This window comes from Phycodurus eques, chromosome 7 (genome assembly GCF_024500275.1).
Source record: "Phycodurus eques isolate BA_2022a chromosome 7, UOR_Pequ_1.1, whole genome shotgun sequence".
Taxonomy (NCBI): domain Eukaryota; kingdom Metazoa; phylum Chordata; class Actinopteri; order Syngnathiformes; family Syngnathidae; genus Phycodurus; species Phycodurus eques.
Genome location: NC_084531.1, coordinates 28060626 through 28163826, shown reverse-complemented (window position 1 = coordinate 28163826; position 103201 = coordinate 28060626). Strand labels below are relative to the sequence as shown.

At 43.4% G+C, this 103201-nt stretch overlaps 1 protein-coding gene across 1 annotated transcript; it reads right to left on the bottom strand.

The window, feature by feature from the left end:
- Positions 1-573: 573 nt before the first annotated feature.
- LOC133405251 (protocadherin-16-like) lies at positions 574-102475 on the bottom strand. The gene is given in 23 exon segments (XM_061682070.1): positions 574-3659; positions 3661-4301; positions 4384-4525; positions 4603-4889; positions 5719-5849; positions 5966-6117; positions 6435-6646; positions 6730-6843; positions 6920-7786; positions 8303-8512; positions 9294-9419; positions 10582-10821; positions 14864-15011; positions 15013-15711; positions 17249-17406; positions 17680-17776; positions 17864-18051; positions 18953-19981; positions 20234-20470; positions 20557-20788; positions 21358-21546; positions 83898-85718; positions 102131-102475. Coding segments are annotated over 22 exon segments (9852 nt in total). The 5' UTR covers positions 85698-85718; positions 102131-102475; the 3' UTR covers positions 574-1706.
- Between the last annotated feature and the right edge of the window lie 726 nt (positions 102476-103201).

The window sequence follows — 103201 nt, the reverse complement described above, 5'->3', positions numbered from 1 at the left end:
AATAAGGGTTCGTATTGCAGTTGGTCATAGGCGGACTTGGAAAAACAAAAACAAGATTGGTCCACTTTGAATTCTTGATAGTGTTATTTACTGTATGTACACTTTTATTAAAAAAATCAACCAAGTTTTTTGTTTCAAACATTCGAAGCAGGAGCATTTTGCATGGCTCACTTAACCATTCACTACACAAATTACTTCACTGGAAATGCCCATATACTTTAGTTAACATCTTAATTTGGTCTAGTTTGGTTTAATTAGCTTTTTTTTTTTTTATTTGTTTACTTGAATAAACTGGTCGCCAGTCAATCACAAGGCACATATAACTGTAGATAAGACAAACAAGCTTTCACATGGCCCGAAACACGTAGGAGAGTAAACGGTACATTACGCTAAATACATGTTTTACCTTAATTTATATAACGGTTATATTGGGCATCATTGTTTGTAAAATCTTTACTACTGCTATTTAAAGAAAGCATGCATGTCCAAAATGTGGGCATACAGTACAAGCGTTTTATTTTAATATCAAACTTAAGAGACAAGATTGACCACGTTTTTGTCGAAGTTCTTTAATCAGGCACTTGAGCTCAAAACATTCCACTGGATGTGACACGGGTCCATACAAAAAAAGCCATAAGGTACCTTCAGTCTATCAATTAGTGGATATACAGTATCTGGCCATGTTCACTTGCCACTCTTCTTCAAAATAATTTACACAAAACCTCTGAAGCGTCTGAGGTCTGCCAACATAATAAATAAAAAAAATACCATTGAATACCATGCGTGTTATTTTTTTAAATTTTTTAAAATTTTTTTTTTTAGAGAATTAAAAGCCTGGGCAAATGGGAGAGTAAGTAAAATAATTACAAGGGTAGAAGAATTTCTTTCGTTTTGGACCTTGTCAGGGCTCATATTATTTGAATAGTTTATAGGCATCTGTCTGGTGAATTATGGCTGAGGATGAAACATTCTCTTCTGTTGATAGAACACTCATTTGCCGCCCTTCGAAAACCAAAACAATCGTGGGATGAAAGATGCTTAGCAGCATTGCTATGGAGCTTACATTGTTCTCACGCTGAAATAGATCTATTTTGTGAACTCCCTTTCATGAAGTCACCTTGTGATGGTGCACAACAAGAAGCGGTAAGGCCAGCTATGCTAAATTAAAAGCACCTGAAGGACAAATACTGCTAGCACTTCACATTCACGATGACCTTTCTTCGCAACGGAACTGCCGATGATCTGATCCTGCTCCTTTGAGACTGTCCAAGCAGAGTCATGGTCTAAATATATTTACAATAAAAAAAATAATAATTAAAAAAACCTTTGAGAGTTACAGTACAAACAATGATACAGTACAAGCTACAAATATACAAACACGTTTTTTTTTTTCAATAACCCTTTGAGACTTGAATGCCATGTTCCTGTGAGAAAACCATGTGTAAGTATAAAAATAGAGACAATGCTTTTTCTACAAAATATTGACATCATGAATGAACCCCCTTCTCCTGTTTGAATGTACAAATCAACTTGGATCAAGAGGAGAATACAGTTTGGGATAAGAACAGAAAGAAAGTCCATTTTAGCCCTTTCAGTTTTTCTTCAACCAGCACCACCACATGCGCCGGAACGCAGCAAAAGAACAGAACTGACCCAACATTGTGGTCATAAAGTGGAAGCCTGCGGTTGCGAGCTGTCTCTAAATTTCAAATCCTCAGTTCAGCCTCGTCGATCTGCTCCAGATTGTGTTCCGTTGCGCTGATGATGGATGCTGATGGGCCCTGGGAGACGCTGAAGGGTGTAACGGCAGGAGAGCGCGCCGCCAGCGGCGACAGGGACGGGGAAAAACTCGGGGACATGGCCACCGAGCACATGGATCCCTCACTGCTGAGGGGAGACCTCCGGAATGTCGACAGGTGGGGGAAGGTCTTCCCCACAGCGGGCTTAGGCGGTACTGTTTTTGCACTGGGGTGTGCCACGGAGGTGATAAGCGGAGGTGGGTCGATTCTGGACTCCGCTTTGATTTTGCGGTGGAACGAGCGACGGGGGTTAGGGGGGGCCGTTTCGTCTTTTAAGCGCGCTATCTCGGTGAAAACGCTGGCTAAAGGTTGGAATTGGGGACACCAGTTGAGCAGGTAGTCCCAATTGTAGCTACCCCTCAATTCCTCGTCGCTGGCCACGATGGCGGTCAAGGAGCCGTCCACGGTGGGCTTTCCGTCCTCTGGGAACAGATAGTCTTTATGGTGAGAGACGCTGAGGCCCCGCCCCATGCCCACATACCCGCCTCCCTCATCGCGGTATATTGGCACCTGCCCGGCTAGCAGGGTACCACTCAGGCTCCCCATTTTCTTCCCTTTGAACCAATCGATGGGAGGCTCACAAGACACATCTGACAGCTGGTCTGCGTCCTGCTGGATCCCAGAGTCCGGACCTCGGGCGGAGATGCGCTCCTGCATGGAGGAGGAGATGCTAGACACGCGAGGATATTCGTTTATCATCCTGATCTCATCGTCCTCCGCCGCCTCGGCCTCCGCGGAGCCACGGCCGCTAGAGTGGGAGGGGTCCAGGGATCCCCCGCGGGTGTACGGCCCTCCGCTGGTGCCGCTGCTCTGATCAGCAGCATACCCAGGGAGGGCCTGGTGGTAAATAATCTCATTTGCGGCTATTTTTGTCTCCTCAAACTTGTGTAGCATGGTGGCTGATGCCTTTGTTCTCCTGTGTCTTTTTTGTTCCTTCCTCTGACGCCTCAGTTTGACGAAAAAGAGTGCCACAGCAATTATGCACAGTATGACTATTGTTCCAAGAGACACAGCGATGACACTTACGAGCAGCATGTTCATGTCTGTGGCGAGGCCGAAAGAGGTGTGGATCACGTCGACGGTTACTTTGATTGCCGACGTGCGTGAATTCTCCAGAGGACTGTGGGCTGTCAGGTCCAGCGTCATGAGGCGCACTTCTCTTTTGGAACGGCTTACGTGTGTACCATAGCTGTCCATCTTCAGGAAGATGGCACCTGTTGATTTGTTGACTTCGAAATAAGGGGAACTGCCAGACAGCGAGTACAGGACAATGCCGTCAAGGCCTCCATCTTCATCTCTGGCTTGCACTCTGCCAATAATTTGTCCTTTCTTTGCATCCTCGGGCACTTTGAATGAGAACTCCGGGGAGGTAAAAACAGGATCATACTCATCCTCCCCCGAGACATAAACCTGCACTGTGACGGTAGCAGAATAGTTGCCAGCGTCCATTGCTGCAACCATAAAACTGAAAGAGTTCACTTTCTCAAAGTCAAAAGTCGAGCGGGTCCGCACTTCTCCTGATGTTTGATTGATGAGGAAAGCATCTCTTCCATCTTGAGAGTCCTCCAGCATGTAGTATTGCAACTTTCCAAAGAGCCCTCTATCATGGTCGATAGCATGCAGCATGGTCACTAAGGCATTCTTGGGCTGGTTCTCCCTGATGCTAGCTGTTACTTGATTGAGTGGAAAGAAGGGCCAGTGGTCATTGATGTCCTTCACATCAATGCTGACAGGGGCAAAGGCATAGTTTCCCAAACCGTCAGTAGCTTGGACAACAATCATGTGGGACAACTGGTTTTCGCTGGCCAGTGATCGCTGTAGCTTCAAGGCCCCAGTCCACTCGTCCACCTGGAAAAGGCCCTGTCTTGTCCCCTGAGCTTATGGAGTACTGCACCTCCCCATTAGGAGCAGAGTCTGGATCAGTGGCAGACAAATGAAGCACTTCTGTTCCTGCAGTCGCACTCTCGCTAAGCACCACACTGTACTCTCCTCGGCCAAAAGCCGGAGGGTTGTCGTTGACGTCAGTGACGCTGATTAGTATCGGCACGCAGGAGCTGCGCTGGGGTATCCCACGATCTGATACCACCACAGTCAGGTTATAACTCGACACGGCTTCGAAATCCAGCTCCTCCACCAGGATCAGGCTTCCAACTGTCTGGAAGCCTCTGCCTTCCAAGAAGCGCACGCTGCTCTCAATCTGGAAGGCAACACCGGTGTTGCCACTGGCGATGGCGAAATCAAAACCACAGTTGTCCCGTGACAGGTCTCCGTCCACTGCCTCTAAGGTCAGAACAGTAGAGCCGGGGAGCTCGTCTTCAGACACGGATGCTCTGTACTCAGACTGATGAAAGATGGGGGCATTGTCATTGATATCGGAGACTTGGACTTGGACGGTCGCGATGGTTGAGAGGGATGGAGTGCCCTGGTCTCGAGCCTCAACAACCACGAGGATAGATGGATTTTCAAAGTCAAACTCTGTTTTTTGGTTGACGAACAGAGTGCCTGCAAGGAAACGAAAAAGTATTAAATTGAATATTTGCTAGGTTTGAGAAATAATGAAGTATAATTGTCAGAGGGATATTACCATTGCTTGGGTCGATGGAGAAGACACCCTTAGTAGAGGACATGACTTTGTAGATAATCTTTCCATTATCCCCAGAGTCAGAGTCAGTGGCTGTTACGGTGATCAGAGCGCTGCCTTCTGGGAGGTGCTCTGATACCATCACCTGTCAGATGCCAAGCGATATATTTATTAACACCAAACAACCATGTTGATGTGAACGCCGTGCAGTTGCAGCCATACCTGATACAAGTCTTGGGTGAAGGCAGGCGCGTTGTCGTTGACGTCCTCCACTAGCACGGTCAGATTGGCTTCGCTTTGATGTTCCGAGTCCGACGACTGGATGGTCAGAGTGAACCAAGTCCTCTCCTCATAATCCAGCGCTCTTGTTAGAGAAATGCCACCACCATAGCAGTGGATTCCGAACATGCCCTTGCTATCGCCATCCAGGAAGAGAGTGTAGGAGAGTGCTGGCCCAGAGTCCACATCGTTTCCTGTCACTTGACTGATAACTGTACCTATCAGTGTGTCTGAAAACCGGACAAGAGGAGAAGGTTGAGAGTATTTTATGCAGAGCAGTTTTAAAACAGTTCTTGCTGTGCATTTGCAGTGTGGAAGTGTCCTAACTTGAAACTATTTTTTTGTTATCGTCACCATAACCTTTCTGCCAGCTCATAATTACATCTGAGAAAGCCTTTAAAGTGCACATTTGAGAACCTTTTTGCATTTGGGCCATGTTGCTAGTGCTAGTCATTCCTGCTTATTAGCCTCTGGATCAAAGTCAGGGAGGACAGTTTTCGGTTCCAGAGCAACAGTTTCATCCATTCATTTTCTATACCGCTTATCCTGGTCAAGATTGAGGGAGGAGTTGAAGCCTACCCCAGCTGTATTTGGGGGGGGGGGGGGGGGGGGGGTGAAGGAGGACCACGCCCTGGACTGGCTGGCAGTCAAACGTAGGGCGATGGTGAATGGGGCACTGACCAGTAGTCAAGCCCACAGCATCTGTGTGAACCACTACACTACCAGTGAACCTGGGGAAAAAAAAATTACAGTCTTAATATTGGCGAGAGCAAGTAAAACAGGACCTGGCTAGATTTCGGGGGTCTATGGTCTTAGCCGCTCAACTCAACACACTCTTTATTGAGCTTGACATGCATGTGCAGCCAGAACTTCCTTAAGAATAGTCTTCAGAGAATGGATTATAGTCCTGTAATTATAGCTGCTATGAACAAAAATATTCTTCCTTTGCTAAATAAATAAGAAATGATATTCTGGCGAATCTTGAACACATTGAACACTAACTTGTTGGCGCTCTCTCACTTTCCCACTCAATCGACCATGCCAAGTTGGCCCGCTTACCCTCAGGCACTCGGATCTCCCGCGGCAGAGGAATCATGGGACTGTTGTCATTGAGATCGATGATGATCACGGTGAGCGTGGCAGAGCCAGCCAGTCGCGGGGTTCCACGGTCTGTTGCCGTGATGACAAGCCTAGAGTCACAAAAATCAGAACAGAACACTTTCTTTAACCTGTACTTTTATGGTCCTGGCAGATCATTTGATGCATAGAGCTTTAGGAGGGAAAAAAAAGAAAAACAAAGACTGACTTTGTTTGAGTCCAGATCTCTCTGTCCATGATGGCTGCGGTGCTGATGCTGCCAGTCAGCGGGTCTATCTTAAACAAACCGCTCATGGATGACGACCTAATGGAGTACGTCACCTGGCCATTTTGACCCTGGTCCAGGTCATCTGCTGCAACCTGCAAGAGGATTGAATGAAACTATAGAAAGCTCCACAAAAAAAGCTGTTTCAGCGTAACACGATCTAGTGAGCAATATTGCCAATGGAGTCCGAATGAAATGAAATGGGATTCACGGAACCACTTCCAAGGCACAACTGATTGAATACATTCAACAGGAGTGCTGAGAATACAGCCATTCATTACTTCGCCTCGTGAAACTATCCAGGCTGCTCAAGACCTAAGAGTGTTTCTATTCTACTCCATAACTTCACACTTAAACAACGGCCAAACACAATAAACTCTGGAGAGGGTGGGGGAAGTTAATTCTTCCACACCTGGATAATGGGAAAATCGTGACCCTGTGCCTCTCGGATATAGGCAACATAGTTCTGGAGCTGGAAGCGAGGCAAATTGTCATTGACGTCCTGCAGGATTAAGTTAACCGCCATGTAGGAGCTGGAAGATGCCGTCTCAGCTTTCACCACGAGGCGGAGTTTGGGGGTCTCCTCGTAGTCTAGCCCTTCGGATTTCTGGACCCATATTTCACCTGATTCACGGGAAAAAAAGAACAATACAAAGGGTCAGTTTTGGTACGTATTTGCAGCATATGCCGCCATCTTCACCACTTACCGGTAATGGTGTTTATTCCAAATGATTGCAACCGGTTTCCACTGAAAAGACTGTAGCTGACCCCATTTTGAGAGCCATCTGGATACTGGGCTTGGGTCTGAGTTACCACTGTACCTACAGCATAAAATGTGTCTCATCTTAATGCACAGTTCTAGTCGAAAACGTTGCAATTTTCTATCATCTTCCATACCTTTTGCGGCATTCTCCTGCAGACTGACGTCCCGTGCTGTGCGAGAGAAGCGAATGCCTCTGTATGTCTGCTCCTTGATATAAACAATGACCACCCCCAAGGAGGACTGAGCCGGATTTCCCTGGTCCATGGCCTGCACGATCAACGTCCTCTGGCTTTGAGTGAGAGCCTGCAGCCTCTCTGTGGCTTGGATGGCTCCTGTCAGCGAGTTGATGGTAAATCCCCTCACAGAGTTGGCGAAGCGATAAAAGACGGACCCGTTTGCCCCGAAGTCCTTGTCCTCGGCCCTCATGGTGGCCAGTACCCTTTGGCTCGACACGCTGCTGGCGGAAATGTTCAAAATAAGCGGGTCCTGAACGAAGAAGGGGGCATTGTCGTTGACATCTTGAATGTGGACGGTGACCCTGGCGGTGGAATTGCGGGGATTCGACGGTGACGAGTCAGTGGCGCACACCTCAAAGGTATAAGAGGCGGTCCGCTCTCTATCGAGGGGCGCTGCTGTGATGATACGGCCCGTGTACTGATCTATAATGAACATGCTCTTGGAGCCCTGGCTCAGGAAATACACAACCTGGCTGTTGAGGCCCTCATCCAGATCGATGGCTTTCACGTCCAGAACCAAAGAGCCAATCGGCACATCTTCGGACACGTCTGCTGTGTAGCTGCTGCTGGTAAACTGGGGCCTGTGGTCGTTTATGTCCATGACAGTTACCTCCACCGTGGCGGTGCTGCTGCGGGACGGGTGGCCCTGATCCTGGGCGGCCACCGTCAGGGCGTATCTGGCTTTCTTTTCCCGATCCAGAGGCCCGGAGGTGGACAGTGCACCAGACAGTCTGTCCAAGTGGAAATCTCCTTCCGGGTCTCCAGCTGCAGAGAGCGCAAAGTCAACATTATAAACTGTAATCGTGTGTAAATTGTGGGACTATACAGTTGGCTTTCGGCACACAACATAAATATATTAAAGGTCCGATGCCATCAGAATCCATTAGTTTCTACCATTTTATGCATACCATACGTCAAAATGAGGATGTGACCTGGTTTAAGATTGACATCGATGCGGTTTGTCGCTTGCATGCAATAGCCTTTGAACACCAAAATCGGCTTATGCTGTAGCAACTGTGTGTGTGTGAACCGGTGTGAGCTGTGGCCAACAGCAGCTCCTGCGTGAGTGTACTCATTGTGTTTGCGATTTAATGTTCTCCCGGCATTGAGTAAGCAGCTGAAAACTGATGACTGTGGCTCCCCTTACCCACACATGAGGGTATTACAGAAAGTTAGCATACAGTAAAAACCCATTAAAAAAAAAAAAAACAATCGCTACAATCCGCACATTTCTGAAGTATTGCGGGGTAATACTCTAGTGGTAATGCATCCCATCCTCACCTGTAATTCTGTAATTTATCTTCCCACCATCACCAGAATCCTGGTCGGTGGCTCGAAGTGTGAAAAGGAGCCGAGACTCCGTGTTTTCTGGCACCTCGATGCCGAAGTAGAGGCGTCCGAAGACGGGGGCGTTGTCGTTCTCATCCAGCACCCGGATCCTCACAGTGGATTTGGCGTAGTTCGGGGGAAGGCCTCCGTCTTTTGCATAAACTAAGGCAAAAAAAAATACAATTAAAATAAATAAATAACTAAAGTAAGTGTTGTGTGATTGACAGCAGTGGTCGTAACAAGAGGAAAGGTAAACACATGGGTGCCGGTCGACGTGTCACTCGGAGCGATTTGGAGGAGTAATGAGCCCACCAGTATCTAATGGCTCCAAAGTGTTTTTGTTCTGTCTGCTCAATTGTGACCGCTCTCCCTTTGATCACCATCTTAAAGGAAACATATTATGCCCCCCCACACACACAATTTAAAACAGTTCCCAGGTGTCTTAATAACATGTCTGTGAAATACTTTCGTCAAAACACACCAATTATTAGGAATTACAGTACACTCTTAGACACGTTTTTGTTTTTTTTTGCCTCACTGAAAGCTGCCTGCTTTGAAAGGGGTGGTCCTGTCTCATGCAAATGAGACACTGCTCCCTCCGCCCCCCTATACTGTGGGGCCAATGCCCAGTGAGGCTATCATTGCCATGACAACCGGGAAGTAGGGGGTTGCGACGAGGCGAGCGGCTATTACGAGCCCACAGTGTGAAGAAAAAAAGTCAGCTTCCATAAAGACATCAACTGCATTTTCACTTGTGATGGCAGCACTTCATCTCCAAGCCGCCGACCGAATTGCACTTGCCAATTAGTGTGTAGATCTGTGCATGTGAACTATGGGCCAGATGTGATTACCACTAGCTCACCAACATTTTGTTGGGCCCAAAAAAAAATGTTTTCATTTAAATACCCTTAACGGACATTGCTAAACTTTAGCAAGGCTTTACCTGTGACGGTGTAGTACTCCCGCAGCTCCCTGTCCAGTGGATGAGTGGTGGTGATGACGCCTGTCACCGGGTTGATAGTAAAACCCTCAACTGAGACGCCACCATATGTCACCTTGCCGTTGGATCCTTATGGAGAAATACACAAATATTCCTTTATTGTAAAAAGACTGTGCATAAAGATGTGTAATTACATGTTCATCCCCTTGTTTATTATTTGCTGCCTAAGCAACTTGGCAACGAGGCTTCTCCAGGTGTTTGCATGCCACGGTGTCTGGCGGAAAACTCGCCTTGTTTACTTCGCTAATTACTTTTGGATAGAAAGTTTACAATGCTTTTTGCTTTATTTGCGTCTGAGTCACGGCATGCGGAAATACAACCCCTGCCTCCATGGTCCTCATTTAGGAAAAAAAAAAAGCACAGGAAAAGAATGCTTGTTGGACGTATGGGAGTATGCAATTGTAAGAACGACGTGGTCTAAACCTCTAACTTAATTGTCATCGTACCATAATTTATATCGTTCTTTGCTTTGTGAGATGTGGCTCACAAATCTTGCCCTATTGCCGGTTGTTATACAGTATATTTTGGAAAATTGGGATTGATCTTGATCCTAAATGTGCCAAAATCTGCAGGAAAACTCTCGTAAATGCTACGCGTCATCGTTTCAGTTGTATGTTTGTACCATAGATGTACTCTAGCTGGAGTGTCTTATTTAAAAACAATAAATCAATGAAATAGGATTGAGACATGTTTTTAGGAAAGTGCAACATCAGTAGTTTGTCTTTTTTATATGAAACAAACGTCGCAGTCGTGCAACAGTAACAGTTTGCAGATTCTGAATTATGACGCTATAAAAACAGCAAACTGCTTTGGCTTCATCTGAAGAGGCCGCGCGGGAGAGACTTTAAACGTCTCAAGAAGATGTGTTGGCACTGCGCTGGTGTTTTTGTTTTGTTTTGTTTCTGGGCTGCGCTTATTTTCACATTCACTCGACGCATTTTTTAATGAGTTAACACATTGAACGTAGTGCCAAAAGCACATTGCTCGCCGGGACGTTCGCAAGCCGGAGGCAGAGCTGCACTGTGTTTGTCTGCGGAGGAGATACAGAACGTGGCGAGAGCGCCAGGCAGTTACACTTCCTGTCCCTTAGCCAATACGTTCCACGCAAGAACTCGGTATGCCTTTGAGCCATGTACCTAATCAAAGGTAACGCTAACTCATTGCGTGACGACAAACCTAAAATTTAGTGTGTTGATGTATTATATATGACAGTATATGCAGGCTTTTTCACCTTGGTCCAGGTCGAAGGCTGACACCGTCAAGACGGCGGTCCCTCGCGGTTGGTTCTCGGCGATCTGGCCCTCGTAGTGGCTCTCTTCGAACCGGGGCACTTCGTCGTTGACGTCGACCACGTAGACGCGCAGCAGCTGGCTGGACGAGCAGCGGGGGGCGCCGTGGTCCTCGGCCACGATGGTCAGGTTGAAGACTTCCTGGTCCTCGCGGTCCAGAGGTTTGAAGATAGACAAAGAACCTGCGAGAGGGAAGAATCGGGGGGGGGGGGATGAGTTCCTGATTCTGCCATTGCCAAGGACGCCCACTTCGATGCCTTTCTGTGACTCTTCCAGACTCTATGTGCATCTATTGCAACCTGTTGTTGACACTCTAAGGTCAGGGGCCAGTTCCTTCTGACGACATCCTCCGGGGTACTGTGGATCAATTTTTAGGTGTCGTCTTGGTCTCATGAGGTCAGAAATGTTCTAATGGAACCAGGAAGAGTATTGGTGCGTTCATGAATCAAACACCTGTTGTGAATTTTGCCCTTCACCTCCTTGTTAGAGAACTGCAAGTTGTGCGAAAAGTTGTAAAAGATTGAACAGTCGGACAAATGAGGTGAAATTCCGTTCACCTGTATAGTGCGTTATCCCTAACTTTATGGAAGTAGTCTATCTATGTAACACAGGACAACCATGAAAACATGCTGAAATCATCAGCGGCAATAAAACATATCGCTCTCCAACCAGTCCCCCGCAAAAAGTAAGAAAAGTTGCCATGTGAGGGGCGAATAAAAGAACACACACACGCTGAGTTTTGCCTACCTGAACGCTCGTGACTACCCCCACCACCACATTAGTAGCCTGTAACGATCTGGCCACTTTTTATAAGATTTTCCACAGCAGAGCGCGGCGGCGTAAACACACGCTCCAGACACGCAACATCAAGGCCTGCCGTGCACTGTGGAAATTAGGGGTCACTTCTAGTCTTTTATTTTCAACCTTTAAAGCACGAGCTTGCATTGATTCCTTTTCAATTTCATGCCTTCAATCGCTAAGTGAAAGAAAGAGAAAGCCGACGCCGGTTTGTTTTGGATGCTCTCGCTGATAGTTTTGCCCTTGAGCTTTTAATCTGGTCCGAGTTACTGCTTTGAATTTTTTTTCTTTGACTCACGCCGTGATCCAGCTATGTCCCCGATCACTCATAGCACATGTGAAAGGTAAAAAAAAATTAAATAAACAAAAGATGTGGGAAAGGGGAAATTTCATCGGGGTGTTTCTAACATTTTAAGCCTATGTGGATGCTTTGTGGCGCCACAACACTTTGGATGAAATGCATTTATCACGAGGCATCAAGCTGCCTCGTGTTTCGAGCGTGGGGAGTCCACTTGAGATCGCGATCGCGCCGTCTGACTCTGACAAAATAGCCACACATCACGAAAAGTATATACAGTGGACCCCCGTTTATCGCGGGGATACATTCCAGACCCATTCAGAGACCCCGATATAGAGAGACCATATAAAAAAAAAGTTTTTTATAACCCTCCTACAAACACATTTCAACTTGTAAAACACATTTTTTAAAACACAAAATAGAGGAACAATTCAATGTATTGTACTATCTGTTCCTTTAAGAGGCGGGACCTTTTGCAATACCGAAGCACAAATAACTGCCCATAAAAACAAATACTATAAACCACAGATTGTGAATTTATTTTTTTTGCAGTATTACAGCAGTTCGATTAAGTTCCACAGAAAAAAATCTGCAATATCACGGTGCTGCGACGAATTTGAATTGCATCTTCTGCTGTCTAGTGGATGGGCATTGAATTGTTCTTTAATGGTTTGCTTGCATAGACGAATGAACAAAGATACATTATTAGTTTTAAAAGAACAATATTTTTTGGGATCAATGAAAGGGGAAGTTTTCCTGACAGTGTTTGACCTGTAAGAAACTACCAAACCCGAGGAAAAACAACCAATCGGAGACAACCCGTGTTGTAGAAACCATCTAATTCGAGTAAGTCATGCTACCAGAGTAAGTCCAGATACACAAAGTGAAATGATTGTGCTGTTTTCTTTTCCACGACTGTTTCATTTTGTACTATAATTCTGTTGTACTTGTCCATAATACGTCGTTTAACATTTGCATGTTCAGAATAAAATCACGACTACGACTATGTAGCAGCCGCGGCTAACGTCAGTTTGTTTACAGCGCATGTTACGTAGAGTGCCCGTTAGTGAGGGGCTTGGCTTTGGTCGGAGTGGCGTGAGGCTACTTTCAAATCTTGCTAGCAGTTTTAAAAACTGCAAACTCCCCTTGAAGCACACTAATGGACGAGCGGTTCGGTCCCTGGTCTTCCCGCATCACTAACCCCCAAACGGGAGCAAACCATTTGCCATCTACAAACAACAAGTGCGCATGAAAAGCACTTGTGACGGGCGCGACAGGCCCGCGAATGTTTCCACTCCCGCGAGGCGATTTGAGGACGAGGAGGTGGGCGGAGCCGGACACGTGTCTGCGACGCCACAACAAAGCCCACAGGACCAAATCGCCCGAGGTCAGCGTTTTTGACGAGCAACACGAGCGCACAGTCGCACACAAACACGTGCGCTCACATATAAACATGCCTAACTGATCCCCCCCCCCCCCCTCCTCTAATGGTTCCCAGAAGCCCGAGCGGGAGGTTCTTTGCTCTTTCATGGATGATGATGTGTATGTGCGCGCTCTTGCTTGTGTGTGTTTCATATTTGTCAGGCCCGCATCATCTGTATGGCCTCCAGCTGAGCGGAATCGGTCAAAAAAGGTGTAACAAGAGTTGCGATCTCCTCAGACGTTTCGCAGAGGACGACAAGAGTTTGCGTGTTTACGGTCGGCGATCAAGGGAAGCGGGCGGGTGAGAATGGCAACTTCGCCGTTCAAAGGTGAACAGATAAGCAGCGCGCAGAGACAATTACAGGTGCTGCAAATTCTTCAAAAGGGGTGCCGTGTAATGACATGAACAGGTGAACACGTGCGGGCCGTCTGCTGCGCCGGTGGAATGGAATTCACAGCAGGTAGTGGAAATATAAAAAATGAGAGCGAGAGCGATGGATGTTCCAGTGAGTTTTTTTTTTTTTTTTATATGCAAAGAAGCTGCAAAAAGAAGCTTGAGTTGAGGATTGAAATGAATCCTGTAGTTCCAATTTAGTATACTGCAGTAGTTGCCATGTGTCAATCATTTCTCCAGTCATTTTTTTAGATAAGACAATTGGAAAAAACTGAGTAGGCGAATCCTCAGTCAGGATGCAATCTTCCTCTCAGCTTTCACTAGCGTTTCACACCCTAAATTATAATAGTTGTTCCCTGAAATAGTATTTATTTACTCCCAACAGTTTATTCTCTTTATTTCGTATTTCTTTTGACTGCACTACTTCCAGTGCGTGTATGTGGATGGCAGATTTGTTTTTGTCCAATCAGATTTCAGCCCCTATGTGCTGCAACGTCAAGCTAATCTGCCCAGGTCCTTCGGAAATGATCAATAATGCTGGCCGATGTAATTTAAAGAATTGCATTTATTTAATCTATTCATCCAGTCAACTGAGAACAGATTCTCATTTGCAAACTTACTTGGCTTATAGCTATATTGTGGCCACGATTTAGCATTCTGAATGCAACGTATACCTAATTTGTGGCCACAAATGTCTATTTGGTGGCCACAATTTAGTATTTTTTGGCCACAAAAAAAGGATTGTGAGTGCATGTTCAAGCTGGCTCACAATCTCAGCATTTTTTCATCCAGAGATTGGTTGGGCAGAGTCTCTGGAGTGCATTTACCAACCGTGAAGGGTGAATTTACACGTCCAACTAAATATTTTGCTACGTGCCTATTATTGAAATTGTATCTGTGATTGTGCTGTTCTGAAGTCTGCAAATTGCGATTTCAAAATTTGGCTAATATCTATGATAACAGTCTCTACACTGAGTTTTTCAGCCCTTGACTTGTCAGCTAGGCTGGCCGAAGATCTTCCATTTTTCAAGCCATAGCTGGAGTCGCCGAGATAGACAGGAGCACTATCATTTCAAAGCAGAGCTACAGACCCACACTCGAATCCCGAGTCTCAGAGTCACCGCAAGTCTCCAAGTAACTCCACAACTAGTCGCAAGAGTTGTTGCTCGTCATATTTTTGAAAAAGTATTTTGCTCGAGGGGTCAGACCATTTGTTGACAACACTGATTAGCCATCGCCTCGACTCCTGTGGTAGGACTCTAGGCATGCAAATTGGCCCACCAATACCAATCCTTCCACGAGCAGGACTTACCAGTGTTGGGGTTGAGGCTGAAGGTTCCATCCGCGTTGCCCGATTGGACTCGATATGTCACCCTGCCGTTCTCCCCTTTGTCCGCATCCCTGGCCATGACGTAGAGCGCCACGAAGCCGATGGGCTGGTCCTCCATCACGCTGACCTGCCGTCGGCGAGGTGAACGCCGGCGTGTTGTCGTTCTCATCTGTGACGTAAATCCTCGCCGTGACCGAGCTCCACTGCCTCTCGCCGGCGTCCAGGGCGGAGTCCGTTGCTTTGACCACCACGATCAGGCTGGGGTTGACCTCGTGGTCCAGCTCTTGGTTTAAGGTTAAAACCCCAGTGGAAGGGTCCAAGGTGAGCAGACCGGGTATGTCCGGAAACTGTTGGAGGATGGAGTACCTCAGGTCACTATTGGGCCCGCTGCCATCCTTGTCTGTGGCCTGGAACGTGAAGACAGAAGTACCCGGCTGGACGCTCTCCGAGATGACGATCGTGATGGGGTCCTCGGGGAACTGAGGGGCGTGGTCATTGCTGTCCTTTACGTTAATGTCCAGGTGGACCAAGGTGCTGATGGGCGGGGCCTGAGAGAAGTCGTCGACCTCGATCTTCAGCGTGTAGTGCGCATCTTGCTCATAGTCGAGTGGCCGAGCGAGGAAGACGTCTCCGGTCAAACGATCCACCACGAAGGTCCCGTCCCTGTCGGTACCACCCACCACCATGTAAGTAACCTCGCCCTCCGCCAGAGTTTCTCCATCGTGAAGTCGGACGGAACCGACGACTGAACCCGGCCTGGCCTCTTCCACAGAGTTGAACGCTATAGTATGCGAGTTGGTCTTTGAAGAGGGTCTGCTCATGCTGAGAACCTAGCAATAAAAAAACATGAGGCTTGTATGAGGAGCCAAGAGCATGAATCCAATGTTCCTTTGACAAAGCCTGATGGCAAATTATAATTACATGAAATACAGAACCAAAAATATGTCATGGTTTTTTTGGACCAAGCAGAAACAGATCTGATGCACTTGATGGCAAGTGTGTATGTGTTTTCGGAGGAGTAATAAAGCCAGTTACAAGCGGGGTTTTTTTTCGTTTTTTTTCTTTTTTCTTTTAATAGACAGGCCGCTTACATTAAGCCCATTTAATCTTATACTTGTGTCAGTGCCGGACAAAAAGAAGTAAAAGTTACACTTCAGCAGCCTTCGGTATTACGCTGTGGAACTCACTGTCTTCAATTGTATTACTAAAATCTTTAGTTCATGGGGAATCCTCAAAATAATGTGAAAATTTTGACACCGTAGTGTCGGCCAATAAGCTTGGCAATATAAAGTCTCCCATCATTCTCGGATACCTGCTTCCGATTAAGGATGCTCTGGGCAAATTCCCCAGTAGGTGTTTGTCAAAGTACAAGCCCTCAAATTTAAAAATGGTTGTTTTAGTGAGTAACAACGAGCAGAAACTGACAAAGACAGCCCAAAATCCCCAAAAGACTGATTTCCTGTTCACTTGCCAACATAGGTCCTTGAGACTTCCATGCTTCCTGTTTTGATCCACCCAATTTCACTTTTGATCGGTGAAAATGGTCACCAGGATACACACACTGGGCATGATAAACTCCCCAAAAAGGACATTTGTTTCTCAGCATAATAGTAATTAACAGCAATTCCAAGAATGAATGAAAATGAAAAATATTTGTAAAATAAAATAATGAAAGAAAATCATTCAAAACATAATTATAGAAATGTCCACATTTGGACGAACAGCATTGCATCATAGAGGAAGCGCACCGCAGTAAGTCGGCCTAGACAATATGTGACATGACAAGCTATAAATTGCTTCCACATTAGATGGAAAAAGTGAGCCGTTCCAGCTATAAATGTCAACCGCCTTACAAAATAATCGCCAAAAGATGATTAAACGACGTAAAATAAACGCATCGGCAGGCAAGAACAACACGGCGTTGTTTAATCCAATTATTTAACAATTATGTCTTTAAATCCTGGGAAAAAGTCAGCTATAAATTTGTTTATCTGGCAACTCTATTTTCCTGGAACCGTTATGTTCCTTCCTCAGTGTCGGCTTACAGCTCTGGGTTACAAATTAAAAGAGGGACTCCCAAAATAATACGCTGACAAAAGGGGTATTTTGCACTACCACTCAATGTAAAAAAAGGGCTACTGCATTGAAAGGGTGTTGAAGTCAACGTGAAAAACCTCAATCGCAGCTGGCACTCATCACATATGCCGGCTGGGAGTGTTTGATTCACACCCACTTTTCCATAAAAAAAAAAAAAAAAAACATTTCGAACTGTCACAAGGGTAGAAAACGAGAACGAGCCTTGTCTGAGGGGCCCGCGGCTCCTGGCCCCCCACCGCAAACTGACTGCGACTCCGGCTCGGGTCTGACCTGGATGGCGACGGAGCAGGAGGCGCTGCGAGGCGGCAGTCCTCGGTCGCTCGCCGTCACCGTCAACTCGTACTCGGGGCGCTCCGAGTGGCTGAGGGGTGATGACGAGTGCAGCTCGCCCGTGTTGGGGTTCAGGAAGAAGCGCTCTGCCCTCGGACCTAGAAGACGTGGGGGTCCAAATGTTTACAATACAGCTCTAGAAAAAAATGAAGAGATTCTTCTTCTCTGATTTCACTATTTAAAGGTATTTGAGTAAAAAGAACATTTCTGTTTGATTAAATAAATTACAACATAACACCCAGGTCACCGGCTGATAGTTAGTCATAGCTATATGTATTTTTAGCCACATTATGCCGGTGCACGTTTACCATTTCGAAGACAGTTGACTGTAGAACAAAGCCATTGCTGTTTTCCCTATGTTGGTATTGTACCTGACAAAGAGTAGAGTATGGTGCCATTCTCTCCTTCGTCAGGGTCTTTGGCTTGTACTGTGCCCAGTAGAAACCCAGAGGACTGACCCTCCGACACCTGTTAATCAGGCAAGTAAATCTCACCAAAGTTATGACTGATAGTTAATTGATAATTAAATGTTCGTCTATGGTCTTGTGGCGTCACCTTTAGGATGAGTTTTTTTCCCGGGTGGCTTTGAACAAATGCTGGCGCGTTGTCGTTGTCATCCAGCACACTTATGAAGACGGTTCCGGTGGCGCTGCGTGAAGGTGAGCCTCCGTCTTGCACAACCACCGACAGCTGGTAGCTGGACTGCTGCTCCCTGTCCAAAGTGGCCCTTGTGCTCATTTCACCTGAAAGCAGATGTGAGGCTTCATTAGAGCTCATGTACTGTACGACTGAGGGAGGCCAGCTAACAGGTTTTGATCCGATGAAACCTGAGTACTATATGATGTAGAACATCTGCAACGAGCAGATCCACATTGTGAGCTTGACAGATGCTGTTGAGGCTTGCTAAGTTGCCAGAAAGTGATCACAAATCAAAGTATGCGTCTCCTCCCACGGACTAACAGAGTCAGCAGGCCAATTAGAGCGCAACGAGGCACTGTCGCCACTGTCTGAATTATTCACCGCAGCGGGGGAAGACGCAATTATAGCTTGAATTGATTTTTTATCTGAATAATTGAAATGTGGCATAAATGTATCATACTAAAACATTTGCATCTTTGATTTGCAGTCTTCCGCCAAGAACGAAAGCAATTGGCCCGGTTGTGACCTGATGGCATGAAATCATTACGTGATGTGATCTGACGGGATTTGACAGAGATACTGTATATGCCTCTGAGGGCATCATGGTGACATATATTGTTTAGTACATCTGCCTTATAGTTAAGAGCACTGGGTTCCAAACTTTTGAAACATTTCTTCGTGGAGTTTGCATGTTCTCCCCCGTGCCTCCCTTATCCAAAACATGCTGCAATTGAAAACTTTGAATTGAATGTGAGTGTGAATGGTTGTTTGTCTAGTTGTGGCCTTTAAATGACTGGAAAAAAGTCCAGGGCATAGTCCAGCTCTGCCCCTTGACAAGCTCCACAATGATTTTCACGTCTGTGTATCAAAACCGCATTGACACATCCTTTGAAGGAATAGCAACCCATTTTCCAGTAACAGCCAGGTTGCTGTATCAAAAAGTTAGCGAGGGATTTAATGTGCTTCCATTTCCCAGTGCCCAGTGCGTCCCTTTTTGCAACTAACCTGTGTGCGAGTTTATCTGGAAGTTTCGGTCAGGGTAAGCCAGGCGGTAGCTTAGGCGTCCGTTGGAGCCGCTGTCACGATCGCTGGCCAACACGTGACCGAAGCCCGTCCCCGCCGGCAAGTTTTCCTTCACAGCCATGAAGACTCTGGGTTGCGTGAACCGAGGTGGGTTGTCGTTCTCATCTGTCACGGATATCCTCACGGTGGCGCTGCCGGTCTTTTTCAGCTGTCCGTGACCTGCACTGGCCAGCACGGTCAGGAGATACATGTCCTTGACTTCGCGGTCGAGCGCGCCCTTCACGAAGAGCCAGCCACTGTCCGAAGCAATGCCGAAGCCGGCAGCGTCGCCATCAGGTCGCAGGTGATATGAAAGAGGGCTGAAGTAACCGGAGCCTGATGTTTCTCTGTTGAGGGCCCGGACCCGCAGGAAGCGTGTATTAATCGGAGTGCCTTCTTTTAGTTCCACTCTGTAGGTGAGAGTATCAAACACGGGTCCCTGGTCGTTCTCCGCTTGGACATGAACCACAAGCATAAAGGTCGCACTGAGCTGAGGCACTCCACTATCTTTGGCGATCACTTGGAGATCATAGCGGGGGACACGCTCATAGTTGAGGGCCCCCACCAGTCGTATATCCCCACTGCTGCGTTCTATGCTGAAAGCTCTCTGGATGCCACTCGGAGATGACAGGTCAAAGGACAGCTGGCCATTTGCTCCAGAGTCTCTGTCCTCAGCTTGTACGCGATATACCACAGTCCCCATTTCTGTTTGCTCTGGCAGCAACAGGGACTCGGAGGACGAGAGAAAAAAAACAGGGGGGTTGTCGTTGACGTCCTCGACGCTGATGTGAACCCGGGTCTGGCCAAAGGCGGGGGGGTTCCCAGTGCGGACCTGCACTTCCAAGTCAAGCGTGGGCCGGGCTTCGTGATCCAGGGAGAGACTGGTTCGCAGGGCCCCGGTGTCTGGATCCACTGTAAAGTATCCCGTGGGGTCGCCGGAGCTGATGGTATAGGCCATATCTCTGAGGGGGCCTAGCAAGCGGAGGAAATGAGACGCAAACCAGAAGTTATCATCACCCAAGAGGCTGCTGTGAAAAGCACTTTAGCATGCTCGAAGATGCCATTTTTCAATTTCAAGGGTGTGTATAAAAGCTTGGGAAAATGAATGTATAAACACATTAGTAACATGGAATTTTTGAATGATGTGAATTCTGAGGTAAGTGTGTATGTTGGCACTGTGTAAAATGGGATGTATCATCTGGGTAACGTGAATCTGGAGCGTACCTGTCTTACTCTTGGCCAGGACACTGCCCACGACAGTCCCCTGCAAGACATCCTCAAAAACTGCGAAGTAGTACTGAGCCTGTTCAAACACAGGGGGTGCCACTACCCCCGCTACCACGCTGATGTTGACCTTGGCGTTCACCAGGGTGGCCAGACCTCCGCTGTCCTGGGCTGAGATCACCATTGGTATGACAGAGTTGGCCTTGCCGTGGACAGACCGAGAAAGAGAGATCACACCTGCACAAACAAGATTGTACATTGAATGGATTCTTTGTGTACAATGGATGTTACAGTGGAGAAAATACACACTTCGATGTACAAACCTGTGTCTTTGTTGAGGGTGAAGTAAGGGGAAGACCCTCCGGATACAGTTTTGTACGTAATCCGGCCATTCTCTCCTGAATCTGGGTCATAGGCGATCACTCGGACCACAGAGGTCCCAGGAGCGCTCTGCGAGCTCAGACTGACAGCGTAGCTCACCGGATAAAAGGCCGGTCTGTTATCATTCACATCTAGCAGATCTACCTTCACGTAGGCGAGCGTACTCAGTCCCCCCTGTCCGAGAAACAAAAACCTCTCTTGTTAGTTTATGCCGTCATGTCAGATAAATCACCAAACACTCACAAGCGTTGCAAGTAGACCGTATTTATGGTGCAGAAATAAACCCCGGTGAAAATATTCTATGTATAGAGTGACCTCGGAGAATAGTCCCAACAGGTCAGATTGATAGTCTCTCCTGGGAGAGGCCTGCCCAGGGCAAGGTCTTTTCCGCAGTCTGTTTTATAAGGCTTTTCATTTGCGCTGAATACAATGCGGCCATTTCATTTGGACCAGGTGGCAAAAACAAAGGAGGCAGCCGTTCAACCTAATAAAATATTACTGCCTGACAGCTGAGGCATTTCGTTCCCTCCTCATCTAATCGTTTTAACATGGCCGTCATTTTCTTTCATTTCTCAGCTTGTATTTTCATAGAAATATATGGCATAAATCGACCAAGATGCTCACGTCTGATGACTGGCCGCCACGTCTTTACCCTGTGGCCCGCAACGCTAACACGTGGAGTGCTGCTGGGTTTATGGGACGCATTAGTATAAAACATTGTTTTTATAAAAGCCACTGCTCACCCCGTCCACCGCAGTAACAGTGAAGTCGTAGCTGCTCTGGCCTTGATCGCGGTCCAGTGCGGTGCGAGTGCAGATGACGCCGGTCTCTTTGTCAATGGTGAAGTGAGAGGTAGTGGCACTGTTCAGGCCCGAGCTCAGGGAGTAGGTGATGGAGCCAAAAGAGCCGCCGTCTGCATCTGTTGCCATCACCTAAGCAGAAGATGAAAACACGAGTGGTTGAATAATGATCATATCAAAGTCGAAAGCAAAGCAGACCAGATCGAAGGATACATGACAGTCAAACAAGAATATCATAGCAGGTGCTGTTTAAAGGCATCTTTGGACTCGTCCGATTTTGTTTATCTGGGCCAAGCAGGCCCTCTAGCAGGATGTGGGCTATCAGGGAAACGGAGGAGGATGACTTCTCCAGGAACCGGGAAGGATGCCAGCACGGGGGAAACAGGAATGGCGTCTGTCTACAAAGGACATTGACGGCGGTGGCGGCTGCGGAACAGCGGCGTACCACACAGTTCGCTACAGTGTGGCGCATTATACCCTGTAATGTGCTGCTTGTGGTGTGGTTTTAATAAAAGCGCGCTATCTACAGAGGGCTGGAACCCGCCAAAGTCGTAAATGTAGCTCACGAGCCGTCAGCCACCGAGCCATTTACTGCAGGATCTGCAGAGATGCGAGATGGGGCCCCTGGGGACCGGCAGTATATAATTATTTGCAAGTGTTGGCTACAGATGTAGGCCTACTGCAACTAAATTATTACAGTCAGATTAAACCTAACAAGTTTATTCTTAGCTCTATGAAGGTGGTTATGTTTTAATAGGCATTTGCAGTGGACTTACAGAGGTCTGCCTGATACTGACAGTCTCCTCTTTTTTAGGTTAATTGAAATTTCATTAGAAATTGGAACAAGCTGGTATTGAAGAAAGCACTAATAAAGGTATCGATATGACGGTGTCCAAATACCACGCAAATAAGCCCCCGAGTGTTTAGGAATTATTAAAACAAAAAAAATCACCAGTCTGCTCTGTTGTAACTGACGTTTCTCCGTTTACATTTCACGTTCTTTAAGTCACTCTTCATGCAGGCATTCGGCGGTGTATATGTCATCATCTCCAGCACTCGCCGACTAATTCCGATGTCAGTTTCAAAAGTAAAAGCTTATCTTTCCCAGCTCTCATCCAGAATGCGATGAAAAGACAAATAGAAATGTTGACTAATACAAATATTGATACATGAGTGTAAAAGCTTGTCTTTCAACATTGATGCCATAAACGTAACAGGCAGAAAACAGAACCTGTTTCTGCAATGTCCAAACACCTGAGTTGCCATCAGGAGCATGGCCAAGGGAAATAATGTTCATCATCCAAAACCAGACTCTTTCTTAAAAAAAAAAAAGTGAGTGTGAGTAAAATCGTTCACTCGAGGCGATGAAGACTTGAGGTGGGGGGTGCGGTCATTCAGGCTCCAGTCTCAGCAGATGGGAGGCGTGCATTGTAACTCCTAACAGAGGACGAGTAGTGTGTAGGAGTGAGCAAGCGAGCCAAAGAGAAGAATAATAAACCACGCGAGGAAAGGGGAAACCAAGAGCCATAGCAGGCAGCTACTCCATCTTTAACGCACACACGGGGCTGGCTTGCGCTGTAGTATTTTATCAGTTTCAGTTAAATAAGTGGGCCTGCAGTGTTATGTGCTTGTTTTCTCTGCAGTTGTTTGACAAGTATTAGCAATGTGGGGAGAAAAGGAACAGTTTCTGCATGAATAACGTCTAAAATATTTAAGGGCAACTAGGTACAATGTAATTCAACTGCCCAAGCTCCAAGCAGCAATTAACAGGCCCCTGTGCCCGCTTTTTCATGGCAAGTCCTCAAAAAATGATCATCCAACTTTGGTCCCATGGTTAGCCATGGCATAGACAAAAAAGCTTTGCCATTTGGAGGCGTACATCTGTGGATCCGATTGGGGCTCATGAGGGCGAATTCCCGAGTCAGAGTTTGTGAAATTATGAGGCCAAAATGTCCATTTTAGAACCACTTCCTCTTCAGGTTCCAAATATAGACCCTTGAAACATTTTTGTGCATTCTGATATGACAGACATATCTACCTAATTTTACGTTGATCGTTGTAAGTGGTGTCTGAGACGCATTTTTCTAACTCTCCAGGAGGCGTTACTGAGTGAGTGTTGTTTAAAATACATCCCTTTTGAACAAAGATACATGTGCCTATTGCTCGGGCTCTACAATAAGACATCCATTCATTGCAATCACTATGATATTCGAGGAGACTGCACTTGTTTTCCAATTTGGCAGCAACGGTCCGATTCTTTTTGCTCTCCATGGTTCATCCACATGCTTCACATAAAAAAATGTTTTTAAAAAAAAAACGCACAACTTTCATATTTATGGTATGAAATGGAAACAGTAGAGGGGAAATAAGAGATGAGAATTTGGAAGGGAGCTTCTACTGCGTCACCTCAAAACCCAGTTGATATGAATGTGGGCTTCCGCGCCAGTTTGAAAAGCCTCAAACCTTTGCAGTGTGCTACAGATGCTCTCCCTACATTGTTTCAAGTTCTTCATAAAGTGGTGAGCATGTTTGGATAAGTGGTAAGGATACACGAGGACAATATGTTCCATGTGTTCAGCGTGAGGCACGTCGGTGGGAATGGAGTCCCAGATAACCCGCCCTGCATTTGCATAAGTCCAGACCATTTGTAGCCAAGCGCCCCAAAGCTATCATTTCCATTGGTAGCTTCGTCGGTGTCGTCTTCCCTTGCAGTCCGGGAGATCAGCGGATCCCACACGAGACGACGTGAGGCCGTACGCAAATGAAAAACCGGTGTCGGAAAATTAGCCAAGCCGCAAACCATAAACCCAATAAAACACAGCCGTTGGCTTCAAAACAGGCAAAAGTAAAAGTCTGAAGAGGAACAATGAATAACGCTCGCAGTTGAGCTGCAATGTCACGACAACATCTTTTAGCTCAATGTCTGCAAGATCTGCATCCCCCCTCTTGGTTCTCTTTTGTCAATTTATAGTCTGTTGTGGCAAAAAAAAAAAAAAAAAAACATCTGTAAAACACTGGGAAACTCCAAGCGTCTTGCAAGGGAGGAGAAATTTTACAGAGCAAACACACGAGTGCAGCATAATTCTGAGTAAGGTGGCAGCTACTGTCGTGCTCTCGGTAAACATGCAGCTGCCTCGTGATCACGACCTTAGAATTCATTAGTTATTTGGAGTAGGGTGTTTAAAAAGAAGCATGAGCCACATGCTGCTTCATCAAAACCATTATTACCTGAACTTGTAACGTAACAGTCTGTTCTGGTAAAAAAAAAAAAAAATGCCTCGAGTCTTGCAAATGACAGGAAATCAAGCGTTGTTGTGCATGATGTCAAACCAGACCTTGGCAAATCTACATTTAAGATGATTATCGACTGATTATCTGTCCTGGCGTCTCACTACTACACGGCCGTAGCGACATGAGCAACAACAACATAATGCCGAACGTATACCAGAAAGGGAGCTGGGTTTTGTCGTTATGTGAAGAGACTCACCTCTTGAGCATAAATTCAGGTGGTAACAAAAGCTTAGAGTGAGTACATCATTTATTGCGTTTTATAAACTGTGGTTAACTTGACATTTTACACGTTTGTGACAGTTAAGAATGTTACAATGTTACTTAAAACATTATTATTATTATTATTATTTATCTATATGTTTAGTGGGTGCATAAAGGTTTTACAAAGTCTGAAGTAAGGCATAAAATCCAGCCAATAAAGTTGGCATATCATAAAATTACCATAGGAGGGGGGAAAAAAAAACAATCCCACCACACACCACTCACAACATGGTCGTGTTGGCCTTTGCTTCTTTATTTTCCCACTCCCGTTGTTCTCTTTCCACGTTAACGTGTATAGGCATTACACAAGCCTGTATTTGGATTGGATTAAAAATTCAAAAAGATTGGTACGTAATCTCGGATCAGCGGCAGCTCGGGGTTTTCTCCCCACACTCGGCGTACGTGAGTGAAGCGCGACGGGAGACGTCTTATCAGGCGCTGTTTGCTACGCGAGCCCCTCGGTAAAACAAGCTGGGGGAATCCAACGATAACTGGGCCACTCTGCGGTTCTCTCCCGTCAGATTCCAGGAGACCGTCTGACCGGCCGCTAAAGAGAAGCAGATTCGCACGCCTCACATGTATATTTATCTTCAATATGTTGAATTTGATCAGGGAGCCTGACGCTGTGAAGAAAAGAAACCAAAAACCTCCTGGCACATTTGGCCGACCTTGCTTTGTGGTCGGAGAGAACATCAGGCCCAGGAAGGTCATTATTATCGCAACTGTTCTCAAAAGACAAAGGATTTGACTTCCTTTGCCACTTGGAGCACCTATTTACGGGGATTATGGGAAATTACTTTTGAATTTCTTGTATTGAAATAGTTGAGTTTTAGTGTGAAATTAAATCACTATCAAGTTTTTAGTGAGCTGGCCATTTCTGAAACTGTGTCTTTTCACAGTTTTCACAGAATTCAGCGAATTCATATGATAGTGGCCCCAGACCAATTTTTGACTAGGAAGGCCCAAGATCAGCCATTTTCAAGCGACGGGCAGGTCATGTGACTACACAAAGGCACTATCATGTCAAAGCCAAAGGGTAAGCAGAGCTGCGGTGTTAGCACAGATTAGCGTTAGCTTCTGATAACAGATTTCCTCCACATATGAAAATACATTCTAATCTTCATGGATTTTCCCAGTCGGGTGGGAGATATGGTTAAATTAGCCAGTGGTGGCTTCTCACAAGCGTGACTCATTTGCAGTCTGGGCGCGGAGAAGTGAACATCTACTGATCTGGATGTAGTCTCAAGACTGTCCAGAAGTCTCCATTAACATCACAAACTATCGCTTTTAAAAAAAAAAAAAATCATTAGACGGGTCAGAGAAATTGCAGATATAGCGGCAAATATGTCAACACTGAGTAGACCCTCGCTCTGCCCCTGGTCGTCGTGGTGACGAGATGCGTACTCGGCATTTGCACAAGAGAGAACTGCCCCCCCAAACACTAGAATGCCACAAGGGTACTCTCGTTATATATCCTTTTATGTATTTTGAAAGAAGAATGTCAAAGACCTTTGATTACATCACCTGGGAACTGTTACAAATTATGGAAAGAAATGGCCTTCTTTAGGTTACCAAATATAGTTCCTTGAATCTTTATTGATTCTTACCTCTCTGGCAGAAACTGAGCTTTATTATCTTAGTAGAGGCAGGATATTTGTTAGCTCTTGTATCGGATGTAATTAGATCGCACCCGAGTGTGTGATCGAGCACCAAAGCTTTTGTTAAGTCCTTGAGGACGATGCAACCCTATGCAGGTCACTTCGGCCTTGTTTTCCCAGGCTACCGTTCCTCTCAGCGAACCCCGCTGTGGAAATAACTACTGTGAGCATATGAGCGATGGAGGAGCGAACCCCGTGGTAGCCAACAAAGTGGGAGGTGGCGGAAAGATGGTTTTTAATCACACTCTCCGCGTTTCACAACAGTCAGACAAATCTGTCTCGCGTCGTTCCACCGTGAAGGCCGGCCAATCGGGAGGGCCGCCGCCGCCTGCCAATCCAAATAGGCCGCATATGTAAATGTTTGCCCGCCGGGAAATTAGCGCACGCATCAATCCCCTTCTGCATGCAAAATGTCCTTTCGGTGCACCTTAAACACGCAATCAAAGTCTAAAACCTGCAAACATTGGCGAAAAGATGTCATGCCTCATCAGCCTCATGAGAAAGATTGACAGCGAAATAAAATGTGCATTAAACAGAATCTTCTGCACGGTCACGGCTCAACCTTGCGCAGATGGGAACCAAGAGGCGATCCAAAAATACCCCATTTCTAAATCTCCTGATGACGGTTTGCTTTGATCTTCCTTGGCTACCTGAACACAGCATATACCTGACACATAGAGTTGTTGGCCGCAGAGCCAGAATGTGGTTTAAATCTAAAAAGCCATAACTGTCGAGGTGTCCTTGGATGAATATGGATGGACTTACTGATGTATTCGGTTGCAAAAAAAAAAAAAAAAAGTCTCTGGCGATGTGTCCACTGAATGCGCTAATTGATCAGAAGTGCCATGTTTCTACAGAGGGGTCCAATTCAGCCACGTTCAGGGTCTGGTTCAATAAACCTTATCAGGCTCCCATTTCCACTGCAGAGTTTGTAGGCTTGATAGCAACAGTTGTGTCAGTTCCGTTAATAACATGAAATCATAGAAGTATGACAGTGTAAAACTCACTAATGAATTAATTAACCATGAAAACAAATGACACAAATTGTAGAAATTCCTCTCTCCGTGGGTGTTTTTGAAAATGGCAATTATATTTGTATTCCCAGTCCTTTCTTTTCATTCCATTGTAACACAGGTGATCATTAGGTCAACCAATCAATGAATTTCATGTAACCGACCAATACAAACCCTAACCCTAACTAACTCGAATTTACCTTACCGGTACCCTAACCTTAACTATATGTCCTAACCCTACCTAACCCTAACCAGGCAGTCTGTTTAGGACCACCTGAGTTACAGTAAATCAACCGTGCACTGTCCCGCTTGGTGGAACCATTGGTTTAGGTACACAGCTTGGCCAGCATTAATGCCAGTCTGTTTGGAGGTTTACGGCCATCCTTAGGCCACATGCCAAATCACCACAACTGGATCATTTCCTGTTAAGAATCAAAACTCCAAGTCATCATCATCAAATATAATTTCAGTGACAGCTTCAAAGGCCAAATTTGCCTTGACTGACCAAACGCTCACATGAGCAATTAGAGGCGGCGGATGATAGACTTGATGGAGAACATGCTGATCATTAAAAGCCAGTAAAGGTAAAGAGGGAAGTGTGAGTTACGAAGAAATGGGTCGAGTGGGAGGGCTGCAGGAATGCGGCCAGAAAACAGCTTTGGGATTTGCACAGCTGTTGTAAAGCCTGCTGCTCCTGCTGTTGCTGCTGCTAGTGGTGATGGTGTCCTGGCATCGCTTCTGACGAGAGAAGGGCAGAGACCTCCTGCTGGACACACTAAATCGCTGACGGAGCTTAGACACGTGTCCACCACCAAGCCTCGACATCGACACTATTTTAATGAATATTTGCTGCAGTCTGGAGCCAAGCTAAAAGTGTGTGAAAGGTTTTGTTGTTGTTGTTGTTGTTGTTTTGCAGAGGAGAGAACCAGAGAGAACACTTTAAATGTTGACATAGACCCAGATGAAGGAGTTTTACAGTGGGATGACGGTGGATATCTATGAAGCATTGCAATTTGGTGCTTTTGGTAAATTACTGGAAAACAACTCATTGGCGGCTTTCTTACGAAGGAATTTGCCAAAATGAGCCCAAATTAGAAGCAGGTATCCTAAGTAGATGGTCGGCGCCAAATTAGTTATGGCAACTAATTCGAGCTGAGCATGGCATGAAAGTTTGATGATCATTTTGAGGATTCACCTGCAAGGGCCTTTTCATCTTACATTTGAGTGATATCGTAGACCCAAACAAGACACGGGATTTTTATAGACTTTAAACAATACATCTCACGACTGTAAGAAAAAACGAAAACCATGGATTTTTTGAGACATGGAACAGCGTTCAGTCTATTAGGTATCATCTGGGAATCGTTAATAACCGTAGCCAAACAACACGTCAAAGAGGCCCGTGGTGTAGTTCTTCTTTATGATTTTGCTGGTATGGACCAAAGTTATTGGATGAATGATTAGACCCATAGAAATAAAAAAAAAAGCACTGTGTTCAAACCCAACAGCCCGTGGGGCGAAATGGAAGGTTTGGCCCGAGTCTTTAGCGTGTGGGTCACAAATTAATTGTACTCGAAAGGAAGCCCTCGAACGCCGCCTTTGATCCCTCCGAATGAAAATTTTTACATCAGCTCCCAATTATCCATTTGCATAGCTTCTTTTGTACGCGCTTTGGTAACATTACGCAGACACTGGAGAAAGTCACGCTTATTTACGCTCTTTATAATTACAGAACAAATACAATTTCGTGGCAGAATTCCCACTCCTCTTCAATGTCCTTGCATGACTTCACAGGAACAATCAACTCCAGATTTGTGTAGGACGGGCTTTGTCCAGATGTCCATTAAATGATGTCCGCAGGACTAAGACGGGACGTCACTGAGAGGCGGCGTAAAAATGTCAAGGTCATTAAGAATTTTCATCAAATCTCCTTGCAAGTAGTCATGTATCAGAATCACGATCATGCAACGTTTGTCAGATCATCTCATTCAGCGTGCGTTCTTACTATCCTGAAGAGGTCGGATGGTTGCACATGCTAAAGGGTCAACAAAACAAAACTTCCACGGTAAATCTGTTGGTTAGTACTAGCTGGTCGGAAGACATGAGCCCTCCTGAATAGGACGTGATTGGCACGGCTTTCTTCTTCAAGGGATAAAATAAACTTCCTGACACAGGGAGACGATCGGGTTCTGGTTTCTAAATCAACATTAGCGTCAGTGTTTCATCTGCAGTTTGAGTGCAAAGGAACAGAACTGGCAGAGGGTCAGTTTATTGATGAATTTAGGCTACATTTACATAAGAACCTAGTAAAAACCTGCATTTTTTTCTATGCGTTTTTGAAACGTTTTCGTCCGCAGACGAAAGCGCTGGCAAAACGATCCCTGTTCACTCAGGCTTGCAAAAACATTTCAAAACACTGTAAAGCCAGCATGGTCGCTGGCAACACCACAAACTTCCAGACCAAGTACTTATCCTTGGCATCTTAAACAAAACAAGCGTTGGGAATCTTTTGCAATTGCAAACTGGGTTATAATAGGTTAGTTTCAAATGTAGGCTATACTGATGACTGAACTTCCAGGTTCCTTCAAAACCCAAACTGGTCCCACACCTTGGAGCGGACTTTCTGCCTAGGATAGTCAAATAAGCTCTGAGTGTTCTCCATTGTTGAAATTGATTTTTAGGCATACATCTGCAATCACACAAAATGGGAACTGTAGAAAATTGGATTCAAAAACATAACCCGGAATGTCCAAATTTGCTGAATGACTCGCATCATTAAAAAAATCATATACTACTTCTTTTTTTTTTTCTTACTTTCCTGAGTATTAAAATCACAATGGAGTGCTTACTTCATGGTATTAAACAACGAATCATTGATGACAATCAATCATCAACGAGAATCTTTTTAAACACAAAGTCAACTCCAGTGATGTGGATTGCTTTTGTTCTTTTGAATGTGAGGTACTCACACAGATTACGTTTTTCAGAGCCGTTTATTTGTCCTGTTTTTGTAAAAGGTTCCAAACACTTGTCATTTAAACAAAAGTTCAACATTAAACTTTATACTTTATACATTACATTAAAGGTCAACATTAAACAATCAGAGTACAAAAAAAAAGAGCTAGAATATCAATAATCGCTCATGTTTGCAAAGATAAACGTGAGATTCCCGCTCCGATTGTGACATTTTCAGATTAAACTGCAATCAAGTAGCGGTCTGTAGCGATGGCAAGGATATAAATGCATTACTGTTGACTAAAAATGTCAGTAAATATGTTGGGGAAATGACAACACAGTGGAGGTCTTCAGCATTCGAGTTCTTTATCATAAATCTAGCTCGATGAATCTCATGCGTTAAATCAGTGGCTCTTTCTGAGCTACACGGTATATTAAAACTGTTGAGTTGTCAGAGTACAAAGATATCCCTTTACTAGATTTTGGGAATGCAAAAACTGCCACAATTCCATCATTCTTTCATTTTAGTCTTTAGTTTTTGACAAATTTTGCAGGAGGTAAAATGGCCAATGTATTATTATTATTATTTATTTTTTTTTTTTTTTACATTTGTTAGACTTTCTAGTCAAACTAAAATGTCTGTCTTTCATCCTGCCCTTCCATCTGGAAGTTATTAGGCATCAAACCGTTTAAGGAGAGGAGAGTTTCAGAAAAAGGCAAAAAGAAAGAGCAGAGAGAAGAGAGATATTGTGCAACTTAAAAAAACAAAAAACAGCAAAGATGGGCAGGGATACTACATCCAAGACCGGTCAGGCGTGTAATATGATATTTTGGCTTTTAGATTATCTGTATGGGCTCATCGAGCCCCGGAATGTTACTATTATGATGATAAAGTGCCTACTCAGCACAAAAGAGTAATTTGCACGCTTGTATTAAGTAACACTGGGGCAATATTCTGCGTATACGATTGCAAAAAATGTTTGACGTGATTTCCAGCCTTGATTCATGATTCCGGTGGATAATCTGAGCCACTATACAAGCCAACTGTTGCATTCTAATTTAGAAGGGAAGGTTCAGGACTCACGGCTAAAACATGGACGCCGCAACAGGACTTAAGTGCTAAGTACAGCACTTCATATGGACAATTCTGAAGCTTGACGCTAGGTAGAAAAATAAACAACGCTAAAGCCCCACCGGGTACTCCGTCATGTTTGCGAGATGTATTAACCCATCGGCCACCTGGAAGAACGGAGCAGAGCTCATCGTAAACTGCCAGAGAGGCTCCTGCTCGAGACATTTGCCTGTTTATTTTCCAAGGGTCAAACAGGAGACGCTAACCCGCGGTTATTTTCTTACGCCTGCTGATTGCCGTTTGGGCCAATGGAAAGAAAACAAAGAAAGAACATTGTCCGTTGAGGTTATTCGTATCAAACAAGTCATTTTGAATGGCAATGACGATTTAAAACAATAAAGTCAGCTGGAGGACTTTGACTTCACTCCTGCGTGTCCAGTGGCTACCGTTGTCAATTTCAAAAACACATGGCTCCATTTCTGGGGACACATTGCGAGTAATGCAAAAAACATCATTCTGGCTATCAGTGCGCTGCGGGACATAAACTGGCCTTAGGTCACGCGCCTGCCCTGGATACGCTGGCCTTTCAACTGAACCCCACAAGTGTCGTCCTGAGATTTCGATGCAGGTTGAAGAGCAACAAAGGTCCAAGCATAGCCCCACTTAGCAGCAGGAGACACACTGGATCTACTTTGCAGCCTTTTGGTCAAGGCTGCGAACAAAGACCATAACCATGAGTCCGTCGAGGTGGTTATATGAAACTACCCCCTGAGATGAGAGTAAGGGCATGACATTAGTGTGGTTAGTCCCAATTCCCTAACCCTAACCCAACTCTGCCTCCTAACCTTTAATCATAATTCTAACCTGAACCCGAACACTAACCTCCCAACCCTAACCATAACCCCTAAACTGAATCCAACACTAAACCCTTACCCCTTACCCTACTCTGAACTAAAACCCCGACCTTAACCGAGCCTGATCCGAGGCCTATGTCCTAATCCTAATCCAAACCTTGATCCAATGTTAATCCCGCCCCTTAACACTAACCCTACAACCTAACCTAAACCGGAATGGAGGAGACAAAGCATCGTGGCATCTTCTGATCTCACTTCCAAGTTTATACGGTTTTCTTTGCCTGGCTATTTGCATGTCTATTCACTTTATCATGTATCACTGCATATAAAACAAAGAAGAATATAGGAATGATGAAAACAATCAAATTTGCCATTTTTCACTTCTCTCAAGTTTTTTGATTGAAGTACTTTTTTGTATTTACATCACAGTACATGCTAAAATGCAGGCATAAAACCTTTACATATACCTTTTTTTAAGGTTTAACGAGGATGTACTGAGATTTACTATAATGAGGAAATGTATTTCTTTATTTTGTCAAAATCCAAACAAATCAAAGGTGGAACAACAGCCTGGAATCGCTTTGAGATATAGAATCATCCCGCACTACATCGTCGTTCACCTATCACGGATTATTGTGTTGAAATACATTTACAATGCATTTTAATGTGTATTTAGATACATTTCAATATGATTACAGTGTGTGGGAGGGGTATTTTAAGGCTGAAACTACCATTTTTTTTCCTACACATTTTAGACTTGCATTTTTTGTTTGTTTGTTGGAATACATTTACAGTGCATTTAAAGTGTTTTTTTTTTTGGAAGAAGTTTAAACGTGTTTTTTTTTACCTATAAAAAAAATAATAAATATCTGTGAGTATTTTTATATTGTCTGTCTGCATGTTGCATGCTGTTGGTTGAAGTGTTATTTGTTCGCCTGTCTATGGCGCTTCCCATTAGGATATTCTTAAGGTAAAGCTATGTGGGTGTACACATGTGATTCTCTTTGATTTATGCTTAGTGTGACAGTAAACGTCATCTGGTAGTGGCATTAAACTGCTCATAGCCACTTTTTGAAGAATAGCTAAGTCTCTGCCAAACTGCTGCTTGCTGTGAGTTGTCTTGTTTGCGGCCACCATATAGTGCTGGTCTCTTTACGTTTTTTGCTCGCAAGGCAAAGCAAAAAAAAAAAACTGACCGAACTGCAGCTCGTTCTCGAAAAATGAGCACTTGTATCTCAATGCACCACTGTATGCTGTATAATGGCTCCTAGTGCAGTCCTCTCATATGGACATGAAAGGTTTTACAGGCTAATGGACTGTGTTGTGTGCCTTGTGGTTGAATTTTGCTGCGTAAAGAAGTGTAAGAAAGTGTTTCCTTTCCTCTCCAAAAAAAATAAAAGCGTGCTAAGGCAGGCCGAGGCAGCCGATTCCAGGGTCTTGCTAGGTGGGGAGGGGAGGACCTAATATGAACCCTTCCCAGCATGCGGCACTGATGTGGTCTTGGCTCGGCTGCCTGCGGAGGTCGGTGGGAGGCGTCGATGTTTGCCCACTCAGCGTGGCATTCACAAACACAGCACATGTGCGGTTGCAGGTCCCGATAACATCCTGGTTCCCGAAGATCCAAGAGCTCGGAATATTCATCACTGCATATCTCCGTGTGGGGCACGTCTGCAGTGCAGCCTTCTTTTGGCAACAAGCAGCACTGCTTTTATCAATACCTGCAGTCATTTACCCCCCAAAGCCTCTCGGGGGGGGGGGGGAATAGCTTTGCACTGCTATTCATTTGTACAGTACGGCATTCAAAGCAAGTCACGCTTTAATCCTATCTCGTGGTGGCCTTTGCAGTTACAATGAAAAACACACAGCACAAATGTAATTTGAATCATCTTTCCGCACTTATCACAAAGCAGATCTTCCCAATCCGAGTCAGCATTCATGAAAGAATACTGCAGAGTCACTTGCCAGCTACAGTACGCAACGAATACCGGCACACGGAATTTGTTGCGAAATTTGAGGTCAGCTCTTGTAAAGGATCATTTTGGTCAACTTTGATGACGCCAAACGTGCGGTGTGGCGAGAGTGCGACTCCTCTGAAGCTCCTCAACGCTTAATTTGCAGAGACAGTCTGGTCCTAATGAAACGGCAAAACGTCATCGCTCCCTCGCCTTCATTCCCCTGACAGCAGCAATTGAGGAGAGATTTACGCAACATCCAGAGGAGTCTGTTGGATTTTGATGTTTATTGCCACGCTGAAATTGCTGTTTTATTCTTGAGTGTTGGAAAACAAAAAATCAAAATAAACAGCCTGGGAAACAGAAGAAGGGTATTGCGTTATGAATAGCTGTAAACTAAACTTTGCCCATCACATAGGACGTTTCCCAGCAAATAAACTCCAAACAGGAAGGTGTTCTATATTTGCAGCAAGCGAGGCATGAGAATGTTTTACTATCAAACAAATGGCTATAAATTACGCATGAAATTGCATCATCGAAACGAATCAGAGCCAACATCAGAGCCAACAATAAAATATGCTACAGTGGAACCGCTAAAGTCGAATGCCTTTGAGGCCGTACGATTTGGAATTCAAGCAAAGATTTTGGGGGAAATGGAAGCGTGGTGAGATAGGAGTTAGCGCGACTGCCTCACAGTCGAGAAAGTCTGGGTTCGAAGCTTTGAGTTTGGAGTTTGCATGTTCTACGGGTCTTCCCGCGTCATCCCACATTCCCAAAAAAATGCATGTTTGGTTCATTGCAGACTCTAAATTGTCCATAGGTGCGAATGCGAGGGTGAATTCCTGTTTGTCTATATGCGCCTTGCGATTGGCTGGGGACTATGTAGGCTGTACATCAAATATCGCTCTAAGCCAGCTGAGATAGTTCTCCAGCTCACCTGCGACCCATGACGACTGGCGCTATGGATGGATGGATGGACGCACACACAGATGTGCTTCTAAATCAGAATGACAGAATGTACAAAAGTTACAGAAAAGTCCATCCATTTATTTAAGGTTTCATGGACAAGTTGTTCCCAGTTTCAAACAATTTGGAATTTAATCAGTGCCTCCAGAAAAAAAAATGGCGTTCAAGCTTCCACTGTACATTGCCTGTTATTGTATTTAAAGGGGACATATTATTGAAAGTGTGTCATACTATTTAATCTGTGGTGTATTTTGACAAAAGCATATCAGGGACATGTTATTAAGATACCAGAAACTGTTTCAAACTGCGAAAACAAAATGCAGAAGATCTCTTCTTTATCATCAAATACGTCCAGAGCATTTATACATCCTCAAACCGCATTATGTTTTCACCTCACATCGGCGCTGGCGGCTAACGCTGCTCCATTTAACGATGGAGTTGACAGACATTGCTGCCGCTATGATGCAACTGTGAGAAAATCGAACCGCTGACGGCACCGGTTCACACCGCGGAGGAATTCAAATGACCCTGAGCTTCATGGGAAGACCACTAAGGGTTGATTCCTTATCGTCATCCCTTGCGGAGCAAAAGTCGACCAATGAACCCAACAAGGATTAAACTTTAGCCTTAGCACGCTAGTCTTTCTGTGGGGAAACGAGGCGAGGGAGCGCGACGGGACGTGCGGCAAAGTCCGAGCATCGGGGTCACCAAATCCTACTGGATGCGTACGCATAAACAGACTCTGTCACTATCTAGTAAACACTGGCAAATAAATGAAGACTGCTAAAGGATGGTGCTGGCATGTACTTCCTTCCACTAAGGGTTTGTTTAACTGTAGGCGACGGAGCAGTTTACACGACAACATTTTGAACTGAAAATGGATGGGAGGGGTGTCGTTTTAGCGGTGTGTTGACATGTCAGGAGTGTTTTGGAGCCTGAAAAGGAAAACATTTTAAACAAAATTCTTTTTTTTTTTTAAACTTTGAAAATGTTGGATAGACAGTAAGCATTAATTTCTGTTTACAGTGGTTCAGTTTTCATATTCATGGTTCCTTATACACAAATTCCCATATTTGACTATTTGAGAGGAGGCATTAAGAATTACTTTTAAAAGTGTACTTTTAAGTTTAAATGTGTTAAAAGCCTGTGGGAGGGGTACGAATAGTTTTGAAACCGTTTTTTTATACGGTCTCTCTACTTTATATTGTGGATTTTCACCTATTGCGGGTTGGTCTGGAATGTAATCCCTGGTGATAAACGAGGGAAATTGGCTGTGGGATTCATACTAAGGATGAAAAAAAAAAGCCCCAGATCCAGATCCTTGACCCATACCCCCCTTCCACAAAGTCGGTTAAGTAATCATTGCATAATCCTGTTAACTAACAAAAACATTCAGCAAAACACCTTGCACGGTAACAGATTCTTTGACAGAAAGGACAAAGACTCATATACTGAAGCGATGTGTGGTATTTAAAACTGTATCTCATTAATTTCCTGTTCTTTGAGAAGCTATGAAATACAGTATGTTCGTGTTCTCTATCCTCACCGTGATTTATAAGCTGATCTTCTTCTGACCCCCCAAAAACTGATTGTATTTCCTTGGCGGGATATTTATTTAGCTTTCGGCCAAATATTTAGGTGATAGGGTAATTATATTTTATCTTGTATACATGTCGCGTTTTGCTCCAACTCGGCATGATTCATTTCAAACACTCTCCGCTCTGCGTATACATAAGGTAGTCAGCTTTTTTCTCAGAGGCGCGGCCGTAAACAACATGTCCGCCGTGGGATGGAAGAACACGGCGGAATCAGACCAGATGATCCCATGCTGGTGCGCTCAGGCACACGCCACAAAAAGCAAGACCACTTATCCGAAGGGTGATTGCATCAAATGAGGCTCGCATGGGATGCTATCGTCGTGTGTCTGGACCACAATGCACTGCTCGCACAGCTGGGCCACAGAGTTTCTTCTGAGCGCATGCAACATGATGTTCAACAATAACACCAAAAATTCATTTCCACATGCTAGGAGTGGCTCTACACTACAGCGGACTCGCCCTTCGGTGGTACAATTTGGAATTCAACCCAATATTTTATTTTTTTAAATCATGGAAAATGTAATGTGTTTGAATACAAATAACTAGGTTTCATATATCAAGAGTAATTATACACAAACAATTCAATATTCTGTCAGCTGGCTATTTCTGAAAATGTGCTTTTGAGAAAGCAAATCTAACCCTGTCCCCACTGTGATGTAACAGTGGGCCTAACTTACATACCCCTAACACCCAGTTTCTCCGCCCATGACTTGGCAGCACGACCAGGCTAAGCTCTGCCATTTTCAAGCGACGAACGGCCTACATGGTAGCACTATCAAGTCAAAAAGCTAAGCAGAGCTGCATTTTTAGAAAGGTTAGCATGAGTTAACAGCGTTAGCTTCTGATACTCAGCATGTAACCGAATGTTCTACGAAGTTGTCCACAGGGTGGGAGAGGTGTATTTCTGTTCAGCAATGTCGATCTAGCTATCTGTCTGTCTGTCTGTCTGTCTGTCTGTCTGTCTGTCTATCTATCTATCTATCTATCTATCTATCTATCTATCTATCTATCTATCTATCTATCTATCTATATCTAATTTGTATGCTAGGGGATGAAGTGCCGCGTACACAAGTGAAAATTTTCTTCACACTCTAGGCTCACAATAGCTGATTGCCTCATCAGCCCCTTGTCGTCATAGTAACAAAAGCTCTTCAGTGGCTAATTTGCATGAGAATAAACTGCCCACTAAAAACAGGCTGATTTCAGCGAAGCTTTAAGTGTTGAGTAAAATTGTAATTTTTGATCCTTGGCGTGTTTTGACAAAAAGCATGTCACAAATATGTTAAGGGAACTGTTTTAAATTTGTGTGGGAAAAAACGTCTTTAATACATCTGATGAATTGAGCTTTTCAAAACATCATTGTATGACTCTAATGGTAGCTGTTGTCGTAATATTTTCCCACAACCGGCAATGACTGGAGCTATTTTGTTGTTAGATTTCTCAACTTGATAGGACGGCTGCTTTTCATTAAACTGGAACCCGATCGTACGAAAACTCCCGAAGATGCAATTAGATAATGCATTCCTTTCCTCTTCTTTGGGTGTAGGTAAAGAGCTCGGTGAGTACGAAAGGGCCTCGTTCCGCAGCAGTACGCTTCAATATGTTGTGTTGTATTGCGGCCTTATCAGCGCTTGTTTTATTAGCTGCTTGGAAGGGTCTCCGAGAGCAAATTGGACCCAGGAGTGGGCTGGGACAAAAAAGAGAATGACCTCAGAGGGGCCTGGACCACTGAAGACTGAGCGAGGGGGCGCCGACGTTAGTGTTGGTGGTCAGGTACGCCCCTGTGATATGTGGTTGTTCTTGGCCCAAAGACGGCAGTAAATATTATTGCAGTGGAGGTCCATCAATGGTTTCCTACGACATTTTTTGGCTTGGTTGGCCTTTTACTTCGCCGGACGCACATTAGCTCATTCGCACATGCACTCTCCGTGACCCAGACAAAGCGCACCCCTAAATTTGACCTTTGTGATAATTTCCTCCTGTAAAGCTACGCTAAATTCCTGCCAGTTGAAGAATTTCCTATTGGAATTTTAAGCAGGACTCTTCATACTCTCGACCTAAAGATACATCCACTGCATTTTATTATCCTGTTCGGAGGCTTGGGGAGTTGAATCAATCCCACGCTGGCTGCATGAAAGTTAGCTGTCTGTGCCACTTCATCTTCAGCGAAAAGCAAGACAGACAATCGGAAATCTGAGCAGGGTGTAAGTGTACGCAGCAACATGTGGAATAGGCTCCAGTACCCTCACAAAGCTGCACAGGATAAGCAGAAGGAAACAAATGGAGGATAGATACGTTATTCCAAGGCTCTCCTTCAGATTATTCCACATTTAAAAAGCACAAACTTGCATAAAAAGATAGCAATTAAAATTGGTCCTGATTCAAAAGCGAGTTGATAACAGATTTGACAGGTTCTACCTGTTCTACCTTGGTATAAGGCTGCCTTTTCTCCCCAAACCACAATACACCAATTTATCATTTTTAATAGCCTCAGGAATATTTTTCTGAGATTTACAAGCAAAGCCCATCTCAAATTGTCTCTAATCGGGCAGAAAGTACCAACTAATGTGAGGTCCTGGGTCAAAGGCCTGCCAAACAACCTGCTGTCCCCCCATAATACCCCCCTACCCCCGAGACCTTTGGCCTAGTCCGCATCTAGTCTTCATCATCAGTGTGTCAGAGCAAGCTGGCATCAGGAGGGCGAAATAAATCACATAAACTGAAATAAATCACATAAACTGGCACTAATGTCTAAGCGAGCATAATCCACAGTACTATTTTGGGTTTGTAATCAAGAACCACTCTGATATTCTGAAGTATTGCATTACAGTACATCTTAAGGTAGGAAACGATCTTCAAATAAGCCACAAAGAGAAGCAGAAGGCCACTTATCAAAGGTGTAAATCAAACAAGAAGAAGAGTGTCAAGTTATTTTATGAGTCACACTGCAGTTATTCTGCGCGTACTTCCATTTATAGGCTTCACCGGTCCAGGCCGAATCCCCCGTTCCACTCTTTTTATTTCCACTTCAGACACGTTAGAGCTAAGCCTGAAGAGAAACATATTTTTTTTTCAAAGCGAAGGTGATGCGTCAAGGTGTTGTGTTTCATCTCCAGTGTTTTCTAAAAGCGCTTGCTGCTTGGAGAGCATCCCTTTCCTCCCCAGAGAAACACTCGTCATCACAAAAGCTGCACCTTCAGCTGGAATCCAAGATGGCTGTCTGCTGATGTAAGGGTATGAGTTCCTCTGAAGGAGCATACAAAGGCATTTGTTTCCGCTTACTGTATGTAGCGCTTATTATTAGTATTAAATTTGAGAGCTTGTTTTTTGTTGGTACTGCATTGAAGGCATAGACAAAAAAAAGGTAGTGTCGCCCATCTGTCTTGGATACTGATTGGGGCTCATTTGGACAAATTCCCAAGTAGGAGAAAGCCCTGGAATTCACACAAAATGTCTGCTTCCAACTGAGATTTTATGACAGATTCGGGCACGAGCCCCTATGACTTATGACAGACATGTCTACCCAATTTCATGTCAATTGATAAAACGGGTGGCGGAGGGCAACTTTATCCTGACTTTCTCGGGAGTGCACTGTAGCTCTGCAATTTAGCGTCACCTGTCTATCTGATACCCGACTTCTGATCGGGGCTCATTCGGACTAATTCCCTTGTCGGAGTTCATCACTCTTCGATTGGCTGGCGACCAGTCCAGGGTGTACCCCGCCTCTCGCCCGAAGATAGCTGGGATAGGCTCCAGCACGCCCGCGACCCTAGTGAGGATAAAGCGGTACAGAAAACGGATGGATGGAGTTCATCAATGTGAAAGAACTGAAAATCACACAAAATGGCAGCAATGACCATTTAGTGATGCTAGTACACTGATTGACATTTGCGATTATTGCATGAACATTGACTAAAAAATATAGAGACCATCTAGGGTCGTGAAGGTGGGACTTTGTGTGCTGGTTTAGTGATTGACTTGTTAAAAAGCCACCCTATGAAATGAAGCTAGAGACCCATGAGAAAGACCGAAGAAACCTTGCTGATTAAGTGACTAAAGCCCAGATGGGACCTAGTTCCAAAACCATATGCCAAGAAACTTTGTCGAGGTGGCACAAGCTCTGCGGACAAATACTTAATATTTTGCCGCAAATCCATTAATTTACTTTCATGTTTTGCCTATTCAGGTGCCTCAAGTCATACTAACTAACTAATGGAAGGGCAGAACAAAATGAATACACCGTTAGTGTCTCTAGTTAATGCCATGACCCGTCCACTAACTAACTGTGATTGGTGAGTCTTATTGTCCTGTTCAACAAACAACTAATAGTCAAGTATTAGTCTTCCAAACAAGGACATGACACCCAAACAAATGATCCTATTATTGCTGTGTTGGACTAATGTCTTGGATCGGCGTGGGATCGCCAACCTCTGCGACCTCACTGCAGCGACAATGGCAAAAAATAAATCCTGCGGACAGATTCATCTGCGGGGGCGGACTGTGACGCAGGGTATGTAAAAGGAGCGGTCGTATAAAAGTCAAAGGGCACCGTTGCTCTTCTTATTTAAATCTCAGGGAGAGTGGTTCAAAGGTGTGTGTATGCTGCCGAAGCTTTATGAACACTAACTAAAAAATATATCACACATTCGTGCCCCCTGCAAAGTTTGAATTAAACACCAGTTTCACTGATCTACACAAAATTGGATGGACATGCCTGTCATAACAAAACACATGAAAACGTCTTAAGTCAGAATCAGAATCATCTTTATTTGCCAAGTATGTCCAAAACACACAAGGAATTTGTCTCCGGTAGTTGGAGCCGCTCTAGTACAACAAACAGTCAATTTACAGAACACTTTGGGGACATAAAGACATTGACAAAAAACAATTGTGCAAAAAGATGCAGAGTCCTCTAGCACTTAGAGCAGTTCGAACGACTAATATTGCAATAGTCCGGTGCAATGACCATTGTGCAAAGGGCGCTGAGACTTCAAGGAGTGTATGCGGTTTAAAGTGACAAGTAGTGGACCAATGCATGCATGGTCCACTACAATGCATGAAATTGAACAAGTAGGCAGCCATTTTGGGGCAAATTTGAGAGGTTATTCCTATTTGGGAAGTTGTTCAAATGAGCGCCGGCGGTAAGTAGGAATCCTAGACGAATGGGCGAGGCTGAATTGCAAAGCTTTTCAGCTAACGCCAACAAATGTGGTGCCAAATTTCATTTTGAGTTCTTCTCCTACTTTATCGTGAGGTGTTTAGCGCCTATTTTGACTTAAGTTTGGTAGACTGAATCGTTTTATGGCCATTCTTACAGTTGGCCATCACCGTAATGATTCAAAGGTGACATGGCTTTTTCATCCCCTTTTGTCAGACCTGCTATTTTGGTCTGAAGCAGCCATTTTACCCAAACGAGCCCCAGTGGGAAGCATCTATCCGAGACAATTTTCCTTAAACCAACCAGGATTCCATTTAGTCCGTGTCTTTGTGAGCACTGAGAATCCGTCTTTTCTGTCTTGGCCTCTTTGATAAGTTGTGTGTTTGTACAGCTTGAAAACATTCCAATGATAATCAACTGTGTTCCACCTCGTAGTCTCAGTCATGTTTTCTCACTTCTGACCCGAGTGCATTTTAGACCTCATATGGTCTTTATTCCAGTGGCTGGACACACTCTCCCAGGCACCTGTTTGCTGAAAAATGGGGCCCGGGCCTTTCAGAAGCCGCTTTGTACTCGGATCCTGATAGAAACCAGTCGGTGGATGTCACGCTCCACGCCATCTCATTCGGAGCCTACGAGAGAGGTCACCGGTACGCTGCCGAGCAGATAGGGAACTGCAGACCTTGACCCGATCAAAGAGGGTTCTCGCTTGTTTGATGACAGTGGTTACTGAGGGATTCGAGCAGAGCACCACGGAGAGGATAAGCCGCCCTTAAAGACACATACACACCGCTCGAGTTTTTGTTAGTTTTGTTCGTGTTGTTGGCGTCACTTCTGGGAGAAGAGCCAAGGCACCGAGTCCAGCCCGCTGGCCCCGGGGGGGTGGGGCGGGGTCACCGGTTTGTGGCGGGGCAGCGCTAAGCCCGGCCTCTCAATCCAAGGGAGAAGGTGCTGAAAGAGGAACTAAGTAAACAAGGCAGTGGCAATAAACAGCGGCGGGAGATGGTGCCTGGGACACAAAGAAGATGGAAGTGATGTTTTTCCAGGATTGACGTGGCGAGATGAGGGTCATTAACCCTTTCACTAGGCTTAAAAAAAAAACCGGTTTATTTTCTGAAGGAGGGGGGCTGTGGAATTCTTTTGGACTGAAATGCTAGAAAACTCACTCACTGAGCTTACAGCAGATGAGGATGGACAAAAAGTAATTACATTTTCTTAATAATGGTCTGTGGAATTTCAACGGTCAAACAGCGTCCAATCCATCATCCAATACCAACATTTCCCGTTTCAGATTTTCTAACTTATTTTCGAAATCAAAGTACATTTTTACCCATTCCTGACCTTCAAAATATGTTAAAATAGAGGTGTAATGTGAATGTGATTCAGGTGGCAGATTTGTTTTCTTATTGTTATACGAGTGCAAAAAGAAATAAACACGGGCGCTTGGGCACGCTTGAACCGGAGCGCCGCCGTCCCTGCCTATGGCGAAGACCAAGAAAAGCGAGTGCCGTGTGAAAAAGCCTTTACTCCTTTGAACGCTACGTCAATTCCGTAAACAAACACAGTGCAGCTTGGCCTCTGGCTAACGGATGTCAAAGCAAGTTTCTGTTGCACGTGTCTGTGTCCTTCATTTCTATGTGTAATCAGCAAATCAAATTCAAATTGTTCATTTTACATAGTCCCTGACAATAAGACAAACTATTGGTGTTGAACTTAATGTAACGATTTAAACCATTAAAACTCATGGAAATAAGTACTGAACCGTGGTTTTTGGTGTATCGCTATGCCGCCTAATTGTTATCCTGATAAGGCAGATGGTTTTGGACCCTAAAAATACTGTAGGTTAAGTAAATCACAATATCTCCACACACACACACAACAACTGACCAGGCTCCGAATATGTCAGGGGTGATGTAGTATCAGTGCATACAGTATCGGAGATTTTTTATGAGTACCGATACTGTACAGAGCAAAGGCCTTGATTCTCAATACTGGTATCAGTATCAGTGTATCTCGGATAATAAATACATTTTAGTGAAATGATTTCATCCATCCATCCATCCTTCCATTTTCTGAGCCGCTTCTCCTCACTAGGGTCGCGGGGGTGCTGGAGCCTATGAAATGATTTCAGTATAAAATAATATTTTTAAAATAACTAAATTAAAATAAAATATCACAGCACTTTTGATAAGGTAAATTTTCGCCGGAGCGTGTTACCGGGTCAATAAGTTGACAGATACTCTTTGGTCATTTGCTTCGATGTTATGTTGTTTTGTTTGAAACAGTTTAGGCTGCAAACCTCACCCGAAAAATTTCACTCGCGCTCAGCCACACAACAGTCCCGAGCCTCTTTTCACAGTCTGAAAAGTGCTGAAGTCTCGTCTTTCCTGGATGCTCCAGAACAACCGCAGCTATTAAGCGATTACGATACGGCCGCGTTTATTATCGCGGTCCGCTATTCCTCTGTTACCTTTTAAATCTTTCTGTCGCTGCCATTTGTATTAATTTAGAGGGTGCGATCTCTCGTTGTAAAAACAAGAAATTCGGTACTTGTCTAAAAATATAAAAATGGTGCGTTGCGAATGGAGGTGATGAGTGAATTTGCTGATCCAAAGTGAGGGGAAGGAAAAGTGAAGCCAACGATTGGTTAAAAAAAAAAAAAAAAAAAAAATCTTTGAGCCAGCTTCCTGTGAGGCCCGAGCCTTCCAGCAGCTCCTTCAGCAACAAGTCGACAATGTTTTCCTTCGCTTTAACAGATTACATCAGCACCGTGAAGAAGTCAAACACTCGCACCATCCAACAAAAAAGGTTGAGAAAGAAATACTAAAAGAGGCATTTGTAAAGATGTTTGCATTGGGAGGGGGGAAAAAAAAAATTGCTGGATTCGAAATCGTCGATTCCGCTAATCCACCGAGGCCGCATACAAAGCGAGCAAACATTGCGCTAAAGAATGCGAATGTGGGCTAATGAGGGATTAGTCGTGGCTTTTCGTAAAGAAACCCGAGGCTCTTTTGCGGCGTTAATAGCGCTGGAGGAAAGAAAAAAATGGCACAAAGAAAACATATTGTAATCCCAAAAAAAAAAAAAAAAAAAAAAAAGAAAGAAAGAAAGCCATTGGTAAGAAACGGAGCACTGCGGATTATTGTCGAGTCATGGGATCGCGCAAAGTGCAGTACCATGATGACTTAAGCTCATTTGATGGGTTCACCATTCAGATGTCACATGACGCTTTCTTGGGGGGGGGCAAGTGGCTCTGTGTGCGTATAAGTAGATCAAGCGCTCTTCAAAGGGATTAGTCATCATTTCAGGGGGGGCAAAGGCTCGAAAAGTAGTATGAGTGAGAACACAGCGGAGGTTAAAATGAGAGATTTTATGAGTAGCGCCGCTTCCACCCAAGTAAGCAGCACATTCTCATGTTAGCTTGTATTGCTGACGCTGAAGACTCGAGCAAAGAGATTCAATCTGGGATCAAAAAATAATGAGCAAAGTGTATATACCGCACAAAAAAAAAAAAAAAAAAAAAAAAAAAAAGCTCCAGCTCGCCGTGCCGGATACGGTCGAAAGATTCATTCAAGTATTTGATAAAAACTTTAAATTCCTTGCATTGAACCAAATACAAGGTTAGATCAACTTTTTTTTTTTTTATTATTTTAGAAGTTATTGTTTAGTCAGTGAATGTTATTATAGTTATAAGTGTAACTTTTAAATATCAAAGTGAAATACTGTAGCTGAAGTTTAGAAGTGGAAAAAGTTAACTGAATTGTTGCCCTCGACACTTCGCCACTAGTGCGTGAATAATTTATGCGTGTGTTCTTTTTTAAATTCCATACATCAAAGCTACATAGAGATAGTTGAAGTTTGGAAATAGATGATGTTTAGAAATGGAAATTTAACAGAACGTCTACATTGTATCAATAATATATCATTATATTTGTGTTCATTTTAACTTGTGAAATGGAAGTTTAGAAATGATTTCCATGTACACCGTGATACTGTTATGTAAGCATCATATTTGTATTCTTTCTAACGTCTAAGTATCACAGTTAAATGGAAATAGATTAAGGTGAGAAATAGAAAACGTTAACTGGACTGTTTCCGTCTTACATTCTTGTTAGCTCACCTTATTTGAAGTAACTTCTTATTTATATTTGAGGTCTGATACTTCACAGCAATTTGTATTTTCGTCTTATTATTTTATTAATCTAATCATATTTAGTTGTTATTGTGGTTATTTTTTTCTGTCAACTTTGTACACATGTTTTGTTGTATTTAATTTTTTTCCCCTTATTTTTTATCTGCCTTGTGTGGCCGAAACCATGATCTCCATCTTTTTTATTTAGAAATGACACTAATAAAGTCCATAAAAAATACCATTTTATGTTTGATGTCAGCACTGGGGAATAGAATGAAATATCCTTTTATGTAGCGAGATGTATGTGGATGCATTTTTTGGCCGCCGGCACAGTCCTCTTGTGCCACAAAATGAGATTACTTTTCCCTTCAGCACCATTAGGCAATTATCCGGGGGAACAGTTATTTCTCGGCCAAATATTCGCTTTGGGGATCAAAGTTGCTCTTTTCTTGTGTGCTGCACACACGGGTGGCCTGTGGTGAGGGACTTAAGGGACTGCAACTGGAAAACACCAAAATGCTCGCAGTATTTTCTATGAGACAAAGCTATGGCCTGAGTAATTGAAGCTCCTCACCTCAGTTCAACATATTTGCTTGGCATGAAGGTACCACCAGATGGTGCTAAACCAATATTTCTATATTACACATGGATTTGGCCTGAGTTGAAAAAGAAAATAGTTGAATTTTTCAGAGAATTTTGTTGCAATCTCAGGGCACCACCATTTTAGGCAATATCGCCCTCTGCTGGCAACCGAAATAAACGTCAATTTACCCCCTCGATGGTTTGAGCGTCACATGACCAAACCCCGAAAACATGTTTGCAGACTCCACGTTTGGTGACGTTAATTTCCCCCTGATGGTAGCGTACGGCACGTGACCAAACCGAGAAATATACGGCGTCTGCGAACCTGTTGCTAGCAGACTCTCTGCGTATGTTGCGGTTTCTGACATGATAGTTTGTACAAGATTTTAGCAAGTTCAGGTTGATCTGCTTTCCAGATTTGGTCACGTGACATGCGTAACCATCACGGGAGTAGTTGTGACGTTAACTTTGGTCACCAGCAGGGTGATGACATTGCCTAACATGCAGCACCCTGTGGTTCCGGTTGACTGATGAATTATGCTGTTTAATTTTGATTCCACGAAGGCAATACTAACCAGAATACCGTGTTTTGATTAGTGGTGACATATACAATGTATTCTTGTAAAAAAGAAATGTGTGTTAACTTCCCCTTTAAATGGTTATAGCACCGCAACATAGATTCAGCTTTTAGCTATTTAGCATTGGCATTAAGCTAGTGCACTGAAAAGCTAGGCTATGTGGTTGTTTTACGTACACAAGGTGTAATTTTCATTGTTGCCATAACACAGCGTTTGTATAAAAAATTTGGGCTCGCAAAACCAAAGATTTCGGCAGAACGACGTTTCATATCACGAAAAATGTGTAAGTCAAGGTACTATTTAGGTACAGGCTAAATTTTGTAGAGACTCCAGGTCTCCATTGTAGCAATGTGATGGAGTGGAAGCGTTGCCAGAGGCGAGCTCGGGCGAGGCCTTCATGTTTATGAGGTGCCTTTGAAATGTGATGATGTCACGCAGCGGCTGTGAAAACACGCCGGCCGGCCTCTCCAGTTAGTTGAATGACAATGTTAACCACGTTAAAGAGGGGGCGAGAAGGGGGTGCGACGGGGGGGCTTAAGGGGGATTGAGGAGGAAGGGGGCGAGTCGCTCTTGTTGTGCGGTAAACACATTCGAAACGCGCTTTCAATTCTGATGACGCTTGCCATTTGCCACCCAACACTGCCTTCATCCTCGTCACTGGCTGGTGTAATTCCATAAAATCGCTATCGTTACTTGGTACTAAGTTTTTCTTCTATCGGATACACGTTTGCATGATTGGTTTTTTATTTGCATTGTTTTTTTATTGGCATTATTATTAGAGGAACATTTATGCCATTTCGATCTTACATGTAATATGAACTAGGCAACTTCAGTTTACGTCATATGAAACACAAACCTTGGCTTGAAACCCTGATTCAAAACCTTAATGCTGGTGTAAAACCTGAACCCAGGCTTGACACCCTAATTTGAAATGTTAATCTAGGCCTAAAGCCCAAATTTGAAACCTTAACTTCAAACGCTAACCGTGGGTTGAAAGACTTGTTTGAAACCCGTAACCTTGGCTTGTAACGCTAACTTGAAACCCTGACCAATTAAGACCCATAACCCTAGCTTGAAACCATAACCCTTGTTTGAAACCCTAACCTTAGCTTCAAACCCAAAGATGACACGCAAGCATTTACTTTTCAACATTAAACAGCCACAAGGAGCGTTTCCATCCATCAAAGAAAGCGACGTGCTTCCACTCGCGTGACTTTAGCGAAAAGTAACTCCACTTTGATCGGAAATATTTATCGCTTGATAGCATGCGCACACACCTCCAGTACATCACGCACGGATGTCTCCACTAAATATTTATATTGATGGACATTATTTCCAAACTTCCCCGGCTTAGCTTTAGCGGGAATGTTTCCAAGGCTATTAGTGGATCCTGTTGACTGTGCACAACACATGCTAGCTTGATGCTACACATGCGCGCTGGCCGTGTGAACCTGTTAGACAGCGGCAGGCGTGACCCCGGAAAGCCAACACCTTCCGACCACATGTCGTCATAAAAAGCCCCCCCAAACCAGAACCCCTCGCTCACTCACCAACCCGGAGGCGGCGGGATTACCACGGGGGGCCTCCAACTGGAGGGGACCCAACTTGCATGCACGTCCAATCAAAGGGGGAAATTCAAGGCTATTTTTCTTCCTTTCTGCAGACTTATTGTTAAGGAGAGCAAAAGAATGGAAGGAAGATGTTGATTATTTTTTTTTTTTTTTTTTGGGGGGGGGGGGGGGGTTGCGTCATGTTTGATTCTTCTTAGAGTTTGATGGAGGAAAATGTTAACATACATTTAATATAAGAGACATAAAGTTATATGGGCAGGGGTGGGGAACCTATTCACGGCCCGTGAGAGCATTTCAAACCCTAACCCTTGGTGGAAACCATAACCTTTGTTTGAAACCGTAATGCGGCATGAAACGTGCATCTTTGGTTGAAACCCTGAACCCGGCTTGAAACCAGAATCATGAAGCTTGGCCGTGGCTTAAAAGCCTAATTTGAAACCTGAACCTGGCTTGGAAACCCTATCTCTTGGAATTTGAAGCCCCTAACCATGGCTTCAAGATCTCATTTGAAACTCTAACCGTATCTTAAAACCTTAATTTGAAACCCTTACCCTTTTTTTTCAAACCCTAATCCAGGCTTCAAACTCTAATTTAAAACCCTAACATCTCTTAAACCCTAATCAAAAACCCAAATTCTAGCTTCACGTTTTGGGGATGTGGGAGGAAACCGGAGTGCTCGGAGAAAACCCACGCAGGCAGTCGGAGAACATGCAATCTCGCAAACTCCACACAGGCGGGGCCGGGATTTGAACCCTGGTCCTTAGAACTGTGAGGCGGATGTGATAACGAGTCGCTCACCGTGCCGCCGGCTTCAAGATATTATATAGCGTACATTGAGTCTACATTCTGGTGATGTGATTGTAATTTCTCAGCTGGCGATGCCGCTCAGATAATACGAAGACGTCTTTGATTCGCCCGTAATTGTTTCCAGAAAAGAGGAATGCGACGTCATGCGCTTCCAAGTCTCTGGCGAGGTCGTCACTAAGTCTAAACGCCTCCTCACTGGAAACTTGCAGGCGGGAGGAGGAAGGACGGCCGCCGTCATCGTGTCAACCGTAGCTGCACTTTCACGTCCACTGAGCTGAAATCTGCAAACGGGAGACTACTAGATCTCAAACCCTAACCCTGGTTTGAAAGTCTCATTTGGAATCCTAATGCCAGATTGAAACCCTAACCCCCGACTACAAAACCAAAGCCTTGACTTGAAACCCTCCTTTGGAATCTTAACCTTGGCTTGAAAACAACATTGAAAGCCTAACCTTAGTTTAAAACACTAAAACACTTTTTTACAACAACTGAATTTGCAACCCTTGTTGGAAACTCTACTCCTGTTAATTTCAGATCCCAACAACTTCCTGAAATCTTAGACAGGCTTCATACCCTACTTTTACCCAAAACCTTTTCTTTAAAGCCCTAATCCTAACCCCTTCTTAAAACTCTATAGCCCAAGATTGAAGACAAAGTATTAACTTGTAGAATTCAGGGTTCATTTCTGCACAAATATTGAGATAAAAAGCCAAAAAGTCAAAAGATCCATTGTAGCGCTTGTGCTACCCGGCGCGGAGATTGGCAAACAAAGTCTTGTTAGGGATTTGCTTGATCGCCAGGGACTTTGTCACCATGCGGACAATGGCTTCTCTCGCCGCTGCCGCCTTGTTTTCATTAATTAGGTAACGTCGCGCTCAAGCGTTAATCCAATCACGCGGCGGCGGCCTTTTCTCACGGCTCCCAGCTCGGCTCCCGGGTGACTTTTGGTGGAACCGCCGCACGATAACGCCAACACTGCAACCCGACAGAGCCGACGAGGGAAACGACAAATCAGATAAATTCGTGCTTGAAGTCAAAGAAGTCATCACCGTCTTGATGATTATTTCACTTTGGTTCTTTTTTCTTTTTTTCCCCCCACATACAAAACGCTTTTATTGAGTGTTTATTTGAAATGTTTTGTTGTTGCTGTTTCTCCTTTTCTTTTTATTGTTGTGGTTTTTTTCTTTAAATCCAAAACTGTTTGGTTAAAATTATTTTAAAAACAACAAAAAGTGTAAAAAAAGGTTTGGATTTTTTATTATTATTATCTGAAAGTATTGGAGGAAAACAAAATACAAACTCAATAAAAACTAATGAAAGTATTTCTCAAACCTTTGGATATAAGATAAAACTAAATTAATGTTTTATTTTATGTGGTAAATACCTGGGAACAAAAATTTGAAACAAAAACAATATTAAAAAAAATGAAAAACTTTTTTTCATGTTTTGTTTTGTATTTTAATTACAACAATTACATCAAATTTTTTTTTAATAAAAGTAGAAAAATAAAAACAACAAGAATATTTTTTAAAATGAATACAAAAACACTTACTCTCCAAAACGTTTCTTAGATGAGTTCATCTAAAAAAAAAAAAAAAGATCCTTAGGACTGTTTCTTTTTTAATTATTTGTTGTTGTTGTTATTTGAGAAGTTTATTTGAAGTGGATAAATGTGAACTGAAATGAAATTAATGCTCTGACTCTTTTTTTTCCCTTTACGTTCTAAACATTCAAAAAATAGAATAAAAACAAAAAGAAATGATATTTTTTAAAACAAATTTTCCAGTTTGTCGTGACAAATAAAAATGCGAAAATAGCTTTTTGAGAGTTACTTTCGTTTAGTTTTCCAGTTTCCCCCCCCAGTACGATTATTGTTCTTTTTACAGAAAATCTTTCCTTGTTTTTAAATGAAAATGAAAAAAAAAAAAACAGAGCAATGATATGTGGGAAAATTTAGGAGCACACCTGTCTGTCTGTGTGTTTGAGCACCCGTTGAATTGCGCTGCAACTTGGTTAATTATTAACACAGTTGAGTTGTGGTGAAATCTTATTATTAAAATCATAAATCAAACTGAAAGTGGTCTGACCATGCTGACCTCCACGTTGAGCCCCTTTCCCCAAAGGTTCCTGCTAATCTGGATTTCTCGGCATCCTATTAGCTCCACTCATTGGCCATTCTGTCCTGACTAACTGCACAGAACAAAAAGTCTTTGATAAATAGCCACCACGATCTGTCAAAGGCTCCCCGAATGCTCCTCGAGTTTCACCGAATCACGTCCTATTTTGAAAGACATTCATTTCCCTTAAGGAGACACACGTTTCCCCTTGCGTCTAAATCCCAAAAAGGAAGGCGCAACAATTATTGATATTTGAGTAGGGAAGCAGCCCAGACGTCACATCACATTACAGCCAATGACTCATTTGGTATTACAAATTAGCACGAGTGTTTTAATTGTCAGACTCTATTGTGTCCCCACTGCTGACTTTTTCAGAGTTTTAAGTCAGTCCGTCCAGTTAAAAGCTTTCGGTGGGCCACTGTACCGAACGAACCCCGCCGGCAACTTCACGCGCACCCCCCGAGACCCCGAAGCCACGGGCCTCCTCGGGCTAATGGATGAAACAGATCGCGGCGGGGCCAAGATGAAAGAGGAGCTGCAAAGAGGAGGGAGACTTTTTGGAAGACACTGTGTCAGCTTTGTTTTTTCTCTTTTGTCCATATGGAGAAACATTGATGACGATTCCTGGAGCACAGTTTCAAATAGTTTTGTTTTATTTTGACTTCAGAGCCCTGATCTTTAGCTTGAACCACCCTAATGGTCGGAGGCTAGACCAAACTGTATACCAAGTGGCTTAACAGCAGGCCAAAACTCCAGTCCAGTAAGTACCCTAGTTTTACCTCGGTAAGTAAGGGAAGAAATTGTTTTTAAAAATTACCATAATTGCCCAAGTGATTTTTGAACGTTATATACATATATATATTTGTTATTGTGACCTTAATTTAAAAATGACTTGGGCAATTACGCTATTAGGCTAACGAAATGGAAATCTCAAAGTGTTTCTCTTTTGTTTAGCAGAGCACATTTAAGGAGCCTCTCCCGGCTCATTTCGGGCAAGCCAATCGCAGTGCAAATACAACAGACTCAAATGAGACTTAAGTCACCTTGAATATCTGTGAAGGAGTGCTACAAGGGTCTGTTTTAGGACCACTGTTGTTTGTCATATATCCATTATTTCAACACTGGTATCAAAAACATTTCAATTCATCTGTACGTAGATGATGCGGTAATCTACTCAATGTCCCCTTCAGTTGAGCTAGCACTGCAAAACCTACAGTACGAATTGGGATGCGCTTGGCTAAAATTTGTGAAAGACTCGACTTGAACTGCATGACTTTATAAGTCTTGCCTGTTTTCATTTAAAATTCTGATCAAGATAGTCTAGATAGTTGGAAGATAGTCAGAAGATAGCCACTTGTTTTTGAACTGAAAGTTATTTTTTGTGTAGAATTTATTAGTTTGTAGCGGATTCTTTGCTTAGATCTGAAAATAAAACTGAATTAAAATCAGACTTCCATCAGAAAATATTTTTGGGGTAAAATTATGAGAAAAAAGTGTATTTTTGTATGTTTAACTAGCTTCACTTGTTTCCTTCTGCAGTTACGTTCACACTGTATCGTGATGTATTATAGATGGGTTTTTTTCAACGAATCGATTATTCCTTACAATGTATATATATTGTTTTTTTCAACGAATCGATTATTCCTTACAATGTATAATATTGTGATAATCGTGATTTACGGCGCAAATCCCGTCTCTAATCCTAAATGTAATACAATTGTAGAAAGCTCCGCTCTTTCCGAAGTCAGTGACCGCCTACAGATCAATCATCTCGACTCAAGTCAGCCTCAGATCACGACGGCGACGAAGGATGCGTTTGTTTTCAATCAGGGGGAACAACTGCAGGATTACGGCAAGAGGCCTCAGAGGGAACGCACCGACAGCCGTATTTTCCCAACTGCCGTCTGCAGATTAGCGCAGATGACAGACGACATGCGGGTGGCGACGCCATCGGGGCCGCGCCAAAACTGAGCAAAGTCAGCGACTGGTGGAAACAACCCAGCGTGGGATGCTTCCTTTGGACCGTCCCGAGCGTGGGTAATGTGGGAATGAGCGGACCTTCACCTCGGCACCAAACAAATCCTCATTCACGGTCGCTACGAGGAGCGCATTCTTCAGCTTGACATGCCATGGAGCCGGTGCCCGGGCCAGGAATGTGGGACGTCCCCGTCTATTGTCGACAGCAAATTAGGCAGGCTAATTCACTGCTGGTGATGCATTGCCATCCATTGTTGGTATCCCACTCTCAATTTTAGCACGATTCTAACAGGGTCAAATGTATATGTGTGTATATAAATGATGATTTTGGAATCCAAGGTGGTGACATATTTTAAATATTAGAGCATATTTTAAAAATGAGGCCACACAGAGATACCAGAAGAGGAATTATTAAATGAGATAACTAGAAATTGACCACATAATCGCCTATTAGGGCTTTAATAGGCGATTATTAGTTGCCTGTCTAATTCTGATGATACATTGCGCCATCCATCCAAATTCTTACGTTTCTCATTATAGACTCTGAATTTTATTACAATTCTAACGACTTCAAACAGAACTTGAATGATGACTGGGAATCCAGGGTGGAGAAACATTACAAACAGCAGAACATATAAATAAATTATGCCACAGAGCGCGAGTACAGGTGGTATATCCGCTGTTAGCCTGTGTAAACGTACCATCCTCGGGCCGGTGCATCCTGCAGATAAAGATAATAAAGCTCCCTGCAGCACAGTATTATTTTTTTATGACTGGCTGGCACAAACCTGCTTCCAAATAGCGTTTCGTGTGTAGTTTCTACACGCACTCTAAGTGGTATCGTTTGACCGCAATTTTCAGGAAAAATCCCATTAGACTAGGCTAACAATTGGCAAATAATGGCACCGATTCGGTGTAATGGTCCTTATTCGGTTATTCCCACTATATTTCATAAATGTCATACACAACACACACGCACACACAACTTCTTTCAGATTGATTAGCGAGAAACGTTCAAACAAGAGGAGAAAAAAAAATTAACAAGAAGGCAATGTGGACAAAAACCCCGAGGCCCAGCCTACTGGCACTCACATGGGCCAATCTTGGAAAAATATTGTTCTGCGGTCTCGCCAGAAATCGGCACACTTCTGGGCTAAATCAAGGTGACACCTACTTCGAATGCAAAAAAAAAAAAAAAAAACACACACACACACACACAAAAACATGGGGCTGCGGTCCTTCCTGTACTCTTTTATATTCTAGAGGAGTTTGGCACCGCAAACAAGCTAAGGACCACAGCATACGATGTCACATTGGATGTTGGCTGACTTAACAACAGCGAACGGTCCAAAACTACTGTTTTCATTTCAGTCTGGGCTGAAATCTCCCATTAATCGTCATTTTTAATCAAGAAAAGTGCAAGACCGTGCTGTTGCGAAATTACACGACTGCGTTGAAGAGTTTCCCTCTCAGCCGCACTCGGAAGGGATTAGCTAAGCAAACAATAAATTATCAAAGTGCATTCTGCTGTCTTGTGCATTCTAATGAAGCGCTCGTCTCTTGGGGCGCGCGAGGAGATACGAGGGGCTCCCATCGGTGTGTGTGCGCAGCCATAACAACACATACTTGGAGGGCGAGATGAGAAGCAGCTGCTCGCAAGGCGTCTGGCTTCACTTCATCCAGGTCAAAATGTTCATAAATTGAAGAGAAAAGGGATGCTTTAAGGAGAGGTGTCAGTAAATTTCACCCACAAATTAAAAGACAAAGACGAACGTTAACAGTGATCAACTTTTTTTTTTTTTTACCCTAGACCAGGGGCGTCAAACTCATTTTTTGTCGCGGACCACATTGTAGTTATGGTTTCTCTCAGGGGCTCGTTATGATTTTGAAATCATATAAATATCGAATCACCTCCATATATTTTTACATAGACAACAAATCGATAAAACCGCTGCGATGATTTTTCCCGTTCTGAGTTCGGTGGAACCATTCCTCGCGTCCTTAAGTGTTGGACCCCGCCCAAACTCTATGGGTGTTCTATCATTGGATCCCACTTCTGACACCAAATCGTTTTTGCCAACATTTTCGACAGTACCGTAATAAACACTGTGAAACACCAAGAGTCCACTTTTTGTTTAGTGGGGGCTAGCCGATTCTTTGTATCCCACTTCTGACACCGAATCATTTTTGCCAATATTTTCGACAGTACCGTAATAAACTGTGAAAGACCAAGAGTCCACTTTTGGTTTAGTGGGCGAGCCGATTCTCTGTATCCCCCTTTTGACACCACATCTTTTGGCTAATATTTTCTACAGTATCGTAATAAACACTGGGAAACACCAAAAATTGTCTTAGATGCCACAGTTTTTTTTAACTAATAACAGAAGATAACATCCCCGCAAACAATCTGTGAGTAGCCAAATTCTCAACTACCGAGTGACAAATATGCAGGTTTCACTGTATTCCAATAATTTCCCCTTTTTTTCTCAAAATGCATAAGGTGATGTGAACTACAATATTCCAATTTTTGGGATGGGATAAAAAATTGTCGTCTTTAGCAAACTTGCGGTCAAACTTTCCACGGTCAGACTTTCCTCCCGTTGTCAGGGAACGGCGAGTTGACCCCGCAGCTGTCGGCAGGGGACATTCAATAATGTTGAATGCTGGGTTTCCAGCAGCTGTCTCTATATGATCCATTTCTACAACGTGTATCGGCCACGAGATGAGAATACTATCATTCACTCCGTCGGGCTCATTTAAAGTAGCTTTATGTGGACACCTCTCATTTCCTGCACGGGGCAGACATCCTGCGTCTTGTAATCCTTCGACGCGGCCCTCCTTCGACCTTGGCGTGGACTGAGCGTTCGGGGCTGCGTGTTCCTTCGGGCCAGCTTTCGCTCACTTTAAAAGAGACTGTTAATATTACATGTGATCCCAGGTTTTAGTCCTCAAAGTGCAGCGGATATGATTCGTCTTAGGGGCGATCGGGGGTAATGGCTGAAGGCCGTCCTGCTCTACGGTGACCTGCCGTTATCATCTGTCTCCAACGCAACAGCATGGAAGCAGTTAGACTCTGCCATGTGATGACTTAAAAGACAAATTCATTTTTAATAAATTGAAGAAGGAAAAACGGTGTGCCGTGTGGACAAGACACGTGGTCGGCCTTTGCTTGTTTGGACTGTGTGTACAATTCACATACTTTAATTGTTTGCATTAGAACGGTCACAATCTGTTGCTGGTTTTCCACATCAGCAGTCAACACGCAACGTTGAAGTTCACTTTTAATTAATACAGATTCGTCCATTCTACACTCATACAGTGGCGCCTTCAGAAATGAGTTGAATTTATTCTGTGATCATACGTATCTCAAAACGCCCGTATCTCGAATAAGCTTACCTCATTGCAATGAATGGAAATGCAATTAATCTGTTCCAGTCACCACATAAAACAAAAATGTGTTTTTCATAACAAAAACTGCACTTAACTGATGCACTTTTTTTTCTGTTGCGTTTCTGTTTTCTATTTGACAAATTTAAGCCCTTGCTCAATAGGAAATTTGTCATTGGTGTCAGGGATGTACGTTCTCGACAGAAGATATTTGTATGGTGTGGGAGGGGAGAGGGGGCTGTATTTGTGCTTGGCGATGTGTCCCCTGCGTGCGCCACATGCACGGATCTGCTACATCAACTGACAACGTGTAATTCGGGAGTTTAGTGATGAAGTGCTGCCTCCACAAGGAAAAATATGATCTGTAATGTCTTCGTGCGGAGATTCGGAGTTCGCACTGTGGCCCTTGTCATCATGGTAACAATATCTGTCCTCACCATTGGCCCAAGATTATTTGGGGCAGGGTCACTTGCATGAGACAGGGCCACCCCCTCAAATTTCAAGAACTGCTTTAAATTGGTGAAAATAAAATGCATATTATGTCACCTCGAAGCACAAGTGAAGTTTTACACGGGCTGTTTTCCATCCGGCGAGAACATAACACTCCCCTGTTCTATTCGCACCGGAGCGCGTCACATGACCGCGGCTGATGGATTGGTCTTGTGGCGGCTGAGACGGCTCACGGGAGATTGCTACCAGATGAAAAGGTCTCGGGGTGCAAACTCCGAATGGAACTAAGACTCCTTTATCAGGGATCAAATGGAATAAAGAACAGTAGTGTTACTACACAGAGGGAAATAAAAAGTGAGTTTGGAAAGTTTATGCCGAGCCAAAGTCCATCCTTTTGGGGATATTTGGGATAACAATTAAGAACAATTGCAACCTCAATTCAGTGTGTTTTGCTTTTTCTTTACACAAAAAGAAGCTCAGTATTTGAAAACAAACTCACTGCCTATGCCAATGTTTGAAATGTATTCATGAATAAAATTATGACATTATTCTTACTTGACTGAATAAGCTGATTAAAGAAGCCAATGAACCTAACAACAAAAAGATAGGCATTATGACTGTACTACGAATAATATTGTGTCTTTCTTGTTTTCCCCATTAAAGGGTAAGACTAGCGAACAGAAGCAGAGCGAAGACTCAGAAGCGACGCAGAATAGTACAGTAACATTTCTGCTGGAAAGGTAAGTTTATCACCTTATTTGTGGTCTATAATTGATAAGTAATCAAAAACATTTAGTGTTATAGTAACATTCTATTACGAATAAGTCATGCTACCAATGTAGGTGTGGCTAACGTCGGCTTGTTTATGATGCTAATGCTAGCTTAGTACTGCTAGCGCCGCTATTACCTTTTTAAAATACGAACAACCGGCGTCCTGGAACAGATTGCATTCAAACTTAGAGGTTCCACTGCCGTTTTTTTTTTGTGCCTAATGAGTGCCTGTGTTTTGCTTCTTCGTTTGCTAGCTGTAGCTTTTTTTTTATTTTCTTTTTTTGTGACACTGCTTTGAATCAGTGTTTGAAAACAAACTTTGTTCATTACTATCACCTATAGTGAAATAAAACGGAATTTGGAAAGTGAACGGCCGGCCATCGTTTTGGGATATTTCTGCAAATACGCCGCATACGTTCTGTCCTGCGGCCTCTCTTGCGTGACGGGTGTCGAAATGACCTCGTGCCAGATATCTTATTTTATATATCACAAGGTTTTATCGTTTTGACACAGCTACATTGTAGATCGACATAAATCACGTTGCCGCAAGGAGCGTTTTCACGATCTCTTTACACACGAAATATGCGCTGTCCGGTCTCACCTGTGTTGCCGGTATTTTGTACTACACATTAGGATCGGGGGATTTGCGGCCTTATGTGTCAACATTATACGCGCTCGCGAAGAAAACACGTTTTATGCGAGCGACACGCTCGGCCTGTAAAGTGACAAATCAAAATAATTACACAGGACGCGTCTAACGCGGCCCAGATGTTGTTTTAGCTCGGCGGAGGGGGGGGACGAAAAAGTATGTGTACGCTTCCCTTAATCCGTCTTAAATGTACAATTTCAACTGGCTATGAAAATATTTTCCCTGGGAATATCCTCGGCGTAAAGAAAAAGCTGCGAACACAAGTCCACTTCCTGATAAATCAGACGCGGTTACACACATGAGGAGATTGGACCTCAAAGTGTAAACAGCCTCCAAGATGACAGTCTGGCCAAAGATTGGCAAAGAAGCACATGGAATGTTTTGCGTGTGTTAGTTAGGTGAACTTTGGGGGAGGGGGGGGAAAAAAATAAATAAATAAATAAAATTGCCTTCTTAAGTTGGGTTCGAGGCAACGACTGCAACCTCAAATCGAAAGAAAAAGAGCAAACGCACGCTGGCTCACACACACATGCTCAGACACACCCACAAACAGTCGCACGTCCACACACACACTCTCACACTCTCTCATGCACATACACGTTTTTGTCATTCTGTCAGTCACTCACTCTCGTTAACACACACACAGACAATTACTCACACTCTCTCACGCACTCTTATGCTCACTCTCACACGCTCCCGCACTCACACATGCACATTCGCACACACACACTCACTCATTTACGCACACATTTACATACTTACATCCTCACTCACATTCTCGCACACACACTCTCACACGTTCACACACTCAGACCCTCATTCACTCTCACACACATATGCAGACTCACATGTGCAAACGTTCCCACACATCCACACACTATCACTCACTCAGTCTCACACACACACACGCACACACACACACACATACTCACGCTCTCACTCTCTCATTAACTCACACACTCATGCGCACTCACACCGTCTCAGACATTCACACACTCTCAATATCGCACTCAAATACTCACTCACACACATTCATACGCTCTCAATGCTCTCACACACTCTCTCACACACTCATACCGGACCGGCTGTTTTGGCACCTGGCCGCGGGAGCGTCGCCGATCTCGCACAGAGGCGAGGGGCTCGGCCGGGTGGGGTCGAGGGGGCTCGGCTGTCAATCACCGATCAGAGCGGCACTTTGTTGCGCGGCCGGGCCCTCCTACGAGCCAGACAGAAGGCGAGCGGAGCGGGCTTGGCAGCCAGCGAGCTCTGTGGCGCGGCCCCTCCTTTTCACTGGGCTGGATAAGCCCGGGGAGTGTGGCGCCTCTGAGGTTAGCCGGTTGCCTGCGTGGAGACACCAGCTCCATCAGGAGCCTATTTTTATTCCATTTTGCTTTTTTTCCCCCCGCCGTTTCCCATTCACCCCAACTGCCTCCCCTCTTTCTCTTCCTCTGCCTCCTTTACCGCCATCTTCTTCATCTTCTTCTTCTACTACTGTGATGATGATAGGATGTGTTTGAGCCACATCCACGACAGAGGAAAATGAAAGATTAAAAAAAAGTGAATGTAAGCAGGCTTCCTTTCGTGCCATGATTCCACATACTAAGTTAAGATGAGAGAAAAAATATACCCTGCAACTGGTTTGGCCATATGCACGCAGCATATGTGCAACAAAAGTTGGTTAGCAGTAACAACAAGCAAAACAGCTGCAACGTTTCTTTTAATTTGACTTGAACATAAAATTATGTTTTCCACAGAATCAAAACAAATGTGTGAATGTTGTCTCATATAATATGAAAGCCGCAAATGTCTGCTTTAAACCAAAATAGCCAACTTCCTGTTCAATTCCGGATGTAGACCTTTGAGCCTTTTTCGTGCGTCCTGTTATGACAGACACGTCCCGCCCAATTTCGCGACGATCGGTGAAAGTCAATTTTTTTTCTACTGAGTGAGTTATTGGGGGGACATGTTGGGGAGCCCTTAAAATCCATATATATTCACCAGAATACACACACTTTTAAAAAAAAAAAAAAAAGGGTTTCGGGCACGTTAAGGACAACAATAATCATGACACTAGAATCATAATAGAGAAATCGGTTCACTCTTCACAAATACCTATTTGCATTTTCTTCTGTGGAACCTTCCATGCTAATCGCTGAAAAACTCACATTCTCAAAACATGACTTTATTTATGCTCTTTCTGAAACACCCTAAGATGCCGCAAAAGCCCCCCGTCTAAATAGGAAAGTTGTACAGTGTCAAATAAAAAAGTATGTTGATGTGATGCATCTCCGCTGACAGACAAGAATTGTATGTCAGTGAGGCGCTAATTCTAGCCTGGGTTGTTCGTGGAAGTTACCGAAAGTCTTTGCCGCATGTGCATGTATGTGTGCAATTCTGGAGAGTAATGTGTAAGACAAGTGTAAGACAAGTTTGAAAATGTATTATTCTATTTTGGTATAATAGCAAGCTTGCCAGCTCAATTACGTATATTTGTTATTTGCGGCAGGGCTCGGTCCCTATTACTATAAACAACGATTCCAAGATGGGCTAAGTTTTTATTTTTTAACCAGCTGTTTACAACTTCATCCCTAATGCAATCACTCAAAATGGTGCATTCAAATGCACTGTATTGTCATGCAGCTCACAAACTTCCTTCCATCCGGGCCAAGAAGCAACAAGAAAAGGAAGCCATGAGAGCCATGGGACGGCCTTTTGTCGCCTGTCTGAAAAGCCTTCAATGTCCACGTCGGCCCCTTCGAGGGAAGCGACCAGTTTATTTAAAGCAGCTAATCCGACATGTTGAGGCAATTCACGTACAATGCGGCCACGCCGACGCGCTAGCGGGGGGTCGCGCCGCTTTAGCATCATAAAGCAACACTTCCTGAGGAACGCCACGTTTCCGTCATAAGTCATTCCGCGCACGCACATTGCTGGGCGAACCCCCCACCTGCTGCATTTTTATTTTTTTTTCTACACAGCCGGGCAACAGCGGGACGGCGGAGTTGAAGGGGTCTAGACTGGTCTTTTAAAAGAGACCAGATTAGCGCTCGAGTTTTTGGGGAACGTAGCAACAAGGCCACGGATGTACTGTGACTGTACTGTAGCCTTCTGGAGAGCAGTACTTAGGAGTGCGCAGTGCACTTCGACAGCACGAAAGGCTGTAAATTGCTTGTTCCATGTCCCAGCAGCCATTGAAGTCAAGAGTTTTAAAGGAAAGACTCGTGGGGAGACATTTTATAGTTAATGCAAAGGGAAATAGGAACAACGGGGAAATTAAGTAAGCAAGTAAATCTTTTGGGAGCTGCCTATTTCCTGAAGTGTGTCTGAATTTGAATGAAAATCTTGAGAAACTGTTTTAAATTGTTTAAAAAAAAAAAAAAAAGAATAATACTGTTATTCGTTTAAGGTGGTCAAATTTTGAGGTTTGATTCCAAATATCCTTTGAGGCGAATCCTTCTAGATGCTTTGTTCGTAATGTTCAAATAATAAAAATACAAAAAGTAGGGGAGTTAGACAGCGAAGATTCCAAAGCCGTTACTTAGTTGTGTGCTTTTTCTGCAAGAGCTGGCAATTTCCTCCCTGTCATCCACATCCACTCATCGTGGCTTCACTGTTGCTTTCCACTGACCTCCTCATCCTCCTCCTCTTCTGGGTACATCTAAAGAGTGCCGTGCTTGAGCAGAGGATCGGAAACTAACCTAATGCCGACCTGCGAAGCGAGAGTCGGTTCCCCGTGACGTGGCGAAGTTAATCCCCCGGCCTCAGGTTGGCCAGCCCCCCTTTTGAAGGTCGCTTATTTGAAGTGTATTAGTAAGATTGAAGCAGCAATTACGTTTATAAGCTACACCAAAGAAGGCGTGTAAAATTGGTTGACTTCATGTGGGATTGTGTGTAAAAAAAAATTTTTTTTTAAGTTTATGCCTCACATTTTTTCCATTTCAGACACATTTGGATGATTAAAAAAGTAGTGAGTCAAAACGACCCACGTAACGTAATTTTTCAGCATGAAATGTCTGCATCATCGATGTAAAATTCGCCGTGTCGTGTTGCATTTCATGTGTTTGAAAGTTGAGTTACTCATGAGACGTGATTTTCTTTTTTCCATTTCTGACACTTTTGCATAATTAAACAAGCCGCAGATCAAACTGACCATCATTAACAGCAGTGTTAATATGCCGAATTATTTTTTTTTCTCCCAATTATTACTCATAGCATACATACTGTATTTGTTTCAATAAGGCAACATAGTGGCGAAACTATTGGAAAGGACTACCATTTAATCCTTGGAGAAACAATGGTGACAGTTGTAATAAAGCTAAAAAAATAAACCAAGGATTTTGCCAACAAACCAAAACAAAATAGTGTTTCCACGTAGTAATGAAAAATATATGTTCATATCTAAAGCTCACACAATTCCCAGTTAAAACTCCCAATGAAACACCCTGAAGCTGACCTACTTCAGTATCATTTACGATCCGCTGTTTTTTCACCAGTTGTCGCCGCTACTCAAAAAAATGTCCGTCGGGACCATTTTGGGAAGTGCGTCGTTCCCCTTTGCTTATTACCATAACCGTGACCCGTGACCCCGGGGAGATCATTCTTCATTTCCTCTTCAGATACAGCCCAAAACCAGACCAGGATGTGGACGGTGGAAAATCCCACAGGAGGGCTTAAAACAACAAGGGTGACTGAATGAGGCCGGACTGACCGCCATTGTGTCGTGATGTTATAGTAGGTCTCTAAAATTGAACTTTTATTTTGGCTATCCACGAGTATGAAGCGTTGCTTAACATACGGGCGATGTGCTTGGTTGGATTTACAGCAATGAGCTGGCATTGTTGGCCTTGCTACCTCCGCCAAGGACGTTCACACCGCCATGTCGCTTGCAGCTGTCCAATGGCAACCGAATCCTCTTAATTTGGATTTTTGAATATACTGAGATTCTGCGTGTTATCCTGTAAGTGTCACCAAAACAAATGTGTTTTACAACGGCAACGAGTATTTCTATTGGTCCACCAGAATTGCCCATCAATTGTATTGTAATGGTATTTCTCTATAGATCATACCTACTGTAGTTACTTATTGTTTCAAAGACGAAAAAAAAGCAGCGAAGAGTCTCCAGACAGCCAAAAAGGAAAATGATCGGCATTAGTTTGCTTTAATAAATCGAGCGCTGACCTTGGATATGTCATGTTGGCAGCAGATGATTGACAATCATGGTAGAAGTTACCGGAGTGATGCGTGCCAGGCAAAATCGAGTGGCTAAATTAGCCATTAAATTACGAATTACGCTGATTTCAGCATGAACTCAGTACAAGGTTTGGATGACATTAGATGATTTCATACAAAACAATCTTTAACTTGCTACCCGTTGATAAAAGCTGACTCGGAATTTTGTCGTTTATAAAATGAAACATAAATGTTTATTTTTTATTTTATCATGTATTTACATTTCATCATGTTTTTTTATCAGTTTATTGTTTGGGTAATGAACAAATATGTGTTTTCTCCAAAATAATGACATGGTTTTAATCCACTTTTTAGAGGAAAAGAAATTAAGAAAAGTAATGAAAATGTAATCAAATTGAATAAGCTATATCACTTTGACAAAGTAACTGAAATAGTTACACTATTATTATATTTTCAACAGAGTGACTTTTTTTTTCAACAGAGAGTTTACAAACTCATCTTTCCAACACGCCCCATACGTCAACGTACCGGCATACTTCTCCATTAAAGTTTGAATGTCTTTTTATGAAATATGGAGGGAAGAAAATGGAAATATGACATATAAAAGCAATGAGTGGCTTGTTTTCAGGCAGCAGCACTTGTGTGCCCTCCTGATGTGTGTTTATAAGTCACGCGAGGAGCTGCAGGGGATTGTTTGGCGATGCGATTCGTGGCCTCTCGCCGCGCTCATCTGCCACGTTTGGCTTTGTGTATACAATTTAAACGTCAGACTTGAACTCTCCGTGCACTGCGATGCCGACTTGGACAAACAAGGTCACACAAACCTGCTTTCCATCAGTCAGGCCCAACATTCTTCGACTTCCAGTACAATGACACGAGTGCTCAAACAACTTGATTAAGTCATGCCATGGTGCAGCATATCAATCTGCTTTTATTGAGGTATCATTTCTTGCACATCCAATCCAAAACGTTACGCTTTTTTGCGGGTTTGGCTTCGTCTCGATGCAGACGGCTCCTACGGGAGAAGCGACGGCAGCCGCCAGGATCCCGCCTCTCGGCCCAAACGTTCCACTTTGGAAAGTGATCACGCTGGAACGCGTGGTAAGCCTGAACATTTTTTTTTTTTCCCCGTTCTCTGAGAAAAGGCTATTTTTCGTTGTCTTTACAATCCTTTTAAATCCCCACATAAGTGTTTCATGCCACGATTTCCTGGCCAAGAAAGTGTCTCAAGAGGAGGAATATTGTGAATTATGACCCGTATGACCTTCAATGAAAAATTAAAGGTCACAAGCTGCAATGAAGGAGCCCTCGTGCCCCCATTTTTGATGCTGCATCCTCAAAATTATCATCAAATATTGACGTCAGGCTGCTCACATTTGATGGCATAGGCAAAAAGGTTTTGTAGTGTCGAGGATACATGCTTCGGATTGGGGCTCATTTGGGCAAATTCCCTAATAGAAGTTAACCGAACCCTGGAATTTGCCCAAAATAGCCGTTGTTGTGCATGAATAAAAATGGAACGTAATACGAGACAAATGAACAAAAACTAATGTGAAAATAATAACAAAGTTAAAAACAATAAAGAAGGAAAATTTGGCAGGTTGTAATTTGATAAGCTTCAGGTCTGGACTCCCAAAAACTTGAAACAGGGCCCGAATTTAGCAAAGGCAGTCTTGGAATTGCTGTTTATTACGATTCTTGTGATGAATTAATTGCCGTTTGGGGGCCTCACCCTGCCCAAAAAACAAAACAATTTTTGCAACCATGTGTACGGTTAACCTGAATGTATTTTAGCTGTTCCAAACACATCCCAAGAAATTCACTCTGAAAAGTTAGGATGGAATTTAGTCCCAGAAACCAGTTTCACCCATCAAAACTAAATTGGACGGGCACGTCGATCATAACAGGATGCAAGAAAAAGTCTCAAGGACCCATGCCCGAAATTGAACAGGAAGTCAGCCGTTATAGTTTGAAGTGGCCATTTTGGGCGAATTCCAAGGCTTGTACTTTGGAATTTGCTCAAATGAGCCCCAATTTGAAGCGGGTGTCCTCTACAGATGGGTGACGCTAAATTACAAAGGTTTTTTTGTTTTGTTTGGTTTTTGCCGATACCTTCTAATGTGAGTGTCAGTTTCAGCTTTCCAGCAGATATATGAAGGTTTCGGCCCCAAACTTGACTGAATGGAAAGACCACATGGGCTTCATCCATACGTTTTTGCTGTTCGGTATGTTTAAATTGTACGTCTAGGGAATGTGAGGGTCGGATGTCGCTGTGAGATAAGACTGTTTCGAGAGGGAAGTGTTTTCTGGACTGATAGCTCATTGACTCTTTTCCTAATCTGGCTTCATTTGGATGTGTTATCATCCCAGTGGAACTCCCAGCAGACAGACCAAAACATTGGTTTTAGAGAGGAGGCGTCCTCTGTGGCTGATCCTGAAGCATTAGCATATGCGTGAGTAAGTGTTCCGTCGCCCTGGAAATGGGTTGATAAACAATATAGATTCACATGCCTATAAACCGTTTAAAAGCCAAGATAAATACACCCTACTCCGGCAGAGAGATGCTGCTCGTAACTCCATATGCTCATCCATCTCAATTTGTTGATGATGCCGAGCGACGGCAAACAGTAAATACTGAAAGGTGCACTCGCTGACCGCCGCGCTGTGTAAATACTCGGCCGCTAAAAAAAAAAAAAATTATAATAATAAATATAAAAAAGAACAGGCGGTTTGGGCTGGTGATTGGCCTGTATAAAGCGGTGGGGTTTCTACTTTGAGCGACTCTCCGCCCTCCTGTGTTTCCCGCCATCGCCATGGCAACACACCAGCACTCCAGCCCGGCCCGCACACCACTGTTGCATGCACATCCGCCGCACGCAGGCTAATCGCCGCCTTTTCAGTCCTAGCATCTGCTCGCTTTCTCACTCTTTTCCCACCGTAGTCATCAACGACTGTTTTTAATTTGCAGCTGAGTGTCCTTTAGTTACCTCCACCAGGAAGGGTTCGTTTGAAACGTTGTCTGCGACTTCAACACTTTTAGGTGCACTTTATATCAAGTATAATTGTTCAAGAACGTTGCAACTACATTTAGGTGAGGATCTTTGTCTGGTTTGATTCAAATTTAAAATGTGTGTGCTCAGTCAGAAACTGGATTTATCCTGTTAATTTTGGGTGAGAATCCAAAAATGGACTGTATATCCAAACTTCCTATCACATTTGTATCAAGTTTGCAATGCGCCAGAAAGTCAAAAGTTGGAATGCAAGAACCAAATTTAATCTGGATCTGATCCATTTAAATTTGGGTGAAAATTATAAAACAACTCATAAAATGTTTTGGGTGCATTTACAGCAATTTGATAATTGTTGTTACTGTATATTGAGTCTCACCCATATTTAACCAAATGGGTTCTGGATTCAATTTGGTTTGAGAATACAATACAGCTTCTGAGCTTCAAATCAGATCAGAAGTTAAGACTTGTTTGATCATTTTTAGGCTACATGGATCATCACCCAGACTGAATTAGATCAGATCTGGATTTAATTTGGTTTGACAATCCATTACAGTTTCTGAGCTCTGAATGAGACTTGCAAACTGGATTCAAATCAGATGAGAAGTTAAGAACTGTTTGACTGTTTTTATGGTAGTACAAACTAGTTTAATTATCCAAAAGTATCACAATATGTTATATGAATCGTTGTCATTGTACCTGTTACAGTTTAATACGGAGAAAATTACTTGTAATTATATAACAACATCAGGGTTTAATGTTAATCATGCCGGCATAGTGCGCGTGGAAGTTAAAAGGATTCCCCAAATGTTTAATCAGCCCCCTCAAATGAAGACGACCCAGAAGACAGCGACCCCGCATGTGTCTTGTCACAATGCTTTGACAGCTAACGTTTAGCAGGCAGGCAAAACAGTGTTACTGCAGAGATAAACAGGCTCCTTTGCAGGCTCTCGCCCGTCACCATATCTGTCATCACTGCTAAAGCGCAATTTTTTATTCATGGGCTCACCCTCCTTTCCCTTCGCGACTTGTGCTGGCATATTAATGCACTCCTCCTTTTGTTCCTGATGAAACCACATTGGAGAGTAGAGTTAGATGAACGGGCGCCCAGGCTCGTTACGCTTTGAGTGGAGGGCTGTCTTTTTTTATTTTTTTTGGGGGGGGGGGGGGGGGGGGATTCTCCCTCCTGCAGCTCTGCCAATGACTTGTAAACATGCTGCTTAAAAAGTGTGAAGTCACCCCTTAGCCCGCTGCTTCCGCTCTTTTTAGTCGTCACGCTAACGCACACAAGCAGATGTACACCGGAGGGTTTGTGCCCCTGGAGCGTAAGAGGGCATCGTTGCATCACTTGGACAATGTCCACCTACATTTATTTTTACACTTTTTACACATGTACTTTGCTTCAGATTTTGCAAATGAGATTAAATTTGGATGAAATGTAGCTAAATACACTTGTTACCCTGCATGTATGTCACAAATTTGATTCAAAGAGATACCGTAATTTCTCATGTGTAATGCACTACCCATGAATAATATATAATAATATAATATGCACCCCCAAAGTTCAAAATTCTGGAAAACCCTTCTACCTATGTATACTGCATTTTTATAATGCATGATTTTGCTTCTAACCCATATGATCAAAACATTAAGTATTATCTGTATTTTGTTAGTTTTTTCAAAAGAATTATTCTGAAGTTAAGCAATGTATTTGAACACGTAATACTTTCTTTTTATTTACTTGCTCTTATTTTGAAATACACAGCCCTACTTTTATTTAGTGAATGAGAAAACACAGTTGTGCTCATATGTTTGATTACTCCGGCAGAATTTGTAAAATGGGATTTCTTTAAAGAAAACTTGAAGGACCAGGCAAAACACATTGAATTTTATTTTAATGGGATTCAAATTAAACTGTCAAGCATTTCAGAAAAGCATTATCATTAAACAAAACATAACCATAAATAAATTAATGATGGTTGTTGTTCAGTCATCAGTCGTATTTAAAAAAAATATGTATGCAGTCATATGTACTTGTCAAATTAGAATAAAAGTGTAGGCTACAGCTTTTTCATAACCGCTAGGTGGCGGTGGCATACTACAATGAAAGTGTACAACTTTTTCATAATCTCTAGGGAGCGGTGCCATATTGGAATGAAAGTGTACAGCTTTTTCATAACATCTAGATGGAGGCATATATTTATATAATGTGAAAGGTTTTCTTTTTTTTTCTTTTTCATTTTTTCCTATACCTATGTATAATGTGCACTATTTATTTTTGACAATTTTGTTTTGGGGGGGGGGGGTGTATGATACACGAAAAATAACAGTAGATATAAATATGTCAATTCTCACCCACATGCAACCGGATCAGCTCTGGAGTCAATTCAGTTTGACATTGCATTACCGATTGTGACATTGTATGAGCACCACCAATTTCTTTCAAATCAGATTGTAAATGGTGAAATTGTGATAATTTATGTGGATAATCACCGAAATGTACGAGTAATTGGATTAGATCTGGATTCAATTTGGTCTAAAATTACATGTTTTGACCCTGCATACATGTTACAATTTTGATTAAAATAGGATTGGAAGTCAATTTGTTTTTGAAGTGAGGATTTTCACCCAAATTTAGAAGCTCTGATATGAATTTAATTTGTTCTGACATGACATTACAGGTTCTGACCCTGTCCAATTTCAAAACCTCCAATCCAATTTGAATCCGATTTTTTTTTTTATGTGTATGCATGGTTGGAAGATGTAATGTCAAACTGAAATAAATCCGAATCTGATCCTGTTTAATTTGGGTTAGACTCCACATACAGTCAAATAGAAAGGAGAATTTCAAAACCTCTCATCAATTCAAATCAAACTTGTAACCTGGATGCTGGGCAACAAGCTATAATGTCAAACTTGTTGCTCAAGTCGTGGTCCTGATTGTTAATTTTTGAAGAAATGAAAATGTGACAAACAAAAAAGTTTCAAGAAAAAAGGTAGCTTCGCGCTATGAAACTTCCTAAATAACTTATACAAAGAAAATGCTTCATCTCACATATTTGTGACACTTTTAATGCAATATATAATTGAATGTACTCAAGGTCAAGTTGACCCAGTAAGATAATTTCTGTTCTTGAAAAAATATATATAATAATAACACGGTTACTTGAAGGTGTGATTCATCCTTCAGCGCTAGTCTCTGTTTGCTTTGGAGACCACACACTCAGAAGATGATGTAGCCCAGGAGACCTTTTCACATCATCAAAATCAGCTTTAAATTCAACTACCTCCTTCACCCGCCTCGGCCTGAATACTGTATTTATTTTTAATCAAAGCCTTTGTTATACTCCCGATGATGAAACTGCATGCCTCTCTTGTACTCACACAGCTTTGACGAATCAGGATTTGTGTTTGGAAAGATGATGGAACTGGGGTGATGCACTTCTCACGGTGCGTTCAACTGAACCAGGTCGGAAATGCAATGGAAAAATGGAAAACTGGGAACACCATGTAAATAGATTCAAGCCCTTCATTATGTGAATTGGAGATAGGAAAATAAAATAATGTAAATTAGATGTATCTTAGCCTTCTGTCCACAGGTTTTGAGTTTTGTTCACTTTATATTAATATATTTAGGAGTAACTCCACTGATTCTATTACCCTTGTCTAATCGCCATTGTTGCTATTGTGCCTTTTCCGGAAATTATTTTCCCCAAGCCTCTGCATTGACACAATAGCCTTACAGCAAGGATTTTGTCATTTTAAGGTAAATTATATAAGCCAAAAACCTTTTATTCCATGCTAGTAGTTAGTTATTGGGACTTTCAGCTTGTCCTATCAGAAGTCGCAGAGTTTTTACCCCGAATGCCCTTCCCAACGCAAACCACCCAGTTTTTATCCAAGCTTGGGACCGACAATGGTTGGGTGCTTTGGCACTGACCCAGAATTGAACCCACACCATCTGCATGAAAGGAAGCAGTGTGTACCACTACACTTCCAGTATGTGTACACCTTTAAAGAACACAATGGCTTGTCTCCCAAAAAAGGTTGTCTTCTGTACCCTGGATGTTTAAACCTTGCCCCTGGAAAAAGCATGTCGACCTCAGAGTCCAAGAATTAGCCCCATAGACTAGTGTCTACTGTACCTTCCAGAGCCATTTCCCAAATAGAATGTATTATTCCTTCACTTCAAGAGGCAAATTTCCACATTAATCACCCTTTCTACCGTCTGAACTAATCACAAATCCAAAACAACATGTTGTTGATGGTTGGAATAAGCAGCAGGTGACGCTTAAACTTTCCTCTGCGGGCATCTAACCAAAAGATCTGGAAAGAGCCCCGTGAGCTCGTGTTGTTGCAAAGCCGTGCCGAGCGAGATTGTTTTGTATCGCTGCCCGGCACATGATACCACTCAAGACGTTCCGCTGGCTACGGCCATGCCAAAACATTGACCTGTGAAGGAGTAGGGAAGAAGACGCAACAAACTGACGTCAGAGAACATTGTACGGTTTCTGGGCCAACAACTACAACTGATGGGCAACTGGCCTGAAAGTTCTGGTCTCAGCAGGAAATAAATCCCCCATAGTACGTAATCATGTACAAAAGCAAGACTTAGGACCAGAGATATCCATCCATCCATCAATTTTCTGTAGCGCTTGACCTCATTCGGGTCACGGCTGAGTTGGAGCCTATTCCAGGCGACTTTGGGCGGGGTACTCCCTGGACTGGTTGCCAGTCAATTGCAGAGCACATAAAGACAAAAAACATTCACACTCACATTTGTATTTATGGACAATTAAGAGTCTTTAATGAACCTAAAATGCATGATTTTGGAATATGGGAAACCGGATTAACTGTTTGGAACACGAGATTCTAACGCGGATTAATGACCATGAGGCAGATCTGCTAAACACCATTCTTCCACTGAGATACTACTTAGACTCGAACACCTAGTCCAACACAAGAGGAGTGCTATATACAAGAGGTTCTTGAACTTTTTGGGAGCGTGGACCCCTTACAGTTCAGAAAATATTCCGCTATTACTACATTAAACATGCATTTGAACAGTCTCATTTCATTTTCAGGGCATTGAATCAAGTGCAAATGGTTGTTTATCTATGTGTGCCCTGTGATTGGCCGGTGACCAGTTCAAGGTGTACCTAACCTCTCATCCAAGGCATCTGGGATAGGCTCTAGCTCACCCTAATGCGGACAAGCGGTATAGAAAATGGATTGATGGATGGATGGATTTATTAATCATCACTAGCAAGCAAAATGCTGCTTCGTGTAGGGATTTATTTATTCATGTTATACAACCCCAATTCCAATGAAGTTGGGACGTTGGGTTAAACATAAATAAAAACAGAATACAATGATTTGCAAATCCTATTAAATCTATATTTAATTGAATACACTACAAAGACAAGATATTTAATGTTCAAAGTGATCAACCTTATTGTTTTTAGCAAATAATCATTAACTTAGAATTTTATGGCTGCAACACCTTCCAAAAAAGCTGAGACAGGGTCATGTTTACCACAGTGTTACATCACTTTTTCTTTTAACAACATTCAATAAACGTTTGGGAACTGAGGACACTAATTGTTGAAGCTTTGTAGGTGGAATTCTTTCCCATTCTTGCTCGATGTACAGCTTCAGCTGTTCAACAGTCTGGGGTCTCCGTTGTCATATTTTACACTTCAAAATGCGGCACACATTTTCAATGGGTCTGGACTGCAGGCAGGCCAGTCTAGTACCCGTACTATTTTACTACGAAGCCATGCTGTTGTAACAGAATGTGGTTGGGCATTGTCTTGCTGAAATAAGCAGAGGCGTCCATGAAAAAGACGTTGCTTGAATGGCAGCATATGTTTCTCCAAAACCTGTATGTACCTTTCAGCATTAATGGTGCCTTCACAGATGTGTAAGTTACCCATGCCATTGGCACTAACACAGCCCCATACCATCACAGATGCTGGATTTTGAACTTTGTGTCCATAACAGTCCGGATGGTTATTTTCCACTTTTGCCCGGAGGACACGACGTCCACAATTTCCCAAACAATTTGAAATGTGGACTCCTCGGACCACAGAACACTTTTCCACTTTGCATCAGTCCATCTTAGATGAGCTCGGGCCCAGAGAAGCCGGCGGCGTTTCTGGGTGTTGTTGATAAATGGCTTTTGCTTTGCATAGTAGAGTTTCAAGTTGCACTTATGGATGTAGCGCCGAACTGTATTTGCTGACATTGGTTTTCTGAAGTGTTCCTGAGCCCATGTGGTGATATCCTTTACACATTGTATGTTGTTTTTTTGTATATCACAATTATATCAGTGCTTTTAAATGGGCCCAAAGATAAAATAGGGGGGGAGTAATTGGTTTAGTATGTTTTTTTAAAAATTATTATTACCACACCGTTTAAAATGATTTAAAATATATATATATATATATATATTGCAACTTCTTTGGTAAACCCAAATGCTGTGGATCTTGGTCCATGAACCCTAGTTTAGAAACCGCTGTGTCTAGACATGAATGCATCTCGAATTTGAGTCGCTATTGTAACTGCATCCTGCGACCATTTCAAGTCTCCTATTAAGAGACGGCAAGAATCGATGTGATGCTCTGGCATTGCTGTCAAAAGCATCAAGTTATTTTTCCCGGCAGACCAGTAGAGAAGCAACACACAAAGATCTCAGCACTTAGCCCAGAGCTATTTATTCTCATATCCTTACACAAACATAAGGTCAGTGATTTTCCTTTCATATTCTGAGTTGGATGCGACGCGCCCGCACGCTGAGCCGCTGTCACGCTACGCCCGCGTGGCCGAACAATGACGTGCATCTCTTTAGTTTGGCCCGAGGAGGCCAAAACATCATCTGCTTTGTAAATGTTTCCGCTGCCGTCGCTGGTGTTCGCACACTGGCAACACCAGTGAGGTAATCTGGGAGGAATCCAGAGCACTGATTGGAGAATTCATTCCAGCCTAAAAAAAAAGTATGCCTAAGAGCACACACACTCACTCCCTATGCTTGGATGCTTTGATACCACATCACACATCTCGAGTGAGGCGCTCCTACATAGAAGCGCTGCCTAATTACAGCAGAGCCCCACTGCTCCCCACACTGCCTTTGGGTTTCATACTGCACGACAATCTAAATTTGTTCTTCCAACACACAGGGTTAAAAGAAGCTCTAAAAATAAACCCTCCAGCACCAGGCTAAATTAGCGCCTACTGATGGAGTACACAACCCTGTGGTAATTAGTCCCCCTGCTAAATACCATCCCTGGGGGAATTTTAAAACAAACAGTTGTCTCATCTCACGATAGGGCGAACAACCTTGGATTCTTACCAATATGACGCAAGGAGGGTTATCGTAATGGCTTCAAAACACGCAAGCGGCAGTGCGGGACCAGACCACCATAGAGGATCTGCGCCCTCAGACAGGGAGTCTGACTGGAAGAGGGCCGGGTGCCTCGCTGTCTGAAACCACGCTGACAACGGCGGCCAACCAAAATGTAAAAGTAGCGCATCTCTTGGCCGCAAACCATCCGTCTCCGAGTGGTTTGCCGTGTCTTCCTCCTCTGTGGATTACAAGACACTGAAGCCGTCCACCTTAAAAGCCTTGCAGAGGTCTCACTTTACCTCCACCAGGGACTGCCAGATTATCTAGATGTAAAATGTCTTGATTTTTTAGCAGAGTTACGTTATTCTGAATACCCAACAGTTTTCCATGAAGTGGAAATGGAAGGGTGGGACTTGTGTGAAGTACGAAACTTTATACAGATATTTGACCAGGATTGTCTTGTGTCAACATTGTAATTTTGCAAAATGTTTCTGAATTTTCACGTTAATAATGCATAAATCTCAAAGACGTATTGTTGACACATGCGCGATATGCATAGCCAAAATGGCATTGGCAATACAATCGGGTGTTGATCCAAAAAAGGATTATTCGGCCTTGATGGAGATCTGCAGATGATATACGACAGGCGACAATCTATTACCAAACAGCTGTTCTCCATTAATCAGATAAAACGCGAACATTTCTAAACATTCGCGCTCATCCTTTTGGCGTGGGGCCACCGTCCCCGGTTCTAATCAGCCCAAATGGATTGAATTAGCCGAGTAGAAATAGAATGGTGTGACCGCACGCCCTGCGTGACTGAACGCTGCGCTCGCTCAACATTTCAACTGGCAGCCAGCGATGCAGCAGCGAGGCTGGCGGTGAATTAAAAAGGGCCCTGAGGTCGCTGGCAGACGCAAGCGATGCATTCTTTGTAAACAGTCGCGATTTGGATGTGGAGATAATTTTCTAGGTGGTTAAGATATTTTAAGGCCTCTATGTGTGTATGTGTGCAGTGCAAATGTCTCTTGGAAGGAGCCGTTTTGTAATTAACACAAAATACAGAGTACAGGGGCTTCTCGGTTTACGATAGTTGCGTTCCTGAGGAGGCAACTTCATCCAAATTTGTTCCTCAGTCGGAATGCACAATCAAAAGAAAAACAGTCAGTACATCAGTAAATGAGCATGCCTTCCTGTGCCAAGTGACATTTTTATTCTTACACCGCTGCACAAACTGGATCATTGGCAAATGACCGCAGAGCCCCTGTCCTGCAAAAGACATTGACGTTTTTTCGGCGTATGGGGTCAGGCTTGCCCTGATTACTGATTCTCGTTACCTGGCAAGCTGTCAGCCAACGTCTGCTCTCCAGTCTGGCGGCCCCTGATGGACAGCTGGGGGCTGCATGGATGATTTAGCCCAGATTTGTTCAGAAACCGAACGGCCACTACGAGCAGATGATGCTTCCTGATGCCCAGCTTGTCCGGCAACTGCCAAAGCATGAAGGGACCTGTGAGAACAGAAGGCCTGGCAGCGCATCATCCCGGAGAGCCTCTCGGCCTCATTCAGCTGTCCCAAGTGGAGGAAGGACACAATGTGAATAATGGAGTCTGGAGTCAATGAAGGAGCACACACCTGCAGTCTGACTTCACCCGGCATTATCAAATTGGATAAGCCGGGGCAGGGTCGGACTGGGACCCTCAAGGCAAGTTTGGTGTCACATCCCCAATGGGGGAAGCCAGAGTGTCTGCAGATGCGATGCGTTCACCTGCTCTGGCCCTCATGTCACTGCTCCAGAGGGAGGAAACAAGGCGGCGTGACAGGACGGGACAATGTGGGAAAGGAAGCCTGGAGAGATAACAAGTCTGGAATCATACGCATACAAGGGTTTTCTTCCTCATCTCCGATGGCGATCCCACCCTTGCGAGAGGAAGAGGAGCGGAGGGAGCAACAGCTGAGTCCAGCTGTTATTTCGGGAGCTTGGCCACAGCTGTCAAAGGCCGACTCGCCCTGTGGATGATCTCCTCTGTTTGTTTTCTCTCATAGACACTAAGAAGTTCCGCTGAGTCTTGCCTCACCTGCAGCAGATGCTCTGCTCTGGCACTCAAGCTGCATTAATGAAAATATTCTTGTCCCAAAAGAGAGCTCTGTCTTCCTTCCTTCCTTACCAGATGTGGGCAGAAAAGCTCTCCAGCTGATTTCAAATCACACAAACGTTTGGCTCGACTGTGCACCAGTCTGCACGGACTCTCGACCTTCACCTTGTTTAGTTTGAAAACAATCAGACAGCCTAAAATTTACTCTGCGGTAACTAGGGAAGGACAGTCAACGGAATTACCCAGTTCATCAATTGGGAAAATCAATGAAGTTAAGAATGCATGTCCACATTCAAATCTCTATTCCAGGGGTTACAACAAATATATCAAAGAAGACATTATGCATCATTTCCAAAATTTGAAACAGTTCCAAGGTGTCTTAAAAAAGTGTCTGTGCTATGCTTTGACAAAATAGCACACAATCACTCACTTTTAAAGCCTTGCTGAAAGCAGACTACTTTTGGGGGGGGTTGTCTTGTCTCGTGCAAATGAGCCACAGCTCTCCCCGCCCTCCTCTAGTGTGGAGCAGACGCCGAGTATGCCTTTCATTAACGCGATTACAATCGTGGGCAAAGTTAGAGAGTTGCGACGAGGCAAGCAGGTTCTTCTTGTGTCAGATGGAGAAAAGAATGAGTGCCCGTAAAGATGCTAAAAAGGCATGGGTTGCACTTTCACTAATGCCGCTGAACATTGCCAAATCAGAATCAGAATCAGAATCAGAATCATCTTTATTTGCCAAGTATGTCCAAAACACACAAGGAATTTGTCTCCGGTAGTTGGAGCCGCTCTAGTACAACAGACAGTCAATTTACAGAACACTTTGGGGACATAAAGACATTGACAAAAAACAATTGTGCAAAAACATGCAGAGTCCTCTAGCACTTAGAGCAGTTCGAACGACTAATATTGCAATAGTCCGGTGCAATGACCATTGTGCAAAGGGCGCTGAGACACAAATACTTTACCATTTAGGAATTAAAAAGCCAATTTCAAAACGTTTTCTCACTCAATTTGGCCAGCTTTATCTTCTATATTCTCAGGATCAAATTAGTTGTGACTACTTTTGGTTGCTGCTCATCTGCTTATGCTTCCAGACATAGGCGACAGCAAAACAATGTCATTATTAAGAAGGTGAGATAAGTAAAGACAGCCTTTCGCCGCTGACTTAAAGTGAGTGGTGGTACACCCTGAACTGTCAGTGAATCGTAAGGCACATATAGATAATCAACTTTTCCACTCACATTCCCATCGAGAGACAATTTAGAGCCTTCAATTAACCAAACATGCATGTTTTGGGGATGTGGGAGGATGCTGGAGTACCTGGAGAAAATCAAACACGTGGCGAACATGTAAACGCCACACAGAGATGTTCCAATGGAATTTCAAACCATGGATGTCCTGACTATAAGGCAGATGCGCTAACCATTACCACACCATTCTATCCATATCCCAAATCCATGAATCAATTTGACATGTCGATCCATAACAGGTTTGGCAGAAAAGAGAACTCGCTAGCTGGTTGCTCTTCACATTTTGGTGCAAGAACATCCACAGCATTGGTGGACCAAAATGCTAACCTCCCCCCCCAACCCCAAGTGCCTTAGGAAGCCTGTAAATTTGCTGATGGACATCCAAGAGCAATAAAATGCCCTTAGCAGCCTCCAGCGAGACAACTTTGACCAAAACGCCTACGCTCTGTCCAGATGTGCATGAGGGCTGACGTTTGTGTGAGTGCCTTGAAGGCCCAAGGGGCATGCGCTCGAGGAAGTACTACATTTACAAACGCATTAAGTGGCACATCCAGTTTCCTGCAATTTTACCATTCCGCTGCATAGAGTGCACTACTGCAGAGGAGCTGGGTCGTTAACAGAAGGGGAAAAAGAAACACACGAGACCAAAGGCAGCGTCAGCTCGCCTCTCCAGGGGGATGCTGTCCAAGCTGGCACGAAAACAGACCAGTGAGTGTTTTGTTTATCACAAATTTTCCACACAAAACGTCTGGTGAGGATTGATTACATACTTTCTGTACAAAAATACCAATTCTGGACTTATCTCCAGAACTGCTTTCATGTGTTTACACACCAAAAAATCCTTTGGATACTCTGGAAGACCATTCCGAAAAGGCAGCCAAGTCCGTCGGCGGGAGGAAAAGAGTGAATGTTAAGAATGCAGCTGAGAATTAGCATTTTCCTTCACAGTCATCAAATCATTGCATTTAGCACTGGCCATTTGGCAGTTCTTCGCATACAGCGAGGCCTGCTGTATGAGTAGGAACTTAATCATTGATGAGAAATCTTCTACGGAGGAACCGAATGTGAATAGAAACGAGGAAACGGATAGATTTCTTATGCAAATCCCACATGCCTCAGTGAGACGGAGAGGATTCCCTCTTCCCCTTAACGTGGATCAATTCCAGAGCGAACATACATGAAGATGTAACGAAGCAATGCTGGCATTCTACACCCCTCTGAGGAAAGTACAGCGAGCAGAGCAAGATTAAACGGTACTGTAGGAACCATTACGGCGTGGCCGCTTGCTACTTGTTGCAGTAGCCGAGCCAACTATAAAAGGCTTAAAAATGATGCGTGAATGCTGAAAGATGCTGTCGTCGAGCTGAAACACCAAAGAAATAAATGAATTGAGGGCCAGATAATACATCAGCAGCATTTCCTAGCCATCAATTGATACCGTGTACACGTCGTTAAAGCAGTTCATATCACTTTAAAACTGTTTTGCACACATTTTTTGAGACTGAACCTACCATGCAAAACTGAATAATTTCAAGAGAGCATTGTGCTCGCCCCTTGCCTCAAAGAATCACCATCTGCCAATCATTCCCTGCACAGTAATCCATGTATTCTTTTTGTACCCCCCTATAAGCAGGCCGCTTTCAATTCACAGGAAAGGAGAAGTGAGAGTGCCACTCCACAGAGAGCTTTCAACTCTGCCTTTCAAGAGTCCAACCGAAATAATAGACGTGTTTGAGTGGCAGCCTACATCGCTCTTCTTTACAAAAAAGTTGGCTTTGTAGGAGTGGGTTCATTATGCGAGATCATAGTACTTCAGCACACACGAAATCATGACCAAAACCTAAGAATTTATCTTAGCATCCCTGATGTACAGTATTAACACTGGATGTGATGTCAAACGTGTTGTCACATGCTAGCTTTTGGCTGGCTTCTGGACTATGACTTCATGAAGGGGTAAACTCACTGCATGGTGTCAAGTTGCCATGGGGGTGCTGCCGCCATGACAAACTGCCCATTTTATTATGGACACGGGAGCCCCCGGGGGGGTACGATAAGTGAAGGCGATATGGTCAAAACTTACACCCAGGTCATGAGAAATGAGGTGAGATCAGATAAGAGTTCTGAAAGAGACGGATGGACGGGCAGACGAGGAGGGTGCAAGGATCCCCCTACCCAACACCCCCAACTTGCTTGTGTCACCTCTGTCACTCATGCCAGCACTTGTCAAGGCTCATTTCCCCTTCAACCGTCCAAAGTCCACCCCCCAACACACTCTCGCCTTTCTAATGGGGGCCCTATGCAGACAGAGGGACAATTCTTCGCCGGGAAAACCGCAACCGAGTTCAGTGTAAATGACTCCCCGACAAGCAATGCACCAGTCAATGCGTCATGATTTTAGAAGTTAAATCACACATACGGGAAGCGATGGAAAAGTACTCTAAAAGCCAACACAGCCAGAGTTTTGCTTTTATTGCTATTTCAAAATTATAACTGACCACAAGGCACAATGTGAAATCCTGATACAGTAAACCTGCTTTTGTGTGACCTGCATTTGAGATATTCTCTTTCAAAATAGTACCTGACCACAATGTAAATGTAAAATCAATGTATAATCAATCTGCCTCAGCCCTATATCTACTCAGGTTGCTGTCTTTCTATATAGTCATGGAAAAAAATATTAGAACAACTTTGTTTCTTCAATTTCTTGTTCATTTTAATACATTGTAGCTGAGTTTCTGCGGGAAGAAAATTAAAAACAAAACGCGGAAACAAGGCGAGTTGGCCCGAGTTGGAAGACCAACGCGAGCAATGGATTAATGAGCAAAGAACAGCCAGGAGAAGCGTCTCTACATCACCATTCGACTGAGTGCAATAACTCGGGGCTTACCATCATTCGGGGAGGCTTGACGAACCGCTGGACATCCGTGTAAACAGGGCGTTCAAAGTGAGTGAAGTGAGCAGCGTGGGAGCCATGGATGACCGATGGCGAACACAGCTTTACTAAGACAGGGAGGCAACGCCGGGCGAGTTACCCCACCATATGTGAATGGATTGTGGATGCTTGGGCTAAGGTATCTGCTTTGACTGTTGTCCGAGCTTTCGCGAAAGCAGGCATCATTGCTGAACAGCCCCCCAGCAACGAGACTAACTCTGACAATGACGAGAGGGAACCCGGCGTGTTTGTTGGAGAACTTGCCCAGCTGTTCATTTTGAATACAGAACATGAGGACTTTGATGGATTTGTGGATGAGGATTGATCAAAAAATAACGTGAGTACATTGTTAAATACTTCAATAACGTACAACCGAACTCAGTTTTGCTCCTGCTGCCTTTTTAAAAACATTGTTTTAGCGTGCATGCATGCTACCATATGTTTTAAGCTAGCGTATGTTTTACCATGCCTGCGCGCAATAATACAGCTGCGCCTTATGTATGTGTTAAATACAGAAATAGACCCCCGTAACTGCAACTGCGCCTTTTAATACGGTGCACCTTATGGTCGTGAAAATAATTGTAATTGTATTCCCTGTGATTTTGGTTACGATCAAGAAAACCATGGAAAATAGTTAGATATTAACTCTTAAATTAAAGTCCTATGAGCTATTTTTGTTGTCATTTGTCCAAACAAATGTACCTTTAGTTGTACCAGGCATTAAAAATAAACAAGAAACTGAAGAAACATGGGTGGCCGAGTAATTTAAATGACTCTGTATTAGAGAGCAATTGATTATTCAGCATTATTGATGAGATGTTTAGATTGTCAGTGTGATATAAGTTAGCATGCTAGCTTTTCTCTTTGTAAGACTTTCCATTCTGTTGCAGCCAAAGTTTAAAATAGTTCAAGAAGGCAAGCCCAACTCACAATAAATCTTTGCGGTTTGCAGACATGCAACAGGTAGCAGGCCCATTTAAAATTTCCAAAGGAATTCTTCTAGTCCGCTATTGCAATTCAAAGGTCTGGTAGGTTGGCTCATCTCGAGTCAACATCAGTGTTGACAATCGTGAGGTTTTTCCATGCACCGTTACACTATTTAATCACATATCGGTTATTATTTTTATTGGATCTTGTCTGCTTTTTGTTCTAAAAGGACTTGTCACATTTGTGATGAATACAGGCTGCGTTGGATTGAAACAGAGGTTGCGATCCACTGAGTACAATTGACAAATAAAGTGAAAGTGACATTGCGTTATATTTAATTTGCACACCATGCAGAGGACACTGCAATTGAACTTATACTGAAGAGGAGAATTGGTATTGCCTCCTGGATCTATTTTGCGAGTTTTCAAATCGTGTTTTTCACGTCAAATTTTATTTCCCCTCGAGATGTTGACCTATTTTCTTTGCATATATCTAGCAGATTGAATTACAAGAACTGGTGACTGTTAACAGGCTTTTGTTTTTATTTTCAGGTGTCTTTTCTACGCTTGGGTTGTGGGTGAGCTGGAGCCTATCCCAGCTGACTTTGAGCGAGAGAAGTGGGATACACCGTGGACTGTTTGCCAGGCAACTGCAGGACACATATAAACAAACAGCCTGTCACACTCACATTGACACCTATGGACAATTTCGAATCTGCATTGAACTTGACGTGCATGTTTTTTGGAATGTGGGGAGGAAGCCCGAATACCCAGAGAAGGCCTGCACATGCACGGAGAGAACATGCAATCACCACACAGTAGGACCAGAGCCGAGATTTGGCCAAAGACCAGTCGACTGTGAGGCAGAAATGCTAACCACTAGGACACCGTCTTTTCTGCAAAAAACAAAGATAATAATCGTAAACGATGGATCTACAAGAGGAAAATGACAAAAATAACAGGCCAAGATAATTGTTAACTGATGTGCTTGAGGGACCTGTGGGGGCTAACCAAACAAACCACTTGAAATAGTCAATCAAAATAATATTAAAGTGTCTGAACAATGTTGTGCGATGACAAAAGAGGGTATTTCATGCCTGCCCTAAGAAGTTTGGCTTTCCAACAGGCCCCCTGAGTCCAGGCAGTCTGTTCTCACACGGGCCGCCAACAACCCAAAGGGTTCTGGAGAGCACTGGCTTTGAAGGGCCTCCTTGTACTCGGACACATACTTGGAGAGCACTGGTGAACCGAGAACTTGTGATACGCTGAAGGAAATGCAGAGGAAAGACATTTTGGCGAGATAACTACGTGTGGCTTTACAGATATTTTCATCAACACGAGCTCCAACCCACGCTGGGTTTCCTCCAAAACACACATTTTTAACTATTCCTTGCTTCGCGCTCCAAATTCTACAATCAATGTCAGTTTGTTCCCATCTACCATCATCCTTGTGGTTCCTGTGATTTATAATTAGGGGGACCTCACACAAGAAAGCACTCGTAGCTTCTATTTCTGCGCACGAGCCAGGAGTCGCGGTGAGGCTCCGCGTCTCCCTGCAACCCTCCCTCTCCCCAAGGCCAAACCCTGGGCCAAGCACCCGTCTGCTGAGCACTCTGTCTGGACTGCACTCATGATCCAAGTCTTTGATCCATGCAAGATTCAGTTTGTAAGAGGGGGGGGGGGAATTGCACACTCAAGAATACTGTGTATTTGAACAAAACAAATATTAAGTCCCTGTCGAGTCTGTTATGTGCCTGAACTAAAGGTTTGTTGTGTCGTTTTGTTGCTTTTTTTCCTCACACGCAACCAGCTTCATTAGGAAGCCTTTTGTGATTGAAGTGACACTTCTTTCTTTGGAAACAGTTTGTGGTAAACATCCCTTCAGTTTAAATTGCTCTTCCCATTGGTCAGCAATATAAGAATCTTTGAAGTGTCTTACCTCTAGGATGCACGTCCCCGGAGCCGTGTCCTCGTTGATGGAGACATTGTAGAAGTTGGTCTCGAAGACAGGCTCGTTGTCGTTAATATCCTGAAGTACAATGTTGACCACAGCAGTTGATGACAGCGGCGGTCTCCCTCCATCTGTGGCCATTACAGTTACACTGGGGTTGGGGTTCTTTTCATAATCCAGCTGGGACAGAGTGGTGATAATCCCTGTAATGGCATCTATGCTGAACCAATCGGCAAAAGCTCCTTTATCCCGAAGGATGCTGTAGCTAATGTCCCCATTGGGCCCCTGGTCTTTGTCTCGGGCAGTCACCTGCAACACAAAACTCCCAGGAAACACCACTTCCGGAATGGCCTGCCGGTACACTGTTTGGTCGAACAGCGGCGGGTTGTCATTAATGTCTATCACCTCAATGGTGAACGAGGATTCGGCCCGGAGAGGAGGCGTGCCTGAGTCTGTCGCCATCACCCTCAAGTCATAAACGTCTCTCTCCTCCCGATCAAGTATCTGATCCACACAGACCAGATAGATGATATTGTCTTTGGTTGTCAGACCGAATTTGCCATCTCCGCCCTCTAGCGACACGTTGACGTTGGCGTACTCACCGTAGTCCGGGTCTGTGACAGAAATCCGGGCCACGTACTGCCCCGGCTGTGCGCCCTCGGAGATTTGAGGAGAGCCATCCTCGCTTAGAAAGATGATTGTCATGGTGGGCTGGTTGTCATTGTAGTCTCTGACGTGGATTGTGACAAAGGCGTTGGTCACCTCTGGGTGTGTGGCGTTGTCTTGGGCTTGCACCACCAGTTCGTGGACTCGCCGCATCTCAAAGTCCAGCGGCTTGTTGAGGGTGATGATGCCCATGTGGGGTTCGATGACAAAGTAATGATCTGGGTCACTTTGTCGCCTGTTGATCTCATATGTCACCATGCCGTTGTCTCCCTCGTCTGCATCTGTGGCAAACACCTGCAAGATGTTATTTCCCGGTTGCAGGTTCTCGGATATGATAGCATGGTAGCGGCTCTGATTAAATACAGGAGCATTGTCATTAATATCTTGGACGATGATATCTAAGGTCATTTGATCAGTTCTTTGAGGGGAACCTCCATCAAAGCCCTCCAAGGACAAAGAGTAAGCCGATCTTCTCTCCCTGTCCAGGATGGCATTGACCACCAAGTCCAGATACAGGACTTCATTGCTTCCCCTCCTGGTCTCCAAGGTGAAAGTCTGGCCAATGTTCCCATCCCTAATGAGGTAACCTTGTGTGGTGAAATGACCTCTGTCCGCATCCACTGCCGGCTCAAGAGGAAACCTAGTACCAATAGCTGTCTGCTCTGGGATTCTGAAGGTGGCATGTTTTTTCGGAAATGTGGGCCCATGGTCGTTTATGTCATTGACCTTGATCGTTACCTCCACTGTCACACCTGTCATGGTGACTGCGATGAAGTTGTATCTGTCCCTCAGTTCTCGGTCCAAAACTTTGGCTGTCTTAATTATTCCTGTGCTCTCGTCAATGTCCAAATCAGTGCTCACACCAGTGCCCTCGTGGTCAGAAATGAAGTAGAGTGCTGCTGTGATGCCAGGTGGTAGCCCCGCACTTATGTCGCCAACAATTGTTCCTGCTGGTTGCTCCTCATCCAGCTGTAGATCCAGGGTGCCTTGAACCACTGGTGAAAGGACCGAAACGAGCTGCAGGACCACGTACAACATCAGCATCATTCTCCTCATCCACCAGCCGTCACACTGCAAAGGATCCATTGCAGACTTCCCTAAACCCTTGGCAGCTGTGTTCATTTTGGCTCTTTTTTTCTAAACCTGGAGACACATACAGTACATGTGAGAAAACGATCGACAATATCAAAATCTGACAGCCGTAGAAACAATGCAGATATGTATTATTTCTGTGTTGACATGTAAAGCGAGCTCATTTCAGAAAAATAATAAACTCCACAAAAGACTTTTCCATATGTCGAACAGGCACAAATCCCAACCGCACAGGACCCTCACATAACATTTTCACTCCACCTCTTACCTCACCTAATAAGTCAACACCTTGTTCCCCCTGCGCACCACCGTGGCCGCCTTCATAACATCAAAACCACATGCCGCAGCGCACCACCTCCCATCTCCTTGGTTGCTGCTCCTACTCTGTCTAATTAAAAAGGTGCAGCTCTCATTTTTGCTGCTCACCATAGCAATAGACGCACATGGAGTATGTCAGGCCAGAACCTGGATTGAATTTGTGTGTGCATACTTAACATCCAGTTTCCATTGAGCGAACTGTTCTTCATTATTATTTTAGGTAATGAATATAAAAATGGGCGGCACGGTGGGCGACTGGTTAGAGCGTCAGCCTCACAGTTCTGAGGACCCGGGTTCAATCCCCGCCCCCGCCTGTGTGGAGTTTGCATGTTCTCCCCGTGCGTGCGTGGGTTTTCTCCGGGCACTCCGGTTTCCTCCCACATCCCAAAAACATGCATTAATTGGAGACTCTAAATTGCCCGTATGCATGACTATGAGTGTGAATGGTTGTTTGTTTCTATGTGCCCTGCGATTGGCTGGCAACCAGTTCAGGGTGTACCCCGCCTCCTGCCCGATGACAGCTGGGATAGGCTCCAGCATGCCCGCGACCCGAGTGAGGAGAAGCGGCTCAGAAAATGGATGGATGGATGGAATATAAAAATGCCTGCAACCCTAGTGAGGATGAGCGTGAAAGAAAATGGATGGATGGATGGATGGAATATAAAAATGAAAGCACTTTACTTCAAATGAGCTTCCAGTTATGTTTGTTTCTTCTGTCCACTGAAAATGTTCATTACTCACTGTGTCCCGCTGCATCTCCCCCAAAAATGTATTCATTTGAAAAATAATTTTTAAATATTATTATTATTTTTATTATAATGAGAGAAAGAGTGAAGAAGGTGTTTTCTATTTTTTTCAAATTTTTGAAATATTTTATTTGATTTTTAAACTTTAACATGAGGGTTACTTGACATTATTCTGATTAGTGAATAAAAATATGAGAAAGTAGTTTGTTACAAGTGATCAACACTTTAAGCCTAATATTATGCCAGACTCTGCACAGTTTGAGAACAAGTAGCCCGAGCTTCACCCTTGGTTGCCTTGGTAACAAAAGCTGTCGACATTGGCTGCTTTAATAGATAAACAGGCAGAATTTCTGATTGCTCATCATGGCTCCCCCCAGTGGTGTGACTGATGTGTGCAAATCCTCAGCAAAGTGTGGTGATACATTGCGTCACATCCACCAAGTCCAAGGGCTCCGTGCTTGCAGTTTACAACTTTTTCTGGCTCTGCACCATAGCAATTAGTGTCTGCTGGCAGCTAGCCATCAGTGCACAAAGATGCTTCCTGGTTACTTTGAGTCTTTGGAACAAAAGATGATAATTTTAACATCAACAATTTGGGAGATTCACTTGTTTTGAAGTACACGTACAGGCTCGAGTCATTCTTCTTTTCCTTTGGGCTTGTCCCTCTAGGGGTCGCCACAGCGCGTCATCCTTTTCAATGTAAGCCTATCTCCTGCATCCTCCTCTCGAACACCAACTGCCCTCATGTCTTCCCTCACAACATCCATCAACCTTCTCTTTGGTCTTCCTCGAGCTCTCTTGTCTGGCAGTTCCATCCTCATAATCCTTCCACCAATATACTCACTATTTCTCCTCTGGACGTGTCCAAACTATTGAAGTCTGCTCTCTCTAACTTTGACTCCAAAACATCGAACCTTGGCCGTCCCTCTGATGAGCTCATTTCTAATTTTATCCAACCTGGTTACTCCTAGAGCGAACCTCAACATCTTCATTTCCGCCACCTCCAGCTCTGCTTCCTGTCATCTCTTCAGTGCCACTGTCTCTAATCCGTACATCATGGCTGGCCTCACCACTGTTTTATAAACTTTGCCCTTCGTCCGAGCAGAGACTCTTCTGTCTCATAACACACCTGACACCTTCCTCCACTTGTTCCAACCAGCTTTCTTCACTTCCTGACCAGACTCACAATTGCTCTGGATGGTTGACCCCAAGTATTTAAAGTCCCCCACCCTTGCTATCTCTTCTCCATGTAGCCTCACTCTTCCCCCACCACCCCTCTCATTCATGCACATATAGTCTGTCTTACTTCGGCTAAACTTCATTCATCTGCTTTCCAGTGTATGCGTCCATCTTTCTAACTGTTCCTCCACCTGCTCCCTGCTTTCACTGCAGATCACAATGTCATCTGCAAACATCATGGTCCACAGGGATACCAGTCTAACCTATCCATCACCACTGCAAACAGGAAGGGGCTCAGGGCTGATCCCTGATGCAGTCCCACCTCCACCTTAAATTCGTCTGTCACACCTACAGCACACCACACCACTGTTCTGCTGCCCTTGTACATGTCCTGTATTATTCTAACATACTTCTCTGCCACTCCAGACTTCCACATGCAGTACCACAGTTCCTCTCTGGGTACTCTGTCATAGGGTTGTCTCTAGATCTACAAAGACACAATGTAGCTCCTTCTGACCGTCTCTGTACTTTTCCATCAACATCCTCAAGGCAAATGTGGTATTCTTTCTATGCATGAAACCATACTGTTTCTCGCAAATACTCACTTCTGTCCTGAGTCAGTTGCATCTTCTACTCTCCCTTCTCTCTCTCTCTTTCCTCATTCATCAACTCCTCGAAGTATTCTTTCCATCTGTCAGTCTGGCGTGCATTCCAATCGCTGACTAATTACAAGCGACGATCCCCCCAAGCTGAGAACAATAGCACACTAGCCAACGACTTGAATACCTTCTATTGCAGATTTGAAAAGGACAGTTTCACTCCACACACCCACCCGGCCGCACCCGCGACCACAACCACACCTCTGACTTCTGCGTTAACCATCCATGAACAGGATGTGAGACGCATCTTCAAACAACAGAAGATTAACAAAGCGGCAGGACCGGACCATGTGTCCCCATCCTGCCTCAAAGTCTGCGCGGACCAGCTCGCTCCAGTCTTCACTCAGATCTTTAACAGATCTTTGGAAATGTGCGAAGTTCCATCCTGCTTCAAACGCTCCACCATCATTCCAGTCCCCAAGAAACCTGCAATCTCTGGTCTGAATGACTACAGGCCTGTCGCTTTGACATCTGTGGTCATGAAGTCCTTTGAACGTCTCGTGCTGGACCACCTCAAGAGTGTCACAGGTCCCCTGCTGGACCCCCTGCAGTTTGCCTACCAAGCGAACAGGTCTGCGGATGATGCAGTCAACATGGGACTGCACTTCATCCTAGAACACCTCGACAGTGCAGGGACCTACGCGAGGATCCTGTTCGTGGACTTCAGCTCAGCGTTCAACACCATCATCCCTGAACTCCTTTCAACCAAGCTTCTCCAGCTCAGCATCTCACCTGCCATCTGCCAGTGGATTTACAGCTTTCTGACGGGCAGGACACAGCAGGTCAGGCTGGGGGAGGCCACCTCATCCACACGCAGCATCAGCACTGGGGCGCCCCAAGGTTGTGTCCTCTCTCCGCTGCTCTTCTCTCTCTACACGAACGACTGCACCTCAGCGAACCCGACTGTCAAGCTCCTGAAGTTTGCAGATGACACCACTGTCATCGGCCTCATCAAGGACGGCGACGAGTCTGCATATCGACAGGAAGCGGAGCGGCTGGAGCTGTGGTGCGGGCGACACAACCTGGAGCTGAACACGGTAGAGATGATCGTGGACTTCAGGAGGCATCCTTCGCCACAGCTGCCCCTCACGTTGTCCAGCTGCCTTGTGTCAACCGTCGAGACCTTCAAGTTCCTGGGAATTACAATCTCTCAGGACCTGAAGTGGGCGAACAACATCAACTCCGTCCTCAAAAAGGCCCAGCAGAGGATGTACTTCCTGCGGCTTCTGAGAAAGCACGGCCTTGCCACCGGAGCTGCTGAGACAGTTCTACACAGCGGTCATCGAATCGGTCCTGTGTTCTTCCATCACAGTCTGGTTTGGTGCTGCGACAAAAAAGGACAAACTCCGACTGCAACGGACAATCAAAACTGCTGAAAGGATTGTCGGTACCCCCCTACCCACCATTGAGGACTTGCACGCTGCCAGAACTAAGACAAGGGCGTGCAAAATCCTCTCGGACCGTCTGCACCCTGGTCACCAGCTCTTCCGGCTCCTTCCCTCAGGTAGGCGCTACCGATCAACGCAAACTAGAACTAGTAGACATTCCAACAGCTTCTTCCCTCTTGCGATCAACTTCTTAAACACCTAACCTATAATTCCATTACAACAAGCTGGCAATTTTTTGACTTGAGTTCGTTGTCACATTTCTGTGGGGCCAATTATGTATTACTCGTGCACTCACTGTAGTTGTCTCGCCATGCTGCACTATTTGCATATACTGGCCACTCATGCCAGAGTAGCATCTGCTCCATTTGCACACTGATTGAGGAGTATCTGTAACATTTGCACAACCAACATTGTCCCAGATGATCGCACTACTCGTCACTTTAAACCGCATACACTCCTTGAAGTCTCAGCGCCCTTTGCACAATGGTCATTGCACCGGACTATTGCAATATTAGTCGTTCGAACTGCTCTAAGTGCTAGAGGACTCTGCATCTTTTTGCACAATTGTTTTTTGTCAATGTCTTTATGTCCCCAAAGTGTTCTGTAAATTGACTGTTTGCTGTACTAGAGCGGCTCCAACTACCGGAGACAAATTCCTTGTGTGTTTTGGACATACTTGGCAAATAAAGATGATTCTGATTCTGATTCTGATTCTGATCTAACACACTACTGGCACCAGTCAACATATTTCCATCTCTATCCTTAATCACCCTAACCTACATCCTTCCCATCGCTAGCCCTCTGTCTGGCCAACCTGTATCGATCCTTTTCTCCTTCTTTAGTGTCCAACCTGGCATACACGTCATCACAAGCCTCTTGTTTTGCCTTTGCCTTTGCCTTTGCCCTATGTCGCATCTCAATGTATTCCTTTCGCCTCTCCTTGGTCCTCTCAGTGTCCCACGTCTTCTTAGCTAACCTTTTTCCTTGTATGATTTCCTGTACTGTGAGGTTCCACCACCAAGTCTCCTTCTCTCCTTTCCTGCCAGAAGATACACCAAGTACTCTCCTGCCTGCCTCTCTGATTATCTTGGCTGCAGTGGTCCAGTCTTCTGGAAGCTCCTCCTGTCCACCGAGAGCCTGTCTCACCTCGTCCCGAAAAGCTGCGTAACACTCGTCCTGTCTCAGCTTCCACCACATGGTTCTCTGCTCTGCCTTTGTCTTCCTAATCGTCCTCCCCACCACCAGAGTCATCTTACACACCACCATCCTATGCTGTCTCGCCAAACTCTCCCCTAGCACAACCTTATAGTCGGTAACCTCCTTCAGATTACATCGTCTGCACAAAATGTAATCCACCTGCGTGCTTCTACCTCCGCTCTTGTAGGTCACCCTATGTTCCTGCCTCTTCTGGAAAAAAGTGTTCACTACAGCCAGTTGCATCCTTTTTGCAAAGTCTACCACCATCTGTCCCTCCAAGTTCCTTTCCTGGATGTCGTACTTAACCATAATTTCTTCAACACCCCTATTTCCTTCACCAACATGTCCATTACAGTCTGCACCAATCACGACTCTCTCTCTGTCTGGGATGCTCAGAACTACTTCGTCTAGCTCCTTCCAGAATTTCTCTTTCACCTCAAGGTCACATCCTACCTGTGGGGCATAGCCACTAATCACATTATACATAACACCCTCAATCTCAAATTTCAGCCTCATCACTTGATCTGATACTCTTTTCATCTCCAAGACATTCTTAGCCAACTCTTCTTTTAAAATAACCCCGACTCCATTTCTCTTCCCATCTACACCATGGTAAAATAATTTAAACCCTGCCCCTAAACTTCTAGCCTTACTGCCTTTCCACCTGATCTCCTGGACACACAATATATCAACCTTTCCCCTAATCATCATGTCAACCAACTCCCGAGATTTTCCTGTCATAGTCACAACATTCAAAGTCCCCACATTCAGTTCTAGGTTCTGTGCTTTCCTCTTCTCTTTCCGAACCCGCTTTCCACCTCTTCTTCTTCTTCGACTTCGATCCACAGTAGCTGAATTTCCACCGGCGCCCTGCGGGTTGACGGCGCCGGTGGCGGACGTTGTTAACCCGGGCTACGACTGATCTGGTATGTAATTTTTGGATGAACGCTCATATTTGTTTGGTAAGGTTTTCAGCCGGATGCCCTTCCTGACGCAACCCTCTGCATTTATCCGGGCTTGGGACCGGCCTACACTTTGCACTGGCTTGTGCCTCCCATAGGGCTGCATTCTACAGGCTCGAGTCATGCGATTTGGAAATGTGATGATTAAAGATGGCAGCGTATTGGCAGAGACCTTGTCATAACTTACGATAGCTCAGTATAGTCGGCATCAATCGACTAACTTTTTATGGCTTTTTTGCCCAATTTTGGTGTGTCAATAGAAAAGGAATGTGAAAGAATAGGGAATAGGGGAAATTTGCGAGCAATTGATGAAAAAGGTTTGTAATTGCATATTAATGCCACAAATGGGGGTTCACTATAATTCTTCACACTTGGGGTACTTTGAAATTGTGTCACAGAAATGTTATTAAGACACCTGGGAAATGTTTTAAACTGTGGGGGGAAATGCATATTTTAATACCTTTAAGAGTTTTCAGTGTATGTAACAAACAAAAAAGCGTTTTGCACATTCCCTCTGTTCCAGATATTTATATATCTTAATTAAAAGTAAGCTGTGGGTTAGCTTCCTGTACTTTCCTGCCCCTTTGAGACGGGCGATACTGGTGGCAAATGAAAGGGCGAGCACATGTGTAGCACACGCACTAAAGCAGCTTTGTGAGTGCTGCTCTTGGCTACAACAGAAGCACAGCCAGAGCTTAAAACTTTTGACAAGTGCTTGAACTTTCAAGTCTCCAGTATTGATTTATGTTCAAGCAGCAACACTGGGCTTTTTTTTTTCCTTCTCCAAAGCAACAAAGGATAACTTTCCAAGGCTGGAGTCTTTGTAAGAATTCCACAACTGAAATAAAGCAGCCTTTTGGTTGGGTAGAGGACCTCTACTGATCCAGGCAAGGCTAATGGATCTAGCAGACATGCTGTGGTAATTGCACACAAACACACACACACACACACACACAAAAGCAGATTTAAGAAAGATTTCAGGTTGAGGGGGAAGATTGTGTATGAAGGCTGAAAGGTATTTCTACGCTAAATGCGTAACACAGACCTCCATTACTGTTTATGAATGTTTAGAGGTCAGTCCGCAATTATGAGTTAAGAAAACAAAATAAAAAAATACAACAACCCTCTGCACACAGAAACAAAAGGTGTATAAAAAAAAAAAAAAAAAAGAAAAAAAAAAGATTCTGCAAAAGTCCCGAAGTCATCATAGGAAAAGTGTTAGCTAGCAAGCTAGTTAGTTTGTTGTGTTTTTAAGCTACCTAGCTAGCTAGCTATTACGAAAGCTTGAAGGATATCTCGCAAGAAAGCAATCAGGATAGATAGATAGATAGATAGATAGATAGATAGATAGATAGATAGATAGATAGATAGATAGATAGATAGATAGATAGATAGATAGATAGATAGATAGATAGATAGATAGATAGATAGATGATAGCAACTAAATGAGTCGTGTTGGGTTTTAGGCATGCTAGCTAGCGAGCAGGATAAATAGCAAATTCGATTTTTTGATGAGTTGTTTATAAACTACTTTATTGTGTCTAATCTTTATTGTGTTTAATCTGATTGCTGGAGCTAATAAGCAAGAGAGAGGTATAGCAAGATACATGGATAAAAATAATTTCTTTAGATAGACAGAACTAAATTAGTTTTGTGTTGTGTTTTTTTTTTTTTTGAAAGCTCACTAACGTATTAGCGAAATAGCTAACTGGGAAGATAGGACTAAAGTTTTTGTGGTTGAGATAGCTAGCTAACTAGTAGGCTAATAGGTTTGAAATTAGCAACAGCAACAAAAATCAGAATAAATAGCTGATGGTCTGCACTGAGTAAGTCAATCCCTTTTGTGGCTTTCACGTCTCAAATGTTTTCTTTGCGTCTGACTACTTTGAATGCGCATGACTGACCAAGCGCATTCAAGGTTTCAAGGACTTACATGCAAAATCAAAACATCTGCTCCACTCGAGCGGACCTGTTTCTGCTGACTGTGCACGTCTTCCATCTTAATACATCATAATACATAAAAAAATACATTTGCTCTTTTATTCCTCTCTCTTGCAGTCGTGCAATTTGTCTTCTAGCGCCATAGGAACATGACAAGCACATCTTTACTTTTGGCAACGCTCACAATAGAAAAATACATCAGTGCTGTTACCACCGTCCACTAGTCAACATCTACATTAAGAAGTTAGATCAATAATCCTGCATCAAGCATATACATACACATTTGGAGTTAAAAAAAAAATTATGCGGATAATGTGTATCTTCTTGATGGAGAGGACACGAGAAATGGACAAACTATGAATAATTTTGTCCATTTCTTTTTAACAATGTCAAGTCATGGTGCATTTGACAGAAAAACAGATATATGGATACTGACCAAACACATTTTTGTTTAAAGTTAGAGAGATAGATCCAACTTCCTAAATAAGCTAATTGAACTGCACAATTTGGCTTACCCATAGCTGGCCAAACCTTACTAAGCTTCATGTCCATTAGGTGTTTACTTAAGAAGACAAAGTACTCTATAAGACAATGCAGAGACTGGTTTGGTACCGTTAAAGAGTATGTGATAACAAACATTAATATCCATCCATCCATTTTTTGGGCCACTTCTCCTCACTAGGGTCACGGGCGTGCTGCGGCCTATCCCAGCTATCATCGGGCAGGAGGCGGGGTACACCCTGAACTGGTTGCCAGCCAATCGCAGGGCACATACAAACAAACAACCATTCACACTCACATTCACACCTATGTGCAATTTAGAGTCTTCAATCAACCTGCCACGCATGTTTTTGGGATGTGGGAGGGAAAACCCATGCAGGCACGGGGAGAACATGTGAACTCCACACAGGCGGGGCCAGGATTTGAACCCCGGTCCCCAGAAGTGTGAGGCAGAACCAGTCGTCCACCGTGCTGGCTAAACATTAATATTTGATATGTAAATAAGCTTTGATCTGATTGGATCGCTGTTATTTTTAATTGAACTTATTCATTGCCAGCCTTCTCAGTTAACATGGATATTTGACTTCTAAAGCCGTCCATGGCAGTGAATGTGTTGAATGTGAAAAAACAGCTTTGCTCTGATTCGTCTTTGGTGATATCACGGCATCTTGTGGCTAGTGGCGGCCAAGCAACCGTAGAGATGTCACGTTTGGATCCTTCGATGTCTTACTTTCAGTGAAGCACAATTCACCAAGCGTTAGATTGTTGACCCGCTAAAATGTGACCATGAGCTGAAAGGTGGCGTGGGTGAAAATAAAAAAAGAGGTGGATATTTTGAAGTTAGTCTCATCATCCCCTCCCATTGACTTGAATTGAACCTGCGTGCGACTTTCAGCGCTGGCCACAATGAATGCAAGCTTCGCTATTTCTTCCGCAGTTCCATTTTAAATTACAAATATAGTTGTAATACACAGCATATATATAATTTATTGACTGCATTTGTATGGCTTGGCAGCAGCTAAGACTCGATCGCATAAAACATGTTGTTCAGCTGAGTTTTGAGTGGGTGGGTATCATCCACTGAGCGGGCAGTTACTTGAATATTAATTGATGAAACTACCTCACAATGACGGCAAATTCAAATCCACCCCTTTTGCAAGCCTTATGCCGTTTATTGCCTTTTGCATTCAATTGACAAACCACGTGGATGTTTAACTTGAAAAGTCTCATTTTAACCCACAGTATGTTATGCATAAAACAGTAGCAATAAAATAGGATTTTGATGGCATGGGGCCTTTAAGACTTGAGACTTACTTATGACTTGAACATATGTGACTTACTCCCTCCGCCCATTTGTCAGAGCAAAAAGACTAACAAAACTTGAGATCTTTCCAATAAATCAACAAGTTTCCAAAGGCAAGCATGGTTGCACAACTTTAATTAAACCAAACCACCAACAAACCTGGAGGGGGTAGTGTGGGGTTCCTACTGTTGCGGTGCACTATGAAACAGAACACTCCGACTCCATGTCACCATTCCAGTTAGCTTGTGGTCAGAGACCGTGCCAACCTGGCCCAGGCTCAATGGAGCCAGGATGGAAACCACAGACACAAGTGACGGACGGACGTGAAGATGACGAGCGGTGAACCAAAACAACTAGAAAAGCTTTGAATCACGTTTGAAAAAGTCATCACAAGCTTAGCTACACGGTACAGTGGAAAACACGCCACTTGGAGAAGAATTGTCTCGTTCCCATAACGAGGGAGAGAGAAATCCTGCAAATCAGAAATATCAGACTAGTTTTTTGTTGTGTTTTAAAACAGGTAGGTAGGTAGATTTTTGTTCTTTTTAACCTAGCTACTCTAGTGTAACTAGCTATATTAGATAGATGGATAGAACTAATCAAGATTGGTGCTCTGTTTTTAAGCTAGCTAGCCAGTGTTGGGAAAATTCACTTTATGTGCGAATGAGTTAAAAGTTCAGTTCACCGTTACAAAAATTAACTTAAAGGCTCGTATATCGTATATTAAGCCGTGTTTTGTCCTGGACGTACCTAACAAAACCTGGCACTCTTGGATGAATATGAACTTTCGTTCAAAAAACGCTCACAGATGCCAGAATGAGCATGTTCTCAATGATGTTAATTAGGCAGAAATGAACTAAGCTCAGTTCATGTATGCCCAAATTATCAACTAGTTCATGAACTTTCGTTTATTGAACCTGTTCAGGTACAACAATGTAGCTAGCTAACTAGCAAGACAGATATAGAGGAGAGCAGATTTTATAAATATCTAGGCAGACGGACGGACAGATGAATTGATTTTTTTATGTTTTAAGCTTGCTAGTGAGATAGCTAGCTAGCAAGATCGCTAGAGATCTTATTCACTTGAATTATTCCCACCGCAGGAGTGAGTGTGTGTGACGTTGTGCACATCCACAGCGTCACACACCTCGGCGGCATCATCCAAAACACATGGGGATCGCATTACAGTGCCAGGTGCCAGCATGTGTGTGTAGGGGGGATGTTTGGATACGGCTTCAGCCGGGGGTCATCGGTCACCTTATAGGAATCATGTGACATGGTGAAGAGGTCAGAATGTCATAAAAATGTCCACAAATGTCCCTCAAAAAAGTCTTTGTGGGAAAAGTTTTGAACAGCAAAGTTTGTTTTGTTGTGTTTTTAAGATAGCCAGATAACTAATGAGTTAGCTGGATCTAGCTAAACTAATTTGATGTTGTTTTTAAGATAGCTAACCTGCAACATCGATAGGTAGGATGATGGAACTATCTATAGTTTTTATGTTGTGTTTTTGAGCTAGCTAGCTAGCTAAGGAGCAAAATAGATAACTAACAAGATACCTAGAGAAATAAAACTGTTGTGTTTTTAAGATAGATAGATAGATAAATAGATAGATAGATAGATAGATAGATAGATAGATAGATAGATAGATAGATAGATAGATAGATAGATAGATAGATAGATAGATAGATAGATAGATAGATAGATAGATAGATAGATAGATAGATAGATAACAAGAAAAGTCAAAAGTTAGCAAGCTAAATAGACAACCAATGAGCTAGTTTTTGATGAGATAGATAGATAGATAGATAGATAGATAGATAGATAGATAGATAGATAGATAGATAGATAGATAGATAGATAGATAGATAGATAGATAGATAGATAGATAGATAGATAGATAGATAGATAGATAGATAAACACTAAACTAAACACTTTTTTTGTTTTTATGATCGAGAGACAAAGAGAGACACATGTTGGTACATTGATAAATACGTATCTGGTGTCGCAGCAGGCGTGCATATTTAATACATGCATATTTTGTGTTCTCACTGCACCCTCACAGCTGGCGCTCCCATTTGAAATGTAATAAAAAGACTAACGCAGGGGTTAATTGTATCTAACGTAGCAGCCGCTGTCTGGCTCAGCGTGACGCCTATGTGTTGCGACATATCATTGGGATGAGATTAGTTTAAAAAAAAAAAGAGAAAACGAGCAAACAATGGATGAAAATTGATGAAAGAAAACAAGGTTTTTACAGAGACGCGATGTGATGAGACTACACAAAACAAATTATCTGAACCCCAACCCTCTGGTAAAGACAGGCTCAAAAGATTCCCAGATTTCCGAGGACCAGAATGCAGGGGAATGATTTAAAAGCGCCTTTTTTTTCCCTTTTTTTTTTTTAAGTGCAGCCACTTTGAATCCCGGTGGGGTCCTTCTGGGTGGCGCAGACTCGACCGTCCAAAAAAGATTCACGTCATTATTTTAATCCCGCGCAGGGTTGTGTATCGGCAGCTTTGTCATGCCGCAAGGGCGTCGAGGGTGAAAGGATGGCGCCTTGCTCATGACATAATCTTTGGATCTTTTTACACATTGCCTGGAATAATGTGTTCAATAACGTTAAGAAAAAAATAATAAGTGATGACTCCAAAATGTTCCTTCTGAGGAAACAAGATAATGAGGGCAGATTTTGGAGTCGTTTGGCGCTTTTATTTGTATTTTTTTTTCCCGCTTTTGATCCAAGCAGCACAGATTTTTTTTCGTTTGTTGCTTTTCAGTGGTGACTTAAATCAGACCAGTGTTTCCCGACCTTTATTGAGTCAAAATACTTATCTCACATTAGAAACCCCTCGTCACACAACCAAACAAAATGTCACAGAAGGTATATTCAGTACACTGAAATAATGATGACGTTGTTTAATTCAATTTACTCACTAATTTATGTACTCCATGTGAAATCAGGGCGTGTTTACTTGAAAGTCCCAAAAATCTTTGAGAAATTTTGCCTTCACTGAACTAATATTTGCCAGCTCGGTTTGTTAGTGGCTAACATGTGTGCCTCGCAGTTGAGAGTTTCTGGGGTTGAATCTCCAGCTTCTCCCACATTACAAAAAAAACATGCATGACCCTAAGAAGGACAAGGCCAATAATTAAAAAAACAAAACAATAATAGACGAATTACATTGTGTGAATACTGAGAGATTCAGAGACAAGTCACACAAATGTCACTTTTTGGCATTATCATTATTTCAGAAAAATATCATCGCAGTATGTATTTTTTTTTTGCTGTTTAAGAATATTTCTGATTAATTCTGTCCTACTTCATCCATCCATCCATCTTCTGTACCGCTTTATCCCCACAAGGGTGGCGGGCGTCCTGGAGCCTATCCCAGCCATCTTCGGGCGAGAGGCGGGGTACACTCTGAACTGGTCGCCAGCCAATCGCATGGCACATATAAACAAACAACCATTCGCACTCACATTCGCACCTAAAGGCAATTTAGAATCTTCAATCAACCTACTCTGTCCTACTTGTTATGTAATATTTTCTCATCAAAATATATATCAAGAACAAAAAGTTCAGGTTCATGGATGAGCTATCAGTATTCTCAGGGAACAATTTAGGAAACAAAAACAAAAAAAAAGCCTTGTTTTGAAAGATGGACTTTTTATTCATTTATTTTGACATTTTTAAAATATCCGATTCATACCACCTGACTTTTTACGTCATGTAATTTTGTCAAAATATATACCAAGAAGAAAATGTTTGCTCAGGCTATTAGCGTTCCTGGCAAATTTCCCCCTAAAAAACGTTTCATACAATGTGAATTTTTTTTGTCATTTTGAAAAAAAAAAAAAAGATTCTACTTGTTAGCATTATTTCATGATCAAAACATGTGCTTGTGTAGGGTGGAGCTAAACAAAAAAAATAAATAAATAAATCAGCCCCCGACACAAGTTTCAGTGAACGACACGAAATTAGGCATGTCTGTCGTAATAGGACGCCCTAAAAAATCTCAAGAACTCATGCACGAAATCAACCTATTTTGATTTGTAATAGCTATTCCGGAATCGTACTTTTGACGAACTGCTTCGAGGAAATTTGCCCCAAATGAGCCCCGATCAGAAGCAAATATACCAGACAGATGCGCGCTGATAAATTGCAAAGCTTTTTTGCATACGCCATTATAATGAGGGTGGAGCCTGGCATCAAAGTTTGGTAATCATTTTGAGGACAAAAATTGGAGATAAATATATGGCCACCGACATCAGTTTGACCGATCGGCACGAGTTTTGGCAGACAAGTCAATCGTAACAGGATACACGATAAAGTCTCAAGCATTCCTAAAATATAACAGGAAGTTGGATCTTTTTGTATGAAGCAGCCATTGTGGGCAAATTTCCAGCAGCGGTTATAGTTTGACCAACTCCTACGAAGTAAATTGCCCAAATGAGTCAAAATTCTGAAGCGTGAATCCAAGACAGATGGGCGATGATAACTTGTGAAGATGTTTTTTTTTGTTTGTTTGTTTACACCATCTAATGTGGGTAGAATATGGCATCAAACGATCATTTCCAGGATTTGCCATTCATACTGCTTGCATCTTTAATTATTATTTGGGCGTGTCGGCTCATAGACAACATCTCTCTGCAGTAACAGACAAATGGATCGGTTGCAAACAAATGGACAATGTATGTAATACAACAATGGAAGCACAGCACAGTTTCATCAAACGCAAAACAAAGCAAAAGTCTGTGTGACTAAACCCCTGCTGAGATGGTTTATTTACAATACAGAGTGAGGCATCATCATGGGAGTGTGCTGACAGAGTGTGTACAGACACGTGTAGATACAGTACATACACACAAGATATATATATATATATAAATATATATATATATCCATCCATCCATTTTCAACACCGCTTATCCTGGTTAGGGTCGCGGGGCGCTGGAGCCTATCCCTGCTGACTTTAGGCGAAAGGCGGACTGCACTCTGAAACGGTCGCCAGTCAGTCGCAGGGCACATATAGACACGGACAACCATTCGCACTCACATTCACATTCACACCGTCACTGAGTGGGAACTGAAGTATATATATATATATATATATATATATATATATATCAGGATCAGAATTATCTTTATTTGGCCAAGTATGTCCCAAAAACACACAAGGAATTTGTCTGCGGTAGTTGGAGCCGCTCTAGTACGACAACAGACAGTCAATTGAAAGAGAACACTTTTGAGACCTAAAGACATTGAGAAAAATACTGAGCAATAAAAGGTTGCTAGTAATCTGGTAATGCCGGTACAGTTTTTTTTTTTTTTTTTTTTTTTTTTTTTTTGATAATTGTGCAAATAAAATCCTCTAGCAATTTGAGCAATTTGAATGACTAATACAGCAATAGTCCGGTGCAATGACCATTGTGCAAAGAGTGCCGAGACTTCAAGGAATGTATGCAGTTTAAAGTGATGTCGATTGTGCAAATGTTGCAGATACTCCTCAGTCAGTGTGCAAGTGGTGCAGATTCAACTCTGGCATGAGTGTATATATATATATATATATATATATATATATATATATATATATATATATATATGTAAAATAAAGAGATAAAAAAAAGCAGTTATTTTATATATATATATATATATATAAAACAACAAAAAAATCATTTTACTCAAACATATATATATATATATATATGTTTGAGTATATATATATATATATATATATATATATATATATATATATATATATATATATATACAGTAAAATGATTTTTGAGTAAAATGATTTTTTTGTTGTTTTATTCTATAATCTACTGACAAAATAACTCCAAAATTCAAAGTATAAATATTCTCATTTAGAGCACTTATTTGCAGAAAATTTGCAGAAAATGAAAAATTTGCAGAAAATGAAAAATGGTCAAAAGGTGTTTTTTGGTTTTTTTTGTCTTTTAACTTTTTCCAGCGCTGCATATAAAAATGTATAATATGCTTCTGTATGCACACACACAAAACTACTTTACAAGCAGCGCCAGTTTTGCATTCATAAGGAGGCTATACTTGTTATTTGCATGAATTTATTCTTAGGCTCATGAGAATGTTATGAAGAACATGACCAGTATCACCAAAATATTAGGAACACCTCTCACTGGCATGGTGCAGTGCACGCTCTAAAACCATTTATTAAGCTGCAGCATGCTAGAGGAGTTTTTTTTTTTTTTTTTTTACATATAAAGACTTTCAAAGGTGTCTACTCACATTCATGGGTTTCTCTCCCAGAGGCTGGCAACGAGGCACGATTGAAGTCATCCAACAACAACACAAAAACTCCTCACTGCTCCCCAGTGAAAACCAAAAAGAACGTGAGCGTTGCATCCATCTTCATGGGATCTCCTCGCACTTGGTGGTGTACAATTCCCACAAAAGGTCGACACATGCAAACTTGGGCAAACTTCCCCAGTAGGTGTTTTCTTTTTTTTTTTTTTTTTTTTTTTTTTTCCCCAGAAGACCTGCATCCACTGTTGTATGTCTGCTTGGTTGTAAAGACAAAGTGGTTGCGAGAAACGTAGTGGGGCTCCAGAATTTCTCTCTCTCTCTCTCTCTCTTTCTCTCTGCCCCCCCACTCCCCAAATGTAATGCATTCACCACATGACTGGAGTGCAGGCTGGCAGCCTCCTCCTCCTTCACCTCCTTGGAGCAGCCACAAGGAGGTGGAGGTGAGTTTAGTGCTGCACTCTGCTGCCACCATGCTTTGTACAATGGAACTGGACATTGTGAATGAGCACGTCCAGGCGTCCGTATATACGGTACAGTACAGTACAGAAGCACGTAAGTGAAGTTTGGTCAATGAGAACAACACTGACTTATTATGCCTCTCTCTCTCTCTTTTTTTTTTTTTTTTTTCATCATATTGATAGCGGTTTCTAATATTTTGTCTCAATTGCGTTTGTGTGTATGGTATTCAAAATATTAACAACAGATCTCAGTAAGATACTGCCCACTTTTTAAACCACCGCAAACAATAATATATACATTACCAAATTATCTCTTGGGTTTAATGTCGACTTGTATGTGTACCTAATGTTGTGGCCAGAGAGTATATGTATATCAGATATGCTGTCAAAATTTATCAGCACTTTTTACTGCTATAAATAGCTCAGAGTAGAGCCGCTGCTCTTCCGCATCGAGAGGAGCCAGATGAGGCGGCTGGGGCATCTGATTCAGATGCCTCCCGGACGCCTCCCCCATGAAGTGTTCCGGGCACGTCCCACCAGGAGGAGACGCCGGAGACTACATCCTTCGGCTGGCCTGGGAACGCCTCGGGATCCC